The sequence below is a fragment of the Dasypus novemcinctus genome, chromosome 10 (genome assembly GCF_030445035.2).
Source record: "Dasypus novemcinctus isolate mDasNov1 chromosome 10, mDasNov1.1.hap2, whole genome shotgun sequence".
Taxonomy (NCBI): Eukaryota; Metazoa; Chordata; class Mammalia; order Cingulata; family Dasypodidae; genus Dasypus; species Dasypus novemcinctus.
This window is the reverse complement of record NC_080682.1, coordinates 90,480,357-90,621,646: the sequence shown is the minus strand read 5'-3', so window position 1 is coordinate 90,621,646 and position 141,290 is coordinate 90,480,357. Positions and strand designations below refer to the sequence as shown.

The window sequence follows — 141,290 nt, the reverse complement described above, 5'->3', positions numbered from 1 at the left end:
TTCTAAGAGTGTGCTGTTTAATTTCCAAATCATAGTGTGAAATCTGGGCCTCTGACACTTGCAAATTTCCAGCTTCACTCCATTGTGGTCAGAGATATTATTTTGTATGATTTCATCTTCCTGAATTCATTAAGCCTTTTTTGTGGCCTAGCACATGGTCTATCTTGGAGAATGATCCATGTGTGCTTGAGAAAAATGTATATCCTGCTGTGTTTGGGTGTAATGATCTATATATGTCTATTAGATACAGCTCCTCTAATATACTGTTCAAATATTTTGTTTCTTTAGTGATTCTCTTTTGAGATGTTCTGTCCAGAGTTGATAGTGGTGTATTAAAATGCCCCCACTATAATTGTAGATGCATCTATTCTTTTACTTAGTTTTTTCCAGCGTTTGCCTCACGTATTTGGAGGCGCCATTGTTAGGAGCATAAATATTTATGATTGTTCAATCTTCTTGACAGATTGTCCCTTTCACTAAATGTAGTATCCTTCTTTGTCTCTCACAATTGTTTCGCATTTAAAGTCTATGTTGTCTGATATTAATATAGCTACTCCTGCCTTTTTTTGGTTATTGTTTGCTTGTATGATTGTTTTCCAACCATTCACTTTCAGCCTCCATGAGTCTCTGGGTCTAAGATATGTCTCTTGTAGACAGCATATAGATGGGTCATATTTCCTTATCCAATGTCTCAGTATGAATCTTTTGATAGGTGAGTTGACTCTGTTGACATTCAGTATTATTACTTTCAAGGAATTATTTATGTTAGCCCATATTTTGATTGGACTTGTGTTTGTCATATATTGTTTGTTTAGTTTCTTCTTCTCTTTTTGTCTTTTTTGTTGCTGGTACACTCTCCTCCAACTCTGCCTGTCCTGTTTGTTCCTTTTCTTCCTGCAGAACTCCCTTTAGAATTTCTTGAAGGGGAGGTTTCTTGTTGGCATACTCTTTCAATTTCTGTTTATCTGAAATATTTGAACTCTCCATCATTTTTGAATGCTAGTTTAGCTGGATAGAGTATCCATGGTTGGAAATTTTTTTCTTTTAGTACCTTGACTATATCATACCACTGCCTTCTTGCCTCCATGGTTTCAGATGAGAAATCAGCACTTAATCTTACGGAGCTTCCCTTGTATGTGATGTTTTCTTTTCTCTTGTTACTTTTAAAATTTTCTGTTTGTCTTGAGCATTGGATAACTTGACAAGTATATGTCTTGGGGTGGGCCTGTTGGTGTGTATGATGTTTGGGGTGTGTTGTGCTTCTTGGATATGTACATCTGTCTCTTTCAGTAGATTTGGGAAGTTTTCAGCCATTATTTCCTGCAACACTCCTTCTGACCCCTTTCCCTTCTCTTCTTCTTTTGGGATGCCTATAATACGTATGTGTGTGCATTTTGCATTGTCGTTCAGGTCCCTAAGTCCTAGCTGGATTTTTTCTATCTTTTTATTGATCAATTCTACTATCTGTTTGATTTCCAATGTACTGTCTTCCACATTGCTAATTCTCTCCTCTGCCTCTTCTAATCTGCTGCTATTTGCTGCGAGTGTATTTTTGATTTCTTGAACTGTGGTGTTCATTCCCATCATATCTGTTATCTTTTTTCGTATGTCTGCAATTTCCTCTCCTAGTGTTTTCTTCATATTGTTAAACTCTTCCTTTACGTCATTAAGTTTGTCTCTGATATATGTTCTGAGATCTTTAATTACTTGTGTGAAGTTCTGCTCCCCTTCCTGGTTTTTAGTTTGTTTCATTGGATTCAGCCATGTTTTCCTGATTATTGGTTTGTTTTGTAGTTTTTTGTTGCTGTCTGGTCATCATTTTATCTTGATGGGTTTAATAAGTTCCTTAGCTTCTTTGTCTGTCTTGGGGATTAATTAGCTGTTGTTCTTGCATAAGTGTTATATCTTCTCTTTGTCACTTTGTTCTTCTTATTCTAATTTCTTGTTGCTGGCTTAGTTCACTTTGAAGGAAAATATTAGGGCCAGGGAAAGGAAATTGTGTAAAAAAGGAAAATGTGTAAAGTAGTATTGGTAACAAATGTTAACAGAGCAACAATATGAGATCTCGGAGGATGAATATAAGATTCATGTAAGTTGTGTAGAGTTATTATAGCAGTAAGTAGAGTACATATAATGAGGTAGTCAGCTGAATATGGGAGGAATATAGTATGAATTAAAAAGCTAGTGTTTTCATGAGAGAGGGAAAGAGAAAAGAAAGACAATAGTATAAAGAGTGGATAAAAGACAGAAAACAATACAAAGGTATTAGAAATTAAAAGACAATTTGGGGATCAAAGAAAAGGAGGTGGAATATAGGAGCGACAGTAGATGATGAAGGATATCAAGATGTGGGGGAAAGGGGATAGTGTAGGTGGCCAAAATCAATTCACACAGAAATGAGGCAATGGAGGATGAGGAAACCCAGCAAATGTGAGGTGTTCCCTGCAGCACCTATTGTAGAATTAAGATAAGATAAAATAAGAAGAAAAAGAGGGAAAAGAGAAAAAAAAAAGAGAAGAAAGAAAGAAAGAAAAAGGGGGGTGGGTAAAGAAAAGGGAGGGAAACAAGTAAGGAGAAGAAAAGAAGAAAGAGAACAACAACAACAGCAACAACATAAAAACCCTAAATAAATGAAAAAAATACCTTGGGTGATACAATGGGAGAAAAGACTAGGAGATAATGCAATATTAGCAACCAGGACAATAACAAAGAAAAGAAAAAGAAAAAAGAGAAAAAGGAAAGAGAAAACAAAACAAACAAACAAAAAAAAAAAAACAAACTGCAAATCTGGAGGGCTAGGACAATCCAGGACCTCAGATGGACCTCAGGGCATGGTGGATTCAGGAATAGGAAGTCTGTGATATTGCAGATTCAAGAGGTGTTAGTCTCTGGAGTGTGGGCCACCAGGGTTTAGGGGACACAGACCTGGCAACCTCAAATCTGGTTAACAGGGAGCCTGGGAGCACTGCAGTGCAACACAACCTTCAGGGATCCCTGCAGCTGGGTGCCAGCCCTTTGCGGGGAGGGGTCCCATCCACAAACTCTGACCTCTGTGTCAGAAACCCAAAATTCCCCTTCTCGCTAGAGTCTCTTCTGTCTCTGTATCACCAATTCAACTTCAGGACACCTCCCACCCTGCAATCCCCCGAAACAGCCTGCTGGGGGCGCCTCTATATTGCAGCCAATTTAAGGATGCTGCAGATCAGCAGCCAGGCCTGGGGGGGGGGGGGGGCTCTAGCCAGAAGCACTGATATTAGTGTCAGAAACCCAAAATCCCATGCCTCGCAAAAGATTCACCTAATCGGCTTCCAGATGCCTCCCACCCTGCAAGCCCCTGAAACAGCCTCCTGGTGATGCCTCTTTATTGTGAGCGATTTAAGGACACTGCAGATCGGCAGCCAGGCCTAGGGGGTGGGGCTCTAGCTGGAAGCACTGATATTTGTGTCAGAAATCCAAAATCCACGCCTCGCAAAAAACTCCGTCTGTCTCACCAAATCGGTTTCCAAAGGCTTCCTGCCCTGAAGCCCCTGAATAGCCTGCTCAGGGCTTATGAATTCCCCAGGACTGCAGAGCCTCCAGGAATTGCTGCCGCGGTGCAGCAGTGCCACCCACCCCTGGGGGGAGCGTCCTGCGTGCAGCCCCTATCTCCATGTAAGAGAGCCTCAATTTTACCTTTTATACAAATCTTCTCTGTTAACGTCCAACCAAATCGATGTTCAGACACCTCCTGCCCTGCAAAATCCTGAAACAGCCTGGTTCTGAAGAATTTCCAATGCTGCCAGCCACTTTCTTTGCAGGAGAGACTATAAGGTGCACTCACTCAGACACCATCTTGCCCTGCCCCCTATCCCTTAGAAGTAAATGATGAAAATATTATTGGAAACTAGAGAAAAGACAATCCATGTTTTAAATTTGCAGAGAACTTAGCAAGATTAACTCCTGGTTTATGGAAGGCAGAATTTGAAAATGGCAATCCTGGAAATTTAGCTGAAATTTCCAAAGTAAACCTGGACAATGTGGCTTGGCTTCTGCTTGCAGCTTATAGCAAAATGCTAGATGAGAGACATAAGGTGAGGACTGAACTGTTGGACACAAAGAAAACAGAACCTGATTCTAGAAATTCCAAGCCTCTGGAAATCAAGCTCCCAGATCATAGTGCCCCATTTGAGAACTTAACTAAACTTGGAACTTGTAAATCAAGATTGCAGATGCAGTTATCTAGGAAAGACTTTTGGAAAGTCTTACAGTCTGATGGCTTGGAACCCTGTTTCTTATATGATAAACCAACAAGGTTTTTGAGAGAGCTGTATGAACAAAACCACTGTTGGCCTGGATGAAAAGGAACATGGAAGGGAGAGATTGAGGAACAAACATTGTCAAGAGGAAAATCAAGAAGCTGAGATCAGGAATTAAGACATCACCTTGGGCCAAGAGAGGAACCCCACCCATGTGTACAGAGAGGGTGAGTTTGCCCCAGCAGTTGAAGAGGGTGGATGTTCCTGTCCAATGTTTTGGGAGAGTTTTGCCACCCTGGGGTACAGAGAGGGTAGAGCACATTTCTCAAGGATTAGGGTGGTTAAGGTCAGCACCCCACAGGTCTGAGAACAGTGGACCTGTCCCTCATAGATTTGGGAACGTCGTTGCTCTGAGAGGGTTGAGCCTGCGTGCCAAAGGTTGCAGGGAATGTCTTCACATCATTGTACTAGGGGAGTTAAAACTCTAACACAAAAATTGGGTAGGACATAGAAGAGGTGGCATTGGATTGGGAAAAGTGGACATGGTGGACGATGGGTATGGGGAAAGGCAGGAAGAGATGAGAGGTGGAGGCGTCTTTGGGACATGGAGCTGCCCTGGATGGTGCTTCAGAGGTAATCACCGGACATTGTAAATCCTCACAGGGCCCACTGGATGGAATGGAGGAGAGTATGGGCCATGATGTGGACCATTGTCTATGAGGTGCAGAGGTGCCCAAAGATGTACTTACCAAATCCAATGGATGTGTCATGATGATGGGAACGAGTGTTGTTGGGGGGGGGAGAGGGGGGGTGGGGGGGTGGGGTTGAATGGGACCTCACATATATATTTTTAATGTAATATTATTACAAAGTCAATAAAAAAAAATTGGGTAGGTGTGGTAATCACCCCAGCACTCTTGAGGGTGACATCTGGAGCTTGGTCAACACCCAGATGCTTGATGAGTGTGGAACCATGAAAATGGCCATTAGGCAAGCATGTGGAAAGGCTCAGCTCCTATAAAGCACCAAAGGAGAAAAATCATCATCTTAAGAATGACTCTCAAATTTTGAAATTGAATAGAGGTTGACCTACAGGTTTACTGAACTGTAGAGGACCCATGATTCATGTTTCCCTCCCAATTTCTCTTTATTATAATGAAAATGTTTATCCTTTGTCCATTTGTGTATTGGAAACAGATAACATTGTTTTGTAATTTCAAAGGTCTACATCCAGGCAGGACTTTGCCTCAAGACAAATTATATTTCTTTAAATTGATTGTGATATGATTTAGTACTTGCATTGTAACTTATTTAAGGCTTTTAAAAAATATTGTAATGTCTTTTTGGAATTCAGAGGGTGGAGTGTAGCAGTTTGATATTATTGGTGAATTCCAAAAGGAAATATTGGATTATGTTTGTAAACTGGTCTTTTCCTCTGCACATATTAGATTATATTGGATTCAGAGGTTTAATAGATTACTTAATCAAGTAAACCTCTTTTGTCAGTAGGGTAGATAAAAGACATGGCAAAGGACAGAGTTGAGGGCTATTATTGTCAGAGTTTTGATGTTGTAGTTTGATGCTAAAATCTTAAGCTGGAAGTAGGCACACAGAGGAAAAAGAAGCAAGCCCCAGGAAGAGAGGAATCTTGAGCCCAGAAGAAGCCTGAACCCTCACAGACATCAGCAGCCATTTTGCTCCAACATATGAAAATAGACTTTGGAGAGGGAAGTAACTTATGCTTTATGGCCTGGTATCTGTAAGCTCCCACCCTAAATAAATATCCTTTATAAAAAGTAACCAATTTCTTGTATTTTGCATCAGCACCCTTTTGGCTGACTAATACAGTGCAAAAGGCTTTAATTTTGAGGAGGTCCCATTTATCTATTTTTTCTTTCACTACTTGTGCTTTCGGCATGAAAGTCATGAAGCCATTTCCTATTACAAGATCCTGTAGATGCTTCCCTACATTGTCTCCCAAGTCTTTATGGTCCTGGCTCTTACATTTAGATCTTTGATCCATCTTGAGTTAATTTTTGTATAAGGTGTGAGATGGTAATCCTCCCTCATTCTTTTGCATATGGATATCCAATTCTCCAAGCACCATTTGTTGAAGAGGCTGTCCTCTCCCAGTTGAGTGGGCTTGGTGACCTTGTTGAATATCAGATGACTGTATATGCAAGGATCTATATCAGAACTCTGAATTCAGTTCCATTGGTCAGTATGTCTATCCAAGTGTCAATACCATGCCGTTTTAACCACTATAGCTTTGTAGTATGTTTTAAAGTTAGGTAATGTGATTCCTCCAATTTCATTTTTCTTTTTCAATGTCTTTGGGTATTTGTGACCTCTTTCCCTTCCAAATACATTTCATAGTTAGTTTTTCCAGTTCATTAAAAAATGCTGTGCTGATTTTTATTGGGATTATGTTAAATGTGTAGATCAGTTTGGGTAGGATAGACATCTTAATGATATTTAATCATCCTATCCATGAACAGGAAATATTTTTCCATTTATTTAAGTCTTCTTTGATTTCCTTTAACAGTGTTGTGTAGTTTTCTATGTATAAGACTTTTACATCTTCAGTTAGATTTATTCCTAGGTATTTGATTTTTTTACTTACTATTGTAATTGGTATTTGTTCCTTGATTTCCTCCTCAGATTGCTCATTATTGGTGTACAGAAATGCTGATTTTTGCACATTGATCTTATAACCTGCAACTTTACTTAACTCATTTATAAGTTCTAGAAGCTTTTAGATTTCTCAGGGCTTTCTATGTATAGGATCATGTTGTCTACAAATAGTGAAATTTTGACTTCTTCCTTTCCAATCTGGATGCCTTTTATTACTGGTTCTTGCCTCAGTGCTGGAGCAAGTACTTCTAACACAATTTTAAATAGGAGGTGTGATAGTGAGAATCCTTGTCTTGTTCCTGATCTTAGAGGGAAAGATTTTAGTATTTCACCATTGTAAATGATGTTAGCTGTGGGTATTTCATATATACCCTTTATCATGTTCAGAAAGTTTCCTTCCATTCCTATATTTTGCAGTGTTTTTATAAGGAAAGGGTACTGTATTTTGTCAAATGCTTTTTCTGCATCTATAGATATGCTTATGTGATTTTTTTTCCTTTTGGTCTGTTTATGTGGTGTATTACATTGACTGATTTTTCTTATGTTGAACCATCCTTGCATACCAGGGATGAAACCCAGTTAGTCATGGTGTATAATTTGTTTGATGTGTTGTTGAATATGATTAGCCAGTATTTTAAGGATTTTAGCATCTGGGTTCATTAGAGAGATAGGCGTGTAATTTTCCTTTCCTGTGGTGTCTTTGCTTGACGTTGGTATTAGGGTAATGTTGGCATCATAAAATGAGTTAGGCAATGTTCCCTCTATTTCAATTTTTTAAAAGACTTTAAGCAAGATTGGTGTTAATTCTTTCCAGAATATTTGGTAGAATTCACCTGTGAAGCCGTCTGGCCCAGGGCTCGCTTTTCTTAGTTGGGAGGTTTTTAATGACTGATTCTATCTCTTTACTTGTGATTGGTTTGTTGAGATCATCAATCTCTTCTTTTGGCAATGTAGGCTGCCTATATATTTCTAGGAATTTGGCCATTTCCTCTAAATTGTCCTTCTTGTTGGCATATAGCTTTTCAAAGTATCCCCTGGGGTCAGTGGTGATATCCCCTTTCTTATTTCTTATTTCATATATTTGCATCTTCTCTCTTTTTTTTCTTTGTTAGTCTAGCTAAGGGTTTGTCAATTTTATTGAACTTTTCAAAGACCAGCTCTGTTTTACCTTTTCTAGTGCTTTCTTATTTTCTCTTTCATTTAGTTCTGCTCTGGTCTTTATTATTTCTTTCTTTCTTCTTCCTTTGGGGTTAGTTTGTTGTTTTTTTACTAATCCCTCCAAGTATGCAGTTATGTCTTTGATTTTAGTTTTTTCTTCTTTTTTGATTTATGAATTTATGGCTATGAATTTCCCTCTCAGAGCTGCTTTTGCTGCATCCCATAAGTTTTGATAATGTTGTGTTGTCATTTTCATTGGTTTCAAGGTAGTTACTGATTTCTCTTGAGATTTCCTCCTTGACCCACTGTTTGTCTAAGAGTGTGTTGCTTAACTTCCATATCTTTGTGCCTAATCTGGTTCTCTGGCCCTTGCTTTACTCCACTGAGGTCAGAGAAATTATTTTGTATTGTTTCAATATTTCTGAATTGAGACTTTCTCTGTGGCCTAGCATGTGGTCTGTCTTGGAGAATGATCCGTGTGTGCTTGAGAAGAATGTATATCCTGCTGTATTGGGGTGTAATGTTCTGTATATGTCTATTAGGTCCAGATCCTCTAATATATTATTCAAAGTTTTTGTTTCTTTATTGATTCTCTGTTGAATTGTTCTGTCTAATGGTGACAGTGGTGTACTAAAGTCCCCACTAAAATTGTAGAGGCATCTAGTCCTTCACATAGTTTTTCCAGTGTTTGCCTCACATATTTGGAGGTGCCTTAGTTAGATGCATAAATGTTTATGATTGTTCTTTCTTCTTGAAAGATTCCTTTTACTAATTTGTAGTGTCCATCTTTGTCTCTTACAATAGTATTGCACTTAAAGTCTAGTTTGTCCAATATTAGTATGGCTATTCCTGTCTTTTTTGTTTATTGTTTGCTAAGATTGTTTTCCAGCCATTCACTTTCAACTTCCTTGATTCCCTGGGTCTAAGGTGGGTTTCTTGTAGACAGCATATAGATGGGCCATATTTCCTTATCCATTCTGCTAATCTGTGTCTCTTGACAGTTGACTTTAATCCATTAACATTCAGTGTTATTATTCTCAAGGAATTACATTAGTCATGTTTTCTTTGGATTTGTGTATCTCATCTGTTTTTTAAAAATTTCTCTTCTTGTCCTTTTAGTTGTTCTTACACTCTCCTCCAACTCTGTCTCTCCTGTTTTTTTCTTTCCTCTTGCAGAACTCCTTTAGTATTTCTGGAAGGGCAGGTTTCTTGTTGGTATACTCTCTTAGTTTCTGTTTATCTTTGAATATTTTGAACTCTCCATCATTTTTGAATGCCAGATTCGCTGGATAGAGTGTTCTTGGCTAGAAAGTTTTTTCTTTTAATACCTTGACTATGTCATACCACTGCCTTCTTGCCTTCTTGGTTACAGATGAGAAATCAGCACTTAATGTTATTGAGCTTTCCTTGTATGTGATGGTTCTCTTTTCTCTTGCTGCCTTCAGTATTTTCTCTTTGTCTTGAGCATTGGAAAATTTGACAAGTATATGTCTTGGGGTAAGTCTGTTGGGATTTGTGCTGTTTGGGGTGTGTTGTACTTCCTGGGCATGTACATCCATCTCCCTCAATAGGTTTGGGAAGTTTTCAGCCATTATTTCTTCCAACACCTCTTCTGTCCCCTTTTCCTTCTCCTCTCCTTCTGGGATGCCTATAATGCATATGTTTGTGCATTTTTGTGTTGTCATTTAGGTCCCTAAGTCCCTGCTGGAATTTTTCTATATTTTTATCTATCAATTCTACTATCTGTTTGATTTCAGATGTACTGCCTTCCACATCACTAGTTCTTTCCTCTGCCTCTTCAAATCTGCTGTTATTAGCTGAGAGTGAATTTTTGATTTCTTGGATTATGCCATTCCTCACCACATATCTGTTATCTTTTTGGGTAAGCTTACAATTTCTTCTATATGCTCTCCAAGTTTTTTCTTAATATCCTTAATCTCTTCCCTTGCTTAATTTGGTTGGCCCATGATATTTGTTTCGAGAGCTTTGGTGAGTTGTTCAATGTTCTGCTCCTCTTCTCGGTTTTTAGTTTGTTCATTGGATTGGACCATGTCTTCTTGATTATTGGCATGGTTTGTAATTTTTTGTTGCTGTCTGGTCATCAGTTTATCTTGGTGGTTGGTTAGCCTCTCTGTGTAGTTTCAGGTTTTATTTATGTGCTGTTTTTGTGTGTGTGTTAAGTCTTCTCTTTGAAAGTTTGTTCTTCTTGTTCTATTTCCATTTTGTTGTCTAAGTTCCCTTGAAGTAAAAAGATTAGGGCCAGGAAAAGCAAAAGAGGTAAGAAAAGAAAAACTATAATAGTAGTATTGCTAGTAAATTTTAGCAGAAGAACCTTATAAGACCTAGGAGAATGAATATTAAACTCATGTAAGCTGTGTAGAGTTATAAGAATAAAAAAGTGGATACCTAAAATGATATGGGAAACTGAATGTGGAGAATATAGTATGAGTTAAAAAGCCAGTGTGTTCAGAAGAGAGGGAAAGAGAAAAGAAAGGACAATAACATAAAGAGTGAATAAAAGAAAGAAAACAGAACAGAGGTGTTAGAAATAAAAAGCCAGAAAAAATGGGGGTTAAACAAAGAGAGGTGGAATGTAAGAGCAACAACAGAAGATGGAAGATAGAGAGATGTAAAGGAAAGGAGTTAGCATTGGTAACCAAAATCAGTACACACAGAAAAGAGAAAATCAAGGGTGGGGAAGTACAGCAAACAAGAAACACCATCAGCAGCACTTAATAGAAAAAAAGAGAGAAAAAGAAAAGTGGGGTGGGGTGATTGGCCCAGTCGTTAGGGCATCCGTCTACCACATGGGAGGTCTGTGGTTCAAACCCCGGACCTCCTTGACCTGTGTGGAGCTGCCCTTGCGCAGTGCCAATGCGCACAAGGAGTGCCATGCCACACAGGGGTGTCCCCCGTGTAGGGGAGCCCCATGCACAAGGAGTGTGCCCTGTAAGGAGAGTCGCCCAGCGTGAAAGAAAATGCAGCCTGCCCAAGAATGGTGCCGTCCACACAGAGAGCTGACACAACAAGATGACGCAACAAAAAGAAACACAGATTCCCGTACCACTGACAACAACAGAAGCAGACAAAGAAGATGCAGCAAATAGACACAGAGAACAGACAACCGGGGGGGAAAGGGAGAGAAATAAATAAATCTTAAAAAAAAAAGAGGAAGGAAAACAAGAAAACAAACTCACACACAAAAAACTAGACAAGCCCTCAAACAAGGAGTCCTCTTTGCAATTGAATACACTGATTAGGAATCTGTCCTTCCTCCTTTCTCCCTTCCCCACTTCTCTCACTCCCAGGGCAGCAGAAAGCCCATGCGAGAGCTCCCTTCTGAGTTTCAAATGGGACCCTGGTGAACCAACTCACCACAGAAAATAATGACTCTCAGTCTCCTTGAGAGAGAGCACCCACATCTTGCCAGGAACACTAAATATGCTACTGGAAGCCTACCAAGCACTTCCTACTGTCTGCCTCCCTTGGGTGTGTTTCAAAGGACTACTTAATTGCCTGACTCCACCCTCTCCCAGACCAATTTTCCCTATCCCAAGGTGTTTAGGTAAATCAGGCTGCCTCAGCAGATTCACCTCTCATGTCTTCCTAGCCTCTCCCCAAGCCAGCTGGCATGCTCCTCCAAGCTCAAAAAGGGGTGACTAGAGAATTGAACCCACACTCCTTGGTCCCCTCTGTACCCTTCACCAGAAGCCTCCCACTCCCAGAGTTTCTCTGAGGCTGGTGGGCTCGGGCAATGCCAGGGTTTGGGGAGCACTGGGTTCAGGATACGCAGGCTCGGGGAAACATGGGTTTGGGGAATATGGGGTTCGGGGAATGCGGGTTTGGGGATCGCAGGTTTGGGGAACATGAGGCTTGGGGAATGCTACCATGTGATTGGCTGTGTTCAGGGAATGCCACAGCTACCAGCCCCAGGAAAAGTGTTTAGCCTTCCCTCTGCTTTGGGAACATGCACCAGAAACCTGTGGCTCTACTTTGAGCAATCACTCCCTTTGTCATACTCTCTCCAGATCAATGTCCAGAAGCCCCCTGCTTTGTGGGTTCTCAAAACAGCACACTCAGGCAGGATCCTGTCCCCACTCAGCTGTTTTTTTGCAGAAGAGATGATGAGGGTGCACTCACTCAGATGCCATCTTGCCCTGCATCCTCTCCTGTCTTTTTATTTCAGGTTGTAAGGCTCCTTTTAATATTTCCTGCAAAGGCAGATTCTCTTTTTACAAACTCTCCCAGTTCCTATTTGTTTGTGAATTTTTTATGCTCACCTTCACATTTGAAGGACAATTTTGCTGGATAAAGAATTCTCGGCTGACAGTTTTTCTCTTTCTGTATCCTAATTGTATCATACCACAGTTTTCTCACCTCCATGGTTTCTGAAGAGGAATCTGCACTAAGTCTAACTGGGCTTCCCTTGTACATGATGGTTTGCTTTTTCCTTCCCAGCTCAGAATTTTTTCTTTATCTTTGATGTTTGACATTGTGAGTAGTATGTGTCTTGGTGTAGGTCTATTTGGATTTTTTCTGATTGGGGTACTCTGTGCTTCTTGGACACGTAAGTTCATTTCTGTTGTAAGTATTATGAAATTTTCATCCATTATTTCCTCAAATAATCTTTATACCCCTTTCCCCTTCTCTTCTCCTTCTAGCGCTCCCATGACACATATGTTGTTTCATAACGTGTTATCATTCAACTCTCTGAGCCCCTGCTTATTTTTTTTCCATTCTTTTCTCTCTTCAATTTCAGCTTTTCTGTCCTCTGTATCACTTATTTTTTCTTCTTTCATTTAGAGTCTGCTATTGTATGCCTCTAATGTGATTTTTTAATCTGTCAACAGTATACGGTTTTATTTTTATTTTTTATTTTTTATTTATTTCTCTCCCCTTCCCCGCCCTGCCCACCTTTGTTCTCTGTTCTCTGTGTCCATTTGCTGCGTGTTCTTTTTGTCTGCTTCTGCTGTTGTCAGTGGCACAGGAATCTGTGTTTCTTTTTTATTACATCATCTTGCTGCATCAGTTCTCCATGTGTGTGGCGCCATTCCTGGGCAGGCTGAAATTTCTTTCGCACTGGGTGGCTCTCCTTATGGGGTGCACTCCTTACACGTGGGGCTCCCCTATACAAGGGACACCCCTGCGTGGCGTGGCACTCCTTGCATGCATCAGCACTGCATGTGGGCCAACTCCACATGGGTCAAGGAGGCCCAGGGTTTGAATCACAGATCTCCCATGTGGTAGGCGGACACCCTATCCACTGGGCAAGTCTGCTCCCTCTAATGTGATTTTGATCTCATTTATTGTGTCTTTCATTCCCATGAGCTCAGTTACTTTTCTATTCAGGTTATCAATTCTTCTTTGTGCTTTCTCAGTGTCTTCTTGATGTTCTTTGTCTCTTTAGGTGTATTGTCGTTCAACTCATTAATTTGATTTTGGAAATTTCTTTGAATTTTGTTGATTCAAATCTCGTTATCGAGATCTTTCTCAAATCTTGTCTCTCATCTGGGATTTTTATATATTTCTTTGCTTGGACCTTTTCTTCCATTTTCTTAGTATGGCTCATAATTTTTTGCTGATGTCTTGTCATCTGATTAGGATGGTGAGTTTACTCTGTTGCTCAATTTCTTTTTCTTTTGTAGGGATTTAATGGTAGGAGACTGTATTATTGCTGTCCTTTGATTAAACTTGTTCTAGGTCTTTAGGATTGTTCCTGTTAGTTGCTGATCTGGGCCCTGGACCCAGTAATGGGTTGCAGACCTGCTTCCTAGGGCCTTGGGAGGGAGGCTGTAAAGGCCAGAAAAAAACTATTTACTCAAATGCCCTTCCTTGATTGGCCCACAGATGGTGCTCTTTGGCAGGACTCTCAGTTCAAAGCCTGGTTGGAGTGCCTTTGCTCCAACATGGACTGGCTTTTTGTGACAAGAGGTTTCTGCCTGGAGGTTATGAACTTCATAAATGAAACTGTCTCAGAGACAGTTCTCCAAGCTTTGCTGGCATCCCCCTCTTTTCCTGGGTAGGATATAATTCCACTCCCCTCTGTCCTCAACAACCAGTCCTGGTCAACAGGGAGGGCCTTTGAGACACCCTGATCTCTACTCCCAAGGGAAACATGCACCCTTCCTGGAAGGGGTCATGGGATACAGCAGACCAAATCTGTGGGTCAAAAGCTGAGTTGGCCTTAGGCTATGTCCCCCTCTCTCTCCTTTTCTGGGAAGGTGGATCCCTAGACCCCCTTTGCCTGTAGCTGCAGGCCCGAGATGGGAGAATTCAATGCTTTCTCCTAGTAGGGTGGGGAAGGGGCGCTGTTCTTGTCCAAGTCTTAATGTCAAAGTCCTTTTCCTGTGATCCTCTCTCTTCTGGGTCCTACACTTCAGTGTCCTACACCCTAGAACTTTTTTTTCCAAGTCCTTTCCGCCTGCCCTCTATTTTTCTGTGAGAGGAGAGTGCTGCATCTTTCTAATCCACTATCTTCCTGGAAGTGGATCCCAATAGATAAACTGAGTACTGAGGGCAAAGAAGCTTTTGCCCTTTTCCCTCAGGACTATAGAAGACAACTGCTATGCTGCATGGTACTGTAGCCCCAAGAGCATTAAGAGGTGCAGGGCAAGATCAGGAAGTGATCCATGAATGGTGCGGATACTGGGCCTGATGGAGGATAAGGCAGAGAAGCAGTGGGGTCTGCAGCTCCAAACAGAATTGTTGAGAAGAGGTCAAATTGGCAGGGATGCTCACAAGACCCTGTCACAGCTATTAAAAAACAACAACAACAAAAAAACACAAGGCCATGACTATGTCAGCTTTAGAAGCAAATGTTGGCAGAATGCCCAGTTATGGGACTGAGCCAACCATACTCAGAAGATTCAAACTGTGCACAGCCTAAGAACCAGTGTTAATCCAGAGCACCCCTTCCATCTGAAATTAGAATGTCATATAAACCTTTCCCTCTACCTGGATACCACGTTGGAGAGGAGCAGAGATAGAAGGGGATGAATTTGAAATTCTGAGATTTATTCCAAAGAGGATAAATGAAACCTAAGGTAACTGAACCAAATTTAGTTCTACCCTCTTCCACTGTCCAGTGGAATAGAAGATGTTCCCAGAGAGAAGGGACTTGCCCTGCCAGATAAGACTACTACAATGTCATAATAATAAAAATAGTACTGGGGAGCAGATGTGGCTCCAGCAGTTGAGTGCCTGCTTCCCACATGGGAGGTCCTGGGTTCAGTTCCCAGTACCTCCTAAAAACAAAAATGCAAGCAAACAAATGAAAAAACTAACTCAGGGGAGCTGATGTGGCTCAGTGGTTGAACACTGGGTTCTGCATACAAAGTCCAGGGTTCAATCCCTAGCCCCAGTACCTCAACAATAACAATAATAACAAAACAACAACAAAAACACAGTACCATACTGGTAGTGGAACAGACTACCAGACTAGAGTAACAAAACAGAAATCTCAGAAATAGACCCTTGTATTTATGGAACTTGAATTATGATAAAGAGGTCCCACAAATCAGTAGGGAAGTGATGTCATTTCCTCATTGACAGTGTTGGAAAAACAGGCTCATTTTTGTAGGAAAATATAGCGAGAACCTAGACTCATACTAAAATCCAGGTGGCCTATAACCCTTAATGCTGGAGAATACATTAGTATCTAGTTGGAAAACGATTTCTTAAATAAGACTCCCAAATTACCAATCATAAGACAAAACACTTATGATGGCTTTTACTATAGCAAAATTAATTATTTCAGTTCAACAAAAGACTCTACATATAGACAAACAGTGACAGATTGGAAGTAGATATTTACAACATCTAATATTAACAGGGGAGTAATACCTAGAAAATACAAGAAACTGCAAACCAATAGGGAAAAGGCAGAAGATTAATAAAAAAATGGGCAAAAGATATGGATAGGAAATTCACAGAAGGAATTTATGTGACAGAATTACCAAGGCTTGATCTTGACCTGCAGAGATATGGAGGCAATGGACTTGGCTGTGGGAGAGGGGGAAGTGGTTAGTGTTTGGTCAAGCTACACAATAACATGAATGATAAAAGTCACTGGTAAGCACAAATGATGGGAAGCAGATGTGGCTCAACCAGTTGGGCACCTGCCTACCACATGTGACGTTCCAGGTTCAGGTCCTGGTGCCTCCTAAAAGATGTTCAGATGCTGTCCCTGCTGCACTGAGCAGATGCCACACCCCATGGCAGATGTGGCTCAGGCCATTGGGCACTCACCTCTCATGTGGGAGGTTCTGGGTTTGATTCCTGGTGCCTCCTGCAGAAGGCGAGCAAACAATAAGCAGACAGGTGAGAGAACCATCTGGGGGAGGAGCAGATAAGTAAAAAAAAGAAAAAGAAAAGTAAGTAAATCTCTAAAATACATACAGAAATGAAAAGTAAAACATCATACCAATTAGATGGTAAAAGTTAGAAAGGTGGATAACAACCTACTATTGGTGAACATGTGGGTAGACGATAATTTCGTGCACAGCTGGTGGAAATGCAAACTGGTGTAGCATTTCAGAAAATCATTTTGAAGCACTCAGTGAAGTGTAATATGCTTTTACTTCCCGAATCAGCAATCTCACTGGGGACTCAAGGGGACTAAATGTGGATAAGACATATTGGTCATATTGGTAGCAAGTGGTAACCAGGGATTTTTAAATATCATCATTGAGATATAATTTACATACTATAAAACTCACCCTTTTAAAGTATATAATTCAATGGTTTTTAGCACATTTGCAGAGCTGTGCAACCATCATTACAAACTAACTTTAGAACATTTCATCATCCCAAAAGGAGCCCCACACACTTTTAACAGTCTCTCCCCTATTCTCTCATATCGTTCATGTGGTCTTTTGTGACTGGCTTTTTTCCACTTAGCATGTTTTTGAGGTTCATCCATGTTGAAGCATGTATCAGTACTTTATTCCTTTTTTTTTTTTTTAGTTCAGCTATTTATTGAACACATTACAAAAGAGGTTTGAAGTAAAAAAGACCAAAGTGCATATAGTCAGACTTCTCAGATTCTTTCTTTCCTTCCACCTTCTTCTCAGCTGGGGCAGCAGTGGTGGAGAGGGAAGTGCCTCCCTGGGAGCAGCCCCTACATTGCAGGTGAGGCTCCCGCCATTGGCGTTGGCCAGAGCCTTTGTAAGGAAGCCAAGGCAGAAGGTTTCAGAATTTATACTAGTGCCTTTAATGAAGGCATTTGATCTCATTGTCTTATCCTCCCTGCCAGTGACCTTATGGTCATGGAGGATGAGGGCCAAGTCGATGTAGGTGAGCCTGAGGATGGAGTCCTTAGTGTGGGCAAACGCTGGGCAGGGGCTGCTGGGCAAAGTGCGAGTCACCAGATGAAGTGAGGGTCTCACCCCAATGCAGCCTTAGCTTCTTCAAAAGGACCCAGCACAATAGTGGCAGCTGAGGAAAGGGACTCCATTCTTTTTTATTGCTGGATAATATTCCATTGTATAGACTTATCTCATTCTGTTTTTCCAGTCATTATTTCATGGGTTTTTGGGTTGTTTCCACTTTTTCACTATTATGAGTGATGCTGCTATGAACATCTGCGTACAATTTCTGGGTAGACATATCTTCTCATTTCTCTTGGATATATACATAGGAATTGCAGGGTCATAGGGTAGCTCTGTGTTTTAACGTTTTGAGTAGTGGCTAAATTGTTTTCCAAAAGTTACATTCCCACCAATAACAAATGTAGGTTCTAATTTCTCCAGGTAGTGAAGTATCTGAGGCAACCAGGTAAAGGGATAAGATTACTATGGCGGATGCAGTTGACAGAAGCAACATACTAGATATACGAACAGTAACATGGATTCTACTGGCCATTTACCTATTTTCTTTCAGCTCCTAGATTCCCTATATCCCACCCCAACCTCACACTCATACACATGCACACACACACACACACACACACACACACATTCTCTGGTTCTTTGTTGCTGCACTGGAACTCTGCAAACTATATTTCCTCAAATCCATTGTCAGTTGGTTTCCTGTTAGGTTCTGCAAGGGAAGCCCTTAAAGGGAAATTGAAAAGTGAAAGATGGGAAGGACGTCATTCACATTATGTAGGCAGCAGACAGTTGGCTTCAGGTACCAGCTTTGCCACACTTCTCAGAGGTCCTGGCAGCAGCTGGCCATCTGCTTGGTGGTCAGAGATAGTCACATGTGCTCCCCCACTCTCAGGGCCATGCGCTTCCTTAGAGATCCAAGCTCAGAGCTTGGTGCCTCCCCACACACAGACCTAGGTATCAGTCAGAAGGGGCCCCCTGTTGGAGCTCCTACTTCCTGGTAATTACACCACCTCCCCCCTTTGTTCTCTCATGCATTAGGGTATTTCTGATTTCTGCAAGTATTGATCTTTGGATTACATCATAATTTTTTTCTACTTTTTCAGCCTTCCGACACTTAGTAAACAATTCTTTATATTGGATGCCTTCTACTTGAAATACTTAGTGTGGTGTTAATCTTCCTGACTGGGCCTGGATTAATACATGGATGGATATTAAAAACAAACAGGGGAAGATGATGTGGCTCAGATGATAGGGACTCTACCTACCAGATTCGATCCCTGGGGCCTCCTGGTGAAAAAGAAGAAAAGAAAGTGGCTGCACAGTTAGCCAGTGCCCGCATGGTGAGCTGAGAGCCTGCATAGTGAGCTGAGTGTCCACGCAGTGAGCCAGTGCATGTGCGGTGAGCCAGTGTCTGTGCAAGTAAGTCATGCAGCAAGATGATGATGCAGCAAAAGAGAAACACAGGGGAGAGTCAAGGTTAGGGTGAAGCACAGTGAAGTGCAGCGGAGATCAGGAACTGAGGTAGTACAATTGACAGGGAACCTCTCTCCACATCAGAGGTCCCCAGGATCGAATCCCGGTGAATCCTAGAGGAAAAAGAAGAGAAGACAAAAAAAGAGAGAAACAGATATAGAAGATCACATAGCAAATGGACACAGACAGAAAAAACAACAGGGTAGGAAGAGGGGGAGGGAAAAAAACACAAATAGTTGAGGGAAGTAGCTTTGGCTCAAGCAATTTTGAACTCCTGTTTACCATATGGAGGACCTGGGTTTGATCCCTGGGACCTCCTGGTAAAAAAAAATAGAAAAAAGCCATTCCAGATCTGCACAGCATGGAGAGGTGCAGGCCCCTGTGCCACACCAAAAAGACAATGACAGAACCAGATAGAGGGAAAACAAAAACAAAAACAAATAGTTGAGTGGGGAAGACAATGCCATTTATATAAATAATGCACACACACCCACAAAAAATTCATAGTTTGCAAGAATACTTGCATAAAGAAGGGGACATTAAATGAGAGTTTTTTAGTTATCGAAGATTTTTTGACAACACACCAAAACTGAGGATTATTCTAAACCCCCTCTTGATATAGAGGGGGACTGGACATAGCCATCCCAGGTCCACAAGATGGAGGAATAGACTGTGGATTAGAGTGAACTTACTGGTGTTCTGAGAGGGAACTATTGTGATTAGTAAGGGAAGAAACCGTAGTAGTGATGTGGAGAGGGTGGCCACAGTGGCTGCTGATGGTCGGGGCAGGAAGAAGAGATGTGGTGTGGGATTTGGAGCTGTCCTAGGTGGTGCTGCTGGGATGGATACTGGACGTTGTTTGTCTTGTCGTGGCCCACTGGGTGGACTGGGGGAGAGTGTGGACTACAATGTGGACCACTGTCCATGTGGTGCAGCCGTTCTCCAGAATGTATTCACCGGGTGCAGTGGATGTGCCACAATGATGGAAGAGTTTGTTAATGTGGGAGGGGTGGCATGGGTGGGGGGTATATAGGGACCTTATATTTTTTTGAATGTAAAATTTAAAAGAAAATAAAGAAGAAAAACAAAACAAAAAAATACTGAGGATTATAGGTAAAATATATCATCAACACATTCTAAATAAAGGTGTCAGATATATCCACATAAGATGTACTCTAAAACAGCAAAGCTGATCCACAGACCACCACCTTTTCTATTGCATATGATTAGAAATTAGAGATTCATTGATGGGAATTTTTAGGAATAGAAAGAACTTGGTGCTCTTCCATCCACCTTAAACCAAAAGGAGGCTCCAAAAGAACCCTCTCTACATATTTTGTGTAACCAAGAGAGGGAAAGACCAACATTACACTCCACAGCTGGGGGTTGCTAAGCTAGAAAACTTAAAGACCCATCTCTCTATGGCCCCTGGGGTGGAGCTGGAGTTGGAGAGGATTCTTGGGACAATGTAAACTGAATCATTTATAAGGGTTTGGAGCCACATGAACATAGACTGGTGCTTACCACAGAGAAGTCAGAAGGGCCAGCTGGAGCAGGGCACAGAGAGTAGAGTCACTCAGCTAGGCTGTACCTGCATGGATTTCTTGTGGGCTCCTTAAAAGGTAACCAATCTTGAGGTGGTCTTTAGCATTAAGGAGCTCTGGATACATTGTCAGGGTCAGGAGCTGAGGAACTGAAGGGGAGTGTGGGTTGTGTACCAGAAGGAGGCAACCAGTCAGTTAGTGCACAAATCCCCATGGGCGGAGGGCACCAAAGAACCCAATACCCTACGCGAGAGCCAATATTTAAATGCTCGTCTTGACGGAACACACTGATGGAGCACTAATTACAAAATTTTAGCCTCTCTTCCACTATTACACCTTCCCCCATTCCAATCCTAGAAGAGTCAAGAGAAGGTAAAGAATGAGTGACAGCAACAGACCATGTCTCCCAATCCTGCTGACTAGATGGAGAGAAGCTTTGAATTGGATGAGTTGCTGAGATGTGTAAATCAAAATTTTAGATTAGTCTCAGCCTTATTATGGGGAATAATGGAACACATTTATATTTATAGTGTAGAAGGATCCTTGAAGAGAAGCCAAAACAATAGTGACTATGACCATCAGCGAGACTCCCAAGAAGAGTAATAGCAGGTGGGGCATCCCTGCCAGCTCAAGAGTCCAGCATCTTGTGACCACAAGACTCAAGAGGCCAAGAGACTCATAGAGACCTTATTCCTGACATCCTTGAACTCCTAAACCAATGCAACAGTCACCTAGCTTTAGGTTTCTTTACACAAGAAAAGAATATTTGTTCAAGGTATTAGTTGGATTAACAACTAAGTTGTTAGTGGGATTTTTTTGTCATAATGAGAATGTAATTGATAAAAATGAGTATCACAACTTCCTGATATGAACCCCTCCCCCCATTAAGATTCAAATTTATAGAACGGGTAAGGAACATTGTCTGACATTTGGTAATTAAATGCCTGAAGCTCCAGGAAGGAAACTGGGTTTGTGATGAATAGTAAGGTGGATAGATGTCCAGAGAAGATATATTAGCCAGGCTCAATAAGGCTAACTGCTGTAACAAATACCTCCAAAACACAGTAGCTTAACAGTAAAGGTTTAGTTCTTGCTCAAAGTACAGTGCGCATGTTCTTGGTCAGGTAGCTCTTCTTCAAGTAGTGACTCGGCTGTCCAGACTTCTTCCACACTTTATCTCCATCACCTTAAAGCATGTGTTTCAAGTCCATCCTGATGGGCAGGGATGGGGTGGAGGCATATGGAAAGGCTCACCCACCCTCAACTGCCTTGGCCTGGTAGTGAAACATCACTACCACTCATTTTCCATTGGTGAGAACTACTCAAACAGCCCCAGCTAGATGCAAAGGAGGTGGGAAATATAGTTTGCATGTGTGCCCAGGGAAAAATTTGGTAAGCATCATCAGTTTCTTCCATAGAAGAAAAGATGATGTTGGTGTGAAGGTGAAAATGAGCTCATTAGGGAAGGAGTATGCAGAAAGATGGAGCAGTCTCTGAAGCAGAAAAGAAGTGGAATGTTGAGGAATCTTAAAAAAGCCTGTGCCGCTAGTTTTATTTGGGGGGGAGGAGTGGCTTTCGATGCCATTGGAGAGGGAGGAGTAGCACAACCACATTAAGTCCTGGTAAGAAGTTTGTTATTTTATTATTCGCAGAGCAAAGAGAATTCACTGAAAAGATTTTAAGCAGTGACATAATCTGATTTACACTTTTGAAAGATCACTTGGCTGTGTGGAAAATAAATTGCTTTGGTGGCAGGAATGGACGCAATTAGACCAGTAAGGAGGTTACTGCAGTCATCAAATATACTAGAACTGGGTGCCTGGTCAGAGAAGATACCTGGGGAGGATGATGACCTGGGAATGAAAGGCTCTAAATACTGGTCTCTCTGAAAAGCTGTAAAAGGGTTTGTATAATTACGTAAACCGTTGAACTGTATCTCTGCCAACATTGTTTCTTTTGGAACTGTGTTCCCTTAGGACCATTACAGGAACAAAAGCTGAGGCACGCCAATGGCTGCAGAAGCAATAAATGTCTTTGAGATCTCTAAATGGGATGTTGAACAAGCATGAAACATCCTTGATATTCAAACACAACTTGTCTTTCACTTTATTCATTGGCAGTACTTCCCCTGCCCTGGAGAAAAACTCCAGCAGGCTCGTGACTTTCCAGCCTATTCTTGGTTACTTGATAGTCCTATGGTCAGTTTAAAGCAGACATAGTCTCAATTAAGTAATTAAAATATCTGAGCCTGTATAATAATAAAGTATCTGTACTGTCTCAGCTCTGAACAATTTCCCATCCCAGCTCTGCCCCACCTAAGTCAAGGAGGCTGCATGAGGGCAGGGGTCATGATCTGTCTGCTCTCTACTCACCTCACCTCCTCACCCAATAGCTGCTGACTGCTACAGGCCAAAGAGCTCAGAGTAAGAGAGGGTGGTTCTGGGTGGTTCTGTGCTCTTAAGGCCTGGCAGATAAGGGGGTATCCCCGCTGTCCCTTCTGTAGTAGATACAGCTTTATTCTGGGTTGTCCCCTGCAACTCGTTTCTCAGTCCACTTGGTGCTTTCCTAGCTTCCTTGGGCTGAGGTCTCTTTGCCTTTTCAAGCCGTCTTACCAGGTAGGACCCAAGACCACTCCATGCCTCCCTCTCCCCTGCATTATGCATAGGATACACTGATGAACCCTTATCTGGGAAAATTCTTGGAATGCAAGCCAGTGTTAAACACCACCATTCACTTGGGTCCAGCATGGGACCAGATGGTGAGCCTCTGCTTGCCCTCCACACTTCCAGGGCAAGAAAGAGATTCCAGCCTCACCATTTCCCAGTTGTAGGAATATATACTCAAGCTCCCAGAGTGATCCTCACAAGTCTTCAAATGAGAGGGTCGATAAGCCCTTCTCAAAGGAGGTGGATTCTAACAGGCTGTCTGTGCGCTGTCTTATGGTAACAGCTCTCTGAAAAGCAGTCTTGCACCAGTTTTCTCTTATCCCATCCTTTCTCATGTTTTATGACCTTGAACCTCAAGTGTGCTATTGATGTTGCCAGCAATCATACCATATTTCTCTAGTCCATTCCCTCTCCCACTCTCCTAGAAACTATATTCACATTGTCCTTTCTCCAAATTTCCAGCTCCTTCTTCCCCATTCTCACTTTCAACTGATGAGTTTGCTTCCTGCTTCACTGAGAAAAATGAAAGTAATCAGAAAAGAACTTTTGGGGCCTTATCCTAGATCTATGGAAACAGAAACTGGGTTCTGGGGGTAGGGCTTCATAATCTGCATTATAACAAGCCTCTGAGTGATTCTAATGCACTCTAAAGTTTGAGATTCACTGCCCTACACAATTGGAGCATTTACCTTCTACTACTATTGTCCCTCCTCCAATCTGCTCTAGCCACACTGATCTTGTTAAGTTGTAGGCATGGTGGTATTTCTTAAGGAAAAATATATATAGTTTTAAAAATTCAGTCTGGGCTCCTAATGGTGACCACTGAAGCCCAAGCATGGACTTGAACAAGAGCTTGTCCTGAAGCTAAAGATGGAGCAGAGCGGACCCAGGTCAGGCTCAGGGGAGTCGTGCTTGCAGGCCTGGATTGAGGCAGGGGCATCCTGCGACCTAACTTAGACCCAGAGAGATGTTTACTCAGGAGGCCTGAGCCAGAAAAGGCAAAGGGTGAATCAAAATTTTCAGAAAGAGAGGAAAGGAAGAGAGGAAGGCCAACCCCAGCTGTCTTGCTGAGCACAATGAGTAATAAAGGAAAGAAAATAAAGATCTGGAAATAGGAATAACATTTGGTAAAGAACACAAGTACAGAGGTATCAGGCAACTTGTGCCCTACAGCTACGCCAACCCATTCCTTGGATTTTATGGCTTGCCTCCTCTCAATTATCCCGTGAAGCTCATGCCCCACGGAGTGGCCCCAAAAGCCAAGCTTCTCCTATGAGCTCTAGTGAGTCCAGACAGGCTGGGGAGGACTGTCAGGGGCCTTTTATCTTGGATGCCTGGCAGCCACTTCCACTCACCAGCCTCACTTTATCTCCCAAGTAAAAGTCTCCCTGGCAGACTGTATAAACCCTTGGCTCTTTTGGAACTCATGCCATCCAGCCTCTCCTCCCCTTTGCTTTCTCCTGGGTCTTCCTTCTCCCCCAGCGTTGGCACCTGTTTCACTGCCAACTCCTGCCGCCATCCTGGAGAACTCCTAAGACCATGCAGGAAGCCCCTCCTCCGATACACGATCCCTCAGTCCATCCATTAACAATCTCCAAGCAATACTCACTCCGTGGCCACACCCTAGACTGCCATCACACGGATCTCCTCTGCTTCCAAAATTAGTAATTCAAACATTCCAATTTCTAATTACAGCCCCCCATCCTGTTTGGTATTCCCAGGGCAACAGCCTACTCCTGTCTCCACTTTCCTACCTTTGTACAAAATTCCGTGGCCCATCAAAGACATCCCTTTCCTGGTAATGGTCTGAAACTCCTTTGATCACTTTCTTTTCACTTCGATTATCTGGCAAGTCCCAACTCTGGATGATGGCTTAGCATTCTCTCTTCCACAGGTAACTCTAGGTTCCTGAGTAGGGAAAACCACACCACTGGGCTGACCGGTATAACTAAAAACTCAAGCAGGTCCTCAACATTACCGTCAATCCCCACCCACTGCAATCTGACTTCACCTTCATCTTAACAGACCTCTCAGCAGCATTTGACAGCTAATGACCTTCTCATTCGTCCCATGTAATAATATCCTCTGGCTTCCTTCTTCTACTTCATTTTCCTTTACCTATTTGCTAAATGCTCCTCAGAGTTCTATTCTGAGTCATTTTCTCTTCATTGTCTTAACCTGGATATCTCATTGACTGCTATGACTGTCTCCAAGCTGCTGAGTTCCAAATCCCTAGCACAGATCTCTTCTGGACTTGTATGTCCCACTTCTGAATGAACATCTGCAGTCACCTAAAATTCAATACTAAATGGCATCACCAGCCCACCCAGTTCTCTGAACCAAAAATTTGACACTTGCTTCAGACTTTTCCTTACCACTCTCAACATTCCAATTCTACTTATCTAAGCTTCCTCATCTGCCCACTTCTTCCATCACACTAGTCCACAGAGCCCTCATCTTGTGCCCTGAATCTTGGTTCCTGCAACACTCTTGCTCTCATCAACCCCAGTTAGAGTTTCCCAGGACTGCTGTAACAAGGTACCACAAATTGGACAGCTTCAAACAAATTGATGGTCTCACAGTTCTGGAAGCTAGAGGTCTGAAATCTGCAGGGAAGACTCTTTCTTGCCCCTTCCTAACTTCTGATGGTTTACAGGCAGACTGTGGAATTCACTATGCCTCAATTGTCACATGGCATTATCCCTGGTGTCTGTGTTCAATCTTCCCCTTCTTATAAGGACATCAGCCATATCAGATTAGGGCCCACTCTAACCCATTCTGGCTCTATTTTAACTAGTAACATCTTCAGAGACACTGCTTCCAAAGAAGATAGCATCCAGAGAACCAGTACAACTGCCTTGAACATATTTTGGGGGATGCACAACCCATAACACCACTTAACTGGACCCTGTCATTCCTTGTCCCGTCTTAGGTGAACAAGTGCCATCAGCTATACCTCAAGTGACAAGCTCTGGGAATACAAAGGTAAGTATGGCTTCAGAATCTCACAACCCAGTACTTAAATGCTGAAGTAACTCTTCATATTTGGGAGATTTGAGAGCTCAGAAGAAATTAATTCTACCTTGGTAGTAGGGTGTCAAGACACAACTAGGCTTTTTGAAGGATGAGTAAAACTTTGCCAGTTAAGATGGGCAATTAAGCAGAGAACAGCACAAGCAAAGACATTGTGCAGTTGCCCCTCATGGCTCCAACCATGCCCTCTGCCCTACAGCCTGTCTCAAATCTCTGCCCCTTACCAGAGACAGGCACACAACTGGCTCAGAGCCCTGGAAATATGCTTTCCCAGTGCCTTCATGTTTACCCTTGGGCCCAGGCAGAGGTCTTCTGGGGAAGGCCTGATTATTTACTATCTCAGTTCATTTGACTACTAGCACTAGCCTTCCTTGCCCTTAATGTTCCCTGGATGTGCTGTCCTGGGCCTGATTCAAGACAGAGGCAATAGACAGACTCTTCTGCCAAGAAACAGCCCAAATCCCCACCCCAACATGGCATCAACCCATTTATTTATGAAAGGAGACCCAACTTCCTTACAAACCCCTGCCAAGCATAGCTTAGAATCCATCAAGAATCTCTGAATATCCTATGAAATAAGCCTGCCAAAGGGTTTATCATGAGCTTTCCCAAGGCCTTCCTCAGTTAACAAATTCATCCTTTATTTCTCAACCTCCATCCCTGCCTAGCAAAGGTCTCCAGAGAAAAATGAGGCTCACCACACATCATAGCCATGGATACGGTTTATTGAGCACCTCCGTTGTTTCCAGCCCTGGTTATAGAATCCCTCAATTAATCCACATAACCACTCCACAACTAGGAATCTTAACATTTTCCAAAAGAGGAATCTGAAATTCAGAAATAAAATTATTCCCAGTTCTAAGTGGCAGGCTGGGTTTCATACTCTGTTCTCCTTGACTCCAAAATCCATGCTTCCAGACATACACACCAGGGCCCCATAGGAAAACAGGTGCTGGAAGTGGGCTATTTGGTCCATATGGCTTCCGAAATGGAGATGAGGGAGAGCTGAGACATGTGTAGTACACAGTACAGGGAACATCCAGGCAGTCTTAGCCCACTACACAGTTGTGGGCACAGCTTACATCTTCCCAAAAGCCCAGATTGATGTGTCAAGTCAGGAGGTTGGATCAGAGCCAAGAAGGACCACCAGGCTATCTGTAGCCCTGAAGGCCTGGGCACACAAAAGCTGAAGGAGCAGAGAGTATGAGTGAGCAGAGGAAGCTGATCTGCAGAGAAAACATGAAGAAAGTAGAGTGGAGATGCTAAGACAGAAAGGCCACGTGGCTCCTGAGAGATGGAATGAAGAACTAAATGCAGACATGCCTTTAATTCCAAACCATCTAAACCCCACAATACCAAGGTGATCCATGATTCCCAGGCATCGCCAGGTTTTCAAAGTAAACCTCTTATTCTTTAGCTAGTCTGAGTGATTGCATGCTTACAAACGAGGAAACCTGCGTCAGATCAGAGGCTGGGCCAGGGGTTTTATCACACTTTCTTCTCTGGATGGGGACACGGTGGTACCAGGTCCTGGCTCACAGTCTGGTTGGATACAGTCTTCCAGGTTCTGAGGTGGGAGTCTGAGCCCTGCCTCCTCTTTTGAGGGGTCCGGAGGTCACCTGCGCTTGTAGAGACATGGCTGAAGCTTCAGGCCTGTGAGCTGAGCCTTGGGTCCTATGCGAGGGGGTCCAGTCTTTTGGAAGTCAAACAAGAAGAAGTGACTATTGGTCAGGTCCTAAGGACAGAAAACACCCAGTTAAGTTTAAAATTCTCACTCTAGCTCCTCAAAACATCCCTCCATTCCTTGCCCCTGCTCAGAATTTTTCCCAGGGTCTCCCACGGGTTGTACCTTTAGGGAGCAAATGTCTGTTCCTATGCCTACAGCCTAGTTTCTACATACCATTCCCCTAAAAAGGGCCACACATGAAACAAAAATGGAGACAGGCTTCCTGGAGCCCTCACCTTGGAGATGACCTTGAAGCCCAGCTTGGTTACAGCCCCTAGAAAAGTCCGTACATCCTCAAAGCGGCTACTGACCTCAGCCACTTTCAGGAGACCCCTGAGAAGGATGCAAAGTTCTGTATAAATGCACAGACACAAACATGCATATGCATACATGTATCTGTGTTCTGGGGGCTCTTACTCTGGCTTCAGCACGCGATTTGCTTCCTCTAGGAAGTCCCTGATGTTGGTTCCCATCAGCGAGAGGCAAAACACAGCCACATCCACAGACTCATCCTCTAGAGGCACCTGTAGAAAGGGGGAGTGTTGTATGAAGCACACAGGTGGACACAAGAGGGACAGGCAGTGTGGGGAGGAGGAGAAAGCCAGCACTGAGGGCCAGGGTTGGGCACTGGGGGTGAGGATGGGGAGTGCTTAAAGGGATTAGCAAGTAAGTAGAGGTCTAGAGGTACCTAGAGGGGTTTACCTGGGCCATGTCACACACAGTGACCCTGGGGTCCAGGGAGGCCAAGTCGAAGCAGTACACTGGGTTCCGGATACTCGAAGCCAGGCGGCAGTCCCCGCAGCCAAAGTCAGCCACCACTAGAGATGCAGGCCTGGCAGTGGGAGGGAGGGGTCACTCACTGGCCTGGTCTGAGCCCATGACTGACCCACACTGCTTCTCACAGGTCCCAACCCCCATTCACCACTGGCGAAGGTCCCTGGCGATGCGGTCCACGGGTTGCAGTGGCCACTTCTTGACTTGGCTCTGGAAGCCACGGTGGTAAAGGAGAAAGGCCTCAGGATCTTCTTGGAAGAGGCGCTGTGCAGCACTGCTGGGCCCTGAGTACAGCTGTTCATTGAGGTAGCGAAATCGGGCACCATCCAGGCGCTGTGCCATGCGGGCTCGTAGAGCTTCTGCTCGAGCCTCATGGCTATCTAGTCTGGAGGCAGGAAGTATCTCTGTCTCCCTTATGGGGGCAAGAGCAGGAGCCTTGGCTGGCAGCTGAGGTGGCCGAAACTTGTTTTTATGTCGCCGCTTGTTCTTTTGCCGGTTCCGCCACTGTTTGCGGCTCAAGGTATGGGGGGATTCAGAAGTGGATCCAGGGTTTGGCTTGTGTGGGTCATTTGTAGCACTACCCTTCTGGACTTTGGGACCTGCAGGGAGGGAGATGGGAAGGAATATTTGGGGGAGCATCCCCTGAATGCAGAGGCTTGGCAAGCCATCTTAGCTGTACCCCTGTCTTTGAAACAGCGATGGTGGCCTGGATAAAAGCACTTCTTATGGCCTAACCAATCCTAACGGTGGCAGGAAGCTTCTGTCATATTCAGGATCAGCTGAACTCCCCTTGGCTCCTCCCACCCCACCCTCACCCCACACAACGTATATTCAGTAGTACCTGTTGGATCAACATTGTCCAGGGGCTGGGCTGGGTTTGAAGGAGCCTGTTTCTGGCATTTCCTCTTTTTTTCCCCCTCCTCAGCAAAGTCACTGCCAAGAAGAGCCCGTTTGCAGGACTTCTTTCCGACTTCCCTTTCCTCAGAGTCACTGCCAGGTAGGGCCTGTTTCTGACGTTTCTTCTTCCTTTTCTCCTCTACTTCAGCAAAGGCATTAGCAAACGATGCCTTTTTCAGACATTTCTTCTTCCTTTCCACCTCCTCCTCCTCCTCCTCCTCTGAGTCACTGCCAGGTAGGCTGGAGTGTTGCTGGGGAAGAGATGCAGCCTCCAGGGCCCGTAAGGTGGCTAAGAGTTGGCGGCGCTTGGATCTCTGGAGGAAAACAAGGAATGAAAGCAGGGGCCAGGAGAATGGAAGGGGCCTGGAGAATAAGAAGGCAGAGATGGAAGCCTGATTCAGATGCTGCAGAGGTGAGTGGATTCTTGCCAATTTAGCTAGTTTGTGAAACCTGCCAGACCCTAAAGAACTTTCCTATCCCAGTGCCAACCTGTGGGAGGCTGGAGGGCAGAGAAACTACCCACCTCACTTTCTTCAATGTGTAGATGAGATAACGGAGATTCCCCAGAGGAATGTGCTAAGTCCAGAAGCAATACAATCAAGGACAAAGGCCAAGAGTTCCAACTCTCAATCTTAGGCTTTTGCCCCTAGCAGATACCTTTCTATAAGAAGTAGGGCAATACTGAAGGCTTTTGAGGAGTGATGTGACCAAATGTATCAAAGATGCCTCTACCTGCAGAGAAGAGAAAAAACTGAAGGGGAGGCGCTGTAAACAGAGAGCACTGAGGAGGTTGTTGCAGTGCTGGAGGCAAGAGAACAGGGGACTGGATTATGGCACTATGCTGAGATGAAAAAGAAATAAAGCAGATGTCATTCAGTCAAATCCCATGTTGGCAGCACACTGAAAGGCACCAGGAGAAAGAGGCCAAAGGAGGCCTAATGTCGAGAGGCTGATTATGGGGTGGTCCTGCTGGATGGTCCTATGCCAGGCCAGTATCACAGTTCCCATCCACACTCCTTTGAGTGGTAATACTGACAACCCTGTTGCACCCTCTCTTGCTCTGTCCATCCAATCCATTCTCCACACTGCAACCAGTGACCTTTCAAAAATGCAAATGTTTAAATCACTCTCCTGGCAAGAGCATTTCACTGGCTTCTCTCTACCCTTAATATATACCCCAGTGTCGCCGCAGGTCCACCGCCTGCAAACACATACACACTCGGTGTAACACTGCGCGGGGATTCCACCAGAGTTCGTTTCGAGGCCTGAAACAACTCCCAATGCTCCTGCGGGCCTACTCACCTTGGTTTGCGAGGCTGTCGCAGGCCGGGGCGGTGAAACTACGAGCGCGAGGCTCGCAGCTACTGGGGCCTCCTCGGCCCACTCGGGCTCCTCGAACATGTGGGCCTGGCAGGCAGGGTCGCGGGATCCGCAGGCCCATCCACGTGCAGAGGATAGACCTGCCGGAACCGAACCAGGAACCAAAGAGTGAAAGCCGGCGGCGGCTAGAATGGCCGGCGTGGCGCCGGAAACCATCGAGTTTCGACACTGTGGGCTAGAAGGGCAGGGGAGGAGGCCGGCGGGAGGTGGGGGAGGGAGGCCCCGCAGGCCCGCTAGGGTCAGAGGCGGGGCCGGGCGGCGGGCGCGGCCGGACGGGAGTTCCCCTGAGAAGGCGCCTGCAGCCCGAGTCCCGGTGAGTGCGGGGGCATTCGCGCCCTTTCCCCAAGACTTGGACTCTGCCGTTCCGTTACTTCACCTGAGTTCCGTCGAGGAAACGGGGGCCACACCCCGGTAGGATCCCCGATAACCACTTCCAGGGTGGACGGCGCCTGGACCTTCCCCTCCCCCTCAGCTCTGTTGGCGGTGGGGGTCTCCGTGCCTGTCCGGCGGCGTCCCTTCAGAAGACTCCCTCCTTACACTCCTTACCTCGTCCGAGCCCGCCTTTCCCTCACTCCCAGAGGACACAATCGGGGATTATCCCGCCGCCCCAGTCCCTTCCCTTCACCCCACTAGCTGAGGACGCCGCGCCTTGACCCCCCGGCCCCAACACAGGCACTTCTCTCCTGTAGGGGACAAAACTTGGGGCTCGTCTCCTCCTCTGGATCCTTCCACAGTCTCCAGGCCTCCCCAGCCCAGGGGACTGAGCGCCGGGACGCTGCTATGGACGACATTTTTACTCAGTGCCGGGAGGGTAATGCAGTTGCTGTGCGTCTGTGGCTGGACAACACGGAGAACGACCTCAACCAGGGGTGAGCTGAGGCGACCGGTGGGTTAGAGGACGACCAGAAACTTAGCCCTCTTCTTAACGTGGGGAGCTTCACGGCAGTTTGCCATCCATTGTGATAGGTGTGTTAAGCGTAGCCTGAGGGAGTGCGGAGGGTTTCCGAAGAGGAAGCGGTGTTTGAGCTGAATCTTGACAGATGGTTTGGTTTCACAGGCAGAGGCTACAGAGAGCTTTGTAGCTTCCGTGAACTTAATGGGCAAGGGCTGAGAGACAAGACACAGTGGAGAGTCCCAGGAAATTGTTTGGATCCAGTTCCATGTGACCAGAGGATAGACGACCATATCTATGAGCTGAAGCAATGGGTACAAATCGAAAACGACAGGAGATAAGAGGGAGAGGTCTACAGAAGTCAGTTAAGAGAATGCAAGGATATTATGGTCATAATACGGTCTTTATCCGAAGACCAAGAATTTAAAGCTCTTTAGTGATGTGATATTACCCATTTGCTAAGAATCATCTTGGATACTTGGAGTAGATGAGAAGGAGGAGGTGAGAGTGGATTATCAGGAGATTATTGCTTAGTCCATCCCAGAAATGATGACAGCTTGGACTAGAATAGGAGCAGTTGTAAAACAGAGAAGTGATCAGATTCTCGAAATTTTTAGGAAGAATTGGTAGGACTTAGTGTTGAAACTGGAGAAGGTCAAAGGGTATAACCAGGTTTCTGGCTTGGGCACTTGGGTAGAAAGTGGTTTCTTTTACTGAGATGGAGAAGACTGAAGGAAGATGATGAATTCCATTCTGGACATGTTGAAGTTAAGTTGACAGTACATTCAGGTGGAAGGGCTAAGTGAGTTGGTCCTTAGGCAGATTCCGTGTTCAGGACGGAGTTCTGACTGGGGTACAGACAGCTGGGGAATATTAAGTGTGCAGATGTTTACCTGAAGACATCAGTGTGAAAGAGAAAACCTCAGAAAAGTAGAAGACAAGAGGGCAGGGAGGAGAAGCCTGTGTCGAGACTGAAGAGGAGCAACCAGATAATTAGAACTGGAAATGTGTTAATAAAACTTAGAGAAGAGAATGTTTCAATGAAGTGGGAGTAGTCAACAGTAGTATGTGTTGCTGAGAGGTTAGGAACAGGAATACTTTAAAGTAGCTGTTGAGTTTACAGTTAGGATATATTTGATGATCTTGGTGAGGGCCACTTCAGGAAAAAAAAGGTGAAAAAATCAGAATACATTGAGTTTATTCTTTTAAGAAAATATACTGAACACCTTCTCTGTTGGGTTGCTGGAGGCTCAGAATCAGACATTATCCCTTCCCTCAAGGTGGCAGACTTGCGGCAGGTTGAAAAATGAATGGGAGTTGAAATAGAGACAGTGAATGTAGACAAACTGTTTTAAAGTCGGCTGAGACAGAAAGGCAAAAAAAGAGGTAGTGATGGTGATTTGGTGTGTGTGTGTGTGTGTGTTTGTGGAAGGAGGTGATACTTTTTTTTTTTTTTAAGGTTCGGAGAGTTGTTTTTAAGTTTGAGAAGTATGGATCATCTGCCCTAGTCCTTCACTGGTCCCCAGTAGATTCTACACAATTTCTCCCTCATAATTTGCAAAGTACCATTGTTCCATTTTTAAATTTAACTTTCAAAGGGTGCTGTGATAAAGATGGTGAGCACCATTACTATTTTGTTGGTGAGGAATTAAAGGCTTAGGCAAAGCTTCATGGTGGGCCTGGGATCTAGGAGGAGTCTTCACTGTCAAAAAGTGGAGGGGTGGCATTAGAGAAACTGAAAGGCTATGGTGCCTGATCAGTTTGGGGGCGCAAGCTGAGTATATACTGGATATGAGGTGGGGTAATTCCTGGGATAATAAGTCCAGGGGCTGAGGTGACAAGCAGCCTGAGAGTGGACAGAAGCCTTGTGCCTGTACTTTTACCCCCAGGCTCTGGCCAAATTAAAGAGCTGTGAGACTGACCGATAAGCAGGGGTGGTTAATGGCTTCCGGGGGATACCCACCTCCTGAGAAAACCTTTGGCTATCTCTGCGTGAACAGATGAGGGCAAGCCCTAGAAGGAGATCAGTAAATTAGAGGTTACCCCACACACACCCCCATCAGCTACGGGGGTGTCAGAGTTTAAAGAGCCCATTTGGGCTGACCGGACCTGATCAGCTCCAGGTTCCGCCTAGAGTCCCCCCACGGGAAGTGACCACAGCTCTAAGGCATCCGGAGGCTGCCATCCCAAACCATGGCCCGCCCCCCGTTCCGCCCCTTTGCATCTGCAGCCTGAAACTGGAGGGAATTTCCTTTTATGGCCCCAGGCTGTCAGACAGGCCCAGCTCCCACCCAATTTTTTTTTTTGTATCCTTTTTTTCTTTATAACATATGCACTTGAGAAAAGAAGAAAAGTCACGTACAGTTTTTTTCTCCACAATATAGCCATTCTTCATTTTCTTCCATTTTCTATGCTCAGGATTGCTATTAGTAGGGGAATCCCTGATTTATGTTAGTTTATCTGCATCATCAGTATTGACTTATCAAAGGCATTTCTCCTTTTCATAATAAACTCTTCCAAAAAGCCATTTTAATTCCATTCCACTTTTACATCTGGTAATGAAACCAGAGCCAACTGGTAAACTTGCTCCCCTGTCCCATGATTTGTAGCCTTCTTTCTCAAGAAACCATTCTCTCCCTATTAACGTGGGCTGAGTATCTGCTGCCATCTAATCCATCAAGAAGCTTACAATGTCATAGACAGGACAAACTAGTAACAGATTTTTATAATCCGGTGTGACAAGTGCTATAGTACGGGTGTGTGTAAGATACAGTGGAAAGCAGAAAGAACCAGCAGACATTGCAAAAGAATGCAGGGGAAACCAAATGAAGAGTGCTCTCATCTGATAAAATAGGGAATGCTAGGGAAGGAAGGGTGGTGGGAAGGGGTGGTGAAGATAATGAATCCTATTATGGACTTGTTGAGTTTGAGATGCTCCTGGGATATACTGGTCAGGGGAAGAACTTGACAGATTTGGAAATTATTGGTATGGATAAGAATTGAACTCCTGGAAAGGTGTGGTTTCCCAGGGAGGGTATGCAGAGTGACTATCAGTTTCTTCTGTACTAAAGCTTCTGCCACCATCCTACCTCCAGATCACTGACCATTGCCCCTTTCTCAAAGGGATGATCATGGCTTCTCCCCCTTGCACTGGGCCTGCCGAGAGGGCCGCTCTGCTGTAGTTGAGATGCTGATCATGCGGGGGGCACGGATCAATGTGATGAACCGTGGAGATGACACCCCCCTACATCTGGCAGCCAGTCATGGACACCGTGATATTGTACAGAAGGTATATATGTACCCTCCCTCTGTCACCCACATCATGTATATGCCTTGAGGGCAGTCATAGGCATCATAACATGTAATAATAAAAGTGGTTTTCTCCCTCCCCCCATGACCCAACACCCATCTCTCATTTGGGACTTACTGTGCCTTCTCCCTCTTCTGTCTGTCTGGCAATGGGACCCAGCTGCTGCAGTACAAGGCTGACATCAATGCAGTGAACGAACATGGGAATGTGCCCCTGCACTATGCCTGCTTTTGGGGTCAAGACCAGGTGGCAGAGGTGAGGACTTGGATCCCAAGGCCTGGGATGGGTGGGAAGCAAAGTGTAAGCCTGAGTGTAAGCCTGGAACACTCAGCTCATCCTGTGAGTACTGCTGAGTGTGTAACATTCACAGGGTGTGTACCGTTATTTGTTTAGGTGGCAGGGAGGTAAGTGGAGCCTTCATAATAACTACCTTCTCATTCCAGGACCTGGTAGCTAATGGGGCCCTTGTCAGCATCTGTAACAAATATGGAGAGATGCCCATGGACAAAGCCAAGGCACCCTTGAGAGAGCTTCTCCGAGGTCTGCCCCACCCTTCTCCCGACTTATGTCGTCTTGTTCCTTCCTGCCTGTTTCCTCCCTCTATTACCACAGCTCAGGCCAAGACTGTCTTTCTTCCCCAGAGCGGGCAGAGAAAATGGGCCAGAATCTCAACCGTATTCCATACAAGGATACATTCTGGAAGGGGACTACCCGCACTCGACCCCGTGAGTCACAGTTTTGTGGGGAGGGGTGGTAATAGAGAATAATCCTGGGCTCCTGAGGCTGGGTTAGGGAGAAGCTGGGGACTTGACCTGCCCACTCTCTCAGGAAATGGGACCCTGAACAAACACTCTGGCATTGACTTCAAACAGCTCAACTTCTTGGCGAAGCTCAACGAGAATCATTCTGGAGAGGTGACCCCCATGCTTCTTGCTCCTCCTATCCCCAACTCCCACAAATTAACTGCTCTGCACCTGTTTTAAGTTTCTTCTCAAATTAGTGAGCAAGGGAAGCAGTGGCCCTAAAGATTCCTAACCCCTAATTGTCCCTCAGCTATGGAAGGGCCGCTGGCAGGGGAATGACATTGTCGTGAAAGTTCTGAAGGTTCGAGACTGGAGTACAAGGAAGAGCAGAGACTTCAACGAAGAATGTCCCCGGCTGAGGTGGGGCAAGGCCTAATCTGGAAGCTGCTGGTTTGGGGGAACCCTGAATAGCAGTGAGAGATCTTTTTTTGCTGGGTCTCAGGCAGGGACACTCTCTCCTCTCCCAGGATTTTCTCGCATCCGAATGTGCTCCCAGTGCTAGGTGCCTGTCAGTCTCCACCTGCTCCTCACCCCACCCTTATCACACACTGGATGCCATATGGATCCCTCTACAACGTACTACATGAAGGCACCAGTGAGTAGAGATTCTTGAGGTGGTGAAGGGTCAGAGGGCATGGACGGAATGAGCCTCTCCAGACTACTTGCTGCTCCCTCTTAGATTTCGTCGTGGACCAGAGCCAGGCTGTGAAGTTTGCATTGGACATGGCAAGGGGCATGGCCTTCCTACACACACTTGAGCCTCTCATTCCACGGCATGCACTCAATAGCCGCAGTGTAATGGTGAGGTCACAAATCCAGTCCTGGCCCAGGCCCCCAGAAACCCTCCTAGAACAGGACTTTCCTCGTTCCACATATGTATTTTCTCTTCCTCAGATTGATGAGGACATGACTGCCCGAATCAGCATGGCTGATGTAAAGTTCTCCTTCCAGTGCCCTGGGCGCATGTATGCTCCTGCCTGGGTGGCCCCGGAAGGTGAGGGCATTATGTTGGGAGGCAGATGGGCCAGCTCAGTAGTGGTGGAAGAGGGCAGGCAGGACAGGCAGCTGGAACAGACAAGTCCTGTCCTCCCAGCTCTACAGAAGAAGCCTGAAGACACAAACAGACGTTCAGCAGACATGTGGAGTTTTGCAGTGCTTCTGTGGGAACTGGTGACGCGGGAGGTACCCTTTGCTGATCTCTCCAACATGGAAATTGGCATGAAGGTGGGAGCAGAGCCACATACACTTGTGTTTAGGCCAGGGGGTAGATAACAGTGGTAGTGGTGGCAAATATTCTGGTGGGCTTGGACTATTCCCAAACTTGTTCAGATATCCAGTAATTCTTTCTCAAGGGCCTAAGCCTCTCCCCACGTGACAGACTGAAGTTTTGAGATTTGCCTTGTTTTTCCTTGTATCTGCAGGTAGCACTGGAAGGCCTTCGGCCTACCATCCCACCAGGCATTTCCCCCCATGTGTGTAAACTCATGAAGATCTGCATGAATGAAGACCCTGCCAAGCGGCCTAAATTTGACATGATTGTGCCTATTCTGGAGAAGATGCAGGACAAGTAGGACTGGAAAGTCCTTGCCTTTGAAACTCCAGGGGTGTCAGGACACGTTTAGGGGAGTGCCCCTCCCCAAAGCAACAGGCCTCTGGTAGCCTCCCCTGCCTCCAGTTATGGTACTACCCCAGCCATGGGGCCCACCCCCTACCCACATCCGTTTTATGGCCCCAAAAGGGGCTGGGCTCAGAGCTTTGTCACTTGCCACACGGTGTCTCCCAGCATGGGAGGGATCAGCCCGCCTGTCACAATAAAGTTTATTATGAAAACAGGCTGGTGTGGGGATATGGGGACAAGTACATTTAGGTTGGATAGCTCAGGTGAAATAGTGCGGCTTCTTCACATTGATGCCATACTCGCTGAGGGCAGGGGTCAGGTCCTCCATGGTTAAAGTATACTTGCGGTCCTGAGAGAAAAGGGAAGAGTACCAGCTGAACACAAGAATCCCAGATTTCAATCCCAGGTGGCTGACCCTGCGTTGATCTTAAGCCTCCCATAGGACTTAGATTCTCTCAAGGGGTTTCAGGATAAGTTAAGCCTCCACTGCTGTGAGGGGTAATAACTGCCTTAATGAACCTCCCCTCACACCTTGCTCTTGCTTCGGGAGCTGCCAGAGGCTGTGCCCTTCATTTTGCAGTGCTGTAGGGCATCGTTGGCAATATCTGAGATGAATTTCTGGGCAGCTAGGGAGATGAGCCGAATTCTAGAGAGAAAAAACTGGTATGAGAAGGAAATGGGCAACAAACTCCACACAAGCACCCAAAGTTCTAACCTGCCAAGGGTTTACTCACATTCGTGGGTCTGAGGCCTCAAAGCCAGCACGGTTCAGATAGTAACCAGTCACTGCATCTGGGATCTGAGAAATCAATTAGACAACTGTCATTGTTAGCCTTGAGTTCCACTGGGCTGAGAGTGAGAGAAGGGTGAGGGAGATGGAGAAATGTCCTGATTATCAGGAAGCTCACAGCTTGGGAAGGGAGAGGGAATAAATCACAAGCGCCAAGAGGGGAGTAAATACAAGAAGAGGGCGCTGGGAAGCTAGGTGGTGTGGCCCAAGATTGGCGTGACAGCGGACCATGTGGCCTTGTTTAGGGCGGGAAGCCCACCGTAGGCGTGTAATCCTCCAGCTGCATCAGGAAGTCCACCAGAGGTGTGCTGGACACCACCGGCTTCACCTCTCCGTTGGCCGCGCTCGGCAGTACGTAAACTCCGTTAGACATGGCACCCTCCGGGGGTGCCGCACCGCCCGCCGACACCGGAGCTAGAGGAGAACAAGTAAACTGGAAAACGGAGGTGGGAGGCGCAGGGCCCTTGTACCCACTCCCTTACTCGAGGCTGGGACCAGCCCGGGGCGCTTCCCTCACCCTCACCCGGCCCGGCCCTTACCCGCCCCGCGCCGCTCGGCCGGCTCCCCGGCCCGCGCCGCCACGGGTCCCGTGCCCCCAGCCGCGGCTCCAGCCCCAGCCCCCCCCGCTGTCCCTGCGGGGCTGGCCTTGTTCTCTGCGGCGGCGCTGGCAGGCAGCGCGGCGGAGACCGAGACCGGGGGTGTCGGGCCCGGGGCCGAGGCGGCAGAGGCCGGCGCCGCCTCGGGGTCCGCGCCGGGGCCGCTGCAGCTCATCGGGCCGGTGGGAGAGGCGGCGAACAGAGCCGCTTCCGCTTCCGCTCACGTTACGCACACACCAGGGGTGACGCCACACGCTGCACAACTCGCCCCTCCCACGCCTTATTCGCTTGGTGGTGCAGTCTCTCGTTGCCCATTGGCCAGATAGGTGAACCGTCCCCAGTAGCCGAGGCCCTGGACGTTCACGCACCGGCGGTACTCCAAGGCGGTTCCGCGGGGAACGGAAACACTATGTCCGGGGCTCTGCGCTGCTGCAGTGGGGACACCCCATTCAAATGACGGTCAATGACCTTGCTTCGGCAGACACCCTCGTCCACGGGTTGTCTAACGGTCCGCTTCCCCTCTAGTTCCCTCAGTCAGCTTTTAAAGATCGTAGTGGAACAACAACAACAAATAGATCGTAGTGGAGTGGGAAAGCACCCGTGCGCCCTCCACCGCCAAATGCCCAGAGAGGTGCGGGAAGCGGGAGGGGGGCACACAATGCTCCTGTAGATGGGGAGAAAGGTATTTCAGCTTTGAGCAAAAAAGTATATGCAAAATCAAGGGGAGTGAAAGCTTAGGGTTTTCAATTCACCAAGCATTTATTGAATTTCTATTTGCCAATCCCTGAGCTACAGCCTGGGAATGTAGCCTTAAAATTGTAGTCCTCTAGGCACCGACGGTCTAGGGAAGGGAGAGAAGTAAACCGGAAATTTCAATACTCCGTGGTCATTACAATATTAGAGGTAGGCACAGGGCGTACAGTGCAAAGGACAAAGAGAAATATTTGCTGCCTACTCCATTGTCCGGGCACTTATCAACATTCTTTCATTTTGCTATTCCCTGGGTATTCTGAGAGGCAGATGAGGAAACATTCTCAGGGAGATAAAAGTATTTGCCCAAGGCCCTCAGAAAGTGCATATCAGAACGGAGAATCAAACAAGGTTGATGGCAAGTCTAGAAATTTTCTTCTTATACTAAATTCATCTAATTGAACCTCAGGGAACCGAAAAATTTCGTAAGAGTTGACTTCTGAGTGTTATGTCTTGAAAGAATCCTGGAAATTAACCAGGCAAAGGAGTCAGGAGTAAGAAAGAACAGCTTGAGCAAAGGTTAGGGGCAGTGGGTTTGTTGTGCAAGGGGATGATAAACAATTTGTTCTTCAGGCACAAATAGAAAGGAACGGACCAGGTCTTGTGAGCCATGATAAAGAGCCTGAACTTTATCCAGTCGTCTTTGAAGGGTTTTGATCAAGTAAATGACCTGATCAGAAATGCATATTCTCAAAAAAGACAGTTTAGGGAAGGGCAGAAAGTAAGGACACTGTTTTTGCAAGCGCCTCCTATAGGTACAAGGAGAGAGAATGTTTGTAAACTAATGTAGTAGTGGGGATGGAGAGAAGAGGATGAGTTGGGAAATACAACTGGCAGAACTTATGGATTATATAGATATATTTAAGAGGTAAAGTCAGTAGGACTTGTTGATTGAAGGTGGGGGGTGTAACGTAAACAAAATGGGAGTCTAGGATGACTGTTGGTTTCTGGCTTGGTTGGAAAAAGTATAGTAGGAGTCACAACGAAGGAAAAAAAGAAAAGAGGTGGGACAGTTTGGGATTGGCAAGGAGGAAAACGAAGTGTTGAGCATCACATATCTTGTATTTGAGGTATTAGTCACTACTGGATGGAGTCTGACTTAGTGAGATGGTGATGGCTGGGACTCCAGTGATTTGTTCCAGGGATAGAGTGAGAAGGGCAAAACACTAAGGATGGAGGAATGGTGAACATGAGCATTCAATGAGTAAGCAGAAAAAGAGAAGTCCACAATGGAGGAAGACTGGAGTGGTCAGAGGAGACGTTAAGTCCTGGAAGCTAAGGAAGGAGAGGGAATGGGCAACGATGACAGAGAGCCTATAAAGCCATAATGCAAAGATCAAGAAGTATGCACTGGATGAAGCAGCAGGGAGGCCATAGCTTCTCAGTGAGCCCACTGTTGGGGAAGCTAGAGAAAACTATTAAAGCAGAGGTCTCAATGTAGTGGACAGAGGAGTGAACATAAAGTGAAAAAGCGCACGCAGTGTGGACAACCATTTGGAAAAGCCAGGTTGAGAAGAGAAAGAAGAGCTAGGGGTTTCCCCAAAAGCGCTGGTTATAGCATCTTGCATGGGAACCTGAGGCAGGAGTAGAGAGACCTAAGTATGATGAAGCAGCATAGGTTTGGGGATCAAGTCAAGCTCACAGCATTACAAGGTTAGGGAGATAAGCTGTCTGCAGCAGTCAACAGTTGAGGGTTCAGCAGGGTTTCCAGCAGGGCAGAATAAGGGGGACTGGTGCAGGGCAAGGGACAGGCCAGAAAATAGTCAAGGGTTGAGTAATGCCTTCAACAGAGCTGGGAAGTTGGGTGTTCCCCAGCCTGTCACAGGATCCCAACCAGGACCAGCACAGAAGCCCTCACCCTGCACTTCTTCATTCAGACAGGATGCATGACAGCCGTGGGTCACCTAGGGAGGAAGTGGGTATCAGTTCCGGCCCTGCTGGTTCCAGTACTGCCAGATTGTACATCCTCACCCTGTACTCAGAGCCCTGAGGCTCCCCTACCCCATCAGAACTTCCCCCATATTCATCTTAACATTCCCCATACTGGTATGAAAGCATACACCAATCCCTACCACACTCACATCAAAGAGTCCTGCCCCACGCTGTTGGTAAAGCCTTGGGTTGAGAAAGCCGAGAGGGGGGCGGCCATTGAGTATTCTGTGCTCATTTACCAGGGACAGGAGCCCTCCAAACACTGGAGTAGAGGCCTGCAAAGGTGAGGATGCAAGTAGAGGTCAGATGTTGAGAAAAACTGAACTTATTAGGAGGGATGTCTGAAAGAATCAGAGGTCTCTAAGAAGTCAGGGGTTCTGGGTACAAGGTCTTGGGGATATGAGATGAGGATAGTTCCTGAGTGGGGGTTTAGAGCCAGGCTGATTCTCACCGAGGTGCCAGATATCCATGGAATGGGCACTCTATTGCTGACCACCCAGTACCCATCAGAGAGTGCAGCCACATCTGGGTAGGCACGGCCACTGGCATTGAAGTAGCTGGATGGTGGCAGATGGGGGCTGGAGCTCAGGAACTGGGCTACTGCTTCCTCCTAAATGGCATTGTTGAGTAAATATTGGTCTGTCCATTAGTCTGTTGAAATGAGGATCTCCACCCCACTTCCCCATTCCCCCAAGCATAACACATACCTGATATGAAGGCTGTGGGAAGACATTGCTGAAGCCACCACCACTGATATAGTCAACAATCTCATTTGTGACAAAGAAGGGTTTCTGGAAGGATGTGCCTCCTACTGTGGTGACATAGGGGCTGAGGGCAGAAGACAGCACTCAGATCACAGGGAACCCAAGGAAACCTTCAAGATGTATGAGGATGGATGGGTATAGTCTAGGTCTTGCTGGAGGGACTGGACTCCATGGGGAAGCATGTACCTGGGAGTGTCTGAGAGGTTTTGAGCCCTCAAGTCATGGCCTGAGGTGATTGGCCATGCTTTTCTCTACAGAACATATGCCAAATCTTCCACTAACTGTCTGGGGACTGGAAGTAGCAACACTAGAAGTTATGTCCCACTCAAGTGATGTGGGGCCTCAAACCTACAGGAAGAAGAGAGGGGACTATAGCAACTAGGGCAGGTAAAGCTGATGGCTGAACAATAGGAGGGCCTGGTGGGGTCAAGGCAAAGATTCCAGATCATGAAGTCCCAGGTGAAAGACTGGTGGTCACAGGTAAGCGGTAGGCTGGGGTGCTTACCTGGAGGCAGGGAAGCTGGGACGGAACCGGTGTCTTCCAGACACAGACCAACACCCAGCACCACTGTCACCTGGGAGAGAGACCAAGTTTCACACTTGGACCTTGGTTTGTGGGTTCAGAAATCAGAGTGGGAATTCAGGTGTCAGTCATTGCTACAGGAGCTCAGAGTTCAGAGACCAGGCCACAGTCCTACTGAGTTCCAATTATGAGCCTGAGATCAGGCTCAGGGGCCACTGTGAGGTCAAAGTTCCCAGGTTGGATGGGTGGGGATCTAAGGTTACAATAGGTGGTAACCTGAGGCAAAGAGCAGGGTGAGACCCCGAGAAGCAGCCTTCATGAACTCGCTGTTGACCCGCTGGATGTAGGCGCTGCTGAGGGAGTCCTCGTCGTCCCCATAGCTCACGGTGTGCACCTGTGGCAGGGCTGACTCATTACTGAGCAGCAGGAGCCACTGTAGGAAGGGCTCTTGTGCCTCATGCCGGCCTGGATTTATGGGGGGAGGGGGAGGAGCGGTCAGGCAGAGAGGACAAAGGTAGTCATGTGGGGGTTGTCGGGATCTCCAGTTCATGGGAGTCCCTCAAGGCAGCTGGGATCAACACCCTCTCCACCCTCTTCCCCACCAACCAGTCCCCTTGGCAGTACCAGGGCTACTATAGACCCAGGTGGAGATGTTGGCACCAGCACTCATCAGGTACTCCACATCTAGACTGGCCTCAATACCAGCCCTGCCTCGGCCCTGTTTTCCGACCACACGGGCTACTGATGTCTGGTGTGCAAAGCTTCTACCAAAGAGGCGCATGAACTCAGTCAGGTCTGCTTCATGGAAGTACTGCTCCAGGAACTGGAGAAGGAATCAGAGCCGTGGTCATGGGTCAGGGGACACAGGACTGGGAATAAGAGCCCAGGGGTTAGAGTCAGAGGGCTAGCCCCAGGGTGGTAAGCCACCATGGGCACCTTGGGGAAGTAGTGAGGACCCTGGGGCTGTCTGCATGGCTCACCTGGGCACAGGCCTGGCTGTTGTTGGTGGTACCAGAGCCTACATCTTGGGCCGTCAAGTTGTATCGCTGACGGACCACGGATGGGGTCACCCCCAGATGCAGGCCCACAGTTCCTGCCACCTGTGGCTCAGGGCGCTGCTTCAGGGATGATATAGGGGGAAAGCGGTGCAGCCCCCCCACTGTGGGGAGGGGCCAGGCGTGAGGAAGAGATCTCATAGAAGCCAAGCCCCACTTTACCACTAACCCCTCCACACCCCCCATCCCCAAGGCCTCTAAATTTGTCACCCCTGGCCCTGCATGCCCCAACCCCCAGCAAACCCACTGGGTGTTACCAAAGTCCACATGGGGTGCCAATGCCTGTGGGAGCTGGTAGGGATGTGGAGACCTCAAAACGTAGGTGTCTGTAGGTCCCCCCACATAGCGATGAAACTCAGCCCCAGAAAGCAGCAGCTCTGCCTGTCTGTAGGCCAGAGATGGGAGAACAGAGGTCAGAAAGCACAGAACAGAGCAAGGAACCTGTCTGAGCTTCACACCAGACATCTCACCATGCGCAAGGCAGCTTTCAGCCCCAAGCACCCAGCAAGCACTCTGCTCCCTCCCATTGGGGTAATTAGTCTCTCCTGATGAGATGACTGGTACCTGCCACCGTGGGGCAATCAGTCCCTCTCACCGGATGCTCAGCGAGCAAGTCAGAAAGTCCTGTGTGGTCACTGAATGACAGTTCCAGGCTCCAGCTGCCATGAGCCATTTTTGGACTGTGTGGCGGGTGAGTGGTGATGGCTGGACCAGCTCAGCTACATCCTCTAGGCTCAGGTATTTTCCTGTAGGAATTCAGAAGTGGCTCTTCCCTTCATCCATTGCTTTACCATTGCATCTTTTAACCCCAACCCGGAGACATCAGAGCCTGGAGCCTGAAGTAGGAATCTTCCAGCAAAGAAAGAGGAGGAGGACTGTGCAGGTACAGAGTATATTTGGGGAACAGGGGAAGAAGGGGATGGACGTGAATTGCTATGGCCCAGACATGGATTTTACCCTAAAGTCCAGTAGGTTGCAAATGCTGCACCATAGTATGCATTACCATGATAGTGTATGTGTCTGTGTGTTTGAGGTTAATAAATTGCAAGTTTCCATTTTAAGTTTATCTTCAATAAAATTTTCCAAAACTTTTGGAGTCAGCTCTAAGATGATACTTAATTTAGCTCAAATCTTCATGGTGGTTGATTTTAAGCTTAACATGATGGTGAGGCTGAAATCTGCTGCCCTTCTCCCACAGTTGTGAAGTGCTTTAAGCAGGGGAAGGACACAATTCAGCTTGACCATTGGGGAGATTGTTTTGGAGCAGAGTGGGGAGAGGGGTGGAGTGCAGGAGGCCCCAGACAGGGGACTGGGCAGTAGCCCAGGTGACAGATAAACAGCCGAGTTGGTGGCAACAGGAGCGCCACCAACCCTTGTTCCCCAAGGGGGATGTAGAGAAGTGGACTAATGTAAGGCTTTTTAGGTGCTGGAACTGGCAGCCTTCATGTTTGAATAGAGGAGGGAATGGAGGTGGAGTGGGGGAGAGGAATTTGAGCTGGTGAGCTCCTATATGCAGGAGATGCTATGCCCCCATTTGTCTGGTAGCTGGTAAGAGGTAGAGTCAGAATTTGAAGCCAGATTTGATCACAAAGCTTGTGCTCTCAACCACATTCAGTGTTTGGGTCTCTAGCCCGAGGAACGCAGGTGGAAAAGTTTGGGGCAAAGTTAGTTCTGGACCTGTAAATTCCAGTTCACTCTTCCATCAGCAACTCTTCAATGACGGCCACTGCCATTCATCTGCCCTGTATTACCCCCTTGAGAGGTACTGAGAGCATGACCTCAGTGTGATCTGCACCATCCCATTCCCAGCCCAGTCCTGTGCCCCTTACCACACCCCACATCCCACCCCCAGACCCGGCAGGCACCGTAGCGAGGAGAGGCAGGGTCCGACACAGCCTGCACCAGCTCGGAGAGTCTCTCCAGGTTCTGCTGTCTCAGGGCAAAAGTGAGACTCAGATCTTCCTCAGGGTCCGCGCGGCCCAGGGACACCCAGCCTGGGGGCACTCTGCAGGGCCAGGGGTCAAGGACATGGCCTTGGTTAGGGCAGGGATGGTAAAGTTCGAGAGTAGGGACCGAGCCCTTGGGTAGTATCTCAGGAGGAGAAAAGGATCACAAGAGGTAAGTGGTGGTGGACTGAGCCAGAGTAGTTAGGGCTGAGGCAACAGAGTGACCAGGAGCTGGTAAGGGCATTAGGGAGGCAGGGACCAGGACGGTGGGCACAAGACAAGGCATGGGGCAGGGGAGGTCAGTGCTAAGTCACTCACGTCCATTGCTGGTCAGGCTCCGGGCTGTAACTGCACTTCCCAGTGATGATGAGGGCAAGGAGCCCGAGAAGGCTGCAGGGGCGGCAGGTGGGTTTTAGCAGGAACTGGGCTGTCACGTGTTCCCACCCCTCAACATACACTCCTGATCCCCTCCTCTGGGCCCCTAATTTCTCACCAGGCTCGGAGCCCCATTCCGTCTTTCTGCAGCTCTGCTGTCACGTGACACATCACGTGAGCCCGCTATTCGGCCGCCAGCTCTCGACTGGCTCCTCCCTCGGATGGGTGGTCCTGAATTCTGGAGAAAGCCTGGGAGGGGGTGGCCTTTCGGATGCTTCCTCTTTGGCTTGTTAGGCCTTAGATAAGCCCGGAGTTCCCCCTCCTCCTTACTGGGGCACCGTAAAAAGAAGCTCCACAAAGTGTGCAGAGTGGTTAAGTGTGTGTGCTCTGGAGGCCTACAGTTTTGGATTCTTCCTAGCTGTGTGATAGCAGGAAGTAACTTAACCTCACTGAGCCTAGGTCTCTTCACTTACAGTATGGAGATTATCATATTAAAACCGATCTGCCTCCTAGGATTGCTGTGAAAATCCACACTGAGAAAAAGCAGGCAAATTGCTCAGCGGAGAGCCTGATGTGACAAAGGCTCAACAAATGTGAGCTCTAATTAGGGTACAGGTATATAGCAACCCCAAGAAAAACCACTTGGCTGCTCTTGGACTGTGCCCACTCCCTTGAAAGCCCTCAGACCTGGAGCTGATGGTCCCCAAGGTCCCTGCCACCCAACTGATTCCTGGCTGCCACTGAGGTCTCAGGTCTCCTGCCCACCGCAGGGGAAAGGCTGCCTGGACAGAAGTATGGTCAGTCCCAGGCCAGGCTCCGGAGTGCCCAGTACCATCCTCACACCAGATACCCTACCCTGTCCACCACCCCGTGCCTTCTGAGGTGCCACAATGTTGTGCTAGGTGACTTCCAATCATCCCCCACCCCGTATGGCCCCCACAGAGTAGAGCCAGAGGCTGGGTACAAACTGCAGTTTATTAAGGCTCCAGAGTGAGAATTGGCACTTGGTTCTGGGCAGGGGCAGGGGCGTTGTGGGACCCAAAGGAGGTGGGTCCAAACAGGTTGAAGGGATCTCCCCCACCCCCTAACCCCCAATAAATAAAGTCTCAGCTCCACCCTAGGGCTCTGGCACAGGGCAGGAAGCCCTCACTGAGAACCCAGGGCTCCTACCTCCCTCCTATTCCCCGCCCCGCTGACCTGGCCCCAGGTGAGTGCCCCAGCAGGGCCTCTGTGGTACTGGTGCTGAGGGGCTGCAGAGCGATGTGGGACCTGCCCCCACTCGAGGAGTTTGGGGTGGGGAGCTGGGGCCTGGGGGCGGCCTCCCCTGTGGCCGATCATGGTCCAAGGCTGCCCAGGGCAGGCTCAGAGTGGGGCCTGCATTGGGGATACTGTACGCATCCCAGGTCGGGGCCCAGCCTGGGCCACAGCTAGATGTGCAGCTCCGTGTCCTCGGCCGGCTCCAGGCTGGACTCTGTGCTGAGTGCCGAGGCTGAGGGGCCCTGAGCCACCCCAAATGGCGAGACAACAGGTGAGCGGGCAGCCAGCGGAGACAGCGAGGGTGAGAAGCTGGGGGACATGGCAGCCGAGGACAGGGAGCCTTCGTGGCTGATGGGGGAGCGGTGAGAGGTTGGTGGAAAGATGGCCCGGGCTGCAGCTGTGCTGGCTGGCTTGGGGGGCACAGACTTGGCTCCTGGGTGGGCCACAGCAGTGATGAGGGGCGGTGGGTCAATACGGGGAGCTGGGGGACACGGCCGAGCTTCATCCTTGAGCCGAGCAATCTCTGTGAAGACGCTGGCTAGTGGCTGGAACTGGGGACACCAGCTCAGCAGGTAGTCCCAGTTATAGCTGCCACGGAGCTCTTCCTCACCAGCTACAATGGCCGTCAGCGCACCCGCCACACAGGGTTTGCCATCTGCTGGGAAGCCATAGTCCCCAGTGGGTGCAGGGCTCAGGCCACAGCCCCCCAGGAATGCTGTGGTGGTGGCCGGGGGTCCCTCTTCTCGGTATAGAGTGGCTCCTGCACCTGGCAGTAGCAGCCCTGCCTTGCGGCCCTTATACCAGGTGTCAGGGGCAGGTGGCTCACAGGAGGTGTCACTCAGTCCGTCTGCATCCTGCTGGATGCCTGAATCGGGGCCCCGGGCAGCCAGGGAGGAGGCCACACTGGCCACACGGGGGAACTCATTGATCATGCGGATCTCGTCGTCCTCTGCAGCCTCTGCTGAGCCTCGGCCGCTCGAGTGTGAAGGGTCCAGGGAGCCACCACGGGGGTAGGGTCCCCCAGCTCCTGGCCCACCATAGCTGGGCAGAGTCTGGTGATACAAGTGCTCTGAAGGCGGTGGGCTGGGTGGCTCCCGGCCCAGCTTCTGGAGAGAACCACTGGCCAGGGGCGCTGACTGCGACATCGGGCCAGGAGCTGCCTCGGCCTTGCGGCTCCGTGCTCGCACCAGCCCCAGGACCAGAGCTGCCAGGGCAAGCACCACCACAACCCCCAGGGAGGCCGCCACAGCCCCCACCAAGAGCAGGTTGAGGTCAGGTGCCAGGCCCAGGGCAGTGTGGGTGATATCCACAGTCACGGGTACCGTGGCACTCCGGGAACCAGGCAGCGGGCCCCGTGCCACCACCTCCAGCCTCAACTCCCGCGGCGCCTCACGCCGGGTGCGGACCCCTGCCCCAGAGGTGCCTGTCCCGCTGCCTGGTGCCCGGCTGTCCACCCGCAGGTACAGGGCACCTGTAGTCTGGTTGATGCCAAAATAAGGGGAAGAGGAGGCAAGGGAATAGAGCACCAGGCCATCAGCACCTCCATCCTCGTCTGTCGCCTGCACATGACCCAAGCTGTGGCCACGCCGGGCTCCTTCCGGCACTTGGAAGTGGAAGGCCGGAGCCAGGAACACGGGGTCATATTCATCTTCACCAGTCACCAGCACTGACACAGTGACCGAGGCTGAGAGATTCCCAGCATCAGCAGCGCCCACCAGCAGCCGGAAGCTTCCTGTGTGCTCGTAGTCAAAGGGCACTCGTGCCCGCAACTCCCCTGTTGAGCTGTTGAGCGCAAAAGCCTCTCGGCCATCCGTCCCTGGCCCCGCCTCCAGTAGGCTGTAGCGGAGCCTCCCGAAAGCCCCAGCGTCTCCATCAACTGCGTGCAGAGTGGTGACAAGAGTACCTGGGGGCTGGTTCTCGGCCAGGCTGGTGCTGAGCAAGCTCAGCGGGAAGGCTGGGCCATGGTCGTTCACGTCCTGGACCTCGATCATCACGGGTGCCAGAGCAAAGTGTGCCCCGGCAGGGTCGGCAGCCTGCACTACCAGCTGGTGCCGGGCCTGGGTCTCACAGTCAAGGGGCTGGGCCAGTCGCAAGGCACCCGAGCTCTCATCCAGCTCAAAGAGCCCCAAAGGGTCCCCCGAGCTGAGGGTGAAGTGCACGAGGCCGTGAGGGCCGGGATCAGCGTCGGAGGCCTCCACGTGCAGCAGCTCGGCTCCAATGGGTGTATCCTCGGGTACCGCCACACGGTAGGACGCTCGGGTGAAGACGGGTGGGTTGTCGTTGACATCCAGCACGGTGACGGTGACCGGAACGGCAGAGCTGCGGGGTGGCTGTCCCCGGTCAGCTGCAGCCACGGTTAGGTTGTATTGGGTCATGCTCTCGAAGTCCAGCGGCTCAAGGAGCACCAGGCAGCCCAGTGCCTGGGGACCTGGTCCGCCCCCCTCCCCGGCCTCAGCCAGCCGGGGCTCCAGCTGGAAGACTCTGCCCCGGTTGCCGCTGACGAGCCTGTAGTCCACAGCGGCATGGGTGCGGCTCCGGTCTGCATCTGTAGCTTCCAGGGTGAGCAGGGTGGAGCCAGGGGGCAGGTCCTCAGTCACGGCCACACGGTAGTGTGGCAGAGTGAAGCTTGGGGCGTGGTCATTCTGGTCCTGCAACTGCACGTGCACCATGGCTCGTGCTGCCCGGCCTGGCACCCCATGGTCTCGTGCTTCCAGCACTATGTCCACCATCCCTGGCCCCTGGTGGCCCAAGTCCACTGTTCCCACTGTTGTGAACAAGGTCCCTAAGATGAGAAGGGGATGGAAAGAAAGGCATTCAGCAGATGCTGTGAGGGGCAGGGTGGGACCCTTCAGGATTTAGGAAATGGCCTGAGGTCAGACCCTGGGGGCGGCTGGGAGATCATGGAATGGCACCCAGGACTCAAAGCTCAGGGAGCAACTTCTAGACACGCAGTCAGGAGAAGGCCAACCATAGAGTCAGCGGGAAGAGATACAGGAGATAAAGAATTTGGGCAACAAGTTCTAGGGAAGAGGTTAGAGTATGGCCCAACACAGTAAAAAAAATAAATAAGGGTCAGATCCCTGGAAAGACGCACCGTTGTTGGGATCAACACTGAAGCCCTCAGCTGGGGAGGCCAGGTGGTAGGAGATGTGACCATTGGCACCTGAGTCCCGGTCAGTGGCAGAGACGGAGAGAATGGCACTGCCTGGGGGTGTGTGCTCAAGCAGAGTTACCTGGGGTGTGAGGAAAAGTGTTCATTGGCAAGCTGACCAGGTGCCTACTATGTTTGGGGCTTGTTTCCAGGAGGCCCATTAGGCATCCAGCTTGAAGTCCACACCTCAGTAATTTGAGAACTGCCCACGTTCCCCTGTTTCTGGGCCCAGGATGCAGATCCTAGATGCAGTTTGCAGGGTTTAGTGAGCCGGTCTGAGAGGGGACTGTCCCATCCCCAGGCTAACCCCAACGTCCAGCCCGCCCCAGCTGCCTCTAGCCTGGTCCTTTCCATCCAGTGTGAACAACCCAGGCCCAGGGGTGGTGGTGCCCAGAGACGACAGTACCTGGTAGAGGCTCTGGGAGAAGGCAGGTGCATTATCATTGGCATCCTCCACGAGCACAGTGAGGTTAGCACGACCCTCATGAGGCCCGTCGTGCGCCAGGAGCTGCAGGTGGTAGTGGTCACGCTGCTCGAAGTCTAGGGGGTGCATGAGGGAGATCCGACCCCCATAGCGACCAACACTGAAGGGATCCTGGGGCCCGGAGGGACTCAGCACGTACCACAGCACCGGTCCTGAGTCGACATCATTCCCTGTTACCTGTGCAATCTCAGAGCCCAATAGTGCGTCTGCAACACACAGGGTGAGCATGGTTGGTGTGGTCCGAGGTGCCCCTGGAGCCCCCTGGGTAGGGGAACGGTGGCTTCCTGCCACTCTCTGTACCTCTCACCTTACCCAGCCCTCACCTTCTGGCACTCGGAGCTCCCAGGGCTGGGGGATGGTGGGGCGATTGTCATTGGTGTCGATGACCATCACCGTCAGGGTAGCTGAGCCCACCAGGGCTGGGCTTCCTCTGTCTGTGGCCATCAGCACTAGCCTAAGCACAGAGTACAATCAGGGTGTGGGGCCCAGAGAGAAGGGGGAGACCTGGGCAGGCCTGGGGGGGACTCACGACCGAGCTTGGTGCCAGGGGACCCAGGGCAGGGCTTAGAACTGGACAGACCCAGAGGGGGTCTTGGGCACTGACTGGGGGCCTCACCGTGTTTCGGCCCAGATCTCACGGTCCAGGATGGCTGTGGTAGTGATAGTGCCTGTGGCTGGGTCTACATGGAACAATCCCCGTGCTGGCTGGGATGCAGCCAGACTGTAGGAGATCTGTCCACCTGAGCCTTGGTCCAGGTCATCGGCCTCCACCTGGAGAGGGCAGGAGGCTGCTAGGCACTGGACTGGCTGCAGACAGGTCCAGCTGGCCCTGTTCCCATCCTCCCATCACACTGCACACCTGCAGCAGGGGCCCCTCCAACGGCCGGGACTCAGGCAGGAAGGCCACGTAGTGGGGCCGCAGGAAGCGGGGAGCATTATCATTGGTGTCCTGCAGGGTGAGGGTCAGCACTGAGAAGGCAAAGGTTCCTCCACTCTCTGCCTGTAACACCAGTCGCAGCCGTGGGTTCACCTCGAAGTCCAGCCCCTCAGCTGAGCGAACTGAGATGGCACCTGGGGGGCAGCGGAAAGCAGTTTGCTTGCCCTACACTCTACAGCCTCCCTCTTTGAGGCCCTTCATTCAAGGCAGCCCCTCCCCCATCACAGTCTCCTCTGGTCCAAAGAACCTGCTCCCCTAGCAGGCTGTTTCCTCCACAAGCCTCTTGCTCCTGTCCCTTACCTGTACTAGGCTGGATAGAGAACGTTCCTTTCTCATTCCCACTGAGAATGCTGTAGGTGATCGGTCCATTAGAGCCCCCTGCATGGACAGCCTTGGGAGAGACAACAGGAGTTCCTGCAGAGAGAATGGTAAGGGTTGGACTGTAAGCCCTGGACTGGGGAGCTTGGGGACATTTTCAGTGAGTTAGCCCCAGCCCATCCAGGGACACAAAGCACAGAGAGAAATGACTGGAGACCCACCTGGGGGTGCATTCTCCCGGAGCATGGCCTCACTACTAGCCCGGGGAAAGCGAGGGCCACGCTCAGGCTCCCCCTGAAGTCCAACAACGACCACGCCAGTGGCGGAGCGAGCTGGCCGGCCAAGGTCGGTGGCCACGATGAAGAGGACACGATCCCGGGGGCTCAGGGCCACAGGGGAGCGGGCCACACGGATTTCACCAGTGTAAGAGTCCACAGTGGTGCCAGGTGGTGGTGTGCCCGCCAGTCTGTATAGGATGGAGGCATTGGCACCAGCATCACGGTCCTCAGCTCTCAGCGTGGCCAGAGCCAGGGTGGGAGTGCCAAGGCTGGGGCCTGGGCGGGGCAGGCGGAGCCGCAGGGGGCTGGCGGGGAAGGTGGGTGCATGGTCGTTGACGTCACGCACCGTGATGGTGATAGGCACTGTGGTGCTCAGTGGCCCAGCAGCTGCACCATCTACTGCATTCACAGAAAAGGTGTAGCTGGGACACTGCTCTCGGTCCAAGGCTGTGGCTGTGCGCAGTTCCCCAGTGCTCGGCTCAAGCAAGAAGGCACCTGCTGCACCCGCACCCAGGTAGTAGGTCACACGGCCATTGGCCCCAGCATCAGGGTCATGAGCCTGTAGCTGCAGAAGCAGGGTCCCTGCAGGCGCATCCTCAGGCACCTCCACGGAGTAGGCTGGCACAGGGAAGGCTGGAGCATGGTCATTGGCGTCCAGCACTGTCACCATCACAAGCAGAGTAGCACTGAGAGCTGGCTGGCCTCCGTCCCGGGCTTCTATCTGCAACTGGAATGCGGGCTCCACCTCCCGGTCTAGTGGCCTCACAGTGCCAAACTCCCCAGAAGCTACATCTAGGACAAAGGCTCTTGACGGGTCGCCATCTGCAGAGAAGGGCAGCCCATGGGGGTGGGTGTGATTTACAGTGAGTAGGAGAGAGGGAGGGAGAGGGAGAGAGAAATTGGGAGAAAAGCAGAGACATAGGAATAGACAAAGAAAAAGATGAAGGAAAAGAGAAACCAGACGGTAAAGAGAGACACTCTGTTTTCAGAGTGTCCCTGAGACGCTTTCAGGGAGTCCATAATTTTAAAGTTATTTTCATAGTAATACTAGGACATTATATGCCCTTTTCACTCTCATTATCTCACAGCTGTGCAATGGAGTTTTCCAGAGGCTACATGGCATGTGATAGTATCATTCAGATGGTTAATGGAATTTGGGCTTATGTCTTCTTGGTGTTTTCTGGAAAAATTCTAGTAGATTTAAAACACAAACATGTTTTTAGAGATTCCCTCAGTGTGTGCTCTTACTGGCTACCTCCAGTTACACTGCTATAATTTCTACAATCTCACTACTGTCTACCTGTTATTCAAAATTCTTAGGTTTCCTTGTGCCTATGCACAAATAAGGCAAGAAGTAGACTTCATTGGCAGATTTTGCAATGATATTATTTTAAAGTTTTCTCAGTTTTAACATCTAACACAATAAATATTGATAAAACCCACATAAACAAAAAAAACATTTGAGAACAATTCCACTACAGGGACAGACACAGAAGTGAGAAAAAGAAAAGAAACAGGAAGGTAAAAACAGAAACACAGAGGGAGATAAAGAGCTGGACAGGCACAGAAAGAGATACCCAGAGACAGACACATGCGTGAAAGAAAAAGGAAGTGGAAGACAGAGAAGGGGGAAAAAAGACCAAGGCATATTGACTGAGGCTGACGTCAAGGAACAGAAAGAGGACAAGAACTGGGCAAACGGGCATGGGGTTAGTGGATGTGGGACAGTTCTCACCCAAGATGCGGTACTGCAGCTGCCCGTTGGCTCCCACATCAGGGTCAGAGGCCCGCAGGGTGGTAAGAGTCTGGGGGTCTTGGCCCTCGGGGACTTCCAGGGAGAGGTGGGTGCTCCCAAAGGTTGGGGCATGGTCGTTCTCATCCTCCACAGCCACCCGCACTGTGACATGGGTCAACAGCGGGGGTGAGCCCCTGTCCTGGGCATACACTGTGAGGAAGCAAAACCAATGAGCCTGCTTCCATCCCACGGGGAAACCCACACTGCGCAGTGTTTACACTCAGTCGCCAGGTGCACACACAACCAGAAAATGTCCATATTTCCATACCCCCAGGCACTTGTGTTAACACGTGTACATATAAACATTCAGAAAATGTTCTCTCCCATTCCCTTTGCCCCATGCTTTGTGCGTGCAGGATGTATCTTGGATTAGTGGTGGTGTGACAGAAAAGACACTAAATGAGGTATCAAAAGATCTAGGTTTGAGTCTCAGCCCTGCCACTTCCAAGCTGTGTTAGCTTGAGTAAGTCACTTAACTTCTCTGATACTCAAAATCCATGTGCTCTTCTGTTAAATGTCTGCAGTATAACCTGAGGGAGTATTAGAGGGGATAGCTGTGACAGGTATCTGAGAGTGTGTGTGGTCACAATGGTGACAGCCTTGAAGTCAGTTCACCTTGCATCCTGCCAAACTCTTTATTCCCCAAAGGGTCCAAAAATATAACAGGAGCTAGACAATAAAAGATGGAAACTTCTAGAAGGTCGTACGTCAGGTGTTTTGCCCATGTAACACGGGGGCTTTCAACTGCTCGCATTCTGTGGTCCTGTCGTCCTGTACCTGTCAGGCTGATTTCCTCCTGCTCCTCCCGATCCAGGGCCCGAAGAGTCGTGAGGACGCCTGTGTCTGGGTCCAGGGAGAAGTTGTCTCCAGAGACACCTCCGTAAGTCACATGCCCGTTGGCCCCTGAGGAAGGGCAGCATAGGGGGAGATCGGAGGCTAAGTATATCTTTGCTAGCCCGGGGCATCCCTCTCTCAGTCCACCTCCCAGGACTTACCCAGGTCTGGGTCAGTTGCCTGCAGAGTGAGCAGAGACGTGCCAGGCGGACTGTTCTCACGCAAGAGGACCCTGTACTCCAGCTGCTGGAAAGCTGGTGCCTCGTCGTTGACGTCGGCGACACTGACAGTCAGCAGCTGCGTGGCCGAGCGCGGCGGGGAACCATGGTCTGAGGCCACCACGGTCAGCACGTGTTCAGCTCGCTGCTCGCGGTCCAACGGCCGCACCAAGGAGAGTGCTCCTAAGCAGGCAGGTTAGAAGGAAACCTCAACACTCCTTCCACATCGGCACTCTCCTTGCCCCTCTCCCAAGCTCAGCTCTCACCAGTGCTCGCGTGTAGCCGGAAGTGGCCGTCCCCGCCAGCTGCCAGGTGATAGGACACGCGTGCGGCCTCGCCCAGGTCCGGGTCCCGGGCTACCACGTGCAGCGCCACCGGCCCGGTGGGCTCATCCTCCGGGAGGCGCACGTGTGAGGGCGAGGCGAAGACCGGCGCGTTATCATTCTCGTCCGTGACGAACACGCGCGCGGAGACGCGTGCCGCGCGGCGGCGGCTGGCGTTGGCGGGCCGGTCGGTGGCTTCCACGAGCAGCAGCAGCGCGGGCGTGGTCTCGCGGTCCAGGCCGCGCGGCGCGCTGAGCGCCCCGGTGCGCGCGTCCAGGCGAAGCGCGGGCACGGGCGGCTCCTGGCGCAGCAGGCGGTAGCGCACGTCGCTGTTGGGACCCGGGCCGTCGGCGTCCGACGCGCGGAAGGTGTACAGCGTGGCGCCAGGCTCGGGGTTCTCCGGCAGCGCCAGCGCCAGCGGGTCGCGCGGGAAGGCGGGCGCATGCTCGTTCTCGTCCTGCACATGCACCTGGACTCGCAGCAGCCGCGCACCTGCGCCGCCCGGCCCCTCGGCGCGCACCGTGAGCGCGCGCCACGCGGGACCCGCCTCGAAGTCCAAGGGCCGCGCCAGGTACAAGCGCCCAGAGGCCGCGTCCAGCGCGAAGGTGCCCTCGGGGTCGGCGCCTCCCACCAGGGTGTAGGTGAGGGCGCCCACTCCCGCTGCCTCTGGCGGAGCCACCGAGCCCAGTAGGGAGCCGGGCCGCAGTCCCTCAGCTGCAGTCACGGTCAGCACAACCGGCACCGGTGCCGGTGCCGCGGAGTCCGGCTCACCGGGATCCGAAGGGGGCTCGGCGGAGCGAACTGAGACAATCACCTGTTGTGGAAGAGGAGGATGGAATCAGGACTCTTGTAAAAGGCCCAAGTCCCCGCGAAGCTGGAACTAGCTGGGGCGGGGGGGGGGGGGGGGGGGGGGGGGGAGGGAGGGAGGGGGGAGGCGGGGGGTTGTTCCACAGCAGCCGTGAAGGGGAAGGAGGCAGGGGGCAGCCTGGAGGAAGGACAGCCGTACCTGCACCAGCAGCTGGAGGCTGGCGCTTCGAGGAGGGCTGCCTTGGTCGTGAGCGCTTAGCGTCAGCACATAGTGGGGCCGCTCTGCTCGGCTCAGGGGTGCTGCCGTGAGCAGCTCCCCGGAGTGAGAGTGCAGGGAGAAGAGCTCTGAGCCAGGACCTAGGGCGGGGCAGAGGAGGGGTGATGGTGAAAGTTCTGGAGCTGGCAGGCCACAGAGGCATGCCATCACCCACCAACTTTCTTCTCTCCATCCCCATACCAGTCAGCGTGTACAGGATGGTCCCGTTCTCCCCTTCATCAGGATCCCTGGCCTGCAGAGTTGTCACCAGTGTTCCTGGAGGCACGCGGTCCGGCACCTGTGGGGACACACCTCACCTAGAGTTGTCTCCTCCTGATCTTGAGACGGCTTGGGATTGAGTCCGGCTCACCTATATGCAGGCACACTCCCTTCTTTGTTCTCACCTCATCCCAGGTTGCACTCCTTCCCACCTACACCTCTAGCTCCATGGGAGCTCTTCTTCAGGGCAGTCCTGCTTCACATACCTGTACGGGCAGGCCACCACCAGCAGCCCCTGAAGCCTGCAGGAAGGTGGGGCTGTTGTCATTGAGGTCGAGCACTGCGATGTGCACGGTGCCTGTGGTGCTGCGGGGTGGGCTTCCCCCGTCCTTCACCTGCACCAGGACCTGGTAGCTGCTCTGCCGCTCGCGGTCCAGGGTTTGGAGTGTGGTCACTTCTCCTGAAAGTGCAGGGTGGAGATCACGTGTGGGAAAGCTAAGGACACAGAGCCTGAGGCCTGCAGGGTATGGCGGAACAAGGGAGGGAACGCTGGGGCTAAACTCCAGGTCCAATCCTGGTCCTCGTGGCTAGGGTCGAGGCTGGGGTGGGGGGTCCTATCTGGGTCTTCACCAATCTGGTGATGAGGCTGTGGGGTCTCAGAATTGGAGTCCCAGGGCTCACCAGTCTGGGGATGGATGCGGAAGGCCTTGCTGTCTTCTGACATCTGTCGCAGGCTGTAGGTCAGACGTCCATTGGGGCCTGGGTCTCGGTCAGTGGCAGTGATGCGGCCCACGCTGGTCCCTGGGGGCTGATTCTCAGCCACGGCCAGGAAGGTGGGTTCCTCAGACAAGCGGGGGCTGTGGTCATTCTGGCTGAGGATGCTGACCCTCACAGTGGCTGTGCCCGTCTGCTGCCCCAGCTCAGCTTTGGACCCAGACACTGCCATTACCTTCAGTGTGTACAACTCCTGGGCCTCGCGGTCCAGCGCTACCCGCACCCACAGCCACCCACTCTGCGGCTCCAGGCCAAAAGGGCTACTAGTCCCATCTGTGGCTAGATGGTAGGTGACAGGACCCCCATCAGGTGCTCGAGCCTGCACTTGCAGGACCTGAGTTCCAGGGGTGGTGCCCGAGGGTAGGTCCACACGGTAGGTAGGGCTGTCAAAGCGCGGAGCCAGGCCATGGGTCCCCAAGTCCTGTACTACCACCCGTAGTCGAAAGTGACTGGTGCGTGGCGGGGAGCCCCCATCCCGGGCCTCCAGCTCCAGGTCATAGGCTGGCCCCCCTGGGGGCCCCAGAGGTCCTACCAGCCGTACATGGCCAGTGGTGGGGTCCACGCTGAAAGTGCCACCACCTCCAGCAAGAAGGGTGAAGGTGACTCGACTGTTGACACCCGAGTCGGGGTCCAGAGCCCGCAGTGTATAGATGGGGGTCCCTGGAGCAGTGCTGGGTGGCAGTGACACTGTGTCTTCAGGTGCAGGGAAGGCAGGGGCGTTGTCATTCACATCATCCAGCAGCACACGCACCCGAGCCACGGTGAATGCTGGGGGTGCTCCACTGCCTGCCCGCACCTCCAGCTCCAGCACTGGTCCCAGCAGCTCCCGGTCCAGAGGACGAAGTGTTTGTAACAGTCCTGAGGCCCCATCGAGGGAGAAGAGTCCCCGGGGATCCCCGCCTGATAGGGCAAGGGTCACAGGTCCCAAGCGACCTGGGGAGGAGGAGAGAGGGGTCAGGAAAAAGGTAAGGGAGACTTACTGAATCAGGGCCGAGACACTGATCCCAAGAGAGGCTGGGCAGTGCCCACACCTGTGCCTTTCAGAGCCTTAGAGGGAGAGTGTGTGTGCAGCAGTGTGCCTGTACTGTGCCCAAGCAGGTGTTGGTGGTTGCCAGGGCGTTTTGCATTAGGGCTGTCTGTGATGTATTACTCTAGGGTACCATGAGCTGATTGCTTTAGGATGACACTGGGATGTCTGGGTATGACACCAAGTGGGCAGGATGCTAAATGATACCTGGTGGGTTGTGGGCCTGGACTGTGCCCACACTGGTGCCTGGTGTTACATCTTCTGGCACAGAAAAGATGTACTGTTGCTGCTCAAATACAGGTGGTGTGGGGGTTCCAGGCACAATGCTGATGTTGACTCGGGCACTGGGCTCTGCCTGCAGGCCCCCTCCATCCTGGGCCCCAATCTCCAGCTGCACCACAGAGTTGGCCCGCCTGGCCAAAGGCCAGGCCACTGACAAGAGCCCTGGGAGGGGAACAGAAGCAGGCAAATAAGTATAAGGAAACAGCAGAGGATGGGAAGGCTTACATCACTGGGGTGGGAAGGGGTCAGGGGTTGGGGGCAGAACCTGGGACTGGGAGGATCCTCACCTGAATGTTCATCCAAGGCAAAGAGTGGTGGGCTATTGCCAGCCAGGATGTGGTAGGAGAGCCGCCCATGGGCCCCCTGGTCAGGGTCATGGGCATGCACCCTCAGCACAGCTGTGCCCGGGGTACTCTGGGCACTCAGACTGGCAGCATACTCCCGAGGATAAAACTGAGGTGGGTTGTCATTCTCATCTGACACAAACACCTTCACATACACCATGGACTTGAGGCCGCCCTGGTAGGACATGCAGCCACAGGTCAGCTGGGCTTTGTTGTCCCCGAGGAGCACCCTCCGCCAACTCCCTCGCCTGCCCTTGGTCTGCCAACTCACCCCATCCACAGCTGTCACTGTGAAGTCGAAGTTTGAGGGTCCCTGGTCACGGTCCAAGGTCCGGGTTGTACATACATCACCACTGTGGGCATCGATGCGGAACGGGGAAGACCCCGAGGCCCCGAGTCCAGCACCCAAAGAATAAGAGAGGAGGCCAAATGGGCCACTGTCCGCGTCTGTGGCTGTGACCTGGGAAGAGGCTGGGGTGAGAGATGCCCCCTCGTGGCCAGAAAGGCCAAAGACAAGAGGCAATTGGGAGGAGCAGGTGTGATAGCAGCTGGAGCCCAGGGTTTCTGGATGATGGGCACAGCATGGGGACTAGTAGGGCCTGGCCAAAACCTTAGGCCAGACCCTACCATCAAAGGTTAATACGTGAGAGCATGCCCACTCCAGCCCTTTCCCCAAATGTATGTACTGTATGCATGTGGTGGGGGAGGTGGGAGGAAGATACACATCTCAGAGATATTTGGGTGTCAAAGGTCTGCCGTCTCCAGGTGCTGGAAGAAAACTGGCCAACGCTCAAAATATGAGCTTTCTCCACTTCCCACCACCAGATCCACACATCCACCTGCATCTGCACCCACCTATCTGCCCCTTCCTTCCTCTGGAATGGAGCAAACATCTCTCCTGTCAGGGTCAATCCATCTCCAGTGTTCAGGGTCCCATGTCCTCCTTTCTTTTAGGGGACTTCAAACTGTTGAGTAGCCCCTCTCTTCTATAGCTCTGTCCTCTCCCTCTTCATTTAATACACCCCATTACAAAACAGAAAAGCCTCCCTGGGTCTTACCTCCCTTTCCAGTTGATGCCTTATCACTATTCACATTCAAAGCTAAATTTCTCAGCTACATTCATTGACTCCTTCTCTGCATCTCCCAACCCAATAAGCGAAATTGCTTTTGCTAAGGTTGCCAGTGTTTCTCTTTATTAGTAAATCAAAGGTGCATTTTCCAATCCTGGCCCTTTCTTTCTTGGAATATTCTATACTTGATTCTGGGACATCACACTTTTTGGTTTTCTCCTCCTCTACTCAACTTCTTCTGCATCGAAGGCTGCTCCTTGTCATTCCGGGGTCTATGAGGCCCTGCATGATCTGGCCTCTGTCCAACTCTTCAGCCTGATTCCTCACCACTTCCCTCCAAGCACCAGAGGCTCTAGCCATGCTGAACAACTGGCAACTTCTCAAATATATCACACGTTCATGCCTTTGGATCCATTTTGTGCATCCTAATATCTCTACCTGGGATGCCATCCCCACCCCCATCAAGTTTTTGGAGTCCTGCTCTTCCTTCCATCAAACCAGATTAGACAACACCTTCCCTGTGAAGCCTCCCCCGACTCTCTGGTCACGGGTGTGTCCTCTCTCCTCCACCTCCACTAAACCCTGTGCTCGGACACTGACCTGCCTACCCTGTCTTCTAATGTCTGGACTGTGAGAGCAGGGACTGAGCTGTCTTGTCCACTGCACAGGGCCTGACACACAGTGGGAGTTCAGTACATTTTTGTTGAAGGATAACTATGTTAAGTCTGCAAAGGCTGGCCTCTGGTGAGTGTGCCTGCCACTCTGGGGCAAGGCCTGTGTTTTCACTCCTTCCTTCCTTCAACAAACACTACTGAGCACTGGCTCCAATAGCCTCTGTACTAAGGCTGGGCATACAGCCAGGACCAAGATATACCCTTGCTCCCGATGAGCTCCATGTAAAGGCGAGACAGATGCATAAGCAGATACACAGAACAGGGCTGTGACTTCGAATTTCAGGTGGAGCACAGGAAGTCTCAATCATCCTAAGAAAAAACTGTTTCACAGAATTGAGTCGGAAGCAACAGGTGTGATGTTTATTGATTTGATCATTGTACAGTGTGAGCTGACTGATACTGGGATCTGATCACTACGGGGTCTGCTCTGTGGATTTCTGGCTGTGGTGCATGCACTGTTAGCATCCCTTCACCTCCAAAGCCAACCTCCCTGAGGAATGGCATTGGAAGTGAGAGAAGAACTGAAGGCCAGTGGGACAATAGTTCATGGGGTCTCCCCAAAACTAAGAAGAGGGGAAGCCTTTCCTGGTTAATTCCCAGCCACCTCCCAGACTGGTTCAGGAAAAGCTGAAAGATTGGACACAAATGTCAGGGGGCCTCTGCTCATTTCAGAGCCAGGTTTAGCAGAAGACACCATTCTGAGAGCTCCTGAGCCTGGGCCAGGGCCACAGCCAGGTACCCAGTAGTTCTATGCATATGTTGACTGAAAGACAGGCATTCTGATTGCCTTGCCTTATAAGAAAACTCCTTTTAAACATGGTGTGTACATTAAGCCCTCAGGAGTGGGTTAGCTAGTGCTGACTGCTTTAGCATGTGACAAAGTGCTCTTTGTGGAAACCAGGGTCTCAGGGTCATGATATGCTGCAAGAGGAAGCTACAGAATTCCCCTTTCTTAGCCAGAAAATGTTGCTGAGAGAGAAAGCTGGCCAAGGACTTGTGATTGTTGCCCAGGCCCTTGACAAAAGTGATTTGTGCCATTGTTTACCCTCCCGCGAGACACTCAGACCCTGCCACGGCTGAGCCCTGGGAACAGCTCCTTTTCCAACTCTTTGCTGTGGCCATGGGCCCGGATATCCCAGGAGACAAACATCCCCCCTGCATCAATCTAGGCAGGCAGCAGCCCAGCTGCAGCACCATCTCCAGAAGCTGTTAAAGACCTTTGCCCTCTGAGACGCTACAGGAAGAAAGCAATAAATAGTGGTCAGGGGACGTTGTCAGGAAGTGACCCCAAAGGATGCAGAGGCCACTGAATGGAAATGACCAAGGCAGAAGTGAATTTCCTGGCCTGTGTGGACCCTGCTCATAGGTTCTGCTGTAAAAGCACAGTCTCCATTCTCAGCAAGCCCTCAGCCCTGCCTCACAGTCTAACCTTGGTCAGCTCTCTCTCCCACTCTGTCCCAAAGCTATGACAACCTCAACTCTTCCCTAGTTCTTATCTACAAACTCTCAAATTTCTACCAGACCACAAACTTCCTGCATCCTCGCCATCCTGACCCAGGTGTCCCTCCTGCTTTGATTCCTTGACACTACACACTCCAGCTTCTCCTCCCACTGCTTTGTCACGCCCCAGCCTCCCTCAGCCTTCCATTTATTCTACCTGTTCGCACACACTGCTGTTCACCAAACTCTTTCCTTGACCTCTTCTCACCCTCCACTGTCTCTCATCTCCATGATTTCAACCATCATCTCTACTTCTACCCTGGGCCACTCCTCTAAGCTCCAGATTTGTATATCCAGATGCTTGTTCTCTGTGTCTATTTGCTGCGTCTTCTTTGTCCGCTTCTGTTGTTGTCAGTGGAACTGGAGTCTGTGTTTCTTTTTGTTGCATCATCTTGTTGTGTCAGCTCTCCGTGTGTGTGGCGCCATTCCTGGGCAGGTTGCACTTTCTTTCGCACCAGGTGGCTCCCCTACCTGGGGGACACCCCTGCGTGGCAGGGCACTCCTTGCGCGCATCAACACTGCTCATGGGCCAGCTCCACATGGGTCAAGAAGGCCCGGGGTTTGAACTGCGGACTTCCCATGTGGTAGACGGACGCCCTAACCACTGGGCCAAGTCCGCCGCCTCCAAACCTGCTCTTAATGACTCTTCCATCCAACTTCCCTTTTCTTCACCTTCAAACAGGGACTAAGTAATTCCTCATTATCTCCCCTATTTGTCTATTCCTCCTCATCACTGTTACCTAAATCACTGCCCTGATTTACATCCACGTCATCTCTCTCCTGGACTATTTCATCCCCTCCTCACAGGTCTCCAGGCTTCTAGCATCTTTCCCTCCAATCCATTCTCTACACCAGGTTTCTCAACCTCAGCCCTATTGGCATTTTGGACTGGATAACTCTGTTGCGGGGGCTATCCTGTGCCTTTCAGGATGTTTTGCATCATCCCTGGCCTCTACCCACTAGATGCAAGTAGCATCTTGCCACTTGTGACCATCAAAAATTGTCTCTAGACTTTGCCAAATGTCCTTCTGGAAGAAAACTGTCCCTGCTTGAGGACCACTGATCTACACTGACTACCAGAAACATCTTTTAAGAAAACGCATCTGATCATGTTACTCTTCTACTCATAAATCTTCAACTTGCCCTGCAGAAAGAAGTTCAAGATCCTTTACTTGGTTTGGCTCTTCACAGTCTGGCCTACCTGCACTATTCTCATCTCCCACCTCATATCTTAGACTCCATAAATCTGAGCCTCATGTAGGTAGGTCCTCAAATAAGTCAGGCTCTCCTTTTTACTGTGACCTAAAACTTTTTTGAAGACATAATAAAAAAAAAATGATGTTAGATACTGAGGAAGAAATGGAAGAATTGCCTTGCCTCTGTACAAACAGGGCAGCACCTATTATAGTGATGAAGGGCAAAACGTCAAAAAAATGTTATGATTTTTTCATTTTTTAAATATCCCAATTTATTTTTTACTTTATTTTCATTTTTCTAAATTAATATGTATAATCTTTAAACCTATCATTACTATTTCATTTTCCTATTAATTGAATTTGGCAATATATTAGGTTTCATTTTTGGAGAAGTTTTGGATCACAGAGGGGTTCAACTGTGGCAGGGGAAGAGCACTGGTGTGGGGTGTCATTGATGGAGGATGCATGGGTGGGAGGAAGTTCTCCAGGGCATGCATATAGGGTATATAGATATGTTTGGATGATCGTTGGGTATTGACATAGTGGGTAGAGTTTCATATGACAACTGAGGGAGTGCTGAGTTCCCATCCTGGGGATCTCTGTCACATTCCCCAGTGGAGCAGCAGCAATCCCCCAAGTGCAAGGGCAAAGACCAGGGAAGGGTCCTTGATAATGATGACTAAGCTTATGAGCCTGTGTACTGGAAATTTTAACTTGGCCTAGAGCTGCAGGGTGCCTAAGAGTTACCTCCTGAGAGCCTCCATGTTCCTCAAATGTGGCCACTCTCTAAGCCAAACTCAGCATATAAATGCATTACCTTCCCCCCCAGCATGGGTCATGACTCCTGGGGATGAGCCTCCCTGGTGCGAAGGGATTAAAACCAAGCACCAGCTGGTGATGCAACTAGAAAAAGACCTTGAATAAAAGGGGGAAATGATAAAGACAAATGAGTTTATACGGCTAGACTTCAGAATGAGTTGGGAGGTCAGCAGAGGGGTCATGCTCATGCACAGCTCAGCAGAATCTCCGAGGCAGCCAAAGTAGATAAAACCCCAGGTAGTGGTGCTCCTGAGGGCATGGACACCAGGGCCTACAGTCATGATAGATGGTTCTGGAGTTCAGTGCCTTCCCAGTGGGCCCTACATTAGAATTTGTGCTCCTGAGTGTGATGGAGTTGGACTCAGATGTGACCTCTCTACATATGCTTCCTCTGTCACTTTCACTGAACCTGTGGTTGGTGCTGGGGTTGGCCTATGCCCAGGAGACTTGAATCTATGGACTGTCCATGTGCCAGCTGGGCCCTGAGCCTCAGCAGAGCTGCAACACCTATTTTCCTGTTGATTGGACTTACCCAGGTCAGCTAACAATGAGGTGAGGATGGTCAAACATCACACCAAGGGAACCGAGAGAATCTACAACTGTAAGCAGGAGAACCCCACCCATCAGCCAGGTGGGACCTAAGCCCCCTCTCAATGTAGAGGTGGAGCGGACATTACCATCCCAGGGTCCTCAGGATGGAGGAATAAAATATGGATTGGAATGGATTTACTGGTATTCTACTATAGAGTTATTGTGACTCTATCAATGGAAGAAATAATATCATTGATGTGAGTACAGTGGCCATAGGAGTTGCTGAAGGCCAAGAGAAGGAAAAAGAAGTGTGATATGGGATATTTTCAGGACTTGGAGTTGTCCTGAATGATACTGCAGGAACAGATTCAGGACATTATATATCCTACTATAACTCACTGAATGGACTGGGGAAGAATGTAAACTACTGTGGGGTCCATGCTGTGGGGCAGTGCTCCAAAATGTATTGATCAAATGCAATGAATGTACCACACTGATGAAAGAGGTTGTTGATGTGGGAGGAGTGGGGGGGTGTGGGGAGTGAGGTATATAGGAACCTCTTATATTTTTTAATGTAACACTTTGTGTGGATTAATGTATCTTTTTAAAAAAAGATGATAAAAATAAAAAATAATAATTTTAAAAAGTCACACTCCCCCACTCAGTGCATGTCACCTCTGCTTGGAAGCTTTCCCCTCTCTGGTCCCTTTAGAAACCCTTGCTCTTTCTTCAAGTCTCAGCTCAAGGGGCCCCTCTCTTAGGAGATGATTCCTACTGCCTATCTGTACGTCATGGGTATTCTCATCATGGAAACTTTTCCTGTTGTAATGAAAATTTCTTTGCACATGAATCTCTTCCTCTCTAGACTATAAATTCCATGAGGTGGGGGAGTGTACTGTATTCTAACACAGTGAATACTGGCCTATACACTCGATAAATGTATATTGAATTAACCACAGGGTAACCCCCAGTGGTCACTTTTACCCCCTGCTTCCCTATGGCCACTAAGGGTAAATACTCCAGGAAACCACCTGGAGAGCTGCCCTCTTGCTTCAGGTGCTAGTAAGGAGGGAAGAATTTTGGAAACCGTAGCCCATTGGTCCTGGGCCAGGAGGGAAAGTAAACATGGGAGAGTGGATGGTGGGAGCTCGACAGCAGCAGGCAGGCAAATATACTGAGACCAGCCAGGAGACAGGGGTGGGGGTTGGGGGGGTGTCAGCCAAGCCCAGGCATGAGGCCAGCAGGCAGCCCCTGAGGAGGGGCTGAGGGCTCTGGTGGACTTATGAGATGAGCAGGCCTCCCTGCCTCCAGTCTCTCTTTTCTGCAGCTATGCTCCACAGTGCCACCCAAACAATTTTCTCAAAAGGCAAATAAGCCCCCCTCGGCTCCCTCAGGTCAAGGTTTGTGATCTGGCCCCTGCCTACCTATCTTTACTCATCATCTCCAACTCCTTCCTACCAGCACAGCTGAGGCGACCTGAACAGTGCAGTCCCTTGAGCACATCATGGGGCTCTGAAGGTAGGCCCAGAGTCCCCCTCCCCACACCTTGTGGTATCTATTTGGTCAAATCTCATTGGTCTTTCAAGGCCCAGCACCTCCCACTTGGGTTTCTGCCTCCTCTGGGTTCAGCAGCCCTCATATGTCACCTATGGCAACACTGACCCTCTGTATAGCCTGGGACCTGCCTGGGAACAGGGACTGTCTGCTAGTCCTTTCAGCATGCCCAGGGCCCAGCACAGTGCCAGGCTCATGGTGGTAAGTAAACTCTTGAATGGAGTAATGAAGAAATAATCTATCACTCACCAGCAGATCCAATCTATCCCTTCACCTTTACAGCTAGTTTACTTCCTAATAAACCATCTGATCATGCTCTTCCCCAGCTCAAAGACATTCCATGACTCCCTTGGTCCTAACCTTGCAGAGCTTGGCATCCAAGGACTTCTGCAATCTGGCCTCATTCTCCTCCAGGCCTGACCTGTAGGCAGTCTCTGCCTCCTCCAGCCTGTATAGGCTCCTGCCTCCTCACCAGGTGATTCTCGCCATCTCTCATCTCCGTGCCTGTACCCAGGTGTCCTGTCAAGGCTCCTGAAGGGCAGGGATGGGATTTTTCCAGCATAACCCAGCCCATGACTGAGCATGGAGAACTCCATAAATGTTGGCATTGCCCTTGGGTTACAGGAGCCACTTGTGTGTGCAGGAGCTCCTCCTAAGACCCCAGAACAGCTCTGACACTTTACAGAGAGTCGCTCTCACTTTCAGATACCACAAGGTGCTTTAAATCTAGATCCAATCTTATTTCCCTTAACTAAGGATTACCTGGCCCAGCTCATGCACCCAGCTCCCTCAACTTAGGCCACTTCCTTCATTAACCTTTATCCCTCTGCACAGATTGTAAAGCTCATAGGGTGGCACTGAACCCTCTGGCATAAGTTACCATCAACAGATGCACCTGCATGGTTTGGCTCCTGTTCTGGGGTCTCCTGTGACTCTCTGATCCACCCCTCAAACCCCAGCATCCTGCTGTGCACAGAGCCTACCCACCTGTAGGAAGCAGGTCCCAGGCTGGGTACCCTCAGGCAGTGAGGCATTATAGAAAGTCCTCTGGAACTGAGGCTCATTATCATTCACATCTTGCAGGGCCACGCTCACCGTGGCTGAGGAGGCTAGTGGGGGCAAGCCTCCATCCGTGGCCACCACGATCAGCTGTGGCTGAGGTTCCAGTTCATAGTCCAGCGAGGCGGCTGTGGTGATGATGCCTGAGGCGGGGTCGATGGAGAACCAGTGGGTGTAGGCGCCAGAGGCAAGGCTATAGGTGACCTGACCATTGGTGCCCTGGTCAGGATCCCGTGCTGTCACCCGCACCACAAAGCTGCCAGGCAGCGCAACCTCAGGCAGAGGCTCGGGTCGGTAGAGCTGGCGGTCGAAGGCAGGTGCATTGTCATTGACATCGGTGATGTGCAGCACAAAGGTGGCCTCGGCCCGCAGTGGGGGTGTGCCCGAGTCCGTGGCAGTAACCCGCAAGTTGTAGGCATCCCGCTCCTCCCGATCCAGCCGCCGAGCCACACACACCAGGTAGATGACACTGTCTTGGGTGCTTAGGGCAAAGTGGCCTTCACCACCCTCCAGGGACACGTTGACGTGGGCAAAGTCACCATCATCTGGGTCTGACACAGAGATGCGCGCCACGAGCTGGCCGGGTGGCGCGGCCTCGGACACTCGGGGGGAGCCATCTGCACTCAGGAAGATGACAGTCATGGAGGGCTGGTTGTCATTGGCGTCTCGCACGTGCACAGTCACGAAGGCCGAGCCCAGCTCAGGATGCGCACTGCCGTCCCGCGCCTGCACCACCAATTCATGGACCCGCCGTTGCTCGAAGTCCAGGGGCCGCTCCAGCTTCAGCAGGCCCGTGTGCGCATCGATGGAGAAGGGTCCGTCACCCTCGCTCTGCCTCCGGTTGATCTCGTAAGTCACAGCCCCATTGGTACCGGCATCAGCATCAGATGCAAACACCTGCAGGACAGGACTGCCAGGGGCCAGGCTCTCAGACACCACGGCGTGGTAGCGGCTCTGATTGAAAGCCGGGGCATGATCATTGATGTCCAGCAGGGTCACGTCCAGCAGAGCCTGGGCCCTCCGGGGCGGCGAGCCCCCATCGTAAGCTTCTAGCTGCAGCATGTAGTGTGAGCGGTTCTCCCGGTCCAGCTCCCCAGTAACAACCAGCTCGGGCACTGGAGCTCCATCTGGTCCAGGGCGTGTCTCCAGCCGGAAGATCTCTCCAGCCCCATCCCCAGACAGCGCATAGCCCTGGGTTCCCAGGCGGCCAGCGTCCGCATCACGAGCAGGCTCCAGCGGGTAGCGAGTGCCAAGAGCTGTATGCTCGGGTATCTGTAGGGCAGCCCGTGCCTGCAGGAAGGCTGGAGCGTGGTCATTGATGTCGGCCACTCGCACCGTCACTTCCACGGTGGCACCGTCAGGAGTGACTGCAGTGAAGCGGTAGCGGTCCCGCCGCTCACGGTCCAAGACACGGGCGGTACGGACGACCCCGCTGTGTTCGTCGATGGCCAGGTCTGTGCCTACACCACTGCCCTCCTGGGCGGAGATGAAGTACATGGGAGGGGCTGCTGTGCCCGCCGGCAGCCCCGCACTGATGTCCCCGATCAGTGTGCCTGCTGGCTGCTCCTCATCGATCTGCAGGTCCAGGCTCCCAGCCTGACCCTGGGCGCCTGGCAGCCCGGCTCCCAGCAGCAGCAGTAGCAGCCGCAGTAGTAGCAGGGGCTGGGGCTTGGGGCTCCGCCTGCAGGTGCAGGAAGAGGCAACGCCCGGCTCCTTCGGCATGGCAGGGGCAGTTCTGGCTGAGGCTTGGGCTCCGGCTCCAGAACAGCCTCAGGGCCCAAACTGACCTCAGGCTCCGGATCAGGTCCAGCTCAGGCCCCCAGTCCTGGGAGAAAAGCAGAAGGAAAAAGGACTTGAGGGGGTTGGGAAAGGGGCAAGAGTACAGGAACATTGGGGTCTAGGCCACACCTCTAAGACTTGGACTTGTTCAGCCCCTCAGCAGGGCCTGTGTGCGACCTCCCACCCATCCCAGGTCCCAGGCAGCTCCCCCTCCAGGCTCCTCCGGGCCTGCTTCAGTCTTTCCCCTTGGCCACTCCCATTCCACTCTGACTGCCTCTCCCTTAGCAGATTATTTTGCTTCCTAGTTGTCAGGTCTGAATGCCCTCAACCTCCCTTGCCTCCATCTCTGTACTTAAAAACATGATTGCTCCTTTCTTGTTCTGCTTCTCATCCAGGACTAACACCCCAGTTACCAGCGCTAGATGGGGTGTGCATGTTCCCTTAGCCCCACCTCCCCCCCATTTCACAAGACGTAGAGTGCCCACTACGAGGAAGCCCTGGGGGTATGACAGAATTAAAAAAAACAGTCCCTGCTTTCACAGAGCTTACAGTCCAGAAACAGAAAAAGTGATTACAAGTGTGATAAGGAGAAGTGCATTAAGAGGGGCTTTGTTAGCCAGGGAGCCAGGGAAAGCTTCTCCGTGGAAGTGACACTCATATAGGATCTCGGTTATGAGGAAGCCAGGTAAAGGTGGGCAGGAGGCTAGAAGAGCGGTCTGGAAGAGCAAAGAGAACAGGGAAGGCTTAGAGCCCAGAGTCAAGTAAGAAACACTAGGGGCCCAGAGGCAAATATTTGGTGGTGGGAGTTGGGAGCAATGTGTTAAGAGCAAGGGGCAGAGGGTGTGATATGAGGCATAAGCCATGATGAGGATTTTGACTTTATCAAGGGCAAATGGAAGCCGCTAAAGCATTTTAAGCAGGCTGTGGCATGACATTTTTTCTATTTTGTGACTATCACTATGACTACTCTTCTGAAAACAAACACAAGCAGAAAGGCTGTTTAGGAGACACTTGGGGAGTTGAGGCCATGAAACACTTTGATGGTGACGTGGATGAGTGGTAGCATGAAAACGGAGAGACATGAACAGGCCTGCGGGAGGTCTTGGAAGTAGAATCAGCAGGACTTGATGCCTGCTTGGTGGGGAGAGATCGTGATGATGGGCAGGATTCTGGCCTAAACCATCAGCTGGTCTTAACAGGCCAGAGACACACAAGGAAAACCAGAGGAGGGCAGAGCTCTGAGTCTTAAGGGGCAAGGGTTTCAAATGCTGCTCAAGTTCAAGAAGGCATTTAGTGATTACATGAGGGCAGAAGGTGGAAAGGGGGCACAAAGGCTGAAGAAAGGCGGCTTTACAGGAGGAAAGTGGAACACTGGGAAACTTCTCTCTTAAAGTTTGGTTCATTTTCCCCATTTTCTCACTTCTCATGTTCTCTTTCCTCCAATTCAGTAAGGCATCCTCTCTGGTGAAACTGCTCTCAATGAGGTTTCCAACCACCCCCCATGCTGCTACATCCAATGGGCACTCTTTTTGTCCTCTTATGGATCATTCTGGAAGATTGAATCAACATTGATGATTCATTCCTTGAAATCTACTCCTTCTGGCTTCACACTGGGATACCCAACCTCTTGCTTCCACTCTTCTTGTCTGTCCATTCCTTGATCTCCTTTGCAAGTTCTTCTGCCCATCCCTTGAAAGTCTGTGTTCCAAAGTACTGTATATTGTTTGATTCCATTTATATAAATTGTAAATATAAATAAATTTATAGAGGTGGAATTAGATTAACAGACATGTATGGCAGGGAAAGGATAGAGGGATTGAGAAGTGACTGCTAAGAGGTAGGGTTTTTTTTTAATGGAGTCATGAAAATGCTATAATATCAATTGCAGTGATGAATTCACAACTCTGTGATACCCACAGCCACTGGATGTACGCTTTAGATGTACTGTACGGTATGCAAATATATCTCAATAAAATTTTTAAAAAAGAATTCCCCCACCCTCCTCACCCCCAAAAAGTCCCTGATCTTCACTGGGCCAATTCTTCAATCCTGGGCCAATTCCTCCACTCTCCATACTCTGCCTGAGCAACCTTATCCATGCCTCCATACCTTCAATTCGGGTGTATCATTATTTTTTATGTATCGAACATTTTCTGATGACTTTTACACCCCATCTCTGGCTCCACCCAAGAGCTCTGGAGACCTTTGTTCAGCCAGACATTCTAGATTTCTTCAAAACATACCCCCGGGCTTCATCTCAAACTGCTTTTCCTACTTCATTCCCTGTCCTGTGCACATCACCACCATTCATTCAGGTGTCTGAGCCAGAAATGCAGACACTCTCCTTGCTCCCTCACTCCTCTTCAGCCCTAAGATCCAATTAGTCATCAAATCCCCACCATTTCATCTTACACATGTCCCCCGGCTGTCCTTTCCTCTCTCTCCTCACTGCTGCTCTCCCAGTCCAAGCATTGCCATCTTTCCAATTCCTGTTGGTCTCCCTGCCTCCTGGCTTGACCCCTCTGACCCACCTCCACTTGAGCCAGAGATTCCACACAATTCTCACCAAACTACTCCTGATTAAAGGCTTCCACTGATTTCCCATTACTGACAGCAGTCCTTTCTTAACTTTTTTCAAGAACCTGATAAAAATTGCTGCCTCTTTATAGGTAAAAATACAGATGCACATACACACAAATTTGTGCCTGCAAATTTCAAGGAATACACGGGCGCTAGATAGAGAACTTACAAGATAAAGTTCAACCACCTTAATGTGTTTTCCTGATCCCATCTTCCTGCCAACCCCTACAACATATTCCGCCTTCGCTTCCCCCCACTAGATCTTGCATTCCAGCAACACTAAACTTATTACCATGGTCTTTCGCAACTGCTTTCTTTACATGTGCTATCCTCTCATCCTGAGATGCCCTCTAAAAAATCTTCAAGTGACCATCTCCTATTCAAACTTCAAGATCCAGTTAAAATGTCCTATGATACCCTCTACTGCTTCTGGTACACATGGACAACAAGCTGCACCACAGCCTGATTTGTTCATGTGTCTTCCTTCTGCACTATATTAGAGGCTCCTTGAGGGAGTGATGAGTTTTAACTACTCTCTGACGGCCCAGTATTTCACAGAGGTATAGCATGAGCATGTAATCAGTGCTGGATAAGTAATGGAATCCCAGAGCCTCATAATTTCACACCAGCACACTCATATACTAACACACTCAGAGAGCAGTGCCCACAGATGTGCCAACTCAGACAACATACACAAACACATATGAACCTGCGTCCTTGAGGCATCACAGTCAATCCTGTGGTGACAGATGTGTGTCCTTGGTGTCTTTATGGATTTATCTCCATCTCCTACTCTAAAATGTCCTGTTCTCCTAAGGGAGGAGGGTCACTCCTTTATACTTCCAGCCCCATCTCTTCTGTCCTGGCAATAAAAAGAGCTGGGGCTTTGGAGTTTGAGTGGGGTTTGAGTCCTGGTCTGGGTGTTATTTTCCTAATCTGTTAAATGGCTACAGTAATACCTAACCCATGGGGTTGTGCGAGAATCAGAGTCCACAGAAGTGAGGAGCCCAAAGCTGGGCATTTGCTTTCTCATCAGTTCCCAAGTCCATCTGCTAATAGGTCCCCTCTGCATCCCAGCTTCAGATCTGGAGTGCTAAGTCTGCACAAAGACCCTTCTCCCCGGGTCTCAAGGCTTAGGAACCAATGGACTTGCTGGATGAAATAATAGGTCAGAAGAATTTGGAAAAGGGAGGTCAAGGTGAACAGAGACCTGCTGAGAGAGGGGAGAGACTGAGTGTACAGGGATGGCACAAGGAGCCCCGGTCAGGATGTGGATTAGAACAAGGGTCAAGAGTTGGTCCTATTCATTTAATCAGCCAGGGGATGGAGGGCAGTTATGGTTTGGGAGGGAAAGAATATAATGGACAATGAGCTCGATGTACTTATTGCACTCTGTATTATAGTCAAGGAGGTGTTTGAGGGCTAGAGTTGTATCTTATTTACCTTTGTGTTAGCATGGAGCATGGCACACAGCATGTGATCAATACATTTTCTGAATGAGATGACATAAAATGCTCAGATGAATGGTCAGCCTTGAAGAGGAGATCCCCTGGGCCAGGGTGGGTGTGCTCTGAAAGCAGCTCCCTTCTCTCAACCTCTGCAGACCACGTGCTTCCTCACCACCCAACCTGTCCTTGTCCAACATACACTCCCCCAATACACTCTCACAAGGACACACAAAGGTGCACAAAGTCACAGGCAGGCACACTCTGCCACTCTGCCAGAAACACAGATAAACACACATCCACAGACACACAGATGCATTCTCATGCATTCAGCCTCACATGCAGAGAGACACACTCAGCACACTCACACACACGCAGCGAGGGTTATTTTAACTTATACAAAGCCAGGCACACATATACAGATGCCCCTCCTCACATAATACACAAAAATATGTTTTCGCACACACATAGATGGGCATATTCATTTACATGGAGCCCACGCCCCCCCAGGAGTACGTACAGACACATATCCAGGCATGTTTCTGAACACGGAGACACATACTCACAGAAAGGCACATTCTCACGGACCCCGCAGAGGCAAACACATTCAACACATTCACACCCACAAATTAACACCCCCACACATACACACAAAGGTATACCCATTCCTGCCCCCCACCCACACACAGACCCGCTTTCACACATGCACAGACTCACACAGGCACGCGCGTGCACACTCTTGGACCTGCCCACACGCAGGCTTGCTCTCGCACATGCTGCCGGGGCACTCCTGGTCAGCTCTGCGGCTGCAGCTGTGACCTCTAGGTCCCTGGGGCCTCTGTCTGGACTGTGTCTCATCACTTCCTGCTCCAGGGCTTCCAGTTCCAAACTCAAACTCCAGACTCTCTCCTGAGACTGTCTCATCCTCTCACCCACCCTCCTCTCAGCACCATCTCCTCTGTCTGTCCAGTATTTCTCACTGCCTCTTCCCCAAGTCTTGCCCCTCCTCCCTGATCATGTCTCTTTTCCTCTCCAGGTGTGTCCCACCCCTTCCGCTCCCCCCCAATATGGTCTGCCCCCATCCATCTGGCCTTTTTCCCCAGCCTCCTGCCCAGTTCGGTCCCTTTCTTAGCCCACACCTGTCACATTTCTCCTCCCACCCGGGTCTGCCTAGCTGCCTGCCTCCACTCTGTCCCCAGTCTCATTTCTCTGTCCTGACTCCATCCTGCTCTCCCCCTCTATCCCCACAGATGGGCCTCTGGAGCCACAGCTGGTTCTCATTAGGAGGGGGAGGGGCGAGACTGTTCATTGGGGCCTGAAATGTGATGTCAATTCCCCCTCCCAAACTAACCGAGCTCCCCCCAGCTTGTGTGTCTACAGGACCTGGGAGCAAGGGGGGAACAAGGGAGAGGAAAGAGAAGTGGGTTGGGGGGCAGGGGGACCACAAGGCCAGGGGGTGCTCCAAAGTCGAGGAGTGGCTCGAAGGCACCAAAGGGGAAGTAGGCTGTGTGACTGGCACCGCCCAGGTCTCTTCCCTCAACATCCTGTCCCAGGGCCAGGGAGGGGCAGGGACCAGAAAGACAACGGGGTGAGGAGGGGGGCTGCGAAAGGCAGATGGGAGCACAAGTGGCCTCAGTGAGCAAAGGGAAGGGACGTAGGGACGCAAGGCCCTGCGGCGTAGAGGAGAGGAAGAGAGCTCTGGTGGGGGTGACAGGGAGTGAGACTGAGGGAGGGTGAATGTGTCAGGCAAAGAGAGAGGGAGTACCGCCAACACCGAAGGGGGAGGTAAGTCAGAGGCAGGAACAGCCAGACCCGAGAGGTGGGGGTGGGGTGGAGAGAGGTGGGAGCCAGAGCTGGAGGAAGGGGAGGGCGAGGGGAGAGAGGGGTGAGGAAGGAGGGAGGGAGGAGGAACAGACTGATGAGCTAACTTCCCTGGACGTCCCTGGGACAGCCCTATGGACAGTGGCCAGAGCAGTGCCCAGGACCTGGCTCTGTCCCTCCCTAGGACTGGTTCCCAGGAGGCACCCCAGGGAGAGGCTGGGGACAGATGTGAGTAGAAGACGAAGAGGGAAAGTCTATTTCCTGAGCTCTTACCCTGGGCCAGGCCCTGGGCCAGGCAATTCGGACTGTGCCTCTCTCAATCGGCCTAACAAGCCCCTGAGGAAGGTAGCACGGCTCCCATTTTTAAATGGGGAAATGCAGGCTGAGAGTGAAACTACGTTCTTGAGGTATCATGGCCTTGACTAGGACAGTGGAGGACTGAAGAAGGGAGAGAACCCATGGGAGGAAGGAAACCAGATATGAGGGGTCTGTAACAGTCCAGGTTAGTGGGGCTGAAAAGACACGGACACGAAAAATGGGAGGAAGCGAAGACGATCAGCCTTGGTCACTGACTCTACAGGAAGGGTGAGGGAATGAGAAGCCTCACAGGCCAAACTGACCTCCGTTCCCTGGAGTTCTGGCCTAATTACTAAATTGACAGCACTGCCTGCAATACGATATGGTAGACGACATGCAGTTTTTGGGGTGCCTGTTGGGATCCCCACATGGAGGTGCCCCAGGTGCAGTTGGACTTGCAGGTTGTGGAGCTTAGAAGAGAGATCTGAGCTGGAGATACGGATTTGGGCAAATCAAGGGGTAACTTAGGCCATGGAAGTGTAAACACACCAGAGAGGATGTGTGGAGGGAGAAGACAGTCTAGGGCATAACCCTGGGGGGAACAGGCACATTTAAGGGGCAGTAGTTCTTACTGGAGAGGAACCAGAGGAGGCAGAAACACAGACATAAAGGGAGGAAACATTTCAAGAAAGAGGGAGGGACCAATAGTGTCCAATGCCGCTGAGAGTTCAAGTAAGATGAGCGCTGAGAGGCGGCCACTGAATTTAGCAGTAAGAAGGTCACTTGGGACCTTGGGGAGAACTGTTTCAGGAGAGTGATAAGGGTGGGAAATGTGAGAGAATGAATTGGATAACAGCTAGCTATGGACCAGATGCCAGCACAGTTTCATTCATAAATACATTATGTACTGTACTCTTAGAACAGTTAGTCTCAGTGAGGCAGGATAGTATAGGGGTTAAGACATTGACTTTGGGGACAAACCACCTTGATTTGATATCTAGCTCCATACTTACTCTCTGTGAGCAAGTAACTTAATTTCCTCATTCATAAAACAGGAATGATAATATAATACCTACTGTGTTGTATTTAGCAGTTAGAACAGTGTCTGGCAGACAGAAAGCATTTTATCAGTATATGAGTTAGTTATTATGAGGGTTAAGAAAGTGAGCTCTGCTTTCAGGCTTTCAAACAAACTTGAGTCCCAGTCCTGACTCTGCAGGGTTACAGTGTAGCCTTGGACAAATTAAGCCTTAGCTTCCTCTTCTGTAATATGAGGCTTAAGTGCCCACCTTGTAAGGTTGATGTGAGGGTCATGCATGCATAAGACTTAACACAGTGTCTGGCACAGAGTGAAGGCTCAGTAAGAGTTGGTTCCTATATTATTGTTGTGTGCCAGACACACACAATAACCTTGGGTAAGTGTTATTTCACAAATGAGGAAACTGAGGCTCAGAGCAGGTAGCAGAGAGAAGACTCGGATGCAATTCTGACTGGCTGCAAAGTTAGTGCTTTTTCCATTACACCACATTACTTCTCTGGTGGAGGCTCAGATAAAGGGTCTTATAACTGGCCAGGCAACAAAACAGGGGAAGAAAATGACCCAAGTATTGCTTTATGCTCAGGGTGTGTTGGAGGAGGAAGAGATCAGTGATGCGGCAATCGCTAGTTCAAGCAAAGTAAAAAGGGCATGGGGGAAAGCAGCTGTGGCTCAAGGAACTGAGCTCCCATTTACCATATGGAGGACCTGGGTTCGACCCCCAGGACCTCCTGGTAAAAAGAGAAAAAAGGCGTCCCAGACCTGCACAGTGTGGAGGTGCAGGCGCCCACGTGGTGAAGCGATGGGCCAAAAAGACAACACAACCAGAGAGAGGGGGGGATAAAAGGACATGGGGTCAGGTGGTAAGAGAGGGAAGGGACATGGAGGATGTTTGGAGGGGCACCATGGCCTCTAGGAGACAAAGGAAAAATGGGGAGGGGAGATGAGGGTCTCCCAGGATGTGCAGGTGAAATGATTCATTGATTGCTTTAGTCCACAAATATCTACTGAAGACCTGCCACGCCAAACACTGTACTAAGCAGTAGAGATGCCTTCTGGGTGTTGACAGGTAGGGAGACCTGAGCAGGGATGGGCAGGACAGGGTGGTGGTGGACACAGAGGAGGCCAGTGAGGCCAGAGCTGGCAGGAAAGTTGGAGACATAGCAATCAGAGCTGCTGAGAGGGGAGAATAAGTTTGGGGAAGCAGAGAGCTGGATGGACAGGAGAGCACAATCAAGGGACTGAGTTGATACAAGTAAAATTAACTAATAGTTAAAACAACTCCCCAGGAGTTACAGTCACTCCCATTCTCACCTGAGGAAAGAGAAGCTCAGAGAAGTTAAGGTCCCATAGGTAGCGAAAGCTGTTGATAGCAATCGGAGGTGTTCCCAACTCTCCCTTCTCTTTTCCTATCCCTCCTTCCCTTTTTCCTTCCTCACCAGCCATATGGGTGGTAAGATCTAGGCTCTGAGAGATAATGAGCTCCTTCATCAAGAAGCTTAAAGAAAGGTAACGAGACCATTCCAGTATACTAAGAATCCTGACTCAGGCTTGGGAGTTCCAGGGTGACCGCCTAAAGGAGGAGCCCTCTCCCCAGTGGATGCGGGGATCTGAGCAGCCCCTCCCAAGTGTAAGTGGCTGAAAATACTTTGGTGTCAAAGGGACACCCTGGAAACATGGACACAGGAGCTGAAGAAAGGGGCACGCAGCAGGAGGCTGGGAAGATGATGGGATCAAACAGTATGAACCCCTGGTAGGGACTTTTGCTTGTAGGTATCAGGGCATCAGAAAGGGGGAGAGAATGCAGTCAAGAGATAATCCAGTCTTGCTTCTGTTACCTCTGGCAGGCAGGAGAGGGAAGAGGAGAAAGACCTGAGAATAAGGGAGCCTAATATGGGGAGGAGTTGGAGCCCCTAGTATAGATGGGTGTGAGGGGGGCATTAGGGGAAGGAACAGCCTGGGGCCCATTTGGGGAAGGGGACTGGAGGGCCTGGTGGAGCAGAGGGGCTGGTGAGTCACTATAGTGCCTTGTGGCCTGTGGGCAGGTCACGGCTGCCTCATCTTTCATTCTTTCCAAGAACCCTCATTGGTGCCAGGACCACTAGACTTGGGTCTGCAAATTGCTGGTGCTCCTTGAATATTTGCTAACTTAATGAAAGAGAAATAAAGCACAGAGAGGGGGAGGAAAGGGATCCAGGGAAAGAGAAGCCCAGGTAAAGGAGAGAGGAGAGAGCCCAGTGTAAGGAAGGACACATTGTGGGGGAGGGGACAGGAATGTCCCCAGTAAGGTAAGTGGGAATGCCTCAGTAGTTGAGACCAGGTGTCTTCTGAAGCATGGAGGAGGGTGAGGGCTATGCTGTAAGGTACATCATTTATTCATTTCAAACAATTATTCACAAAGATGAATAATATGCCGCCTTGCCATCAAGGACATCCCAGGCTGGTTAAGACGGTAGAACAGGGAAGAGGCAATGACAAAGTGACACAAGAGGAGCCCAAGCCTGCCTGGTGGAGTAAGGAGAGGCAGGGTTTGAGACTAGATCTGAAGGATGGGAAGGGGTTAGCCAGGAGAAGAGGGGAGTGAACGCCCTTTCAGTCAGAGGATTGTGTACAAAGGACCAGAAGTATGGAAGAGCACATTGTTTTTGGGGAACCACAGGAATTCAACATGAATAGGACAGGTGATGAGGCTGGGAAGGCTGGGGGAACTCTGATCATGAGGAGTCTCAGAGGCCTCAATAAGCAGAGATTTCATCCAAGGACAATGGAAAGGCACCGAAGAATGCTGAGCAGGCAGTGTCATGGCGGGATTTGCACATCAGGTAGATCACTCAGGCTGCAATGAGAAGAATGCCTTGAAAGAAAGAAAAGTAGGATTAGGGAAACAAGTTAGGAGACTCTCGCAGTAATTCTTGTGATAAGATGGTGAGGTGGAATTAAGAGCAGAAAGATGGAGAAAAGGATTTCAGAGAGAGCTAGGAGATAGAATCAACAGATCCCAATGGCTTTCTGGATCATGAGACGTGCAGAGAAGAAAGAGGTTACAGTTAACTTCTGGGTTTCTAGTTTGTCAGCTGAGTGGATGGCAGTTTGGGGGAGGAAGGAATGATGAGTTCAGGTTTGAACAAGTTAAGGAGCCTGTGAACTATACAAGTAGGAAGCTGGTATGCAGGTCTGGGGCTCCAAAGAGAGGTCTGGAAGAGAGGCAGTTATTAGAGAGTCATCAGCTCACAGATGATAATTAAAGCCCTGGAAATGGAGGGGAAGGATCACCCAGAGGGTGAGATGATAAGAGGGTCCAAGGCAGAAGCCTAAGGGATGGTAACATTTAGGGGCCACACAAAGGAGCCCTTAAAGCAGACCTAGAAGGGACAGCCAGAAGGAGATCTGAGAAAGAGAGGCATGAATCCCACCATATTCTAATCTGTTTGTCTGTCTCATCCACTAAAGTGTAAACTCTTTGAGGGTAGGATCAGTGTCTTCTATCATTGTATTTCATCATGTCGCATGAGAACTCATTAAATGTTGATAGAATAAAATGGCAACTCAAAAGCCAAAAGAGAAAAACAATTCAAAGAGAAAAGTGTGGTCCACAATGACAGGCGGTCATGCAGTCGAGGATTGAAAAGAGCCCCCAGATGTGGCAGTTAAGAGTTTACTTTCTCGTAAGGAGAACCGTTACATTGGAGGGGCAGGAGTCCATGAGAAGTGCGGATTTGGGAAAGAGCTATGTGCTGAAGACTTCCACACAATGTGGCAGTGAAGCAAAGTGAGAAAATGTCTTAGGAAGTGGGGTATTACAGGGTTAAAGAAAGACAGGAGGGACTGCAGGATCTTTAGGTGCTCCCAGGAGGAATGGAGAAGCTGAAGACATAGGAAAGACAGGGAATAATCAGTTGATGGAGGTCTCTGTGGAGGAGAGAGCACAGGTGGGAGATTCTTAGAGAAGAGATGCCTCTTCTTATTAGAGGGAAACAGAAAAGATGGAGGAAGGTGCAGACAAAATGTGAGGGAGGAGACAGAAAGCTGAGGGAATTCAAACCGGATGGCCTCAATTTCCTCAGTGAGTGAGGAGACCAGGTGGTCTGCTCTTAATTTCTCCCTTCTCCTTCAACCCCCACATCCATTCTGTCACTGAGCCCTGCTGGCTCCACTGCTGAAAGAGCTCTGGGCACCAGATACTTTCCCCCTCTCTACTTTTTCCTCTGCTCTAGTTCAGACCACCATTATCCCCTCCTGGGTTCCTGAAAATGCCAACTATCCTTCTTCCCTTCACACTGCTGTCAGAGTGGCATCTGTAAAATACATCTGGTCATATCGCTCCACAGCTTCAAAGATGACATCCCATTATTCTTGGGTTAAATAAATCTCTTCATACAATCCCCCTGTATGATCTGACCCTCCAACTACCTCTCCTGCAAACTCTTCCCAAAGAGCCTCACCTCATGCTAGAGGTTCCAGGCTCACTGAGCCACTTTTATCCCTCAAACACAGAATGCTTTCTTGCACGTGGGCTTTCGCATAATGCTCACCTGGCTTAAACTATTCTCCACCCATCTACCTCACTGCCACCTCTCCCTTTTCCATCAAGTTGAAGCGTAACTGTCACATCCCCCAGAAAGTCTATTCTGACCTCCTTACTCTGACGTAAGTTTCCCTGCTATGTGTTGCCATCTTACAGTACACACCCCATAGCCAGAAGCTCCATGACGGAAAAGGCCATGTTTATTTTGTTCACTTTGTAATGCCAGCACCAAGCACTGTGCTTGGCACAGAGTAGGTGATTAATATGTGTTTGCTAGATGAACCAAAGAACTGATTAATTAATCTGCTAAAAGAAATGGCTGTGTGTGTGTGTGGGTGGTAAAGAGGTGTCAAGAAAATAGAAAAAAATTAATCTGTTTAAGGAGGGTCCAGTTGAAGGTGGAATTTATAGGAGCATGGATTTATAGAAGCATCACTTGGTGTGGCTGGTAAATCATTCTAGCTAGTGCTGAGACACTGTGGGATGGGTGGGGTCAAGGAAAGGAGAGCACAAGAGTGGTCAAGCAGTGCTTGAAAGGATGATCCTTAGCATAGAAAGTGGAAGAAGAATATAAAGCCAGGAAGAGGCTCGTTGGGAAAGTGAGTGATCAAGGGGCAAGAGGTCATTATGAGAGCATCTGAGAGCTGGAAGGACATAGGAGACTGTGGGCAGCATGGAATGCAAGAGTTTAGAATTTTAGAAATGGAACAGTTCTACAGGTAGTCATGGGGAGAGGGGCAGGGAGAAGGTAACAGGAGCTAAAGAGGGATTGAAATCCTGAGGTTGTGGTGTTCAAGGGACACTAGGAACCACATGGAGCAAGAGGAAGATGGATCCACATTCTATAGTTTTCAGGGAACAAGAAAGTGAACCTGGGACAAGGAGAAATGGGGCAAACCTTTTAAGTTAATGGGGTTTTTTAGCAGGTGGGAAAGCTCTCCCTGTACGTGTGTCACTCTCTGGCGTAAGTATGTGGCAAGGGTGATACAACACTGCCTTCCACTAATGTCAGATGTCTGGGGCACCTGCTTTGTACAGGCATTCTGATGAAGTATAGGCCATATGATGTGCTGGCTGTGGCAGTGCTTCCAGTGGATGTGTATTTCTGGGGTAGTGTTTCCTGAGGGGTGCTGGCTGTGACATCGATCCTGTGTGTATGCCTCAGCTTACATGGCATCTCCTGAGGGTGCGTGTTGCTGGTGACAGTGTCTCTGGAGAGTTGTTGGCAGTTAACAATGTTTCCCATGGCATGTGTTGGCCATGGCAATGATCCTGTGGAAATGTGTTGGCTGCAACATTCCTGCTGTGGGTGTGTGTTGTCACGAGAGCATCATCCGTAGGTGTGTGTTGGCTCAGCAGAGTCTACGTGGGTATATACTGGCTCTGGCAGTACTCCCTGGGGGTGTATGATGGCTGCGAGGGTATCCCCTGAGAATCTGCGCTGCCTGGGAATCTGTGTCCCCTGTGGATTGATGGGGCTATGACTGTGTCCCCTCCGGGTATTCGAGGAGTTGACATAAGCGACAATATTTTTCTGGCCCATGACCTCGTGGCTGCAGGCCCAGCCCACGCCACACTGAGTTCATTGTGCTTCTAGACCTCCCTCTCCCCACCCCCTCCACGTGGGACCCAGGCCTGCAGTGACCTCCCTCTGTCCCCTGCACGGGATTCTGATGGGAGACATCCTGGTGGCAAATCCCACTTGCTCCAGCAACGCCTCCCCCTGAAAAGGCCCGGTGTGGGTGACCAGCCTCCACTGGGGGCTTCTCCTGTCTCTCCGCAGCTTCTCTTTACATCTCCCCCCTCAGTTTCTTTGTCTCTGTCTTAGTTGTCTCTGTCACACACCCATCCTCCACATTCTGACACATGGCTCCCACAGACGCAGGCAACACACACGCAGACCCCCCTCACCATGACACACACTCAGGCTGACCCACACACCCTCGGAGTGACACGCACTTACACACTCGGCCAAAAAAGACCCACAAGCTCCCAGTGACACGCACTGACTCACACTCAGACGATGCACTCACACTGGGGGCAGCACACAGACAACCCTGCCCCGCACCCCCGGCACACTCTTACGCCACCACACACCCCACTCGGTGACACACGCACACAAAGACCCCCAGGCCCTGCCCCCACGGTCACGTTCATGCTCGCCCCGTCCCGCAGGCCCAGACCCCCCCTCCCCCATTGTCTCCGGCTCAGAACAAAGCCCCCGGCTCCACGGCCGCCGCCGCCGCCGCCGTCACCGCCGCCCAGGGGAGGGTGGCGGGCCGGGCGGGCGCGGCCGGACGGGCCGGGCGGCCGCGGGCACTGACCTCCGCGCGGCTCCGGCTCCCTCGCCCGGTCCTGGGGCGCCGTCCGGCCGCGATCAGCCCCCCGGGCAGCGCCCGCCCGCGCGGGGCCTGGGGCCACACATCGTCCGCCGCCGTAGTCTCCGGGCCTCGCGCTCCCCTCCCGGCGGCTTGCCGTCGGTCAGCGCGCCCTTGGCCGTCGGTCGGTCGGACTGCCGCTGGGGCGCCGCCTCCTCCACAACCACCCCGCGGAGGATGCAAGATTCGCCGCCGCGGCCCCGCGCCCCCTCCTCTCCCCTCCCCCGCCCTCCGCGCGGTAACCCGAGCCCCCGCCCCTCCGCCCGCGGAGCCCCCGCCCCCGCTCCCACCCGCGCTTCGCCACCCGCTCCCCCTCCACCACCCGCCCCTCGACTTCCCGGCCCTAGCTCCCGGCACCAGATCCGGCCCCGGCGCCGCGCAGTCCCCACGTCCCCGTACTCCTTTTGCCTGCTCCCAGTCCACTCCTGCCGTCCCGTTCTCTACATCCTCTCTCCTTTTCCCGGTCTCTTCATTCCTTACTGCTCACCTCCTCGCCGTCCTCTTCTCCCATCTTCTTTCCATCCCCAGTTCCCCGTCGTTCTTTTCTCTTCACCACTTCTCCCTCACTGTCCTGTTCCCCTGCCCGCCCGTCTCCCTCTCACCCCTTTACCTCCATTCTCCTCTCCCCTTCTTCCCTTCCTTCTCCCTGTTCTTTCCTCCTTACCCACTTCTCGCCCTTCTCTTCTCCCCATCTCTTCTCTTCACCCCTCTCTCCCATCCCCTTTCCCTTCCTCTTTCTCCCCATGTCCTCGCCATCCTTTTCCTTCACACCTTGTCTCCCTGGCCTTCTCTTGCCCTAGGCCTTCCATCTTAATCTCGCCATCTCCTCCCATCTCTGCTCTTCACCCCTGCTCTCTGTCCCTTACCGCCATCTCCTCTTCATCATACCTTTTTCTTCAGACCTCCCCGTTACCTCCTCTCTTCCTCCCTTTCCCCACTCTCCTCTCTGCCCATACCCTTCTCCCTGACCCTTCTCTTCTTCCCTCTTTTCCTATCCCCTTGTCCCTGCCCCTTTCTCCCCTATTTCTCCACCTTATCATCACCTTTTCTCCACACCTTCTCCCTGCTGTCTTCTCTCACACCCCCCCGTCCTTTTCCACCCTCCTCCTTCCTTATCCCAGTTTTCCACCGTAATCTCCCCACCTTCTTCTAGTCACTTCTCTAGACCCCATGGTCTTTATCCCTTCCCCCTCCTTCACTGTCTCTTTGCCTTGCTTCCTCATTTGTCCAAAATTTGAAGCTAGAGATTGGAGACTGTTGAAGAGATTTGGGAATGGCGGTTTAACTCAAGGTACAATTCCCAGAAAAGGAAAGTAAGAAGGAAGCTAGGCAGGGAGGGGCTTGAGGGAGAGAGAGTGGGAGGAGGTGAAATAAGACAAGTGATCTTGAAGGAGCTAAAAGAATTTTGACCACTCCTCTTTCTCCTTCATCATGATTGTGAGTGGGCTATGAGAAGAAAAGGTATTCTGGACTTGGGTGATGGGTACAAGACATACCTTTCACTAATCAGAAATTTCTGGGACAGGAGAAGAAAATTTCCATTAAAGCGGAAGGGAGTGAGATTTTGAGAGAGGAGTGAGAGGCTGGGTTCTTGATGACACCCATGCTTCTGGTGTGGGCAGCTGGGTGGATGGTGGTGACATTCATTGTGCTAGACAGATGGGGCAGAAGTGTTGGTAGAAAGACCATGGCTTGCAGTTTGGGTATGCTGACTTTGAGGTGCCTGTTGGATAGGTAGGTCTGCAGCTTAGAGGAATGGTCTGGGGTAGGCATAAATATTTGGGAGTCATCTGCAAATTACCTTATAAGCTTGAATATAGGGTGAGGTTTTTGTTTTTTTGTTTTTCCAAAATCATCCCTCAAGAAAGAGGGAGAAACCTTATATTTGAGTCCTTACAAAGTCTCTCATATTACAGGGTTTGCTCTCATTTACTTTATTTTGAACAACAAACCACTGGATAGGGCAATATGGTATGGTGACTAAGCTTGTGGACTCCAGAGCCAGACTGCCTGGCTTGGGATCCTGACTCTGTCATTTGTAAACTGTGTAGCTTTGGGAAAGTTAATTAATCTGTCTCTGCCTCTGTTTTCTTTTATATAAAGTGATGGTAATTCTAATACCTATCTCATAGGACTAGTGTAAAGATTAAATTATTTAACATATGTAAGTACTGTGTACCTGACATATGTAAGCACTCAATAAATGCTATTTTTCTTGTTTAGGCAAGACCCTTTAACCCAAAATTGTCCTCAACAATGCTATTTTGGATGCTTACCAGGAATGATAGTCAAAGAAATTTCATACAGCTTTGGTAACTATTCTTGGTAGTGTGACCTCACAACTGCATGTGTTGGATGCCTCTAAATATGCTTTTTAAAGATTGCTTTAAAAAGCAATACAGTAGTACTTGGGAGAGGCTTCTGGGATGCTGGAAATGTTCTCTTTCTTGATCTGAGTGATATTAGGTGGGTGTTTTACTTTGTGTCCATTCATTGAACTCAATACTTATGACTTGTACCCTCTTCTGTATGAATGTTATATTTCAATTAAACAGTTAACTAAAAAATAATTTTAATAAAGCAATTCATTAAGTGAGTTTAGAGGTTATGACTGTACTCTTACAGGATGCATTCCAGAAACCAACTGCCCTAGTGTGATGCAACTGGGACTTGTGACTTGGGATAAAGTTTCCAAGGACTGCATCATACATGGATTCAAATTATGCTGTGTCCTCTTCCAAGTTCTTCACTTTGATTGAAGAGAAGGTCGCCTGTGCTGGGAAAAATGTATAAGATGACTGAATAAGTGACCCTAATGATGAGAAAAGCTGGTTTTTGAAGATGCAGGTTAAGAGTGTGCATAAAATTGTTTAATGAATTATGAGAATAGAAGTAAGCAATATTTCTAAATCAATATGTTATATGATGTATGAGTTTAAACATATGTGCAATTAGATCCATTAAATAGTATAAATAAATTTTTTCTTGTTTCATCCTCATTCCTAAGTTATATATTTTCAGATTGGTCAAAAACTTTTTGGATTTTCTCTTTTGGTAATGAGGAATCGCCTTAGGTTTGGGTAGCCTTATATGGTAAATATGACAGATGGAAAGTGAAGCTAAGGGAGTGAGTAAGATTGCTTCAAGAGAGCATGTAAATTAGGAAGAAAAGGAGGCCTGGGACAGACCCTGAGAAGCTCTAACATTTAAATGTTGAGGAGAAGAGGAGCAGCCTTCCAAGGAATGTGAGAAGGGGTAGCCAGACAGGGAGCAGAAAAAAACAGAGGCAAGTGGTGCCACTGAAGCCAAGAAAAAGGCCAAGAAAGAAGTTGTGAGGGTGGAATTGGTCATCAGAGCTGAATGGCACAGAGGAGGTCAGTGAGAGAAGGACCTAAAAGTAGGCCAGAAGGAGGCTGCTGGTGACTTTGGTGGTAGTGGTATAGGTGGAATGATAGGGTGCAAGTTAGCAGGCAATCAATGGAGGGGTGTGTGGAAGGAGAGCAACTGGAGACTTGAAGTAGAGCCTATTCCTTAAAGTGGCTTGACTGCAGGGAAGGATAGATACCTATAGGAGGGGGAGGGGGCAGGCATTTTAGGGGGCAGGAGGGTTTTTAAATCGGAGATCCTAAATTTATATTCTTCCTTCATTTATTAAAGACACATTTAAGTGTCTACTAAATGCCAGTTTATAATTAAAATACATAGTAGTTAAGATATGACTAAGGCACTCACAATAATCTTTGAAGAGAGACCTCTAAATCAGCACCAGAAGTATAATGAGAGGAAAACATGGGATTATGGGCATTCAGGGAATTTCTAATCTAGCCCCGGATTGGGATTTCAGCAGTGTCACAAAGATGATAATAGAGCTGGATCTTGAAAGCTGAGTAGAATCTTAGCAGAAGGAGAAATTGGAGAAAGGACTTTCAGGTAGAACAACCAGCAACATGTTCAAAATCCCAAGAGTATGAAAAAAAATAGCTTCTGGCTGTGGGGGGTGGGGGTGGGGAGTGGTATATGTCCTGAGTAGACTGATTTGGTTGGAGTGCAGGTTATATGGACTAGTGTGAGAAGATAAAGCTGGAAAGGCAAATGAGACCAAATCACAGAGGCTCTCATATGTCATGCAAAGGAACCAGGCTCTGAGGATCCATTGAAGGATTTAATAAGGGGAGTACAATGATCAGGATATATGTCATAAGGATCATTTGACTACAATACTGAGCATGACTGGAGACCAAACAGGAGTCAATTTCAGTTGTCCAGCTTATAATGCAGGTCTAAACTAAGGCAGTGACAATAGGATTGGAAAAGAGGAAAAGGTATGAGAGAAATTATGGAGATAAGAAAATTACAATACTTGGTGGATGACTAGAAGTGAGGGTGGTGGAACAGGAAGATTCTAAGATGGCTTCCATGTTCAGGGGTCTTATGCTAATGATGCTTCATGAATCTGGGGAAACGAAGGAGAAGCAGGTTTGTGGGGAGAGAGGTAAAATGATTAATTTGGTTTTGGATATTATGAATTTAAGATGTATGTGAGGGAAACGGACTTTGGCCCAGTGGTTAGGGCGTCCGTCTACCATATGGGAGGTCCGCGGTTCAAACCCCGGGCCTCCTTGACCCGTGTGGAGCTGGCCATGCGTAGTGCTGATGCGCGCAAGGAGTGCCGTGCCACACAAGGGTGTCCCCCGCGTGGGGGAGCCCCACGTGCAAGGAGTGCGCCCGTGAGGAAAGCCGCCCAGCGCGAAAAGAAAGAGCAGCCTGCCGAGGAATGGCGCCGCCCACACTTCCCATGCCGCTGACGACAACAGAAGCGGACAAAGCAACAAGACGCAGCAAATAGACACCAAGAACAGACAACCAGGGGAGGGGGGGGAATTAAATAAATAAATAAATCTTTTAAAAAAAAAAAAAAAAAAAAAAAAAGATGTATGTGAGACTTCCAAATGAAGATTGTAGTAGTTGGTTGAGTTAATAATTTGGGACCCAGAAAGAGAGATTTGGGCTGTGGATCGATATTTTGGAGCTGTAAGAAAACAGATGGTAAATGGAGCCATAAGAATGAATGTGGCACCTATGGAGAATGTGTAGTGAGAAGAGGGTCTAAGGCAACCTTTAAGGACTAGGTAACAAAAGAAGAGCATGAAGGAGATGGTCAACAGGGTAAGAAGAGAACAAGAAAGTAGTGTCCAATGTATTATCATGGGAGCTAAGAGAAGAAACGCATACTAGAATAAGAGAGTTTTCAATAGCATAAAAATACCACAGTAAGATGAGTTCTCAGGTAGATTTTGAAATCAGGATATAGCTGATGACCTAATGATCAAAGGAAAGGAGAGAAAGACTACAGGCCACAGTGAGATAAGGAATAAGTAGAGGGAAAATAGAAGAGACAGTGTGAATGAGTGAAAACTCTTAATTGCTTGTGAAAGAAATCCCATTTGAATTAGCTTATGAAGGAAGGGTAGATTTATTGGCCCAGGTGCCCATCCAGATGAAGCTCCAGAGCAGGAAAGCAAGATCATTTTAGAAGATGGTGGCATTCACTCACACAGAATATTAAAAAAGCTTTGGACATTTTGGCCATCACCACCAAAAGCGTCTAGGCTGTGCTTAGGTATTGTGTGAAAAAATAAGGCCTCAGCTAAATTTATCCAATACCATGGATCTTTTCCTTCATATATGCAGTTCAGTACAAGAAGAATGGGCATTATTACTATTGTCCATCAGTGATCCCTCCAGTTGCCGATGACTCATGAAGTGCTAGAGGAATGGGATATCAAATGCTTGCAGAATCATTGCTATAAGGTCTATGCTACAGTAGAGAAGTTGGAGGACTTCATTAACAACATTAACAGTATCTTGGAGTCCCCATATATTGAGATAAAGGAGTTATAGAAGATGACAAAAGACTCACCTATGCATTGGTGAATTTTGCAAAGAATGAACTGGATCTGCTAGGAAGACTTTGAAACTGATTATTTACTCAGAAATTGATTTTGCATTTCCAACAAACATTTTTAACCTGATTGATTAACAAAAAGGCAAGAAGTTACAGAAAAAGGAAGCTGAGTATGTGCAGAAGTTTACACAAAACAAATGGCTGATTGAGAAAGAAGGGGAATTCACTATTAATGACTGGGCCGTTCTGGAGATGGAGCAATACATTTGGGAGACCTATACCAGTGCTACAAAGATCTGCAATATCTGCCATAGCCTCCTTCTCCAGGGTCAAAGCTATGAAACCTGTGGGATCCGAATGCATTTTCTATGCATAGCCAAGTACTTGCAGTCTAATTCTGAACTTTGCTGCTCCCACTGTAACAGCTACTGACGCCACGAGATACCAGGAGTCTTTGACCCTGAGGGGAGGGAGGCTGGCCTCTCCAGATCCAAGAATAAGGCCTTGTAAATCGGGCAGCACTAGCCAGTGTCGCCTTTGGGTAGAAGAACGGACACAGCCCTGTCTTCAACAGGCAACCAGTGTTTCCCTTGAACATGGATTACTTTCATTTTTCTTTATGTTCTTTTATGAAATGCTTGGAATAAAACTCTATTGAGAAAAAAAAATGCTTTGTCCTTTTTCCCAGGGCATACGTTGTTCCCTTCCTCTGTTGAAATCTCATTTAGCCTTCAGATCTCAGCTGAACCATCACTTCACCACAGACATCTTCCCTGACCTCTCAGACCAGGCCAAATCCTCATTTCATGATTTCTCACAGTGCCTGGCAGATATCAGTTATCACAGTTGCAAGTTAACATTCTTTCTGGCACAGGATTATTTGATTAAATGTCTAAACAATTACTAGATAGTAAGTCTGATTTGATACCCATTGTAGCACATATATGCTGTGCCTGCCCATAGATGATGTTCTATCAATATTTGTTAAGAGAATGATTAACGTGAAGGGGTTGCTGTTCCAGAATAATGAAAAGATGTTAGTGAGATAAGATAATCAAGAGAAAGTGAGAGAGTATAGCTAGTGGGGAGGTAGGAGGAGGGGTGGAAAGGGGGATGGGTTGAGAGAGTATTGTTTGGAAGAAAGCGAAAGAAGCATGTTTAACACAGTGGGAAAGGAGCTAATGGAGAGGCAATAGCTGGTAGAGCACCTTCCCAGAAGAGAGAGGAGGGACTGAAGAATTAACCATGACTACAAGGAAGGATTGGCCTTTAAGAGAAAGAGAACGACCTCACCTTTCAAGACTAAAAGGGAAGATGGGTGAGGATGAGGTCAGTGCGTGTGTGAAGGTATGATGGTGCTTGGTGAGGAAGGTGGACAGGGCAGGAATTTGAGGTCACCACCCACGATGATCTCGTGTTCTCTCCTAAGAGGTGCTGGAATTTTGTGGAAAATAGGGCATGAAGGAGATATGTTAGGTATCTTTTTTGATTTTAAAGATTTATTTTATTTATTGCTGTGTCCTCTCTCCATGTCTGTGGCACCAGTCCTGGGCAGGCTGCATGATTTTTGTGCGCGGCAGCTTTCCTTAAGGGGCACACTCCTTGTGTGTGGGGCTCCCCTACGCAGGTGACACCCCTGTGTGGTACAGCACTTGCACGTATCAACACTGCGCATGTGGCCAGTTCTACACAGGTCAGGAGGCCCCGGGTTTAAACCCTAGACCTCCCATGTGATAGGCGGATTCTCTATCAGGTGAGCCAAATCCACTTCCCATGTTAGGTATCTTGAGGGAAGTGATAAAGGAGTGGAGACACTTTTAAAGGGGGAGAGTGACTGGTAACCTTATGAAGAACCAAGATGTTGCCGCTTCTGGCGAGAGAGCGTAGAATATAGTCACACCTACTCCAAAATCCATGATGAAAAATGATGGTGGCCAGGAGGTCATTTCATGACAATATTGAGGAGGATAGAGGGTTGTCTAACAAGACGGCATGATTCTAAAGGAAGGGGGTGTTGGGGAAGTCAAGGAAACACTCAGTGACCATTTCTCAGCTCTCACCTAGCCTCCTTTTCCCCTCTTGCTTGTTTTTGTACAGGTTTTTGTTGTTTCCACTCTTGTATGTTTATGTGCAGGCGTGATGTTTCCATTTGTGCTTATTTGCTTGCAGGTGTTTGGTATGTTTCTATTTTGCAAGAGACTGCTGGCAGCGAGGGGGGCCACTAAATCTTAATAAGCCCCAGGTTCTTGCTGAGATGCAAAGGTTGCTCATTGGCTGATTCCTCCTCCGGTGAAATGTAAAAAGCTCAGCACTCAGTCAATGCAGGTGTCCTTCATCTCTGATGCAAAGAGAGGCGTGTGGAGCTGCCATCCACTGACCCTGACCCGAACCAGCCAAGGTGTGGGATCTTTCCCCTGCTCTTTTGGAGTTTCTGTGCTGTGTGAGTAATAAAGCTGTCACTTGCTGAAAACCTCTGTTGTGTTCCCTTGATATGCCTACAGCAACTCCCTCCACAAGGCACGTGGAGAAGTAATTGTCTGCATTTGGGCCTAGTGCCTGTGGGAGTCCCAAGAGTGCGGACCTCTCTCCACCCTTCCCCAGACATGTGGAAGAATGTGCAGAAGTGGAATACCTAAGCAAAGCCATGTTCTTACACAGGAAGTGGAGGCTCAGAGGTATATAAAGGGGCTGAGAATTTAGGCATTTGTCACCATGAATTGGAATTTTTTTTTTTTTAACATGAGAAATGGCATTCAACTTTATTAGGTACATGGGGAAAATTTTTTTTCTCTTTATTTTTTTCTCTTTATTTTTTTTTAATGTTACATTAAAAAAATATGAGGTCCCCATATGCCCCCCACCCCCCTCACCCCACTCCTTCCACACCAACAACCTCTTTCATCATTGTGGCACATTCACTGCATTTGGTGAATACATTTTGGAGCACTGCTGCACCACATGGGTAGTGGTTTAAATTGTAGTTTGCACTCTCCCCCAGTCCATCCAGTGGGCCATGGCAGGACATACAATGTCCAGCATCTGTCCCTGCAGTACCACCCAGGACAATTCCAAGTCCTGAAAATGCCCCCACATCATATCTCTTCTTCCCTCTCCCTACCCTCAGCAGCTACCGTGGCCACTTTCTCCACATCAATGCTACATTTTCTTCCATTAATAATCACAATAGTTCCAGAGTAGGATATCAGTAAGTCCACTCTAACCCATACTGTGGACTCTGGGATGGTGATGTCCACTGCCCCTCTATATCAAGAGGGGGCTTCGATTCCACATGGATGATGGATGCAAATCTCCTACTTGCAGCTGTAGGCACTCTTGGCTCCCTGGTGTGGTGGTTGACCTTCTTCACCTCCCTGTTAGCTGGCTGGGGTAAGTCCAATCAACCAGAGGGTAGGAGTTGCAACTCTGCTAAGGCTCAGGGCCCAGCTGGCACATGGACAGTCCAGAGATTCAGGTCTCCTGAGTATACACCAACCCCAGTGAAAGTTAGGACATGGGTTTATGATGGGAAGGGTTCTGATGCAGGGAAGCAGTGGCAGGGTGAATTAACTAGGGGTAAGGAAACATATCCATGTGGGTGTGACCAAAAGGTCTGCCTTGTGAATGATCATGCTGATCGACAGGCTGGGAGGTTGACATTTTAGCTGGCTCTTTGTTCTTTCTTAGTGGAAGAAGATGCACCGGCTAGCACCAGTGCTTGATTTCAGACAGCTCTAAGCCTTAGGCTCTGGTTCAAAACGCTTATGAGAAGCTATAAGTCATTAGAGCCCCTCAGTAGGGCCCAGCCGTGGAGGAAGTGAGCAGGACTATTAAACTGGCCAGGGTCCAGCACTGTTTGAGTTGGGATCTTCCAAGAGCAAATATGTTTTCCAGGCTCTGAAGGACTTCAACTCCCTGTGGAGACTAGGAAAAAAAGGAAATTCTCGATTCTCTTTCACAGAGCAAGAGCCAGAGGAAGCAGAAGGGGATAGGATCTAGAACACAGGTGGAGGGATTAAATGTGGAGAAGAGGAAGGACTCTTATCCTCTGGGATGGGAAGTAATGAAAGCCAGACCTCTGAATTTCAACTCACAGTGATCAATTTGCTGAAAGGCTAAAATGACAAATTTACCAATTTACTAAAATTTTGTTTCTTTTAATTATGGATAGAGTGTGTGACAATTAGCATGGTCGACCTGGTTGTAACTACTATGGAAGATTTCTACAAAGTGTTGGTTAACAACTTAAAGTTTAGTATAGTTCAGTTTTAATTTATTTGCAGCTGTTTCACTGAGGTCTTTTTGTCAAGGCTGGCCAAAGTTTGGTGTATTCTAAGTTTTTCCTTTCTTTGGATCTGTGACTTTTGGGAATGAGAATTTCTTGTGTATTTTGTTCTTCAAGTGTTGTGCAATGACTCAAATGTCAAGAATTTTATAAACAATTATGGGGGGTTCTCCGAAAACATTTTACATCCAATAATTTTTTTTCAATTTATTTTATTTTATTTTTATAGCATATGTACTTTTTTATTATCTTCTTTTTTTAAAGATACATAAATCACATAAAATACATCCAATAATTTTACTTCTTTCTTTACCTTTTTTGTGCATTTGTAATTTTAATAGAATACATAGATATGGGCTTAACTATGGCCATATTTATTTTCCATACTGGTTGACAAATAGTCTGCTACTACAATAAGTGATAAATTTAATAATGTAAATTTTTAAAAAATCTCATTAGTTGAAGATAATTGTTCTACCTCATCATGATGACCATTGATAAATGGACCTCCTGTCATAGTGACATCTGGGAAACATTTGCAGCATTTCTGCCAGTTCCATTGCTATTAGAGAAGGAAGACCATGCTTTAGGAGGATCCCTGTTTATCCTTATCCTTGGATTAGTTAGATTTTTACTCTGGTTTTATTCTTCAAGTAATAGCTTTGTGAGATACAATTCACATGCCATAAAGTCTATCCTTTTTAAGTGTACAATTGAGTGTTTTTTAGTATGTTCACAGAGTTGTACATCCATTACCACTATCAAATTCCAGAATATTTTTATTGCCCAAAATGAAGTCCCATACCCATTAACGGTTACTCCCCATTTCTTCCCTCTCCCTGGCAAACAATCTACTTTCTGTCTCTATAGATTGCCAGTTTTGGACTCTTCAAATCAATGGAATCCTTGACACATACAGTACATGGCCTTTGTGTCTTTTCAAATGTTTTTGAGATTCAATCATGTTATAGCAGGTATCAGTACTTCATTTTTTTATTGAAGAATAATATTCCATTGCATGGATCTTCTACATTTTGTATATCTCCTCATGAGTTGATGTACATTTGGGTTATTTCCACTTTTGGGCTATTACACATAATGTAGCTGTGAACCTTTGTATATAAGTTTTTGTGTGGACATATAGTGTCATTTCCTTGGTATGAGTGTTAGGCCCATGTGTCACCTTGGCCAGGTAATGATGCCCAGTTGTTTGGTCAAGCAAGCACTGGCCTAATTGTTGTTGTGAGGACATTTCATGGACTTAAATCATTAATAAGTAGATTGTATCTATAGCTAATTGCATCTACAATCAACAGAGGAGATTGCCTTCAGCAATGAGAAACATCTTATTCAATCTGCTGAAGGAAAACTGATGATTTCAGCAGTCAGAAGAGAGAATTTCCATCTCTACTTCAGTCAGCTTGCATCTCCTAGAGAATTCATTGAAAACCTTTATCAGAATTTCCAGCTTGTAACCTGCCCTACAGAATTTGGACTCATTCATTCCCACAATGGCATGAGACAATTTTATAAAATCTCATAATATTTACAGATATCTCTTGTTGGTTCTGTTTCTCTAGAGAACTCTAAGCAATACATGTGGATATATGCCTGGGAGTGGAATAGCCAGGTCAGAACTTTATGTTTAACATTTTGAGAACCCGGCTGTTTTTCAAAGTGACTGTACCACTTTACATTCCCACCAATAATGTATGAAGGTCTTTATTTCTCCACTTCCTTGCCAACAGTTGTTATTCCTCATCTTTTTTTTATTTTGACAATGCTCTTAATTTTTTTTTTGTCTTTTTTTTTTTAATGTTATATTAAAAAAATATGAGGTCCCCATATACCCCCCACCCCTCTCACCCCACTCCTCTCCCCATAACTACAACCTCCTCCATCATCATGAGACATTCATTGCTCTTGGTGAATACATCTATGAGCACCGCTGCACCTCATGGTCAATGGTCCACACCATAGATTCCTCATCGTTTTGATTATGGTCATCCTAGAGGATGTGAAGTGGTATCTCATTGTGATTTTGATTTGCATTTCCATAATAACTAATGGTGTTGAGCATCTTTTCACATGCTTATTGGCAGTTTGTATATCTTTGGAGAAATGTTCAAGTCCTTTGCCCATTTTCAAATTGGGTTATTTGTCACTTTATTGATGAATTGTAAGAACTCTGTATAGTCTAGTTACAAGTCCCTTATCAGATATTATTTGCAAATACTTTCTTCCATTCTGTAGATGATTGTTTCACTTTTTCAGTGGTATGCTCTGCATACTTTGCAGTACAATTTTTAAATTTTGGTGAAGTTCAATTTACTTAATTCTTCATTTGTTGCTTGTGCTATTGGTGTCATATCCCAGAAACCATGGCCTAATCCAAGGTTAAGAAGATTTAATGCTACATTTTCCTTTTTTTTTTTTAATATTTATTTATTATTATTATTATTATTTTTTAATTACATTAAAAAAATATATATGAGGTCCCATTCAACCCCACCGCCCCCGCCCCCCACTCCCCCCACAGCAACACTCTCTCCCATCATCGTGATACATCCATTGCACCTGGTAAGTTCATCTCTGAGCATCACTGCACCCCATAGTCAATGGTCCACATCATAGCCCAGACTCTCTCACGTTCCATCCAGTGGGCCCTGGGGGGATCTACAGTGTCCCGTAATTGTCCGTGAAGCACTATCCAGGACAACTCCACGTCCCGAAAACGCCTCCACATCTCATCTCTTCCTCCCGTTCCCCACACCCAGCAGCCCCCATGGCTACCGTTCCCACACCCATTCCACATTTTCTCTGTGGACATTGGATTGGTTGTGTCCATTGCACACCTATGTCAAGTGAGGGCTTAGATTCCACATGGGTACTGGATGCACTCTTCCTGCTTCTAGTTGTAGACACTCTAGGCTCCATGTTGTGGTGGTTGACCTTCTTCAACTCCATGTTAGCTGAGTGGAGTAAGTCCAATAAGTCAAAGTGTAGGAGCTGAAGTCTGTTGAGGCTCTGGGCCTGGGTGTCATATTATCAGTCCAGCGATTCAAATCCCCTACATATATCTTAAACCCAGCACCAACTACAATTCCAATAAAGTAGCATGCAAGTCTTGTGAAAAGAGATCCCCTCTGAGTCCATTTCCATCACGCAGAAACACCAGCTCCAAAGAAGGGCCATCTGTCATGGCAGTGAACCCCTTCTGCCATGACCATAGAACCCGTGGGTCTCTTTATCCCTCAAAAGAACCAATACCTGGGGTTGTATCTACCTTATCTGTCTCTTAGACTCTGTTCAGTTGTACATAGGGGTATTCCTTCTGACAACCTCCAGACTCTTTTTTAGAGACTCACAGCCTTATAATCTCATTTCTCCTTTCCATTTCCCCCTTACATTAGGTCAAACCGCTTCCCGAAGTCATGTTATTATATGTAGATAGGTATATTCTGCTGTTCCGCATTGAATCTTTAATTCAAGGTCATTTTCTAGTTGCTTCTTCAGCTGGTATGTGGTAGTGATCCCTTGGTGCCAGGGAGGCTCATCCCCGGGTGTCGTGTCCCACGCTGGGGGGAATGCATCACATCTACACGCTGAGTTTGGCTGTGAGAGTGGCCACATTTGAGTAACATGAAGGCTGTCAGGAGGAAACCCCCAGGCACAATGCTACTCTAGGCCTTGTTCTTATTGCAGGTGCATAGGCTCAAAAGTGTAGCCATTAGTATCAAGAGCCCACTGTTGGGCCCTCCTTCCTTCCTGGTTCTTGCTGTTGCACCTGGAGGATTGCCGCTGCTCTCCCAGGGCCCACAACAGTGACCCCCCGGCCAGGAGCCCAGTACCCCCCCAGCTGTTGTTTTTAATTGTTTCCACTATGAGTATATATAGACATTACCATATACCCTGGGCATATGCCCTGTATAACTCCCTGTCAACCATATATATCCTGTCGATAACATCCCATATCAGTATTCCTCCGCTGCCATTGTTGAACCACTCTGTGATCCAAAACTTCCCGTAAAGTGAATCCCAACATAATGTCAGCTTCAGAAGAGTCTTAGATCACCAAAATTCATATATACAATATACAGTATTTCCCCAGATCCACCATAAAACCTTTTCCCTTCCACAGCAATAATCTTTTAACTTATTCATATCATATTTCCTGAAACTGATGTACAGATTCCGAAACTATAGTTTTCAAACAAGGTAACATTTGTGCTTACTATGTGGTCCATACTTTAGGTTGTACAGTTTTCTAAATTTTTTAGTTATCCTATGTTTTGTCTTATGGTTTTCATTATTAGTCTGTCGTCCCCTATATGTTTTTGGTGTAATATTAGCTGTTTTATATACATTTTCTTAATAGTGCTTTTTGTAACTTATCTTTTACATTTAAGTCTATGATGCATTTTTAAAAAAACTTTTTGTTGTAGTAACATATATACAAGTAAAAATTTCCCACTTGAACCACTTTCAAGTATACTATTCAGTAATATTAGTTAACGCAATATTGTGCTACCTCACCAATATCCATTACCCAAACTTTTTCATCCCCTCAAATAGAAACTCTGTTCCCAATAAGCAAGAGCTTCCCACTCTCCTCATCCCCCAGCTCCTGGTAATCTGTAGTCTACTATCTGTCTCTATGAATTTCTCTAGGTATTTCATATAAAGGAGAGCATACACTATTGTCTTTTTGTGTCTGGCTTATTTCACTCAATGTGATGTCTTTGGGGTTCATCCATATTTTAGCATGCATCAGAAAGTTCTTTTTTTATGGCTGAATACTTTCCACTGTGTATATACGCCACATTTTGTTTATCCATTCACCTGTTGATGGACATTTGTTTTTATTCTCACCTTTTGGCCACTGTGAACAATGCTGCTATGAACATTGGTGGACAAGTAGCTGCTCAAGTCCCTGCTTTCATTTATTTTGGGTATATACCCTGAAGTGGGATTGCTGGGTCTTATGGTAATTCTATTTTCAAAGGAAACACCAAACTGATTTCCATGGTGGTTGCATCGTTTATAATCCCACCAACAATATATAAGAGTTCCAATTCTTCAAAATATATACTTCTATAAATTGTTTTTAAAATGAAAAAAAAAGGAAATCAAGAAAACAATTCAATTTATAATACCATGAAAAAGAATAAATACTTAAGAATAAATTTGACAAAATAAGTAAGCATTTATTTACTGAAAACCACAAAATATTATTGAAAGAAATTAAGGAAGACCCAAATCGAGAGATAATCATCCTATGTTCATGGATTGGAAGGTTTAATATTGTTAAGATCACAAGTATAAAGTAGTCTTTTTCACGATTGTTTCAGTTATTCTGGGTCCCTTTATATCCATATCAGTTTTAGGATCATTTTGCAATTTCTGCAACAAATCCCACTTGGATTTTGATAGGGATTGTGTTGAATCTGTAGATCAATTTGGAGAGTAATGCTGTGTGTATATAATTCATACATGTACATTCATAAACATAAGTGTATAGTAAAAGTTGTGAATTTACAAAAGAAATATGCATAATATCATTCAGTCCTCCCATATATTACCCCACAACAAATACCTTGCATTGTTGTGAAACATTTGTAACAAATTATGAAAGAGCATCATCAAAGTATTACTACTAACTATAGTCTGTTTCTTGCCTTTGGTATATTTTTCCCCCAACTCACCCTATTTTTTTTTTTCATAAACCATATAATGTATCTAAAGTGTACAATCAATGGCATTTGCTGTAGTCACTGAGTTGCACACTTATCATGTCAATCAATATTAGAGCATTTTCATTATCACCCCCAAAAAGAAAAATGACAAAAAACAAACCCCTGTCATACCCATGGATTAACACTACTAACTACAAATTCTATGATGTGCTTTCAGTATTTGTATTCATTTACAAACATTACAAACAACTTACTAATTCTGCACAGATTAAACCTAAGCTTTCCATTCTCTAACCACATTTGTTCTCTGGTGACTTATATTCTAGCTATTAACTCCATGAGTTTGCTCATTATATTTAGTTCATAATAGCGAGATTATACACTATTTTTCCTTCTGTGCCTGATTTGCTTCACTCAGCATAATGTTCTGCAGGTTCATTCATGCTGTCATATGCCTCACGGCTTCATTTCTTCTTACAGCTGAATAATATTCCATCATGTGTATATACCACAGTTTCTTTATTCATGTGTCAGTTGATGGACACCTGGGTTGTCTCCATCTTTTGGCAATTGTGAATAATGTCACTATGAATATATGTGTGAAAATGTCTTTTCATGTCACTGTTCTCAGTTCTTCTGAGTATACACCTATAAGTGGTATTGTCAGGCCACATGGTAGATCTATATCTAACTTCCTTAGGAACCACCAAACAGACTTCCACAGTGGCTGTACCTTTTCACAGTCCCACCAAAAGTGAATAAGTATTCCCATCTTCACATCCACTCCAACACTTGGGGTTTTGTTTTGTTAATAGTGATCATTTAATAGATGTGAAATGATACCTCACTTTAGCTTTGATTTGAATTTCCCTAATAGCCAGGGACATGGAACACTTTTTCATGTGTTTTTTCATGATTTGTATTTCTTCTTTAGAAAATGTCTATTCAGGTCTTTTGCCCATTTTTCAAATTGGGTCATTGACTTTTTGTTGTTGAGTTGAAGGATCTCTTTATATATAATGGATATTAGAATTTTGTCAGATGTGTAATTTCCAAACATTTTCTCCCATTGAGTATGCTGCCTTTTTTTATCCTCTTCACAAAGTCCTTTGAGGTTTATAAGTGCTTAATTTTGAAAAGGTCCCATTTATCTATTTTTTTCTTTTGTTGCTCGTGCTTTGGGTGTAAAGTTTAAGAGAACCCCCACCTACTACAAGATCTTGTATGATATCTTCTAGGAGTTTTATGGTCCTGGCTTTTTTGCTCAGATCTGTAATCCATTTTTTTTTTTTAAAAAAGATTTACTTATTTATTTATTTCTCTCCCCTTCTCCCCCCACCCCGGTTGCCTGTTTTCTGTGTCTATTTGCTGCATCATCTTTGTCCACTTCTGTTCTTGTCAGCGGCACAGGAATCTGTATTTCTTTTTGTTGTGTCATCTTGATGTGTCAGCTCTCTGTGTGTGTGGCACCATTTCTGGGCAGGCTGCACTTTCTTTGGTGCTGGGTGGCTCTCCTTATGGGGTGCACTCCTTGCTCGTGGGGCTCCCCTATGCAGGGGACACCCCTGTGTGGCAGGGCACTCCTTGCACGCATCAGCACTGCGCATGGGCCAGCTCCACATGGGTCAAGGAGGCCCGGGGTCTGAACCATGGACCTTCCATGTGTTAGACGGACACCCTAACCACTGGGCCAAGTCTGCCACCCTGTGATCCATTTTGAGTTGATTCTTGTATAGGGAGTGAGAAAGGGGTCCTCTTTCATTCTTTTGAGTATGAATATCCAGTTTTCCCAGCACCATTAGTTGAAGAGACTGTTCTATCCCTGAAAAGTAGACTTAGTAGTCTTATCAAAAATCAGTTAACCATGGAGGTAAGGGTCTCTTAACTCTCAGTCTGATTCCATTGATCAATATGCCTATCTTTATACCAATACCATGTATATTTTGACCACTGTAGCTTTATAATACACTTCAAGGCCAAGGAGCATGAGTCTTCCAACTTTGCTCTTCTTTTTTAGGATATTTTTGGCTATTCAGAACCCCGCCCCTTCCAAATAAATCTGGTAATTGATTTTTCTTTTCCTGTAAAGTAGGTTGTCAGAATTTTGGTTGGCATTACTTTGAATCTATAAATCAATCTGGGTAGAATTGACATCTTCATGATGTTTAGTTTTTCAATCCATGAACACAGAATGTCCTTCCATTTTGTTTAGGTCTTTTTGATTTCTTATAGCACTATTTTGTAGTTTCCAAATATATATCCTTTACATTCCTGGTTAAATTAATTCCTAGATATTTGACTCTTTTTGTTGCTATTATAAATGGAATTTTTTTTCTTAATTTTCTCCTCAGCTTCCTCATTACTGGTGTACAGAAATGCTACTGATTTTTGCATATTGTTATCTTGCCCCTTTGCTGAACTTATTTATTAGTTCTAATAGCTTTGTTATAGATATTTTGGGATTTTCTAAATATAAGATCATGCCATCTATGAATAGTGAGAGTTTTACTTCCTCTTTTCCAATTTGAATGCCTTTAAAATTTTTTTCTTACTAACTGCTCTAGCTAGAACTTCTAGCATAATGTTGAATAACAGTGTGACAGAAGGCAACTTTGTCTTGTTCCAGATCTTAGAGGAAAAGCTTTCAACCTCTCCTCACTGAGTACAATGTTAGTGATGAAATTTTCATATATGCCCTTTATTATGCTGAGGGACTTTCCTTTTATAACTGTCTTTTGAAGTGTTTTTATCAAGAAAGAATGCTGGCTTTTTTGAAATGCCTTTTCTGCACCAAATAGAGATGATCATTTTTTTTTCTCCCTTGATTTGTTAATGTAGTACATTACATTAATTGATTTTCTTATGTTGAGCCAATCTTGAATACCAGGAATAAAACTTACTTGATTGTGGTGTATAATAGTTTTTATATGCTGTTGGACTCTATTTGCAATTATTTGTTGAGAATTTTTGCATCTATGTTCATCAGAGAGATTGGTCTGTAATTTTCTTGTATCTTTATCTGGCTTTGAAAGTATTAGGGTGATGTTGGCTTCATAAAATGTGCTGGTTAATTTTCCCTCCTTTTCAATGTTTTGGAAGAATTTAAACAGGATTGGTATTAATTCCTCTTGAAATGTTTGGTGGAATTCACCTGTCAAGCCATCTGGTCCTGGATTTTTTTTTGTTGGAAGATTTTTGATGACTGATTCAATCTCTTTGCTTGTGATTGGTTTGTTGAGTTCCTGTATATTTTGTAAAGACAATGTATGTTGTTTGTGCATTTCTAGGAATTTGTCCATTTCATCTAGGTTGTATAGTTTGTTGTCATATAGTTTCTCATAATATCCTCTTATGATCCTTTCTATTTTTGTGAGGTCAATTATAATGCCCCCCTTTCATTTCTGATTCACTTATTTGCATCTTCTCTTTTTTTCTTTGTTAGTCTTGCTAAGGGTTTGTCAATTTTATTGATTTTCTCAAAGAACCAGTTTTTTGTTTTCTTGATATTTCTCTGTTTTTTAATCTTAATTTTTTATGTTCTCAATTTCATTTATTTCTGCTCTAATCTTTATTTCTTCTTTCTGCTTGCTTTGGGATTGGGTCACTGTTCTTTTTCAAGTTTCTCTAGTTGTTCAGTTACAGCTTTGATTTTAGCTCTCTCTTCTTTTTTAATATAAGCATTTAGGGCTATAAATGTCTATCTGAACACTGCTTTGCTGTATCCCATAAGTTTTGATATGCTGTGTTCTCATTTTCATTTATCACAATATATTTACTAATTTCATCTATAATTTCTTCTTTGACCCACTGATTGTTTAGAAGCGTGTTGTTTAGCCTCCACACATGTGCGAGTTTCCCCGTTCCCATCTATCATTGATTTCCAGCTTCACCCCATTATGGTCAGAGAAGGTGCTTTGTATAATTTCAGTCTTCTTAAAAAGACTGTGTTGTGGCCCAACATATAGTCTATCCTGGAGAAAGATCCATGAGCACTTGAGAAGAATGTATATCCTGCTGATTTGTGGTGCAACATTCTGTATATATCTGTCAGGTCGAGGTCATTTATCATATTGTTCAAGTTCTCTTTTTCCTTATTGATCTTCTGTCTAGTTTTTGTATCTCTTGATATGAATGTCATGTTGAAATCTCTAACTATTATTGTAGAGATAATATTTATCCTTTCAGTTTTGCCAGAGTTTGTGTCATGTATTTTGGGGTGCCCTGTTAGGTGCATAGATACTTATGATGTTACTTGTTCCTGGTAGATTGTCCCTTTTATTAATATATAATGGCCTTCTGCATGTCTTATCACTTTTTTTGCGTTTAAAGTCTGTCTTGTCTAACACCAGTATAGCTACCCCTGTTCTCTTTGGGTTAATATTTGTGTGAAATATCTTTTTCCAGCCTTTCATTTTCAGTCTATTTGTATCCTTGGGTCTATGGTGAGTCTCCAGCAGACAGCATATGGATGGCTCATATTTTCTTATCCATTCTGCCAGCCTATGTGTTTTGAATAGGGAGTTTAATCCATTAACAATGAATGTTACTACTGTAAAGGCATTACTTACTATATCCATTTTATCCTTTGGATTTCATATATCATAGCTTATTTTTATCTATCTTTTTGTCTTTTTGGTTACCCTTCCATGTAATTTCACTTCTACACTCTCCTCCAAGCCTATCTGCTTTGTCTTTTCTTTTCTGGCTGCAGAACTCCCTTTAGTGTTTCTTGCAGAGCTGGATTCTTACTTCTGAGCTGTCTTAGTATCTGTTTATCTGTGAATATTTTAAGCTCAACATCATATTTTAATAAAGAATATTTGGCTGGCAGTTTTTCTCTTCACTACCTTAGTTATATCATACAACTGCTTATTGCCCCCATGATTTCTGGAGAAAAATCTGCACTAAATCTTATTGGACATCCCTTGTATGTGATGTTTTGTTTTTCCCTTGCTGCTTTCAGAATTTTCTCTTTATCTTTGGCATTTGGCATTCTGCATACTATGTGTCTTGGGGTAGATTTATTTGGATTTATTCTAATTGGAGTATACTGTTCTACCTGGACATGTATATTCATGTCTTTCATGAGAGTTGGGACATTTTTGGCCATTATATCCTCAAATACTCTTTCTACCCCATTTCCCTTCTCATCTCCTTCTGCAATTCCCATAACACATGTGTTGGTGCCCTTCATGTTATCATTCAACTCTTTGAGTCCCTGCTCAATTTTTTCCATTCTTTTCTCTCTCTGTTCTTTTTTCTCTTCAATCTGAATTTTTCTTTCCTTTACATCACTGATTCTTTCTTCCATGATTTCATATCTACTGTTGTGTGCCTCTATTGTATTTTAATCTTACTTGTCATGTCTTTCATTCCCATAAGCTCTGTTATTATTCTAGCCAAGATTTTCTTTGAGCTCATTCAGTGTCTTCTTAATGTTTTTTTTATTTCTTTAGCCCTGTTGTCCTTCAACTCCATGATTTGATTTAGGAGATTTGTATGAACCTCATTGATTAGCTATTTCAAGTCCTGTGTCTCATCTGAAACTTTGATTTGTTCCTTTGCCTGAGTAATATTTTCCTATTTCTTTGTATTGTTTGTAATTTTTTGCTGATGTCTGAGCATCTGATTCTGATGTTAAGTTTACTCTGATGTTCAATTCCTTTCTCTTGCCTAGGGATTTACTTTTTTTTTTTTAAGATTTATTTATTTCTCTCCTCCCTGCCCCCTCCAGTTGTCTGCTCTCTGTGTCCATTCGCTGTGGGTTCTTCTGTGACCGCTTCTATCCTTATCAGCGGGACCAGGAATCTGTGTTTTTTCTTGTTGTCTCATCTTGTTGTGTCAGCTCTCCATGTGGGTGGCACCATTCCTGGGTAGCCTGAACTTTCTTTCACGCTGGGCTGCTCTCCTTACGGGGCGCACTCCTTGTGTGTGGGGCTCCCCTACACAGGGGAGTGGCATGGCACTCCTTGCACACATCAGCACTGTGCATGGGCCAGGTCCACACAGGTCATACCCCGGACCTCCCATGTGGTAGGTGGATGCCCTATCCATTGGGCCAAGTCCACTTCCCCTAGGGATTTACTTTGAAGTTACCATGTGCTAATACTGGTTTTTAGACTCTTGTCCAACTTGTTCTAGGTATTTAGGATTGCCCCTGTTCAGCTGCTCAAACCAGGGCTAAGGACCCAGTAATAGAGTGTAAGCCAGTATCTAAAGGCCTTGGAGAGGGTGGCAATAAAGGCACCTGCTTGCTTCCTTTATTTACTTATTTTTTATTATTCCTTTTTCATGCACTTTTCTGGTCTAGCTGGCAAATGGTACTCTTTGGTAGACCCTCAACTCAGACCCCAGGTGATGGGGGGAATGCATTCAGAGTAACTTCTCAAGTGGGGGGAGGGGCATAAGTCATGTCCTCTGGGCTAAGTTTAAAATATGAACCATAATGTAAACCAAACATAGCTATGTTTCAATATCTGTACATCAGCTGCAGCAAATATAACATGAACATGTAAAAAGATCGTTGAAGGGGAAAGGGGAAAATGGTTTGATGTTGGATATATGGGAGTCCCTTATATTTTATATGTGACTTTCCTGTGATCTAAAACTTTTTTGAAGATAAAATTAAAAATTAGAAAAAAAACCCAGAACGGATGTAGACACTGTGGAAGGAATGAAAGAAATTGCCTTTCCACTGTACAGACAGGGCAACACCTATTACAGTGATGAAAGGCAAAATGTCAATAACAAAGTTCTATGATATTTTTCGTTTTTTAATACCCCAATTTATTTTTACTTTATTTTAGTTTTTCTAAATTAGTATGTATTCTATTTCTAATCTTTAAACCTATCACTACTATTTCATTTTCCTATTAATTGAATCTGGGAATATATTAGGCTTCATTTTTGACCACAAATGGGTTCAACTATGGCAGGGGAGGAATGCTGGTATGGGGTGTTTTTGATGGGGGACACATGGTTGGGAGGGAGTTCTCCAGGGCATATAAATAGGGTACATAAAAATGTTCAGATGTTCGTTGAGTATTAGTATTACTATTAATAGATTTTGTTTTTATTTTTAGTGTGGATTCTTTAGGATTTTCCACATACAAGATCATGTAATCTGTGAATAGAGATGGTTTTACTTCTTCCTTTTCAATCTGGATTTCTTATTTCTTTATCTTGATTTCCCTGGCTGGAAACTCCAGTACAATGGAAGTGATGAAAGCAGACATCCTTGTCTTATTCATGATCTTAGGGGGACAACATCCAGTCTTTCACCATTAAATATTATATTAACTCTGTTTTCTTGGAGATGCATTTATCAGATTGAGGAATTTCCCTTTATTTCTAGTTTGAGTTTTTTGTGATGAAAGATGTTGGATTTTGTAAAATGCTTTCTCTGCATCTGTTGAGAAGATCATGTGGTGGCTGTTTTTTAGTCTATTGAATATAATCTTTTACACTGATTTTTCGGAAACTACCCTTGCATTCCTGGGATAAATTCCCCCTTGGCCATGGTGTTTAATCCTTTTGTTTTTATGTTGCTAGATTCAGATTGCTAGTACTTTGTTAAAGAATTTTGCATCTATATTCATAAGGGATATTGGATTGTGTTTTTCTTTTCCTGTGATTCTTTGTCTGGTTTTGATGTCAGGGTAATATTGGCTTCTTAGAATGAGTAGGAAAGTGTTTTTTAAGTTTTTAAAAATTCATGAGATTTGTTAATAAGCTAGATCAAATGAGTATTTTCTGTTTGTTTTAGTCATATGAAGCCTAAATGTCTGAAATGACTTCCACACAGAAAACCGACATTCAAATTGGACTGAAAGCTGATGCACAACAATTCTAATAAAAAGATTTCCATAAAATTAAACTAAACCAAACCAAACCAAAATGAAGCTAATCAAATTTTATAAAAGAGAATGTTCAAAACTATTAAACCATTACAGGTAGTACAATTGCTATAAATGTTATATTGATATATTTTTGACAGAAACAGTTTTTGGTGAATTGATAGTATCAGCAAAATGGATTTTGATTCCAAAAGCAAATGTAAGTTGTTAAATTTGGAAAATTTGGTGAATTGGTGTTTGGGTAACTTGGCCATTGGATGAATTGTCTTTTACTAAATAGATTTCCAACTAATTTCCTAATTTCTGAAGGGAGGGTCAGGAAGTTAGGGAATTGAGGAGACCATGCCGAAAGCCTTCATTTCCCTCCTAAATAACAGGTGAGGCTAAGTGTTGATAGTAAGAGATGAAGGTAATGTAAGGGGTTTAAGAAAAGTGGAGAAAGTTTGCAGGAGTCAGTGAGGGGATAAGACTAAGCAACCCAGACTCGCATGCATAGGGCCCACCTCTGTTGGTACTTATTCCAGTGGTTTCCCCCTAAGAGTTCTCAATGATGAGAGCACAGGAGTAGGGAAATTTGGTGATTATAGGTGATGAAAGAGAAATGGGGTTGGCATGAGAGTGGATGAAGTGTTGGAGCATGACATCCATGACATCCAATCTTCTAGGAAAGAAAGAAAGGCTTGGTATACACGGGGAGAAAGAAAGGGTCCAAAGTATTCTAGGAGCCAACTCCCATATGGGCAAATCTGTGATGAGGTGTAAGAGTGTAGTTGTGCAATGGAGGGGCAGGAGAGTGGTGCAGTGATACTTTTGGGCTGGGCAGTGCTGGTTTGTCTGGGGAGTAGGGTGTGGAGTAGGGTTTGGACAGCCCATTGAACAGGGGGAAGGGTTGGGGGAGGGAGCAGATAAATACTGGTGATTAGCGGGTATGTGGTTAAAACTACAACATTGGGAATGTTCTTTTGGCAACATGGCAGGGGAGCGTTTGGTTTAGAGTGTTGGATGTGGAGGCCATTTGGGACAGGGCACACCTGGGGCAGGCTTCTAGGGAGTGTGTGAATGCTCATCTTGTTAAAACGGTTGTTATCTGTGGGTGGAGACCCACATAATGAGTGGGAAGGTGTTGGACTCCAATCCTGGGGAGTCCTGCTATGTTCTCAAATAGAGGGGTGGGAGTCTCTCAAGAGCACAGGCAGTGCCTAAAAGGCAAGGGCAGGTCAGTGTGTCAGGCCCTCAATGTTTTTTTTTTAAGATTTTATTTATTTATTTCTCTCCGCCCCGCCCCCTCCCCCCCATTGTCTGCTCTTTGTGTCCATTTGCTATGCATTCTTCTGTGTCTGCTTGTCTTCTCTTTAGGTGGCACTGAGAACTGATCCTGGGATGTTCTAGAGTGGGAGAGAAGTGCTTAATTTCTTGTGCCACCCCAGTTCCCTGGTCTACTGCATCTCTTACTCTCTCTCCTCTGTGTCTCTCTTTTTTTTTTGGCATCATCTTGCTGTGCCAGCTCTCCACTCCGGCCAGCTTACCATGCAGGCCAGTCCTCCTGCTCAGGCCAGCCCTCTGCTTGGCCCAGCTCTCTGCTCGGGTCAGCTTGCTGTGTGGGCCAGCTTGCAGCATGGGCTAGCTTACTTTCACCAGGAGGACCTGGGAATTGAACTCTGGGCCTCTCATATGGTAGATGCGAGCCCAATTGCTTGAGCCACATCCACTTCCTCAAGCCCTAAATGTTGTTGCAAGTAACTATGAATCTTGTTCTTCAAGGAATGAAACCTGGTGGAAGCTGTGGGTCCTGAGGAGAGGTAGAGGGAAGAATAGAATAGGTGGAACATGGGGCATTTTGGGGGCAATGGAAATTTCCTACATGATCTTGCAATGATGGATACAGGTCATGGTAAATTTCATCAAAATTTATAAAAGTGCATGTTCCAAAATATAAACCCCATAATGTAAACCATTGACCATGGTTAGTAGCTATGTTTCCTTATGTGTACATCAGTTGTAACAAATGTATCATCCACATATAAAATGTTTTAATAGGGGAAAGGGGAAAAGGGGAGGATGTTGGGTATATAGGAATTCCATATATTCTGTATGTGACTTTTCTGTAACCTAAAACTTCTTTGAAGACAAAATGAAAAAAGTAAGACACTGGGGAAAAAATGGAAGAAAATGTCACTATACATACAAGACAACAGATCTTATAGTTATGAAAGACATAATGTCAAAAATTTTAGAAAATTATTTTCATTATTTTTTATTATTCCAAAACTTCTTTTATTTTTCCATTAAAGTTTGTTTTATATTTTATTTCTTATTTTTAAAACTATCATTGTTCCATTTTCTTATTAATTGTATTTGGCTATTTTGTTGGCTTCATTTTTGAAGAAGTTTTGGATCATAGAAGAGTTACAACTATGGCAGGGGAGGACCATTTTTGCAGGGTGCCAGGGATGGGGGATTCAGGGGAGAAGGGTCACCTGGGTATACGTATAAGGCATATAAATGTGTTCATTTGTTCATGGGGCATTGTCATGGTGGGTAGAGATTCACACAATAACTGAAAGAACATTGAATTCCCATCCTGGGGAGCTCTGCCACATTCTCTAATGAACAGCAAGAATCCCCCGAGTACAGGGGCAGTGACTAGTGAAAGAGAATGGTCCATTGATAGGCCCTTACTATTGATGACTGTGCTTATGAATCTTTACTCTTGAAATTGAGGCCCTTAATATTGATGACTGTGCTTATGAATCTTTACGCTTGAAATTGAAACCTAGCCTAGTATTATAGGGTGCCTAAGAGTTACCTCCTTAGAGCCTCCTTGTTGCTCATATGTGGTCTCCCTCTAAGACAAATAGCATATAAATGTATTACCTTCCCCCCAGTGTGTGACATGACTCCTGGGGATGAGCCTCCCTGACACCAAGATTACTACCAAGCACTAACTACCAATACAACTGGAAAAACACTTAAACCAAAAGGGGGAAAAGGTAAAGACAATTGAGTTTACATGGTAAGAGACTTCAAAGTGAGTTAGGAGATCATTCCAGAAGTTATGCTTATACATATCTCAACAGGATCTCATTGATTGCCAAAGTAAATACTACTGCAAATAGTGGGGCTCATTAGGGCTCTGGAAACATTTGGATACTACAGTCAGGGCAGATAACTCAGGAGTTTCATGATTTGCCAGTGGACCCTACTTTGGAATTTATGCTTCCCTATGTGACAGAGTTGGACTCAGGTGTGTGTTTCCCTAAATATGGCTCTTCTGACTTTTCTATTTGAACGTATAATTAGTAATAGGGTTAATAGGTATATGTCCAAGAGACTAAAATCTCTGGGCTGTATATGTGCCAGCTGAGCCCCGAATCTCAATGGAGTTGCAATACCTACTCTCTAGTTCACTAGACTCACCCAAGACAACTAACAAGGAGATGATGATGGATAATGACCATCCCAAGGAACCAAGAGAGTCTGAAATTGCAAGTAAGATAGTCCCATCCATCTGCCCCAGGGGATCAAAACCCCCTCTCAATTAGAGGTGGAGTGGGCATCACCAGTCCAGAGTCCTCAGGACTGGGGAATGAACTATGGACTAAAGTAGACTTACTGGTGTTCTACTCTAGACTTATTGTGATTCTAGCAGAGGAAGAAACTGTATCATTGATGTGAAGGCAGTAGCTACTGGAGATTCTGAGGGCAGGGAGAGGAAAAAACAGGTGAAATATGGGGGCATTTTTGGGACTTGGGAATTGTCCTGAATGACATTACAATGACAGATAGAGGCATTATTACATATCTTGCCACAACCTACAAAATTATGTGAGAGTATAAACTACAATGTAAACTATAATCTATGCTTTGTGCCAGTGCTCCAAAATGTTTTCATCAATTGTAACAAATATATCATACCAATGAAAGATGTTGTTAATGAGGAAAAATGTGGGAGGTATAGGGATAGGGGCATATGGGAATCCCCTATATTTTTATGTAACATTTATGTAATCTAAATATCATATATATATATTTGAAAATGAAAAACAAAAAAACAAAGTACTCTAGGAGGTTGATGGTTTGATACATGTAAGGGGCTGAAAGAGCCAGAAGGCAAGAAGCTGGGTTTAGAGAGTGAGATTCTGGAGGGTAAAATTTCAGTAGTAAGGTAGATCTGGTCATGAAAGAGTCAGAGGTCTGGCAAACACAGTTTGCTAGAGGATGTGTCCTTGGAAGTGAGGAGAATAAGGAACTTTGGGGCCAAGACCTTGAAGAGAGTATCTATATGAGCACATGGATGGGATGATAGCTAGTCTTGGGATGGTAAGACTCTGGGACTAAGACATCACTGATGTGAGTGATCAGGAACTCTGCCTGATCCACCCCCCCCCCCCCAACACAAATGATCAAACCACATATTAAAAAGGAGGAGCTGGTTCTTAGTGTTAATAAAACTTCTCCATGGGAAGTGGATGTGGCTCAAATGGGCTCCTGCCTACCACATGGGAAATCCATGGTTCGGTTCCCAGTGCCTCCTAAAGGAGACAGCAAGCTGGTGCAATGGGCAGGCACGGCAAGCTGACCCAACAAGATGATGCAACAAGAAACACAAGAAGAAAAACATAATGAGAGACACGGCAAAGCAGGGAGCAGAGGTTCCCAGTGCATCCTAAAGAGGATGAGCAGGATGGTGAGCCGGTGCAACAGGCAGGTGCAGTGAGCTGATGCAACAAGACAACAACAGACACAGGAGGAAAAACATAAGAAGAGACACAACAAAGCAGGGATGGAGGAGGCTTAAGCCGTTAGGTGCCTCCCTCCCACATTGGAGGTCCCAGGTTTGGTTCCCAGTGCCTCCTAAAGAAACAAAAAGATGAACAGATACAGCAAGTACAAACAAAGAGGGGGTAGGGAGAGATAAAGAAATAAAAATAAATTTTTAAAGAAAAAGGAAAGCAAAAAAGTTCTCCAGAGAGGCCTTTGACCCTCCTGTATTTGCTTCTGTCTTTGCTAGCTCCTTGTTGTCTTGTTTGTTTTCCTTAATTGTTCTTTGGGCTTGTTTTGAATTCATGGCTCTCTGCTCTGGTGCGTTCTGTTAGATCTGTGATTGAATTTATTGATTCATTTTGTGGCTGCTTCTGGGCCGTATATACCGTGCATGTTTTCTCCTCAGAGGCAGACATGCTCAAACTGTGAGCTTGCCAACTGACTTCCTATGAGTTCAGCCAGAAGATTCTCTAAGTTCCTCATCCCTTACAGATTGTTGTCAAGCTACCACTAGAACACTTCAGAGTTCAGAGAAAGGTGTACTGACACCTTGATTTTAAACTTATAGCCTCCCAAACTGTGAGACAACAAGCTTCTGTTATTTAAGCTAACTAGTCTGTGGTACTTTGTTACAGCAGCCCTGGTAAACTAAGACAGGGAGATATACAGAAACAAATATTTTTGACACAAAGTGATAAGTACTATGAGAGTTAAGCATACCCTCTTTCCCTGGATTTTGAAACACCAGTGTTCTAACTGTAGTCCTGATTTTCTGCCTCCTCAGAGGGCTCCTTTTGCTCTCCTGTATGGCCCTTGAATACAGGTGCTATTCTAGGATTTTTCTTTCTGGAACATATCTAGTCCAATTGCTTCAATTCCCACGTGTATGTGCATGACTTTCAAATCTGCATTGCTAGCTCACAAATACCTTCTGAGCTCCAGAAGTGTTAATGAGACTGTTCCCTTAATACAAATATGTCTACAACCTAAATGATCACCGTAATCCCAGAGGTTTCCCCTCTACTGTTCTCTATGAATAGAATTACTAGCCACCCATTTGCCCAAGCAGAAACCTGGTGTCATCCTGCACTCTTTTCTTCCTCTCTCTCATGTAATTGCACACACTGTCAATTTTTCCTTCTTCATAGCCCACTGCTCTGTCACCTTCTTTCTGTTCCTCCTGCCACTGGCCTAGTTTAACTTTCCCTCAGCTCTCCTTGGATTTCTTAACTAGCCTTCTATTTGGTTTTCTTGCTTTTAGTCTTGCCCATCAACCCATTTTCCACTAGGATGCAATAATGATATTTCTGAAGATGTAAGCCTGATCCCTTTTTTCTCCATTTAAGAATCCTTCAGTGACTTCCCCTGGAAAAAATCCAAACACTTTATCATGTCTTAAAGGGCCTTTGTAACCTGATCTTGCCTGGCTTTCCTGCTTCATTTCCTCCACTTCTTCCTCAAATAATAAATCCCCGCTGTATCAAATTATTAGCTTGGAATTTCTCAATTCCTCCACACTGAACATAATTCAGTACACTTATATCTGTAGATCTTGCAGCTTGGAATGCCCTCCCAACTGATTTCTCCTCTCCATGCTTGATGAATTCCTTCTCATTCTTTAAGATTCAGCTTAAGCATTGCTCCCTTTGGAAAGCATTTCCCAAGTTCTGCCCATTGACCTCTTCCTTTCTTGGTACTCCTGCATATTTTGTGTGTGCCACTTTCATACCTTTTTTCAAGTATACCTGTAATTATTTATAATTTGCCCTCCAACTGATCTGTTGGGCTCTTGGGGAGTCCTCTAGTTATGCTCACATTCTCTGTAATACACAGTGCTTTGAACAGAGAATAAATACGCTTGCTAGGTTTGTTTGATAAGCAGTTCTTCGGTGCCTCCAATGCACAAGGAAGACACTGTACTAGATACACTTAATTTGCACATTACCTTTCCTCTCTTAAAGGCAATTTCTTAGTGTCCTTCATAAGATCTGTATCTTGCCTGTGCCCAAATGTATGATCTCAGCCTCTCTCTCTACATATACACTCTGAGTCACCACATTCATTTTCTCAGCTTTAATTGCTGACAATTCCCAAATCTGTTCTCCCAGTAAAGACCTCTTTACTGAGCTCCAGATGCTCCCAGGCATCTCAAACCCACCAAGTACAGAATTGAACTCTCTCTCCCTTCTTTTATCCTTTCTGGGATAAAAGAAGGTAATTGTAGGAAAGCTTCTGAAAAAGCAGGTAGAAATTAAGCTAGGACAATGCAATTAAGATTTCTGTGACATCTCTAGGAACAGCTTTTGCATTTTCATCTCCCTAAAGTGGGTAGCAGTAAAATTCCATTAATACTCTACTCCCCATACTGTGGTACACCGTGTTATGCCAAGGTGTATGTGAAGCTACAGTGCAAACAAAGCTTGTCTTCCTACAGCATGAATTTTGGTAGGTTTTTTGTGGGTGTGGGTGTATGTGAGCAAGGGGAAGAATGTATAATATTTCACTTGTAACAACTAAAATGTTTTTATATTAAATAGATACATTATGGAACAGAATGCAAAATTTCATACAATTTTAAACTTCTTTCCTCAAAATGTAAGCACACAAATCATTTCCATTATTAAGGCATCTCAGATTTAACACCAAATTCATGTCCCAGACTCAGAGGGAGAGCTCTGCTATGCGCCATGCACCAAAGGTCATGGAAACGAAGGCCTTAAGGGTAGAGACATTACCCAGCCATGGACAATGGGGAATCAACTCTACAGGAAGTTCTTTTTCAGATGACAGGAGGAAACATGGGAAGGGAGGAGTTAGTGAGCTTGAACTGCAGAGTTAGGCTAAAGAAGTCAGTACAATGCATTGATTCATTCACCATTTATAAATGCCTATTTTGACCCATTTCCTTTACTGGGTTGTGGGAGAGGTGAATTAGATGTGTTCCCTGCCCTAAAGGAGTCCACTGTCTAGTGATGTGTGCCAAACTATATAATTAGATCCTTGCTGTAATGAAGGGTATATGTACTGTGTGAAATTGGACCACTGGAAAAGTGCCTAGTTTTTCCTCGGGAATTCAGTGAATACTTCGCAAAAATGGCATGATTTCCGTTTTGGCTAAGTCTTGGGAAATGTGCAGGTGTTTTCTGTCAGTAGGGTGGTTAGAAATAGGCCAAGAAATTGGAGTATGAATTGTGTGGGAAATGAATTAGAGATTTTTGCATTCTTGACAACCATTAATAGCATGAAAGTCCCTGTGAAGGAGCCCATTTCTTTCACCTTGGCATACTCAGCACTGTGGGTAAGCACTGTCCCTGCACAAAGTACCAAATTTATTGTCTTGTAAAGCTCAGTCAGAGTTGAATATAGTGTGGAAGACATGGGTTACTACTCCTTATTTGATAAATATATTGAGCACTTATTTTTTTAAACAAATCAATTTTATTGATACATATTAATAAAGCATACAATTCACCCAAATTGTACAATCAGTGGTATTTGGTATAATCAGATAGTTGTGTATTCATCACCTCAATCATTATTATAGCATTTTCATTATTTAAATAACAGTAATAATAAAAAAACAGACAAACAAGAAAATTCTTCACCTCTCAATCTCTATGCTTCCCCTGCTGTGCATAGCTGCTACTATTTTGGGCTTTTCTTGCATATTTATTTATCTATTAAGCAGTTTTAATGAGTTATGTTCACATACCATACGATCTATCGAAAATGTATAACCAACAGTTTTTAGTATAATCACAAGGTTGTGAGAACTTATTATTTATTAGGCCCTATGGTAAGAATAAAGTTACCAAAAAGAATGAGTCCCAGTCCAGGGCTTCAGGAGCTCAGCTGGGTGAAGGAATGAGTCAGGTAGACAGGCACTTGTAGTATGGTGTGATGAAAGCTTTGGTAGAGGTGGATGCCTGGAAGACCATGTTGGCACACAGGAGGGGGCCTAGCCCACATTAGAGGGTGATGTAGAGTTTGGAAAGTCCTCAAAACAGTGACCAGAACAGAGACTTGAATGACAGGTAGGAGCTCACTTGAAAGAGGGGGAGTATATTTTAATAGAGGGAACATTATGTGCTAAGCTATGCATATTCAAAGAATAACAAGTAATTTCCTATGAAAGGTGGGAGTAGATAACGGTAGGAGAGTGGGCTGAGGAAATGGCTGGGACCAGGTAAAAGACAGCCTGGTGTATTATGATATGCAAAGTATTTTGGATTGTAGCCACTGGGGGCGATGGTGAGCCACTGAAATGCTGGTGAGACCATTGATTTTCAAAGCACAGGCTGTAATCCAATAGTGAGTTGTAGGATCAGTTTGGTGACTTCATTTAAAAAAGTGAACTAGAAGAGAGTAGAAAGTGTTAGTGGGCAGCACATTTGTAAAGATAAAAAATGTTTTGTGAAGGTTTTGTATCAATTATATGCTTGTGAATATTGTGTTCCAGTGGAAAATGTTTTTTTATCTATGGGTTATAGTAACAAAAATTATAAAAACAAACAAAAAATTGAGAAACACTAAAGGTTCAACAGTACATAAATTAATACAGCAGGTTACTTTTCCTAGCAATTAACAGAAAACCCAGGAATCCTTAAATGGGAATAATCACTAAAGATTATCTCTATATAAATAGGATTCCATAGGTTGGAAGCTCTAGCTCTACTACACTTTTACAATATTTTCAAGAACTGTTCCTTTTAATTGTTCTGATCTGCCATTCTCAGTGTGACCTTCAGCCTAAAGCCAGTACCCCAGTGGCACTCAGAATTATATACTACCTTACTCTTTTCCATCAGAATACAGCCTGGTTTCTCACTGGCCCAATTTAGTTAGGCCTATCTATTCCTGATCCCATCAACAGCAAAGGGATGGAAATACCCTGACAGCTTTAGACTAATCTGGGTGGGTGTTTGGGAACCAACCCATTGTGGGGAACTGTAATGCAATGTGGTAAATTCAGTGTATTATAGAAGCATTATAGAGACATCTATGTTGACAAAGTAATGAATTCAGGTGTGGGGATGGTCAGAAGAGCTACCCAGGAGATGCCAAATTTTGTGTACAAGTTAAGTAGATATAAGGGGGAAGGGTTGTGTAGGTAACGACTACATTACCAAAAGACAGAAAGGGCTATGCACAGAGAAACTGCCAAAGCAAGGACTTCTATGCATCTGGAGCACTGACGCAAGGCAAGTTACTGGAGTAGTGATCAGATGCCTGGTCATGAAGGGACGTCATGGTAAGGAATGTGAATTCTTTCATGTAGTGAATGAGGATCCATTACTTTCACTATGGTTTGGCAGCCATGTGGAGGGAGGCAAATTAGGAGGCTGCTGCAATAATCCAGGATATAGATGTCCTGGATTTCAGAACAAAGGTGTAGGTGTCTGCAAACTTGAGAAACACTATGGAAATAAAATCAATGCAACTTGGTAATCCGACTGTTGAAGAGGAGTGTAAGGAAACAATTGCTGGCTTTTCAAGGATATAGGGCTTATACTGCATAGTTGTTGATCTGCTGAAGGTAGATTAAGTTCATTATTATTATTATTAAGATTTTATTTTTATTTATTTATTTCTCCCCACCCCTCGTTGTTTTGCACTTGCTGTGTCTGTGCATCTTCCTTGTTTCTTTAGGAGGTACTTGGAACTGAATGGGTGAACTCTGATGTAGGAGGGAGATGCCCAATTACCTCAGCCACCTCCACTTCCTGCTTTGTTTTGTCCTTTCTTATGTCTATTGTATTTTTGCGTCATCTTGTTGCATCACCTTGCCATGTGTGCTGTCGTGCCAACTCACTGTCCTCTTTAGGAGGCACAGGGAACCAAACCATGGACCTCCCATGTGGTAGGTGGGAGTCCAATCGTTTGAGCCACATCCGCTTTCCAAGTTCATTGTTTTTTGAGAAGGGAGTGGGCATTAACCTTACTGTAAAGAACTGGAGCCTAAGACAGAGAACCTGAAAGAGGTGAAAGGGAAATTGAATTTATCTAGGCCTACCTTGGGTCTGGTATTTATTACAGAGGTGCATAGATGGACTTGAGGGCACATTCTACCAACTAGGATGAAAAGTTATTTATAGGCCAGATTGGTAAAATTCCTGATACACAGTTATTTCCCTTGTGTTATTCCCAAATCTCCAAATCTTGTGTTATTCCCAAATGTTCTAGGAGTCATGTACTCTTATTTGGGCCAAATGTTAAAGGGGATACAGTGTCCCTAGAGGCCATTGTGGCAGTGGTCCATTAGACTGTGGGCTCCTTGATGGCAGAAATTGTTTGTCTCATCTCTTATTTCCAAGTATCTAGCCAAAGACATTTAGTAAATGGTCTATCCCTAACGCCTAACATGGTGCTGGATATGAGCAGATGCTTAATAAGGGACTAAGTGGAAAAGTTACAGAAGTTCTGCCAGATTCCACTTAGTTATCAATACTTAAAGACATAGTTTTAATTTCAAAGAAACCACTTTCTCTAGGAGTCAAGGAAGATTACTAGATACCTAGCTGGTAAGAATAGGCATGCCAAGGAAATATAGGGAGAGAGGTGACGAGATGTGTTCAGAGTTGTAAGTTTATGCAACAAATGTTTTGAACATCTGCTCTATGTCATTTAAAATATAATTATTAGAAAGAGCCATGTGACAGTGGTGTAAAGGATAAATTGGAGTATAGGTAAACAAATAGAGAGGCCTCTTGGGAGCATATGAGTCTCAGACTATGGAAGTTACAGTGAAATGACACTGGAATAGTTCTGTCACTGATGCTCATGCTACTTGCCAGACCAGTAATCCTCTGCTTTTGCTTTGACTTATTATCTCAGACAATCAATGGATTCAGTGGGCCAAAAACACTCTCAAGGTCCAGTTAAGATAAGACCTCTTCTCATTATACTAGTCTCTGGCAATAACTGTCAGGCCCTGCCATCAAGTGTCTAGGACAGGGATGACTGTTCATCTTTGGGTCTCCCATGACTGCCATTCTAGTCAAGCCTCTTAGCCTGAGGAATAGGCAGCCAGAATGACCTTACGATAAATAGTGAATTGGCAGGAACTCCCTGCTTCTCACATGCCCTGGCCGGATTTCCCTTTTCCAAGTCCCAGTGAGGCTGAGATGTGACAATAATAAAAACTTGCAGGAAATTCCCGGCAGGTTTAACTTCCTAATCCTCCTCCCACTTCAACCCTCTCCCTCACCCCTCCCTGCACCCTCAGAGGAAGGAGTTCATTCTGGAATTCAACATTCTCTGGATGCCTCCACCTCTTCAGCTGTGGTGGTGATACATTTGAGTTCTTTTCCTCCAAGACACATTCAGGGCCTGAGGAAGGAAATGAAGGTAACACGTGATCCTGCCTAGGAATGTTTGTAGTATACCCTGAAGATTCCAAGGTTTCCTAACCTGGTAGGAAGTAAATAGTTTTCTTTATGAAATCCCAGTCTCTCTGCTAAATGTCAAAACTTAGTTGCCTTCAGGGCCATTTTGGAGTCATAGGATATATGCTCCATCTAAATTGGCATTTAAGAAAAACAAAACCGTGCTAACAAACACAACCCAGATCTAAGAGCCAGAAACGTAAGTCGTGAATTTACTATTCCTGATAGACTGAGCATTTGGAAAGTTCTCATTCTCCGGAAATTCCAGGGGAAGAAAATAAAATCAATTTACATATATTCATACAAGGAATTTTATCTGTTGTGCAAAGAGAGGGTCATCTGGCTCCCAGAAGTTTCTGGGCCCCATTAGGACTGTCTGTCCATTTTACAACCCTAACTTCAGGTCTGTTCAGATATTAAGAGAGCTGCAAGGGCCTGTGATCATGGGCACCTATAGGACCACAGACCCGTGTGCTCCAGTTAAATCTCTGGTGCTTGAGCTGTGGGGGTGCTGTGGATGCTGGTTTCCTGGTTCCGCCTGTCTTGTCTAAGGACTAGTCGCAGCCCCTTCAGCAGCTGGTTTAAGAGTGTAAGGATAGGAGGCATTTCCCTTTACACTCGATCACTGCCATCTTGGCCCGATCCTGTTCACTCCGATTCGGAATTTACAGCATTCTTGTGTGGCCCCCATTCTGATTTTGGTACCGTGGGGCCAGAACTTTAAACAGTTTTGGGATCAAGTCCTTCTCCTAGAGGAGAGAGTTTTCAGTGAGAAAGCAGAGTAAGGTACTATTGTAGAGGAATTTAACTTTCAACCACTCTCAAAGGTGGGGTCCAAACCCACATACCTAGACCTTCCCTGGGCCCCAATCTGGAAATGTCAAAGTTACACAGAGGGCCCAGTTACATAGCTTAACACACATATTTCTAATTTAGTTCACAGTTGTCCAGAAATGAGTGCCCTGGCTTTACTCTGCCAGTTCCTCCCTCCCCCCCTTGGAATAACGGATGCGATTTCCTAGGTAGATGGAATGCACTCACCGTGAGCCAGAAGTCAGCCACGCGCATGGCTCATTCATTGGTGTCTCTCAGCTTCCCATAGTCGATGAGCTGTAAGAACACAATGTTACTGAAGCAACCCGAGCAACAAACGAGACACCAACCTCATTCCTCTAATGCTCCACCGCAACTCATTCATTCCACTAGCAAAGTATCTCCCGTAATTCAACCTACCCTTACCCTGCAGCCCTAACCCGTCTTCCACTTGAGGCACCAGAGACATGGACTTGATTCAGGGTACCAGGGCAGGGCTTACCAGGGCAGTCCCCCTCCCTCTCCAGATCCAGCCGGACTCCGCCCCTCTCGAGCCCGCCTAGCGCCATGCCCCGCCCTCACCTTCTCTGCATAGCCCCTCATCTCGTCCACCCGCGCCCACGGAGCTTCGATGCGTTCATGTCGCACCAGGCCAGTAAGCAAGTTCCGCAGCAGGTGGATGCGTGACTCTGGCCCCAAGCCCATGGGACGGAATAGGCGGCCATGAGAGGTGGCAGCGGCGAGGACAGCTGCACGTTCCCACTTTTCCCCGCCACTTAAGAGACAAAGTGGAAACTAGTAGAGGGGCGGGGCGGAGAGGTGAATTTCAATTAGCGCATGCGCCGCTCCTAGCAGCGTGGTGGACGTGTTTGCGCATGAGTGTCAGAGTTTGCCTCCCTGGCAACCTGGCTGAGGGTGGAGAAAAGGTGTTGATCTTTTCCAGTGGGCGTGAGTGCGCTGGGCGGGCTTCTGGGTTTCTCTCGTGCTGCGTCAGCCTTTTTGAGAATTTTAGGCGAGGAAAGCTCTGCCGCGGAGGCTTCTGGGAAAGTGAGTATCAGAGGGAAAAGGCCTCTGGGCGGGAGCCAGGTCCGGTCTTTGGACCATCCTAGCTTGCACTGAGCTGTTGAGAAAAGGCGTGCCAGTTATCCTGAACGCATCATTGTTTAACAAAATTATTTTCAGTAATAATAATGAATTTTTTTTTTTTTTAATTTTTATTTAATTCCCCTCCCCTCCCCCGGTTGTCTGTTTTCTGTGTCTTTTTGCTGCGTCTTGTTTCTTTGTCTATTTCTTTGTCCGCTTTTGTTGTCGTCAGCGGCATGGGAAGTGTGGGCGGCGCCATTCCTCAGCAGGCTGCTCCCTCCTTCGCGCTGGGCGGCTCTCCTTATGGGTGCACTCCTTGCGCGTGGGGCTCCCCCACGCGGGGGACACCCCTGTGTGGCAGGGCACTCCTTGCGCGCATCAGCACTGCGCATGGGCCAGCTCCACACGGGTCAAGGAGGCCCGGGGCTTGAACCGCGGGCCTCCCATGTGGTAGATGACGCCCTAACCACTGGGCCAAAGTCCGTTTCCCAATAATAATGAATTGAAACTAATAGCGATGCCGTGAAAGAGGTCATCCCAGGTGAAAGAAAAACTACATTCGCAAGTAACGTATTAATACCTTAAAATTGCATCAGGGTGTTTCTTGAAAAAAGTGAAAAAACATATCCACATATTTTTATGTTAAACTAATGGATAATAATGTAATTTCTGTTTTTGAGCCTTACGCCTGCAAATTATAATGGCAGAATTACTCCTGTTAACATACTCCTGCTCTGTGTAGTTAGATTTGCCACTCTTTGGTCAAAGGTGAATTTTAAAAGCAACAGACACCACATAATTAGAAAAAGCCACAAACATATGGATATATTGGCAGAGATTTATACAAATCACATTTCAAATAAATTCCTGAAATTACAATACGCTCCATGTCTTGTTTCTTTGCGATCAATTCTTGAAGATTCCACCTGTCTCCATAATTGAAAAATCTTCACTAAGGTGTCTTAACTAGAAGATTCATCATAAATTTCTTTTGGTAGACACATATGATTTTCTTCTGCAAAAATCATAGGAAATGGACAAATGATAGTGAACATTGACATTGGCATTTGACCGACTGCTTTAGAAGGCATGTCCAGTTCTTGGTAAAAATGATTGCAGCATCAAGCACTGCCAGTTTGATTTCTTCTGACAATGTAAGACCATCATTCCCAACTTTTAGAAGAATTTTTGTCTATGTTTCCTGCTGGAAGAAGAGGACTGGGCCTGCCTCCACCCCTGCAGGGGACTCTTAAACACCTGTGTCCTGTGTTGCTGAAGCTTCTGTGAAGAGGTGTCCAGGGAGCCAGTACAGGGAGCCGAGCAAGTGTTCAATCTGGGATTTATTGGTGATGATGGGAGGCAATTGCTGATTGTCCCTAAGCCATCTTCCAGTTCTGTTCTGAGAATCCTTACTGCCAAGATGTAGCGTAGGGACTAGCTCTTTTTTGATACAGTTCCACTCCTTCCCACTCAGGTCAGGGTCTTAACACCTCCTAAATCCAGTGTTATTGGAGGGGTTGGGCGAAGGCAGACCCTGTCACCAGGGTGTCTGGTGGAATGGTGATGGTATTAGGCTCAATTTAATTGACATTTTCACAATTAGAGTCATTAGGGTATTGAGATTAACAGCAAATCGAAACACACCTCCAAATGGGAAGAAGAAACCTTAGAAGCAGTTGAATTTAGGAAAACAAATTACTTGTCTATATGGGGCCATAGTCAAGGTTTTCAGTACTGTACAGGGACATGGCCATTTGGAATAGAAATCAGCATAACCTGTGATGGTGAAATTTCACTCTGGAAAATGTGGCTACTGTTTCCAACTTGGCTTCCCTCTTCGTGCGGTGTTCTTTCCCCACCCTGCTTCATTTCCTTGTATTATTAGTGAGACTATAAAGTCTGCCTGCTGCTGAGATTAACAAGTCTTTCAAGGTCAGGGAAGGACTCTGACTCATATGTCCTATCTCCTCTCCTCTCTTTTCCACCCCGCAAGCTAGTACTGTGTTTTCTGTTTAGCAATACAAGTTTGTAAAAAAAAATTTTAAGAAAGGAACTTGATTTGTCTGTCCCTTAATAATTTCACCTTTACTTAAGACAATTGTTTATCCTTCCTCTTCTTTTCCATTTGATCCATATTATTGGATATAACTTTATTTGAACTTTTAAAGTACATAATCTAGTGAGGTATTAAATATTAAACAAATACATAGATGAATATTTATATGCTTGGAAAGGGATGGTATGGGTTTTTGTGGGAATATACAATGAAGTAAATTTAACCTCATTTAGTAGGTCAGGGAAGGCTTTTCTGAGGAAGGATGTCTAATCTGGAACCTGATGGATAAATAGGTTTTAGCTGAGTGAAAAAGTAATGAAGAGTGTTCTGAGTGAAGGAAATGGTTTGTTTGACTGCCCAGAAGAAAAAGCATTTTGGGGCATTTCTGGAATAGAGAAAAGCTCATTGTGGCTGGAGAAGAGTGAGTGGAAAGAGGTTAAGTTTTTGAGGCTGGAGTGAGGCATGTGACAGATTGTGCATGACCATATAAATCATGTTAATAATTTTGGGCTCTGTCTTAAAAGGCCATAGGAAGTTACTGTAGGTTTAGGGAGAGGAATTGTATGATTAGGTTTTCATTTTGAATAGATCTCTTTTGGCTTCAATTGTGGATAATGGGTGGAGGGAGAATGAGATAGGGAACCCAGTTAACCTCTTGTGGTAGTGTAGATGAAAAGATGGTAACTCAGCAGAGATGTGTGATAGGAGTGGTTTCTCATTTATTTATTCAACAAATATTTATCAGATACATTTAAGGTCCCAAAGGAAACAAAGCACAACCAAATTATGTATGATGTAGGCTGGATTTAGAGAAACCAACCAGGGATAGTGCAGGACATTGGGGCTAGCAATATTGGTACCATTACCTTTTAGTTCTGAAGGAGGAAGCGTGGGCAGCAATTCCTGGAAGCGTGATTGGGTAGCCTTATGGAGGGAGTGATACACAGAAATTTAGGTGGCTGAACAAGTAGCCAGATCTCACTCTCTTTCCCTTTTATTGTTTGCTGGTGCTTCCTGTTGACCAAACCCATCCAGAAGCTAGAGGGCAACTGAGCTCAGTTTCAAGGCACAGAACAGGACAGAGAAAGATGGTGAGGGTACCTGAAGAAGCAAAGAAAATATATAGCACAAGCAATGAAAAAAAACCAAGGCTGTAGATATATAGGGCTGATATTCTAGGAAAACTTTTATACTGAGGTACGCATATACCTAGGGGTACACAGAGACTTCCTAGAAGGTACACTTGCATGGATCTTAAGAAATTTTTTTCCAGGTGCTCAACTTCCATGTGCCTCTTTTCTAAAACTGATCTGCCTACAAATGTATCTAGTAGAAATAGCATTTTGCTTCTTCCTTCTTACCTCCCCGTTCACACTTTAGAAAAGAAAGCCATTCCTCTTGTCCATCCTTTTTAATTCTGGCTAATCTGTTTTACTTGCTATCACTCTTCAATTATTTCTCTGCTCATTTATTCATTTCTACTGTCTATTTAAGAGAGACTGATTAGCTTTACTTGAATATATTATTAATTTTATTGTAAGTAATGCCTTAAACAATAATTAATGTAGGTTTGTAAGCTCTGCACCTCTGAATGGTGCAATACCTTCTTTTATTTTACTGTTAATATCTATTGAATCTGATCTCATTTTAACATTGGATATTTTTGATTTAGAAACACATGACCTAAAAAAAACCCAAAACTGTCCCATACATTTTTCTAAGATACATTTTCAATAAAAATTTTTATAATTATTCATCAAAAAATTGGAAAATATTTTGTTTAGCTGTTGTGGCAGTTTGATATTGTTTATGAATTCCAAAAATAGTTATTGGATTATGTTTGTAAACTGGTCTGTCCCTCTGGGTGTACTAGATTATGTTGGATTCAGAGGTCTCACTTTTACTTGATTAAACAATGATTAAGGCTTTGATTGGGCCATATCAGCAGGACATTGCATCCCCACCCCCTTAGTAGGTGGGGACTCACAGAGAAACTGCAGTGCAGGGAAGGGAGATTGGAGTTTTGAGCTGGAGCCTCAGGAAGTAGATTCACAGGAGAAGAACACAGAGGAATAGAGACAGTGCCGCAGACATCGAACCCTGGGTAGAGAGAGAGAAAGCCTAGAGAGACTGATGACCTACAGCTGATATTGGAAGAAGTTGGGATCACGGAGTCTTAGGAGGAGGAGGAAGGCTGAACGTCGGCAGCCATCTTGTTCCAATATGTGGCAACAGAGTTTAGTGAGGGAAGTAACTTATGCTTTACGGCCTGTTAAATGTAAGCTTCTACCCCAAATAAATACCCTTTATAAATGCCAACAAATTTCTGGTATTTTGCATCAGCACCCTTTTGGCTGACTAACACAGTTGTGTATTATTAAAAACTGAAGTGATAACTGAACTCCTAAGTAATCAACTGACATTTAAATTTCAATTTATGTACACACTTTTGTGGCATGGAATCTGTGTTTACAAAACACATAACTGAAAAAGGGCTGGCAAGCAGAATATATTAAAAAACAAGCTCCTATAAAATAAACATAAAATATAAATGGGCAAGAGGCTTAAGCAGGCACTTTATAAAAGTGAATATTCAAATAGTCACTAAAGCATGAAAAGATGCCCAACCTCATTAATAATCAGGGGACAACATATCAAAACTGTATTGAAATAGTACTACATGCTCCAGAATGGCTAAAATTAAGAAGACTGAATATACTAAATGTGCTGAGGATGAGATATAACTGGATCTCTTGTAAATTGTTGGTAGGAATGTACAGTTATACAGCCAGTTTAAAAACTGGTTGGTAGGAAGCAGATTTGGCTCAATGGATAGAGCATCCCCCTACCACATGGGAGGTCTGAGGCTCAAATCCAGGGCCTCCTGACCTGTGTGGTGAAGCTGGTCCATGTACACAAGGAGTGCCATGCCATACAGGGGTGTCCCCAATGTAGGGGAGCCCCACACACAAGGAGTACATCCCGTAAGGAGGGACGCTCTGTGCCAAAAAAATTGCAGCCTGCCCAGAATTGGTGCTGCACACACAGAGAGCTGATGCAGCAAGATGACTCAACAAAAAGAGACACAGAGTCTTGGCACTGCTGATGAGAATACAAGCGGACACAGAAGAACGCACAGTGAATGGACACAGAAAGCAGACAACTGGGGGGTGGGGGAGGGGAGAGAAATAAAAAAATAAAAATAAAAATCTTTAAAAAAAAATCAACAAAAAACTGGTTGGTATTATCTACTGAAGTTGAAGGTATATGATGCTATACCCCAGCAATTTTACTTTTGGCACGTACCTGATGGAAATGTGTGTATATATGGGCCAAAAGATAAGTGCAAGAATATTCAGAGCAGCATTATTTAAAATATCCCCAGAATGGAAACAACTCGACTGTCAGTAGTAAAATGGATAAATGTGATATGGCTCTATAATGGAATACTTTACAACTATGAAAATGAACCAACTACAGCTCCATTTAGTAACATGGATAAATCTTACAAATATAATGTTGAGTGAAGGAATTCAGACACAGAACATACTGTATCATTTCAATTGCCAGTTCAAAAACAGATAAAACTAATCTATAGGGTTGAAGCCTTTTGGGAATAAGAAAGATATAGTGAGTGGAAGAGGGCATGAAGGAGAGGTTCTGGGAGTATTATTAATGCTCTATAATTTGACCTTGATTATAGTTTACTTAGTTCACGGTTCATTTTTGATAATTATTTGAACTACATATGATTTATGTGCTTTTTAGTATAGTTATTATATTTCAATTTAAAAAGAAAAAAAAGATTAGCCACATCTTTTATGGCCTTCTGACTCATTGAAGGTATTTCTTGCTGGGTGAGTGAAACAATGAATAATTGCCCCTTCCCTACCAAAGATGTCCGTGTCCCAATCCCTGTAACCTGTAAATATGCTACTTAACATGGCAGTAATAATATTGCATTTGTGGTTAAATTAAGACTTTTGAGATTATCCTAGATTACCTGAGTGGGCCCGATATAATGAGTGAGTATTATTTAATCCAATAGAGACTGAATACTTCCTAAATGTATATTTAAAATATCAGGTTGCACTGAATATAAACTATATTGAACATTTAATTTTTTTTCTCCTGCCAGCCAGCAGATAAGGGTTTGGGAGGGATACCAGATTAAAAACTGAAATAAAGAGAGTAAAATGTCTGTTCATTTTCTGAGTCATAGTAGAAGCCTTAGAATTCATCCAAAATTTTCCTTCTGCAAGGTCATCCATATTTCTTGGATAAGCTTTTCAAAAGAGGGACAAGAGGATTGGGGAAGTACATATCATCATGCCTTTCTTTCTGTCCTATTTTCTATCCCTGTTTTCTGGACTATCTTTGAGTTTGGGAGGTTGGGAGGGAATTTGAACTTGTATCCCTAGCCTTCTTACTTTTTTGTTATGTTCTCTTCTCTCTTTAGGAGAATTCTCCGCATGCAAGAAAGTTTCCAATAAATAATCCCATTCAGCAAACTTTTACTGAGGATGCAGTAAGTGTGATATAAAAGGGGATATAAAGAAAAGGCTGGTGCTGGCCTGAGTACGGGCACAGGAAAATAGAGAAACAGGCATTTAAATGAATGGTTAGTATAACTACCAAAGTTGAAGAAAAAGAAGCTAAGACTAACATGTCTGTGACGTCTTCCCAGATCCCCAATAAGTTATATTTTCTTCAACCTTTTACCAACATTTCCACCTTGCATTTCTGTGTCACTTATCACATTTCATTCTGTCCTGTTTTCATATTCTTTGCCACTGTCTGTTTACATTTTAGGAACAAGATCCATGTCTAATTCACTTTTTAAAGCTTTGGGTCCTGGTGAAATTCTAGAAATACAAGGAATGTTGAGTGTGGAAACAGTGTCAAGCTATGCGTAGATGTTTGTTCAAAGATGTTCATTGCAGTGCTATTTATAATAATGAAAATTTAGGAACTTGCACACCTACCAATAGGGGCTTGATTAATTACATAAGTTATGTTCTGTAGGCCGTAAAATTAATGATGATGATAGAGTGTGTATTAGTCAGCCAAAGGGGTGCTGATGCAAAATACCAGAAATTGGTTGGTTTTTATAAAGGGTATTTATTTGGGATAGAAGCTTACAGTTACCAGGCCATAAAGCTCAAGTTACCTCCCTCATCAAAGTTTATTGCCATGTGTTGGAGCAAGATGGCTGCCGGTGTCTGCAAAGGTTTAGCCTTCCTGGGTTCCTCTCCAGCTCTGCTAGCTCCACAAGGCCCGCCGTAGACTATCAGGCAAATGGCTCTTCTCTCTTCTTGGGCCTCTGCTGTGTCTAATTGAGCCTTCTCTCTGCTCCTCTGTGTGCTTACTTCCTGGGATCCAGCATAAAAACTCCAACTTCCCTTTTCTGTGGTGTGGTTTCTCTGTGAGTTCCTGCCCCCTCTTGGTGGGGACTCAACATCATACTGACGTGACCCAATCAAAGCCTTAATCATTATTTTATCAAATAGAAGTGAAACCTCTGAATCACCCAATACAGTCTAAGGGTGTCACTAGCCAGAGGAACAGACCAGTTTACAAACATAATCAGTATTTCTTTTTGGAATTCATCAATAATATCAAACTGGCACAGAGTGGTATTTGTTGACTTAGAAAAATGTTCATAGTAGATTTTGAGTGGAAAAGGAGATTCCAGAAGAACATGTTACTATCATATGTGCAGAATTTTACATATTTAACTGAGTGTCCATATATCTGGAAGGATGGTCTTTAAAAATGTTTACAGGAGTTAATCTGGGTCATGGAATTTTGTGTGTTTTTAATTTTTCTTTGTTTTTCAATATTTTTTAATTTTTTCAATGAATAACACTTTTTTTAAAAAAGAAAAACCAAAACTTTTCAGACATTCCATTAAAATCTGATTCTCCTATCCAAATCTTCAGTGTTTCATTGCACAGTGGCTCTCAATGGGTGATCCAAGAGACATTTGGCAATGTTACAAGACCATTTTTAGTTGTCATGACTGTGGGAAGTGATACTAGTATCTAGTAGTTAGAGGCTGAGGATGCTACTAAACATTCTACAATGAACTGAACAGTCTCCTACCACAAAAAATTATCAGAGCCAGAGGATCAGCAGCGTCAATGTTGAGAAACCTAGAGGAATCTTTATCTTGATATGGTTCTTTACTACCACCTGGTGGTGAGAGTAGGGCCTGTAATTTCCATTTTGTTTCCACCTGAAGCCAGAGGATTGAACTGGGGCTGCGGAAATCACATGGAGGACTATAAGAAGGAGAGTTATAGTTAGAATGCAGGCTGGAAAAGAGTAAGGAATATCCATGGTTGGGAGAGTCTGATGCTCCTACTAAGAGCAGTAGCTGCTCCTGAGGCTGCCACTCTGTATCTGTAAACCCCACATTAAGATTTCCATTCACTGGTCTTATGTGACTCCAGAGACCCAGAAAACTAAATGTTTGAGGCAAGAAAGGGTTTAGGTAAAATTTATAAACTTAAGCTGGCAGATAAAAGGAAGTGGGATGGGAACAAGGAGAGGAAGAATTTCCACTTGCACTCATAGGTGTCTCGCACTACCTAGGATGATAAAGTGTTGGTTTTGCTAGGAATAATTTCAGTCTGGAGCACTTGGATGCCATCCAGGGATCCTTGGTTTGGCTCATGTTAAGTATCACCTCCATGTCACTCCCAAGGAATGCATTTGCAAGGCCTCTGCTTCCTTCCTTCTCTCTACCACAAAGGCATGTGGAAAAAATATCTATTCTTACTCTGCTCATCATTTTCTCTCTTTTTTCTCAATCTCCAGTTTTCTGTTTTCTAATTATAGCTTACTAATGCATCGCTCATCCAACAGCTCCTCTCCACTGTTCTCAACAGGACTGTGGCCACTGTTCACTTTGCTGCTTGCTGATCACTTCTGGAAGGCCTGGAAAGGATTCTGCTCTCTTCTTACTAGGGTTGGGAAGAGAAGACTGTTACGTAGTTCTTATTTCTTTTTTGTACTGTTTATTCTCCACCATTCCGTTGTACTTTTGTGAGGAATGTAAAAGAAGACAAATAAATAGAAAGATGTGTTTTTCTTAGGGAGATTCATTACTGCAAGAAGAATCTATTTTTCTTAAACTTGAATATATATTTAATTCAATCTCAATAAATTAGTGGGAAAGGATGGATTCTTCGAAAACTAATAGTCATAAGAAAATAATATTGAGTATACCTTATTCCATTCATAAAAATAATTTGCAGAAGTGTCAGATGTTAAAGTAAAAAATTTGGTAAAAGCACTAGAAAATGAGATCAGATATTATCTTTGTTGTTGATGTTATTACTGATGTGAGGAATGCCATTCTAAGCAAGAGACAAAAGTATATAAGCTTATTTCTGTTAAGAAATGGTATATAGAAAGTGAAAAGGAAGGTGTCAACTGGGAAATAAATATTTGCAACACCTATATGAGATAAATAACTGATTTACTTCCTATGTAAACAGTCTTACAAATAAATGGAACCCAATAACTGAACATAAAAGAAACAAGTGACAAGAAGAATCAGTAGAAAGGAAGAAATACCAAAAGCTTGTAAATAACTGAAAGATCCAAATATCACTAACAACAAATTAAAAAATGTGAGATTATTACTATTTTTTCCAAAATTTGATAAATAAAACTTGGTTGGAAAGGGTGTGAAGATACTGACAAAGTCAAAGAATTCTTAGATACTATAGTATCTGTAGCAGTTTGATACTGTTTATGAATTTAAAAAATAGTGGATTGTATATGTAAACTGGCCTGTTCCTCTGGGCATATTAGATTGTGTTAGATTCAGAGGTTTCACTTTTACTTTATTAAATCAATATTAGGGCTTTTATTTGACTACGTCATTAGGGCACGCATGGTTGAGCCCCCACCCACTTCGTGGGGGTGAAACAGACTTTCACATGGAAGCAAATACAGGGAGGAGAACACACAGAGAGAGACAGCTCATTAGACAGGATCTTGTAGCCCAGAAAGAGAGATGAGCCTGATAGGCTAGAGCTGACCTTGTGAAGCGACCAGAGCCACTGAGCCTGGAAAGAAAGGAGCCCTGGGAAGGGAGAAGAGCCTTAGGCCAGCCTACAGCTTAGCTCAGAAGAAGCTGGGACCACAGTACCTTAAGAGAAAAGAGGAAGGCTGAACCCTTGCAGATATCAGCAGTCATCTTGCTTCAACCCATGGCAATAGTTATTTGGTGAGCAAGTACCTCTTATGGTACCTTGAGTTGTACTCAAGCCTTAAGAGGAAAGAGAGAGGCTGAACTCTCGCAGACATCGCCCACCATCTTGCTCAACATGTGGCAACAGACTTTGGGTCTGAAGTAACCTTTAGTTGGGCTCTTTAGGGCCTTGTGACTGTAAGCTTCTACCCCAAATAAATACCCTTTATAAAAGTCAACAGATTTCTGGTATTTTGCATCAGCACCTCTTTGGCTGAATAATATAGTATCTAACAGAATTAAAAATCACTTACCCTATGACTGAGCAATTCTATTTAAATGAAATGATTCTTCCTTTATTTATTCATCATTACAGCATTTTAATTTATGTAATAGCAAATCAGGAGATAATCCTAAATGACCATCAGTAGCTGGTTAAATAAAATACTGTGTACCTGTGAAGTGAATGAATAGAATGAAGCAGCTGTATGTGTGTTGATAATGAAAGATCTCCCAGGTAATTTAAATGAATAAAAGTGGGAGGAGTTTATGTTTATGTTAGCTTGGATCCTCCGAGTAGCTGGCACCAAGATAGAATCAACATGTAAGAGATGTACTGGGTGAAATGCCTATGAGGCATAAAGGGAGATAGAGTAGTAGTAAGTAAGGAAAGCCTTCAGACCACAGTGCAGGTCTAACACCTGAGAAAGGACAGAGGGAAGGAAGGACTGGGTAAGAGAGTTTCAGACCATAGTGCATTTCTGAGAAAGTATCAGCTAGGCTTATAGGGAAATCTTACATCAAAGATTTCCAGTTGCAGTAGGTTGGCCACAGGCAGGACTGGGCCAGCACTAGTAATCTTACAATGCTCAGTCATTGACTGGAGGAAGCCTATAGGAGGTGTGGCCTCATTGTGAACACCAAGATGGATCCAAAGGGGTGGCAGCTGGAGGCTGTCAGTCACCTGTGCTCCTTGCAACAGGTTCTCTTGAGTGAGATCAAAGTGGTAGACCTCCATGACCAGCATAGTCCACTTCTTGTGCCATTATCATCCAGTTCTCCAAAATGGAGAACAGCTCCATGGTGCCTCTTGGCCACTTTTCTTCAGGAGAAACTTGGAAGAGGAATGGTAATGATATGAAATATAATGTATTAAATTCAGCCACCCCTGCCAAGATGGTGAATTTTCTCCTTGGGTACTGGAGACTTTTTCCTTGCCTGCCTGCTGGATACAAGGAGTTCAGAGTGCTACAGTAGCATCTGTAGTTTGTAATTCAATGAAATTCTTGCTATGTTGTGTCCCTTGGCACGAGCTTCCCCATTTTTGGGGCTCAGGACCTCTGTCTCCCTGCAAAGTAGTGATGGGAAGCCTAATGTCCCAGTAGATCATTTAATGTGATGGTAAGTGGGGCCACCCCTCTTTCTAACCCAACTCATACATTATTCCTATTGTGGAAAGCACCATATGGAGGTCTCTGATTTAATATATGTAATGCATCCTGAAGGATGAAACCCCATCCTAGCAGGGCACAGCTTCCAAGCTAGTATTTTAGCTGTGCCTTCAATAAGTCTTCCTGCGCTCTATGAGGCTGGCTGCTGTTGTATGGTGCATGATATGAACAGTGGATCCCATAGGCCATTCAAGCACCTTTACTATGAAGTGGGTACTCTGCTTGGGTGCCAAGCTGTGTGGGATTTTATACCTGTGGCTCGGGGATTATTCCATCCTCCAGGGGTGCTAGTTAAAGTTATGCAGGCAGGAAAGACAAGTGCATACCTGGAAAGAGTATCTCTGTGAAGATGAACTGTTGGCCCTCACAGGACAGAAGAAGTCTGTGACAATTTGAAGTTCTTTTTATGAATTTCCAAAAAAGAGAAATTATGTTCTTAAACTAATCTATTCCTGTGGGTGTGGTACCCTTTGCATTAGATTCACTTTATTTTTTTAAAATTTATTTTTAATTGTCTTTTTTTAAAAAAGATACATAGATCACAAAAAACATTACATTAAAAAATATAAGAAGTTCCCACATACTGCACACCCCACCCCACCCACTCCTCCTACATCAACAACTTCTTTCATCGTTGTGGCACATTCACTGCATTTGGTGAATATGTTTTGGGGCACTGCTGCACCACATGGATTATAGTTTACATTGTATTTTACACACTCACCCAGGACATTCACTGGGTTATGGCAGGATATATAATGTCCAGCATTTGTCCCTGCAATATTACTTAGGACAACTCCAAGTCCCAAAAATGCCCCCACATTACATCTCTTTTTCCCTCTCCCTGCCCTCAGCAACTACCATGGCCACTGTCTCCACATCAATGATACAATTTCTTCCATTGCTAGAGTCACAATTCTGCTATAGTAGAATACCAGTAAGTCCACTCTAATCCATATTTTTTTCCTACATCCTGTGGACCCTGGGATGGGGATGTCCACTCCACCTCTAAATTGAGAGAAGGCTTAGATCCCACATGGCTGATGGATATGCTTCTCCTGCTTGGAGTTGTAGGCACTCTTGGTTCCCTGGTGTAGTAGTTGACCATCTTCACCTTCCTGCTGGCTGACCTGGGTAAGTCCAACAAACTGGAAAGTAGGAGCTGCAAGTCTGCTGAGGCTCAGAGCCCAGCTGGCACATGGCCAGTCCAGAGGTTCAAGTCTCCTGATTATATACCAACCCCAGCACCAACCAGGTTCAGTAAAGTTGACAGAAGCATGTGTAGAAAGGTCACATCTGAATCCAACTCCATCACACTCAGGAGCACAAATTCCAAAGTAGGGCCCATTGACAAGGCACTCAACTCCAGAGCCATTTGCCATGACCATAGAGCCTCTGTGTCTCCATAGTTCTTAGGAGCCCCTACCTGGGGTTGTATCTACTTTGGCTGTCTCTGGGATCCTGCTGAGATGTGCGTAAGTGCGACCCCTCTGATGACCTCCCAGTTTATTTTGAAGTCTCTTAGCCATATAAGCTGATTTGTCTTTACAATTTCCCCCATTTATTCAAGGTGTTTTTCTAGTTGTATCACCAGCTGGTGATTGGTAGTAATCCCTTGGCCCAGGGAGGCTCATCCCTGGGAGTCATGTCCCACAGTGGGGGGAAGGTAATGCATTTACATGCTGAGAGTGCCTTAGAGAGTGGCCACATTTGAGGTACCATGCAGCTCTAGGCCTAGTTGAAATTTCAGGCACACAGGCTCATAAGCATAGTCATCAGTATTAAGGACTCATCATTGGACCATCCTTCTTTACTGGTCTTTGCCCTTGCCTTTGGGGGATTGTTGCTGTTCTGTTGGGGACTGTGACAGAACTACCCTGGCTAGGAACTCAGCACTCCCTCGGTTGTCTTTTGTAACTCTAACTGCTATGAAAATAGCCAGTGAATATCCAAACATTTTTATATACCCTATATACATACCCTGGAGACTCCCACCCAACCATGTGTCCCCCGTCAGAAACACCCCACACCAGTGTTCATCCCCTGCCATAGTTGAACCCCTCTGTGGTCCAAAACTTTTTCAAAAATGAAGCCTAATATATTGCCAAATTCAATTAGTAGGAAAATGAAATAGTAATGATAGGTTTAAAGATTAGAAATAGAATACATACTAATTTAGAAAAACTAAAATAAAGTAAAAATAAATTGGGGTATTAAAAAATGAAAAATATCGCAAAACTTTGTTTTTGACATTTTGCCTTTCATCACTGTAATAGGTGTTGCTCTGTAGGCAAGGCAATTTCTTTCATTCCTTCCCCAGTGTCTATATCCTTTTTTTTTTTTAATTTAATTTTGTCTTCAAAAAAGTTTTAGATCACAGTAAAGTCACATAGACAATATAGGGAACTCCCATATATCCAACATCAGACCCTTTTCCTACTTACCCAGCAATGAACTTTTTACATGTTCATGTTATACTTGCTGCAGCTAATGTACAGATACTGAATCATAGCTACCAAACATGATTTCACTTTAGTTTACATTATGGTTTATATTTTAGACTGTACGCTTTTCTAAATTTTTAGTTATATTATGGTTTACATTTTAGACTATACACTTTTATAAATTTTTGGTGAAATTTAACATGTCCTACATCCATCATTGCACGATCTTGTGGAACACTTCCATTGTCCCTCAGTTACTCTGCTTCCATCTATTCTATTCTTCTCTCCCACTCCCCTCAAGGCCCACAGTGACAACCAAGCTTCACTGCTTGAAGGACCAGATTCACAGATACTTGCAACAATGCCGAGGGCTTGACACACCAGACTGTCCCCCCCCCATTGGGAGCTACCAATGCTCTCAAGAGACACCCTTCCCTCTGTTTGAGAATATCAGGCCTCCCCAGGATGGGGGTACACCTTCCCACTCATTGTATGGGTCTCCACCCAATGATATAATACAATATGAAGAGATGAGCACTCACACACTTCCTAGAAGCCTGCCCCTGTGCCAGATGACCCCCCCCCCCAATTAAGCACTGTAAACAAGTATCCCTTCCTTATTATATTTTCTAAAGAGTTTTCTCAACATAGTTTCAGCCACATACCTGACAATCTCCCACGTTCATCTGCTGCCCCCTCCCTCCCCCCAATTCCTTGGGCCATCTGTCCCATCCTCCCAACCCTCAAGCCTGCAAAGCCCCACACAATAGTATCCCTATGCCCCCATCTTATCCCTTCCCTGTACAACTATTATCTCAACCTTATCATAGATTTCACCCAAGTAGGTGTCAGCTCTAAATCTTCCTCTCTTCTCCCCACCCCCAATCTCCTATAAGCTTATCATCCAGTCTCTAGCTCTCTGAGACAGCTTGGTCTGCTTATTTCATATCAGAGAGGTCGTGTAGTATTTGTCCTTCGAGTTCCCCATATACCCCCCACCCTTCCCACATCAACAGCCTCTTTGATCATCATGGCACATCTACTGCACCTGGCAAATACACTCTGGAGCACCGCTGCACTACATGGACAGTGGTCCACATTGTAGTCCACACTCTCCCCCAGTCCACCCAGTGTGCCACGACAGGACACACAACGTCCAGCATCCATCCGTGCAGCACCACCCAGGACAACTCCAAATCCTGAAAATGCCCCCACACCATATCTCTTCTTCTATCTCCCTGCCATCAGCAGCCACCGTGACAACCCTCTCCACATCACTACTACAATTTCTTCCCTTACTAATCACAATAATTCCCCAGCAGAATACCAGTAAGTCCACTCTAATCCATACTCTATTCCTCCATCCTGTGGACCCTGGAATGATTATATCCAGTCCCCCTCTACATTAAGAGGGGGCTTAGATCCACAAGGATAATGGATGCAATTCTCCTGATGGCTGCTGTAGGCACTCTTGGCTCCCTGGTGTGGTGGTTGACCTTCTTCATCTCCTTGTCAGCTGGCCAGGGTAAGCCCAACAAACCAGAGAAGAGTAGGAGCCACAAGTCTGCTGAGGCCCAGGACCTGGCTGTCACATGGACAGTCCAGAGATTCAGGTCTCCTGAGTATACACCAACCCAAATGGCAACCACAGGTCTGGTAAAAGTGACAGAAGAGACATGTGTAGAAAGGTCATATCTGAGTCCAACTCCATCACACTTAGGAACACAAACTCCAAAGTAGGGCCAACTGATATGGCCCTGAACTCCAGAGCCATCTGCCATGACCATAGAATCTGTGGGTCTCTGCAGCCCTCAGGAGAACCAGCACCTGGGTTTCCATCTACCTTAGCTGTCTCTGGTACCCTGCTGAGGCATGCATAAGCATCACCCCTCTGATGACCTCCCAACTCTTTTCTGGAGACTCATAGCCATATAAACTCACTTGTCCTTTCCATTTTCCCCTTTTATCCAAAGTCAAAAAGCAATTTTTAACACTTGATATTACATGTAGGCTGAGATATTCTTCTGGTCTGAGTTGACCCCTTTATTCAAGGTCTTTTTCTAGTTACATCATCAGCTGGTGCTTGGTAGTAATCCCTTGGCCCCAGGGAGGCTCATCCCTAGGAGTCATGTCCCATGCCGGGGGGAAGGCAATGCATGTACGTGCTGAGTTTGTCTTAGAGAGTGGTCACATTTGAGTAACATGGAGGCTCTCAGGAGGTAACTCTTAGGCACCCTGCATCTGTAAACCTAGTTCATATTTCAGGCACACAGGCTCATAATCAGAGCCATCAGTATCAAGGGCTCATTGTTGGGCCATCCATCGTTGTTGGTCTTTGCCATTGCACTTGCGGGATTGTTACGGTTCCATTGGGGAATGTGATAGAGCTCCCCTGGTCAGGAACTCAGCACTCTCTCAGCTGTTGTTTCCAACTGAAACCACTATGAAAATATCCAAACCTTTCTTTGGACCTTGTATACATGCCTTGGAGAACTCCCTCTCAACCATGTGCCCCCCACCAATAACACCCCATACAGGAGCTCTTCCCCCACCATAGTTAAACCTCTCTGTAGTCCAAAACTTCTTCAAAAAGGAAGCCCAATATATTGCCAGGTTCCATTAATAATAAAATGGAATATAGTGATGGGTTTAAAGGTCAGATATAGAATACATAGTAATTTAGGAAAATTAAATACAGAAAAAATAAATTGGGGTATAAAAAATGAAAAAAATGAAAAAGCTTTGTTTTTGACATTTTGCCTTTCATCACTGCTATAGATGTTGACCTGTATGTACAGTGGCAAGGCAATTTCTTCCATTTCTTCCTCAGTGTCTACCTCCTTTCTTTCTTTTTTTTCTTTCTAATTATTAAGTTTGTCCTCACATAGTTTTAGATCACAGTAATTCACATATACAATATATGGTACTCCCACATATCCAACATCAAACCCTTTGTCCCTTCCCCAGCAATGATCTTTTTACATGTTCATATTATATTTGCTGCAGCTAATGTACAGATATTGAAACAATAAGTTTCAAACATGGTTCCGTTTGGTTTTACATTTTGGTTTATATTTTAGACTATAAAATTTTCTAGATTTTTAGTTATCTTATGTTTTACATTATGGTTTACATTTTAGCCTATAGACTTTTATACATTTTTGGTGTACTTTAACATGTCCTATATCCATCATGGCATGATCTTGTGGAACACTTCCATTGCCCCACAGTTACACTGGTTCCATGTATTCAACACCTCTTTCCCCCTCCCCTCAGGGCCCACCATGACAATGAATCTTCATTACTTGAAGGACCATATTCAGAGATACTTGCAACAATGTTGAGGGCTTGACATACTTGACTGCCCTGACCCACTGGGAGCCACCAATTCTCTCTCAAGATACAATTACCTCTCTTTGAGAACATCAGTTCCCCCCCGCCCCCCCAGGATGTGAATATACTTTTACTCTCATTGTATGGGTCTCCACCCAACGATATAACCCACTATGACAAAATGAGCACTCACACACTCCCTAGATGTTTGCCCTGTGTCAGATGCCCCCCTTAAGCATCTTAAACAGGTAACCTTCCACATTATATTTTCTGAAGAGTTTTCTCTACATTATAATTTCATCCACATACTGACAATCTCCTATGTTCAAATGTTCCCCCCTCCCCCCAATTTCTTGTGCCATGTGAGCCATCCTCCCATCCCTAGCCCCCCTCAAGCCCACAAAGCCCCACCCGAAGGTTTCCCTATACACCCATTTTATCCTTTCCCTGTACAAATACTTATCTCCAGCTTATCATAGATTTCACCCATGTAGGTGTCAGCTCACGACCTTCCTCTACCCCCCAACTTCCTTTAAGTTTATCATCCAGTTCCTAGATTCACTTTAAATCACTTGATTAATTGCTTTAGATTGGACTTTGTGTGTGAGGCATAGGCCAGCTTGGGTCTCTCCTCTTTTGCCAGGTCTGATATAAAGGCAGACACACAGAGAGAAAGAGAGAAAAGGAAGCTTCCATATATGATCTTGCAATGTGAAAGAAAGGACTCCAGGTTCACCCATAACTGAGCTCAAGGAGAGAAGCCCAAAGACTCAAAATGCTGAGGCCTGGGGAGAGATGAGCCATATGCCTGATAGTGCACAATTGAACTCGGGAATAAAGTGGAGCAGCCAAGACTCAGAAAGGAGGCCTAGTAAGAGATAAGCCTGGTTGCCCACAGCTGAGCTCTGGAAGACTGTAGATTTTGGAGGGGAAGGCAGAGACCTCAGCAGATATCAGCTGTCATCTTGCTTTGTCATGTGGCAGAACCCTGAGAAAGCATCTCTGCTAATGCCTTGATTTGGACATTTCATAGCCTCAGAACTTTAAGCTTTTACCCTAAATAAAATTCCCATTATAAAAGCCAACTCATCTCAGATGCTTTACATCAGCAGTCCTTTGGTGAACTAAAATGGGGTCCATGCATTTGGCTTTGCCCCTAAGTGGCCAGTTGGTCTTGAGGAATAATATCATAACAGTGGCTCAGTGTAGACTATTGCTGGCTGCTATTTAGAGATAGCAGTAGCTATATTAGCTTTGGTAGATGGGAGTTCTTGCTATTGGGCCCACACATAGCTTCCATACCTACTACGGTGACCATTTCACTTATGTGCTCATCATTCCAGTTTTGGGCTGGCTGATGATGAATACTGGATCACATCAACTGTTTGATTCATTTTATTCATTTAGTTGTTCAGAGCCTCTTCAGTGGTTGATGCTTTCTGCTGGGCATGTGTGATATAAAAATCTTCATGCTTTGTGCCCCCCGCCATTTGTCCATCCACATGCCTCTATCTAAGACCTTCTTATCTCTGATCTCTCAAACCATTTTCTTTTAGGCCCTGGGCAGATGGCTAAGCTATTGGTTATTGCTTAGGAACCTGTATATATTCTCACCAAGGACAACTTTTCTTTCCCCACAAGATGGATGATAGCAGCAACATTTAGTGTCCTACCAAATGGGAAGATTTTTCCTTCTCCACTGTTTTTCAAGGCTATCTCTGAATGTGGGTGTAATGCAGGTACTATTCATTTCCAGGTTGTACACAGTTCCAAGCTGACTATCATAAATCAAGTTTGAGCTTTTCCCTTTCCCTTTACTTGTAGGGGACCACAATAAAGTCATAAAAGTTAGCTGGGGGAGGGGAGTTGTTGGCGTGAGGGTCTGGGCTCCCTGCTCATGTTTATTCATGTCCTCTGTTCCTGCTCATACTTCATCTTGGTTATACCATTTTTGTCTTACAGTGGGTTGCAACTGGACCTTTCTTACTTTATGACTTGGTGGGTCCACCATAACCCAGCTCATTAAAGAATAGTTTTGGTCACATGATCACTTTGTGCCCCATGGTTAAGTATTCAGAAACTACCTGGGATCAGTAACTTATCAGGAGCTATTTCTCAAAACTGCTGATGGCATGGCCTTACTCTGGATTCTCTTACTGCGGTTTGCCATAAACTAGGGGTCAGTTAACTTTTACTATAAAGGGCCAGATAGTAAATATTTTAGGCTTTGTGTGGGCCACATGTT

At 46.2% G+C, this 141,290-nt stretch overlaps 6 protein-coding genes, 1 long non-coding RNA gene and 1 pseudogene across 8 annotated transcripts; 3 read left to right on the top strand and 5 right to left on the bottom strand.

The window, feature by feature from the left end:
• Positions 1–26,781: 26,781 nt before the first annotated feature.
• Positions 26,782–31,010, bottom strand: RRP8 (ribosomal RNA processing 8). Its single transcript, XM_004466934.5, has 7 exons — positions 30,772–31,010; positions 29,414–29,783; positions 28,721–29,171; positions 28,501–28,630; positions 28,216–28,322; positions 28,035–28,131; positions 26,782–27,807 (listed from the first exon to the last, which is right to left on the bottom strand). Exons 1-7 carry the CDS (start codon positions 31,003–31,005, stop codon positions 27,688–27,690), a joined length of 1,509 nt encoding a protein of 502 aa, XP_004466991.1. The 5' UTR covers positions 31,006–31,010; the 3' UTR covers positions 26,782–27,687.
• Positions 31,011–31,041: 31 nt separating this feature from the next.
• On the top strand, positions 31,042–37,686 carry ILK (integrin linked kinase). 2 transcript variants are annotated; one of them, XM_058305810.2, is made up of 13 exons: positions 31,042–31,162; positions 31,539–31,718; positions 34,865–35,030; positions 35,211–35,306; positions 35,495–35,591; positions 35,693–35,776; positions 35,880–35,965; positions 36,105–36,214; positions 36,322–36,449; positions 36,534–36,655; positions 36,749–36,848; positions 36,948–37,078; positions 37,276–37,686. In XM_058305810.2, exons 2-13 carry the CDS (start codon positions 31,630–31,632, stop codon positions 37,423–37,425), a joined length of 1,359 nt encoding a protein of 452 aa, XP_058161793.1. In that variant the 5' UTR covers positions 31,042–31,162; positions 31,539–31,629; the 3' UTR covers positions 37,426–37,686. The 2 variants fall into 2 exon arrangements, with proteins under 2 accessions (XP_058161793.1, XP_058161794.1); XM_058305811.1 differs by having other exon boundaries at positions 31,115–31,260.
• Positions 37,654–39,066, bottom strand: TAF10 (TATA-box binding protein associated factor 10). The gene is made up of 5 exons (XM_004466928.5): positions 38,802–39,066; positions 38,522–38,676; positions 38,207–38,271; positions 38,004–38,118; positions 37,654–37,821 (listed from the first exon to the last, which is right to left on the bottom strand). The coding sequence occupies exons 1-5, from the start codon at positions 39,031–39,033 to the stop codon at positions 37,732–37,734; spliced, it is 657 nt and encodes a 218-aa protein (XP_004466985.1). The 5' UTR covers positions 39,034–39,066; the 3' UTR covers positions 37,654–37,731.
• Positions 39,067–39,598: 532 nt separating this feature from the next.
• On the bottom strand, positions 39,599–46,402 carry TPP1 (tripeptidyl peptidase 1). Its single transcript, XM_004466927.3, has 13 exons — positions 46,322–46,402; positions 46,147–46,218; positions 45,748–45,887; positions 44,478–44,628; positions 44,140–44,267; positions 43,808–43,986; positions 43,452–43,650; positions 43,104–43,292; positions 42,810–42,879; positions 42,248–42,368; positions 41,992–42,150; positions 41,690–41,815; positions 39,599–41,512 (listed from the first exon to the last, which is right to left on the bottom strand). Exons 1-13 carry the CDS (start codon positions 46,372–46,374, stop codon positions 41,372–41,374), a joined length of 1,728 nt encoding a protein of 575 aa, XP_004466984.2. The 5' UTR covers positions 46,375–46,402; the 3' UTR covers positions 39,599–41,371.
• Positions 46,403–47,164: 762 nt separating this feature from the next.
• On the bottom strand, positions 47,165–83,798 carry DCHS1 (dachsous cadherin-related 1). Its single transcript, XM_058305809.2, has 21 exons — positions 83,718–83,798; positions 67,839–69,735; positions 59,779–59,967; positions 59,451–59,682; positions 59,089–59,325; positions 57,762–58,787; positions 57,347–57,540; positions 57,063–57,159; positions 56,805–56,962; positions 55,742–56,612; positions 55,419–55,658; positions 55,201–55,326; positions 54,364–54,573; positions 52,572–53,450; positions 52,333–52,446; positions 51,955–52,166; positions 51,712–51,866; positions 51,419–51,549; positions 51,018–51,301; positions 50,555–50,693; positions 47,165–50,242 (listed from the first exon to the last, which is right to left on the bottom strand). The coding sequence occupies exons 2-21, from the start codon at positions 69,630–69,632 to the stop codon at positions 47,631–47,633; spliced, it is 9,900 nt and encodes a 3,299-aa protein (XP_058161792.1). The 5' UTR covers positions 69,633–69,735; positions 83,718–83,798; the 3' UTR covers positions 47,165–47,630.
• A 314-nt stretch (positions 83,799–84,112) lies between these two features.
• LOC139439876 (uncharacterized) lies at positions 84,113–86,770 on the top strand. The gene is made up of 2 exons (XR_011649953.1): positions 84,113–85,062; positions 85,995–86,770. It is a non-coding gene; the product is annotated as an uncharacterized lncRNA (long non-coding RNA).
• A 1,637-nt stretch (positions 86,771–88,407) lies between these two features.
• LOC111766184 (non-structural maintenance of chromosomes element 1 homolog pseudogene) lies at positions 88,408–90,319 on the top strand (annotated as a pseudogene).
• A 25,373-nt stretch (positions 90,320–115,692) lies between these two features.
• On the bottom strand, positions 115,693–132,844 carry MRPL17 (mitochondrial ribosomal protein L17). Its single transcript, XM_012528402.3, is given in 5 exon segments — positions 115,693–120,258; positions 120,261–120,408; positions 120,701–120,769; positions 121,055–121,267; positions 132,782–132,844. Coding segments are annotated over 5 exon segments (612 nt in total). The 3' UTR covers positions 115,693–120,139.
• Between the last annotated feature and the right edge of the window lie 8,446 nt (positions 132,845–141,290).

What these genes read in the sequence shown, in the direction of transcription:
- ILK (XM_058305810.2), top strand. Translation starts at nt 31,630, where the DNA reads ATGGACGACATTTTTACTCAGTGCCGGGAGGGTAATGCAGTTGCTGTG. An exon ending in CTTGAGAGAGCTTCTCCGAG is followed by an intron (nt 35,592 to 35,692) that starts GTCTGCCCCACC and finishes TTTCTTCCCCAG; the next exon opens with AGCGGGCAGAGAAAATGGGC. An exon ending in ACATGGAAATTGGCATGAAG is followed by an intron (nt 37,079 to 37,275) that starts GTGGGAGCAGAG and finishes TTGTATCTGCAG; the next exon opens with GTAGCACTGGAAGGCCTTCG.
- TPP1 (XM_004466927.3), bottom strand. Translation starts at nt 46,374, where the DNA reads ATGTGTCACGTGACAGCAGAGCTGCAGAAAGACGGAATGGGGCTCCGA. An exon ending in ACAGCCAGGCCTGTGCCCAG is followed by an intron (nt 43,651 to 43,807) that starts GTGAGCCATGCA and finishes TTCCTTCTCCAG; the next exon opens with TTCCTGGAGCAGTACTTCCA. An exon ending in CCCAGCTTCCCTGCCTCCAG is followed by an intron (nt 42,369 to 42,809) that starts GTAAGCACCCCA and finishes TTCTGCCCTCAG; the next exon opens with CCCCTATGTCACCACAGTAG.
- DCHS1 (XM_058305809.2), bottom strand. Translation starts at nt 69,632, where the DNA reads ATGCCGAAGGAGCCGGGCGTTGCCTCTTCCTGCACCTGCAGGCGGAGC. An exon ending in GTGGTGGCCTGCCCGTACAG is followed by an intron (nt 57,160 to 57,346) that starts GTATGTGAAGCA and finishes GTGTCCCCACAG; the next exon opens with GTGCCGGACCGCGTGCCTCC. An exon ending in CTCTATCCAGCCTAGTACAG is followed by an intron (nt 52,167 to 52,332) that starts GTAAGGGACAGG and finishes GCTGCCCCCCAG; the next exon opens with GTGCCATCTCAGTTCGCTCA.
- TAF10 (XM_004466928.5), bottom strand. Translation starts at nt 39,033, where the DNA reads ATGAGCTGCAGCGGCCCCGGCGCGGACCCCGAGGCGGCGCCGGCCTCT. An exon ending in TGGAGGATTACACGCCTACG is followed by an intron (nt 38,272 to 38,521) that starts GTGGGCTTCCCG and finishes TTGATTTCTCAG; the next exon opens with ATCCCAGATGCAGTGACTGG. An exon ending in GCTCCCGAAGCAAGAGCAAG is followed by an intron (nt 37,822 to 38,003) that starts GTGTGAGGGGAG and finishes CTTTTCTCTCAG; the next exon opens with GACCGCAAGTATACTTTAAC.
- RRP8 (XM_004466934.5), bottom strand. Translation starts at nt 31,005, where the DNA reads ATGGTTTCCGGCGCCACGCCGGCCATTCTAGCCGCCGCCGGCTTTCAC. An exon ending in GCCAGGGACCTTCGCCAGTG is followed by an intron (nt 28,631 to 28,720) that starts GTGAATGGGGGT and finishes TCCCACTGCCAG; the next exon opens with GCCTGCATCTCTAGTGGTGG. An exon ending in GCTTCAAGGTCATCTCCAAG is followed by an intron (nt 27,808 to 28,034) that starts GTGAGGGCTCCA and finishes TTCTGTCCTTAG; the next exon opens with GACCTGACCAATAGTCACTT.